The sequence below is a fragment of the Budorcas taxicolor genome, chromosome 5, assembly GCF_023091745.1.
Source record: "Budorcas taxicolor isolate Tak-1 chromosome 5, Takin1.1, whole genome shotgun sequence".
Taxonomy (NCBI): Eukaryota; Metazoa; Chordata; class Mammalia; order Artiodactyla; family Bovidae; genus Budorcas; species Budorcas taxicolor.
The window spans coordinates 110,889,282-111,033,460 of record NC_068914.1 but is presented as its reverse complement, the minus strand read 5'-3'; the positions used below and the strand labels follow the sequence as shown (position 1 = coordinate 111,033,460).

At 40.9% G+C, this 144,179-nt stretch overlaps 1 protein-coding gene and 1 non-coding gene across 2 annotated transcripts; both read left to right on the top strand.

The window, feature by feature from the left end:
• The first annotated feature begins 25,692 nt into the window (after window positions 1–25,692).
• C5H12orf42 (chromosome 5 C12orf42 homolog) lies at window positions 25,693–137,486 on the top strand. The gene is given in 3 exon segments (XM_052640593.1): window positions 25,693–25,792; window positions 129,665–129,805; window positions 137,182–137,486. Coding segments are annotated over 3 exon segments (546 nt in total).
• On the top strand, window positions 67,837–67,909 carry TRNAK-CUU (transfer RNA lysine (anticodon CUU)). The gene has a single exon. It is a non-coding gene; the product is annotated as a tRNA-Lys (tRNA).
• Window positions 137,487–144,179: the final 6,693 nt, after the last annotated feature.

Genomic DNA, 144,179 nt, shown 5'->3' with positions numbered 1-144,179 from the left:
AATGCAGAGTACATCTGGAAGGCAGTCTTTGCATATTTCTCTAATCAGGATTGTATTGTTCATCTTCTTAGCAGACCTAAAATTTCCTGATTTTAATTTGTAAGCATACGGTATTGTCTATCCTCTAAAATGGACAAGGCAGTGAGGGGGAGTTCTGGAGGGAGGGGACACATGTATGCCTATGGCTGGTTCATGTTGATGTATGGCAGAGGCCATCAGAATATTGTAAAGTAATTATCCTCCAATAAATATAAATAAATGGGTTAAAAAATAAAATGGACAATGCAATGCAGGATTATGTTGTTCAGAGATTATGAAAGCTGCTTGTCATCTTCAAAGTAAAAAGCTCTGATTCAGATTTTAAAAAAGATTCTATTGTTTGTTGTCTGAGCTAAGTGGCTAGACTGCCAGCAGTCTTTTGCCTTCCCTCCAAGCATATGTTCAAAATGGCATATTTGCGTATGTGTAAAGACATGAAATAAAATTTCACCATAATGCAATAAATGGGGTCCGAAAATTTTATTCTCATAAAACATGTTGCCTCATTGGAGGTTAGTGGAAGACAATATTTTTAGTCAGTCTGTATTGTTCCAAAGACCACTAAAGGTCAATGTCGTGGTGTTTTTAACAGATTGTATGTTGCACAAGAAAATCCCCAAATGACCATAGATAGTCACTTCCTAACATATCTGTGAGCCACTCATCTTATGGTAAGAATTTAATCTTTTTAGAGGATGGGAACCAATTGCCTGGTATCCAAATTCACATCTAATAGATACTTAGAAAAGTTATGACCAACCTAGATAGCATATTCAAAAGCAGAGACATTACTTTGCCAACTAAGGTCCGTCTAGTCAGGGCTATGGTTTTTCCAGTGGTCATATATGGATGTGAGAGTTGGACTGTGAAGAAGACTGAGCGCCGAAGAATTGATGCTTTTGAACTGTGGTGTTGGAGAACACTCTTAAGAGTCCCTTGGACTGCAAGGAGATCGAACCAGTCCATTCTGAAGGAGATCAGCCCTGGGATTTCTTTGGAAGGAATGATGCTAAAGCTGAAACTCCAGTGCTTTGGCCACCTCATGCGAAGAGTTGACTCATTGGAAAAGACTTTGATGCTGGGAGGGATTGGGGACAGGAGGAGAAGGGGATGACAGAGGATGAGATGGCTGGATGGCATCACTGACTCGACGGACGTGAATCTGAGTGAACTCCAGGAGTTGGTGATGGACAGGGAGGCCTGGCATGCTGCGATTCATGGGGTCGCAAAGAGTTGGACACGACTGAGTGACTGAAGTGAACTGAACTGATGCTGACACATATATTTAATTCCTAGTTTATGGGTAGACTTTCTTGTTTTGTTGATAAATAGGCTGTTTATAACCCCAAATCCACTTTCTTACAGGAATTTTCCACCTAACAACATTTACTAAGTGTCCAAGGCTGAGCCCCCAGGCAGCTCACAGTCTTGTTGTTAGGTTCTGAAGCCAACCTCTTGCATGTGCAGTTGCTTAGTCTTTTGCGACCCCAGGGACTGTAGCCCACCAGGCTCCTCTGTCCATGGAATTTTCCAGGCAAGAATACTGGAGTGGGTTGCCATTTCCTCCTCCAGGGGATCTTCCCAAAGAAAAGCCAACCTCAGAAATCTTTTAAAGCAAAACCTTTTAACTCAGTCCTGTTGCACAGATAGATAGTAGCTCAGTTAGCTGAGAGCCCAGTTCTCAGTTTCCAGTGTAGGACCTTAGCAGAAATGACTAGGGACTAACCAAATCTTCTTCTTGATCTGGAGGATATAGATGAATCACAATTCCCAGCCTCCCTTGCAGCTGGATGTAGGTATGGAATTTTTTCTTGTCAATAGATATTTATGGAAGTGATAGGTCCCATGTCCAGGCTTAACCCATAAAAATTTTCCCCCAGTGATTCCAACATTCTCTTAATTTCTATTTACTGTTTGGAAGAGAAGATCCCCAGCCCCTAGGAGTTGACCAAGCAGAGGTCCCTGACTCATTGTGTTGAAGGCTACCTGCTAATTACCTGCATGGATTGCTGGATATACAAAAAATAAATTTCAACTGTGTGAAGCCACTGAGCTTAAAGAATTTATCTATCATAGCAGTGAGGATTAACTTATACTGCTACGAGTCCAGTGTCCTTGAAGATAAATCACTTTGGTCTAAATTCTTTGATAAGATGGGATGGCAGCCAGGAAGAGGTTCAGGATACAAGGAGCTCTCAAGGTAGCTGAGGAGGAAGGCTTCTTACAGAAAAGATATGGAGAAAGGCAAGGGTATGAGGGGCCTCAATAGTAGGTGTTTGCTCAGCCATGAAAGAATGTCTTCTAGCTGTTGCAAGTGTTCCAGACAGTGCAAAGGCAATGTCATCAGCAGCTCTGCTTGTGCATAGCTTGCTTCATACAAAAACTTTCTTAATTGAGAGATTGGCTTTATAAATATATCTAAGTAATCCTTCTTGAACTATCCAAGTTTTAATTTAAGGCTGTTCTACAGCTGGAGAAAATATGAAACCCAATTAGGGAGCTGTAGAAGTCATTAGATTTCCCCTCTCAGATATGTCATGAGGACAAATATAGCCAGGATACTGAGATCCATCCTGGCAAATAAGAGACCTCCAATGGCTAATGGTTAAAATTAAAAGATGCTTACTCTTTGGAAGAAAAGCTATGACCAGCCTAGATGGCATATTAAAAAGCAGAGACATTACTTACCCAACAAAGGTCTGTTTAGTCAAGGCTACGGTTTTTCTAGGAGTCATGTATGGATATGAGAGTTGGACTATAAAAAAAGCTGAGCACTGAAGTTGATGCTTTTGAACTGTGGTGTTAGGAGAAGACTCTTGAGAGTCCCTTGGACAGCAAGGGGATCCAACCAGTCTGTCCTAAAGGAAATCAGTCCTAAATATTCATTGGAAGGACTGACGCCGAAGCTTAAACTCCAATACTTTGGCCTCCGAATGCGAAGAACTGAGTCATTTGAAAAGACCCTGATGCTGGTAAAGATTGAACGCAGGAGAAGGGGACCACAGAGGATGAAATGGTTGGATGGCGTCAGCGACTCAATGGGCATGAGTTTGAGTAAACGCCAGGAATTTGTGATTGACAGGGAGGCCTGGCATGCTGCAGTCCATGGGGATGCAAAGAGTGGGACACGACTGAGTGACTGAACTGAACTGACTGGCTGACTTTGGCTTGAGAACTCCTTGAAGTTCTAGATGTACTTTCCTTGATTGCATGGCAATCTAGGAAGCTTCCACCCAAACTTCTTTCCTTCCTTCCTTCCTTTCCTCCTTCCCTTGAGGTCAGGCTCGTCCCGCCCCATTTTCCCACAGAGATTTCCTTGAATAAACTTCTTCATGTTTAGTCTGTTCTGGTGTTCCCTACTCAGAGGACCTAAATTTAATCCAGAAATCATTCCCATCTTTTTGTTGGAAGTCTGATTCTCTTAAAATGTAAGGAATTTGTGGCTGTCTCATTTAGTTCCTTGACTGAGTGTGATTCCATTATAAACTATGAGTATTTCCCCTTGAGCTGTACATGGAATCTTGGGTAAAGTATGGTTACAAAGATCGCAAGAAATGAGAAAATCAAGTTACAAAAGTCACTAAGAAGATAGCTACTTGCTTTTAAACTCCAGGATTCCTAATAGAGATGGGAAAACAAAAAATGATGAACTAAAGGATTCACTAAAACCGTACTAGGCTGAATGTTTTCCATCTGGGATCTCACTGGATTATTAAACGAAAATCCATTTCAAGTAGATGCTTTTTATCCCAAAGATGGGACAAAAAGGTGAGGTTCTGATAAGAGGCAGAGCTGATATTTGAACCCAGATCTTCTCTATTCTGTAACCCTGCGTATTCTTTCTCCTTGACCACATGTTTCTTCAGAAAGCAGTTTTGCAGTGAAGTTTTAGAAAAGTACTGTCTGCTTTCTTCTTACAAGCTGGTGCTAGAAACTTACCAGTTTCAGAGTCCGTGGAGGAGGAAAGGCCTCCTTCCACATTTTGTTGGAGTTGCCCTCCCCAGCCCCCTACGTCTTCTTTTTGTGCAATGTCTCATAATTAAAAACTAAAGATTCTATACAGACACAGAGGCTTTTCAGTATGAACCCCATTTCCAAAAGTGGTTATTATGCATGGATGTGCTTAGAGAATTAGATTTCTGTAGTCTTGACTTTAATTGCCCTGTCTAGATATGCGATTAAGCTTTTGTTCTTTGTTTCAAAATGACCAGTCAATGGAGTTGTGTAGTTTTAATTTTATCTGAAGTGTAGTTAGAGAACAGGCAACAGAGCCTAAGGCTTTTTTCCCCTTATCCTTCTCAGTTACTATGGCTATTACTTCAGTATTTTCAGATCTTATTAAACTCCAGGAGTGGTATGAAATAACATTATGTGATGGCCAAGTTTACAAGGACAATGTGGAATATTTTTTTTTTATTAAAAAGATGTAATGCAAAGTGGGAATAAAGATTGAATCCTATTTGTGCCTTTACCACCCGACACCAGCTCCTTCCCCAAGACAAAGCACGTACATGTGAATCTTGTGGCAAGTTGAGGAAAACATAGTTTAATATAAAACTGTAGGTCCCTGTCTGGAACATCTGTTACCATGGCAACCGATTTAAAAGCCTGGAAGACCAAGCTATTTGGGCAACTTAACTATATGTTTTTGTAAGTATGGGAACTAAAAATATTTTAAAAACAGACACAAGTAGATCCCCATTCAGCTGACCTGGTTGACACTGAAGTAAGGCATTGCTGTGACAACTGGAGGGATTACACAAAAGAATGTGGTTAAGGAACAACAGCTTCTGCCAGGAGACAGTCTGGGTACCACGACTGTCATTTTCTTAACTGCCTTCAGGGAGATGGTCAGCTGGATGAGACTGCAGCCCCTCTGCTAAACAAGTACAACGGTACCATTAGCTTCATCTTTTCTGCACCTGTCAACCACAGATAGAGGTGCAAACTAACCATTTCCAGGGTGCAAACACAGAAAAGAGAGAAGTGAATTTTCTCAGAGAAAGACGGGATGCACGCTGCCAGTGGCTCCTATTCCTAAGTATATTCAAAGTGAGTCTTTGGTGGGAAAGTGATCCAGAGATTTGGTCTTATGTGGCTCAGATGGTAAAGCATCTGCCTGCAATGCGGGAGACCTGGGTTTGATCCCTGGGTTGGGAAGATCCCCTGGAGAAGGAAATGGCAACCCACTCCAGTACTCTTGCCTGGAAAATTCCATGGATGGAGGAGCCTGGTAGGTTACAGTCCATGGGGTCACGAAGAGTCGGACACGACTGAGTGACTTCACTTCACTTCACTTCACACATTCATTTGGAACTGCAAATTCCCCCAAATTATCCCCTTCTCATCAGAGGCAGTAGGTTTAAAGTAGGAAAGAAATAAAGGTTTCCAGTAACTTATAGCCAACAGGTTGAAATTCTATGAGCATTGTAGTTCTTCAGCACATATTGGTGATCAAGTTAGCTGAGGAAAGATCTCAAGAGGGAGATGAAGCATCAGGCTCAGGTGTCCTTCCTTCTGTGTCATGTGTGGACTATTTAATCTCAGAAATTGCATTTTCAGAACTGGCAGTTGGACCAGACAATCTCTTTCTTTGAGAAATCTTTTCATCATCCTGATGAACTTTTCAAAGAAGATTATATTACTTTAGAAATCAAAGAAGATGTAAATAATCTGAATGGATAAAGGATTTTCCTAGATTATTAATTTATTCGATGTGTGTGTATGAATGCTCAATAGAGTCTGACTTTTTGCAACCCTATGGACTGTAGCCCACTAGGCTCCTCTGTTCATGGGATTCTCCAGGCAAGAATGCTGGAATGGGTTGCTATGCCCTCCTCCAGAGGTCTTCCTGACCCACGGATTGCAGCTCCTGCATTGGCAGGCAGATTCTTTACCATTGAGCCACCAGGGAAGCCCCAATTTATTTGATAAAGAGATACATTAGAAACTGCCTTGAATCTGTGAGGAATTTTTAAATGAAGAAACGCTGATGGGTTCAGATTGAAGAGGGAAGTTGCAACCGAATTTCAAAGATCTAATGACAAACTTCCACCTTTAAGCAAGAATTTATTTTTTATGGGAATGCATGTAGTACTGTGTACCCAAGGAGATATCAGAGGAAATATTCAGTGTTCAATTTCCAAATGCTTATTTTATGTTTTGGTCTTGTTTTTTTTTCCTCATGTGCTGTGTTTCTGTTATTTGCATAACAAGAATTGTGGATATTGAGTTTAAAGTCTACTTTTTCCTGGTCCAGAGAACACGGCAGTTCTAAAACTGGAGATTTGAGTCCAAACATTAGTGAACTAAGGCAGGGCTGAAAAGTCTTTGACTGACTTTTGAAAAACCCTGTTTGTTTCCAGTAAATGTCTTACAAATGCCAAAAGCCTTCATACTCAAAGGAGGTCTGTTCTAGAAACATCACTGATACCAACATCAAGTAGACAAAGAAGAATCTGTAGATCTTGGATTCTTAGTAAGTGAAGTTATTAGTATTGGAAAGTTAAAAGGAATATTGTACAAGTAGATGCTTGAAATGTCTCCAGTTTAACTCCTATTTATTCAGAGTTTGACAGGATCTCCTCTCTAAGGAGAGAAAAGGACAGAAAAGTTTATTTTTAAGAGGAAAATCAGTGAAAGTAGAAGAAGACTCTCATAGCTTAAGAGGGGACAAGTGGGAGAGAGATTTGACTTCTCAGTGTTGCAAGGACCAGAGGAAAGGGCAACAGAGGAAAGGTGCCAAAGAGAGTTTATTTGAAGGAAAAGACTCCTTCAGAGACTTCTAGGAGAGCAGAAAAGGTAGGTCTTAATTTTTTTGTTTCATGTGTATAGCACAGTGATTCAGTTATACATATACATACATACGTATACATATATAATACACAGTTGGGAAGATCCCCTGGAGAAGGGAATGGCTACCTACTCCAGTATTCTTGCCTGGAGAACTCTATGGACAGAGGAGCCTGGTGGGCTACAGTCCATGGAGTCAGAGTCAGACACAGTTGAGTGACTTTCATTTTATTTCATGTTTATATATATTCTTTTTCAGATTCTTTCCTCATATAGGTCATTACAAAATATTGAGTGCTATATAGTATGTCCTTGTTGGTTACCTGGTTTACATATAGTCATGTGTATATGTTAATCCCAAACTTCTAGTTTATCCTCTCCAGCACTCCCATCCCCCTGCCCCATTTCCCCTTTGGTAACCATAAGTTTGCTTTATATGTCTGTGAGTTTATTTCTGTTTTGTAAATGAATTCATTTGAATCTTTTCTTTTTAGATTCCACATACAAGTGATACCATATGATATTTGCCTTCCTCTGTCTGACTTACTTCAGTTAGTATGATAATCTTAAATCCACCCATGTTGCTGGAAATGCCATTATTTCATTCTTTTTAATGGCTGAGTAATATTCCGTGTGTGTGTGTGTGTGTGTGTGTGTGTGTGTGTGTGTTATGCATGTGTGTGACCACATCTCCTTTATCCATTCACATGTCAACAGACATTTAGGCTGCTTCCATGTGTTGGCTATTGTAAATAGTGCTGCTATGAATATTCAGGTGCATGTATCTTTTTGAATTACAGTTTTCTTCAGATACATGCCCATTATACATATGCCCAAACAACCCAGTCAAAGATACTTTCCAGCTGTATGCCCAGGAGTGGGAACGCTGGCTCATATGGAAGTTCTAGTTTCAGTTTTTTGTTCTCCGTGGTAGCCGCATCAGTCCCCACCATCAGTGTATGAGGGTTCCCTTTTCTCTGCATTCTCAACTGCATTTGTTATTTGTGTTCTCTTTGATTACAGTCATTATAGCAGGTGTGAGGTGCTATCTCATGTTGGTTTTGATTTGCATTTCTCTGGTGATTAACCATGTTGGGCGTCTTTTTATGTGCCTGTTAGCCAGCGGCATATCCTTTTTGGAAAAATGTTTATTCAGGTCTGCCCAGGTTTTAATCGGTTGTTTTTTGATGTTGAGTTGTATAAGCTGTTTATGTGTTTTGGATATTGGATCTTATTGCTTATATAATTTGCAAATATTTTCTCCCATTCAGTATGTCGTCTTTTTATTTTGTCAATAGTTTCCTTTGCTGTGCATAAACTTTCAAGTTTAATTAAGTTCCATTTGTTTAATTTTGCTTTTATTTCCTTTGCTTTATGAGACAGATCCAAAAAAACATCGCTTTAATTTATGTCAAGGAGGGTTCTGCCTATGTTTTCCTCTAGGAGTCAACATGACTTCTTATGCTGCCTTAGTAGTCTTTAGGATACCTGTTTCTCCAGGTACCAGTTGGGTAATTTCAGATGTGCAAAATGTTGCAGAACAGAGGTTTCAAATGGATGTCAGGATTTGATACAGATGTATTTAGTTTTACCCACATAGTGTTTTAAAAGTTTTTGAATTATTGCCAATTTTAAAAATAGTTCAAGGGATTTCACTTAGAAATCCATATTTCTGGCATAGCTGAGGATTAGATGGGGTCCATGCTCTTCCATTTGCTGCAGTTCTTGTTTTAATCCTAACTCTGTTCCACCAGCAGGGCTGTTTTGGGAAAATTACTTAAACTCCAGAGCTGGTAGGTTTTCTGTTTTTTTTTTTTTTGGTAGAGTGGAGAGAATGTTAGGTTTATAAAATGATTGCTAAGGTTAGTGGATATCGACTAAGAATGAATGTGGAAACATCCAGCAGAATTGGAGGGTCCAGTAAAATATCAGTTTCCTCTTTTACCTTCTGTTCTTTTTTTCTATTATATAAAATAGACACCTGTTACTCAGTCATAGAAACAAGGTGAGCAATACAGTTATCTTGACAACATGTTCAGTAATAACCAACATTCTCTGCTTAGATGTTTGATGTCAGTTCACTCTAAAATACAGAAGTGCTAGCTAGCACCTTCTCAACAGCCTGTAAACAAACTCAAAACTTCAGTTTCTTTTTACAGGCTCCTTGTCTTCACTTGGCACCTCTCTCCATGGACTGTGAACTCTTTTTAGTCAGATTTAACACCTGCCCTGTTTACTCTTGTTCTTAGTACTTAGGGCAACACATGCACTAATAGGAATTAAGTACATATTTGCTGAATGAATGATTATATGAAAGGAGATAATTATATATAGAGACACAGATAATTATGCACATATAATTATAATATATCATTAAATATTATCTGGTAATTATATAAAATTAAATATAAAATTATACAAAATCAAATATCAAATATAGTCAATCTATCATATATTTATGTTATAGAGAATTTAAGTATATAATTAAACATAATTGTAGAAACATAAAATATATATCTGGGAGAGAAGTAGTGCACATATAACTAGGAGGGCAATTTCCATTTTGAATTATATGAAAAATTGTTTTTTATTCTTTAATGTATTCGTGATGCCTTAATTCATTTCTTTTTTATTTTTCTTTTTAAAAGAAAAGCATATAGGACAGTGTCTGACACATAGAAGATGTTTATTTGTTTATTCAAGAAATTGATCTATATTGTTCTAATCACAAAGCACTGTGATTCGAATGATTTGTTTAAAAAATGAAAATTCAATGTATACCAAGATGGAAATAAAAAATGTGCACCGACAAATATAGTTATAGGATGGAGGGCTGATAGAGTTTGGCAGGAAGAAGCCAGAATGGAACAGTCTAGGGCTCTATTCGCCAGATTGGAATGTCAGCAATAGGGTTTTCCTGAGAGAACCTCCTCTTCCTCTGTCTGCTGAAGTCCTTGGGTGTCTCAACCAGCAATCTGTTAACTTGCCCGTCTGTGCTGTCCAGTGCGTGCCAATGTCACAGCTCACAGAGTTGTCATCCCCGTGTGACTGTGAGACCTGAAAAGTAGGTATGAAATCATCAGTCAGTTCTCTCCTTGCTTTTGCAGAGAAATGGCAGTATGGGTGCACATTTGTTATGGATAGTGGCTGGCATTACCTTCTTGTAAAAATCTAGGGGAAAATATGTACACCAGATTTTATAGTATGGAACAGAGGTTAGAGAAGAGTTTTCAAAGTGAGGGAAGAGGAGCATGTGAAAATATGAGTGGAAGTTTTAAAGGTTACCATACAGATTCTTGATTTTTAAGAGGGAAGAATTTGTCTATAATGATTGGATTTCCTTTAAAGTGGAATAACATTTCTCCCTTTCTCAACAGAAGGTTCTGGTTTTCTTTAGAGAAGACATTTCCTGGTGTCACAGTTGCCCATCTAAAAATTGTACCAGCCCTGAAAGATGAAGGATGCTGCCATGTACGTCCTGAAAATGGGGTTTCTTGACATAGCACCTGGCCCTCAGCCCACTGCTATTGCTTCTTAGGACTCTTCTGTGATGAGTTTAATCATTCATTCCTGACTGAAGCTTTATTGGGGCTTCTCACAGTCTCAGAAACTGTTGCTCCTGGGGGGCAGGTTCACAAAGACGTCTGAATCTGAGATTATGAAAACTTGGGACATATAGGGGGGCTTCCCAGGTGGCAGAGTGGTATAGAATCACCCTGCCAATGCCGAAGACCCCAGAGACTCAGGTTCGATCCCTGGGTTGGGAAGATTCCCTGGAGGAGGAAATGGCAACCCACTCCAATATTCCTGCCTGGAAAATTGCATGGATAGAGGAGCCTGGTAGGCTACAGTCCATGGGATCACAAAGAGTCAGACATTACTGAGCACACACACACACACACACACACACACACACACTCACACACACACTCACACACAGGGACATATGGGGGCAGGAAGAGGTGATAAGTTTTTGGTTATGTGTAGAAACCATTTCTTAAAACAGTTCACTTTGAAATTGTTGCCCCAATTTCCTATTTCCTTTTCATGATCAAGTTTTAGTTCAAAGGTTTCACATCTGAAGAAAAAAAATTAGCTCATTTCTGTAAGCCAAAATCTTTCAATTTGTATTAGTAGTAACTGACATCAAGATGTGTAGACATCTTGAAAAATGGAAATTTCTTCTCCCTTTTCTATTTACCATTCGAGGAAGAAAATTTTCCAATGAGCTTGGGTTGGGGAAGAGATCCTAGACATACGAGCTCTTTGGAGACTAAATACTTGGAAGGAAATAATACTGTTTTCGATAGAGTAAAGATAGTTGCTTACCAACAAAAAATGATACTGGTCACATATAATCCACTGTTTTCTTGCTAAAGAAATGGATTTATTCCTTTTCCATTTAATGGTATGCATTCATATTCTCAAATTTAAAAAATTATAGCAATATAGTAACATTTCACCCACTGATAACATGGATCAGTGTAGCATTTCTCAAAGTGTATTTTGTGGGCATACATGAGGTTAATAGATGTTCAATGTAAAAAAGGGCTATGTTCAAAGTTTGGCTAAGGTTAAATGAGGTCATAATGGTGGATCCTAATACAATCTCATTGCTGTCCCTTATTAATGTTGATGTATGGAAAACCAATACAATATTGTAAAGTAATTAACCTCCAATTAAAATAAATAAATTTATATTAAAAAAAAGAATAGAGTGGAACACAGGGAAGTACAGAGGGAAGAGCATGTGAGGACAGAGCAACAGGAGCTGAAAGCTAGGAAGAGGGGTCTCAGAAAATAACAACCCTGCTGCACCTTGATTTTGCACTTCTAACCTTCAGAACTTTGAGAAAACAAATTTCTGTTGTTTAATCCAACACTGGCTAAGCCAGTGTACATTGCAACTCACCAAGAAGGAAGCTGCCACACTGATTTGGCTCCCTGACCAATGACCTGCAGTCTTCATTTGATTTGGAGGCAGACAAATCTGGCTTGGAATCCTTTGCTACCCTGGGCAACTCACATTACCTCTTTGAGCTCTGGTTCATCTGCAAAATATGTCTGACAGCACCTGTTAAATGGTTTTGTGGTGAATATCAATGAGATAATACACATAGAACACCCAGCAAGAATATTGCATTGAGGCTAAATGGTAATTTAAAATTTATACCTTTACAAACAAAGCTAGTGGAGGTAATGGCATTCCAGTTGAGCTATTTCAAATCCTGAAAGATGATGCTGTGAAAGTGCTGCACTTAATATGCCAGCAAATTTGGAAAACTCAGCAGTGGCCACAGGACTGGAAAAGGTCAGTTTTCATTCCAATCCCAAAGAAAGGCAATGCCAAAGAATGCTCAAACTACACAATTGCACTCATCTCACATGCTAGTAAAGTAATGCTCAAAATTCTCCAAGCCAGGCTTCAGCAATATGTGAACCGTGAACTTCCAGATGTTCAAGCTGGTTTTAGAAAAGGCAGAGGAACCAGAGATCAAATTGCCAACATCCGCTGGATCATGGAAAAAGCAAGAGAGTTCCAGAAAAACATCTCTTTCTGCTTTATTGACTATGCCAAAGCCTTTGACTGTGTGGATCACAATAAACTGTGGAAAATTCTGAAAGAGATGGGAATACCAGAACACCTGACCTGCCTCTTGACAAACCTGTATTCAGGTCAGGAAGCAACAGTTAGAACTGGACATGGAACAACAGACTGGTTCCAAATAGGAAAAGGAGTACGTCAAGGCTGCATATTGTCACCCTGCTTATTTAACTTCTATGCAGAGTACATCATGAGAAATGCTGGATTGGAAGAAACACAAGCTGGAATCAAGGTTGCTGGGAGAAATATCAATAACCTCAGATATGCAGATGACACCACCCTTCTGGCAGAAAGTGAAGAAGAACTCAAAAGCCTCTTGATGAAAGTGAAAGAGGAGAGCGAAAAAGTTGGCTTAAAGCTCAACATTCAGAAAATGAAGATCATGGCATCCGGTCCCATCACTTCATGGGAAATAGAAGGGGAAACAGTGGAAACAGTGGCTGACTTTATTTTGGGGGGCTCCAAAATCACTGCAGATGGTGATTGCAGCCATGAAATTAAAAGATGCTTACTCCTTGGAAGGAAAGTTATGACTAACCTAGATAGCATATTGAAAAGCAGAGACATTACTTTGCCGACTAAGGTCCGTCTAGTCAAGGCTATGGTTTTTCCAGTAGTCATGTATGGATGTGAGAGTTGGACTATGAAGAAGGCTGAGCACCGAAGAACTGATGCTTTTGAACTGTGGTGTTGGAGAAGACTCTTGAGAGTCCCTTGGACTGCAAGGAGATCCAACCAGTCCATTCTGAAGGAGATCAACCCTAGGATTTCCTTGGAAGGAATGATGCTAAAGCTGAAACTCCAGTACTTTGGCTACCTCATGCGAAGAGTTGACTCATTGGAAAAGATTTTGATGCTGGGAGGGATTGGGGGCAGGAGGAGAAGGGTCCGACAGAGAATGAGATGACTGGATGGCATCACTGACTCGATGGATGTGAGTCTGAGTGAACTCCGGGAGTTGGTGATGGACAGAGAGGCCTGGCCTGCTGCAATTCATGGGGTCGCAAAGAGTCAGACATGACTGAGCGACTGAACTGAACTGATCCTTAGTCTTTGTAGTTAGAGGTCTATTGTGAAACACCCATGTGCGCTGGAGTAGGACTTAGAAGAAGCAGGTAACCTGACTGAATAATCTTGGCAAACCTCTTAACCAAGAAAATTGTGTTTCCAATGTCTTCAGCTTCAACAACAATAACATCTTCCCTCTTCTGTAGAGCACTTGAGAATCAAGTTAATTTTAAAACTGTTATGGATATTCTCAAACTCATGCTATTGTATCCATAGATTTTTCAGCGTGCATCATTCATTGTTTAGGATGTCCATATCTATACCTAAATTATATCTCTCTACATTTATACATCAGACCATACTATGATTTGTGGTGGTGTTATTTAGTCGCTAGCTAAGTAGAGTCAAACTCTTTGCAACCGCATGAACTATAGCCCACCAGATTCCTCTATCCATGGAGTTCTCCCAGCAACAATACTGGAATGGGTTTCTATTTCCTCCTCCAGGGGATCTTCCCAAAGGGATCAAACCCACATCTCCTGCATTGCAGGCAGATTCTTTACTGCTGAGCCACCAGGGAAGCCCATACTATGATCATACATAACAAAATTAACAATAATTCATCAACACAATGAAATATTAGTTCCCATTTCTTTTTCTCAACTTGTCTTAAAAAGTGTCATTTTATGTTTAATAGGATTGAATCAAGATTCAAAGAAATTGTACACTCTGAATATGCTGTTATTTCTTTTATGTTCTCTTTAATTTTGTGACACCCTCCCTCTCCTCTTCCCTCCAGCCCACGCCATTGCTTTATTAGAGAAAATAGGTCATATATTTGTAAAATGTCCCACATCCTGGATTTCAGTGATTGCTTCATTGATATACCTTTTAACTTGTCCTCTCAACCTCTATATTTTTAGGAACAGCTGGTGAGATCTAGAGGTTCCATTAGATATTGGCACAATTTTTTAGGAAAGGTACTTCAAAGATGGTGCTATGTCCTTGTTATATCATATCATGAGGCATACTAGTCACCCCCTTTTTAGATATTTTAAGATTGATCAATGAACACAGATGGTGTTAACATGATCCTATCATTGTAAATTCCCCATCAGTCATTCACTAATAATTTTAACATCCATTTTTAGTCATTTTAGCTTTAATCGTAAAAGCAATCAGCATAGCCCCATTTTTACATTGAGTAACAAGCTGGCAATTGCATAATTTTATCATTCCTTTGGTACTTATTGGCTATAATATTCCTATAAATAAGAACTTTCTGACATCAACTATTTGGTTATCCAAGACCACAGGAAAGGAAGGATAAAACATTTCCTCTGGTTTTACTCATTTAATGAATATCTATTGTGACCCAGAAATAATGTTAAATGTTGAGGACACAACAGCAACCATATCTGCACTCTACTGTTAGGAAGCCTGAAGTGAAAGTTGCTCAATTGTGTCCGACTCTTTGCAACCCCATGGACTATACAGTCCATGGAATTCTCCAGGCCAGAATGTTGGAGTTGGTAGCCCTTCTCTTCCCCAAGGGATCTTCCCAACCCAAGGATCAAATTCAGGTCTCCTGCACTGCGGGTGGATTCTTTACCATCTGAGCCAGCAGGAAAGCTCTGGACCCAGTTAGGAAGCTTGTGAACCCAGTAATGCAGATGAGTGAATAAATGATTGCCATATTGTGTGGAATATTATATAGTACTTGGTTCTGTGGGAGTCCTTCTGGGATTGGGTCTTATATTATTGCTTTTAATCTATTTTTTATAGTGCATTAATTTGTTAGAGTTGCTATAACAAAATACTATAGACTGAATGGATTAAACAACATAAATTTGTTTTCTCAAAATACTGAAGATTAGAAGTCCAATATCTAGGTGCAGCAGGGTTGTTATTTTCTGACACCCCTCTTCTAAGCTTTCAGCTCTTTATTGCTGTGTTCTCACATGGTCTTCCCTTTGTAGCTCTTTGTGCCCTGATCTATTCTTAAAAGGACAGTAATGAGATTGGATTAGGATCCACCATTATGACCTCATTTAACCTTAATTATGGGCTTCCCAAGTGGTGCTGGTGGTAAAGAACACTCCTGCTAATGCAGGAGACATAAGAGACAAGGGTTCAATTCCTGGATGGGGAAGATCCCCTGGAGGAGGGCATGGCAGTCACTCCAGTGCTCTTGCATGGAGAATCTCATAGATAGAGGAGCCTGGTGGGCTATAGTCTGTAGGACCAGAAAGAGTTGGACATGACTAAAGCAACTTAGCTAGTGCACAACCTTAATTATATCTTTAAAGGGATTATCTCCAAACGCTGTCACATTCTGAGGTAATGGAGGCTAGGACTTCACCATATGAATTTTGTGGGGACACAGTTCGGCCCATAATATAAAGTTGTTGTTGTTCAGTCTCTGAATCGTGTCCAACTCTTTGCAAGCCCATAGACTGCAGCATGTCAGGCTTCCCTGTCCTTTACTATCTCCTGGTGTTTGCTCAAACTCATGTTCATTGAGTTGGTGATGTCATATAACTATCTCATCCTCTGCTGTCCCCTTCTCCTCCTGCCTTCAATCTTTCCCAGCATCAGGGTCTTTTCCAATGAATCAGCACTTCACATTAGGTAGCCAAAGTTCTGGAGCTTCAGCTCCAGCATCAGTCCTTCTGATAAATATTCAGGGTTGATTTCCTTTAGGATTGGCTGGTTTGATCTCTTTGCAGTCCAAGGGACTCTCAAGAATCTTCTCTAGCACCACAGTTTGAAAGCATCAATTCTTTGGCACTCAGTTTTCCTTATGGTCCAATTCTCACACCTGTACATGACTCCTGGAAAAACCATAGCTTTCACCATATGGATCTTTGTCGGTAAAGTGGTGTTTCTGCTTTTTAATATGCTATGTTTGTCATAACATTCCTTCCAAGGAGAATAAGGTAAGGCTGAGTATTTATGCATTGTCTCTTTCACTAGCTTCAAGCCTTTTTAGGGAGCAGGCACCTTCTATTATAACTCATAAATTCCTAATACAGTTCTAGTAAATTTCTAGTAAGAGGTTTCTAGAAAATTAAGTCACAATAGAAAACATTCATTGAAAGCTTGTGTGAAGGAGAAAACAGTATAACTCTTGTTTCCTGGGCACTTACTGTGGATTAGGCTAAGTAGTTTACATATGTTATTTCAGCTTCAAAAGAACCCTCAGTTAACTTTTAAGGGAGAGGAACTTGAGAGGTAAGAGATGCTGACTTATCTGGGCAGTCAGAAGGACTAAGTATAGGATGCAAGATGTGAACCCACAGCTCATGGTTTTATTACAATATTACACCACTCATGATATTTAGGAAAGTGTTTCATAAATGGTTGGCCTTCATAAAAGTTTAGATATAAATGCAGTTTGGCGCAAATAGCATGGACTCTAGGGTCAAAATGGCCTTTATTTAATTCTCAACTCCATCACTCCTCACTGTGTAGTCTTGGACCCTTAGTTTCTCTGAGTCAGAGTTTCCCAGCCTAGAAAATGGAAATAATGATAATATGACTTAATGGATTGTTGTGAGCATTTGAGAGGCTGTCTACAAAGATCTTAGCACAATGTCTGAAAGATCAGATTCTGGGTGATCACTACTCTTCCAGTCTCCTTACCATCCTTCCTATGTTTCTATGCTCAGTGATTTTTCTTATTTGGTGATAGGTAGTTACCACAAAGGAATGAAGATAAAGAGGGTTTAGTAACAGATTACATTATTACAGCTGACCTCAGAGCTGCAGATCAGGTTTGTAGATTCATTTATAAGTTCATACCCACAGTATGTATCTTGTGCTCTCTGTGTGTGAGAAAATGGAAAAGGCCCTGTCAATAGGGAGCCTGACCGCAAAGTGCTTCACTTCTAGGTGAAGACTGATGTAGATGTGTTTCTTGCAAGTTAAGTGCCAGTGCTTTCCATCCATCTATTTTCCCAAATGGCCCCAATGTCATACAACACAAAGATTATCACAGAAGCGTAAACCGGACAAACCACCAGTGCCATGTACTTCCTTTTAAATTCATCTTCAGTTAATAAAGTTGAGTGAATTTTTATGTTAAGCAGATAAAAAATTTTGCATATAAAAAATAGAAATATAAATTTGAAATCTCAGTAGAATTACCTAGGAATATAATTTTCCACTTGTTATCTTCAGAAGAGTTGCTGAGAGTTTTGACTTCATTCGGAGTGCTCATTTGCTCGTTCTTTTTTGGCAACTCATTAAATTTTAACTAGATGCACACTCTTTCTGCTCAACTTGGGGGGAAAAGCGTAGTTTAAATATCTGTCAAGTCCGTCATCCTTGCTCGTAGAAATGTGCCTAATTGTAAGCCTGGAAATGCTGATCTGCTGGGAGGAATGCCACAAATGTCACCCATCGAATGGGCACATGTAGGAATAGTGGAGCCCAAATCTCCCCAGAAGTTTCCTGGTGCATTAATACTGAAGGGCTTGATTTGGAAATTTCCCATTCAACCCTACTAAAGAGTCGGGGGTGGGGTGGGGAGAGAAAACCCACTTATCTTAAAGATTCATGATTGAAGCGCCTGATAGAAGCTGCAGTTTCCATAGCGCTGGGCCCTAGATTTCCCTTTAATGTAATTAAGCCTCAAGATTTATGAATACAACAGGCCAGAACTTGATCCGTGTTCATTTTCAATTACTGCAGTGAAAGGGCTCCATCCAGATGTCTCTATTTACCGCGTTCAGGCAGGCCGGACCGAGGGCTGCGGGGGGAGGGCCCACAAATTGTCACACTTGTTAATTCTTCACAGAGGATACTCAGCCGAGGTCCTGGCTTTGACCCTGTGACAAAAGGCCGGGGGCCCCCGGGGCAAGGGCGTCAATGCTTCCAGGGACAACACGGTGACCCACGGGGGTCACTCCCTCAGCTTTGTAGGTATTTGTGTAAGAATGGGGTCCAGTCCTTATTTTTATTTTTGTTACAGTTCTGGGAGCATCCAAAGGAAAAGCCTGGCTCTGATGTGAAAGACAAACATATATAATGAGAGCATCAAGTGTCCCCTGGCAACAGTAACCACGAGAAAAGGCTACAGGGGAAATACACAGTATGCAGTGACCCACATAATCGGGCCTATTTGGGAAGCATTGTTTTATTTTTCTTTTGAAGGGTGATGTGTGTGTGCGTGTGTTTTCTTTTTAATGTTCCCAGGTCTGCAATTTTGTTTTGCTGGGAATATGGGAACACAATGTCTTTTGCTACAGTTACAGTCCTACTTGCTCTATAACCACCGAATACCCACCTGCTAGCACAGCCTAAAATATTCCATTTTTTTCCGCTGTATTTTTTTCCTTGACAAAATTTCTGTGCTTTCCATGACCATTCTACAGGTTTCTGAGGCGTGTGCTAAGTGCTTTCTTACACTAGTGTAGACGTTTGCATTGAGGTATCATTTTAAAAGGAAAATCCCACACAAAAGCCTGAGAAATAAGAGCCCAGCGGGAGACTCCGAACCTCTAATGAAATATACTGCATCCGTAAAAAGCCTCAAATCCTACCCCACACTTTTCCTCTGCGGCGTGTGTCTAGCCCATCATTTTATTTTCTCAACTCACAGACCAGAGTCGTTACTTTGTGAACAAGAATGAATTGGGATATGGCTTTTGTTGAACAATAATTGGCTGTTATATTAACATGTGGCTCAGTAAAATGGAATTGTTGGCCAATTCTCTTCCATTTCAGAAGGTTGTTTCTTGAAAGTACTGCAAGTCTCCTCCTTGATTAGCCCCTTTAAATCAATTTTGGGTTTTTCTTTTTGGAATCATGGCCTTTACAGACCTTAAATTCATTTTGGTGAATTTAAAGAGATTTGAATAGAACAAGAGATTGTTCAAAAATAGAGCTTTCACTCAGACATATTCCATTCTTGTGCTTCAGAGCAACACTTCTTTTTTTTTTTTCTTTTTAAAGAAATGATTTAATAATTCAACACCAAATCTAATCAAGTGCATTATACATGAATTTTTCCCTCTGCCTCTAAGGCATGTATTTCAGGTACAAATAGTGTGTTTTCTGACCACCTTATTTTATTTAATTTTTTTGGAAAGTGAACAGACCAAGTATACAGGGCCAGAGAATAGGACTGAGGGTTTTGTGATTAGTCACTTCTTGAAGGCTCTTATACTGGCAATTTTAGCAATTAATTTGTACCTTTTGCAGAAACACTAATGTAGACTTCAGGAAGCCCTGCAACCTGCAGTTGCTAGAGGGAATTAGAGCCAAGGGTATGTATTGGAACAGTTGTTTTGTAGCAGTATTGAGCCAGTGCTACTGTACCAGAATATTAGTTCTGTCAAATTTTAGTTGGTTCTTTTGCTACTTCTGGCCAATAGATCATGTTGGTATCAGTATGTGTGTATTCTGTGTTAAGTTGCTTCAGTCGTGTCTGACTCTTTGCGACCCCATGGACTGTAGCCTGCCAGGCTCCTCTGTCTGTGGGATGCTCCAGGCAAGAATCCTGGAGTGGGCTGCCATGCCCTCCTCCAAGGATCTTCCCAACCCAGGGATTGACCCCGTGCCTCTTATGTCTCCTGCACTGGCAGGTGGCTTCTTTTACTATCGCTAGTGCCACCTGGGAATCTGGTATCAGTACACTTTATTTTCTAAAGTATTTTTGAGTTTACCTTTACTTGGTCTTAATCTTCTCATTGCCTCTTTACCTCCCTTCTACCTTCTTTTCCTCCCTTCTCTCTTTTTCTCATTTCTTATTAGTCTCAGGGGATTTTTTCCCCCTGTATCTCTATATTTATGTTTATGGTGATAAGGACCCAGTAAAATGTGTGTGTGTGCCCAGGACAATGTGAGTTTTCCCCTTTCTAATATTTCCTTTGGATTTAAAAAATGCAACATTATATGAAATGCGTATATAATTTTATATGGTTAATAATGATTATGGAAGTTTTTGTTGCAGAAGACTCTGTACGAGTTCAGTTTTATGGCAGAGAACCATCTGTGTAAAGCCCCTGTAGATGGTAGGTTTGGGTTCTAGGTGGCAGAGCATGGTATCCCCAGAGGGGACAGAAATTGAAAATTGAAAGAACCAAAGGGTGATTCTCACCTGAGCTTCTCTGGAAAACCTGGAGAAGCCAAGTTCAATTACAGGAATGGACACAAACAGGCCCAAAGGACTGGTGTGTGTACTGAGCAGAACTGGAGAATGTGGGAGTTCAGCCTGGAGAATTCATGGAGGGGCCATTCGAACCCCCCTGGGATCCTTACAGTCATCAATGGCATGGTCCCCTGTCATCACACTGCCCCTGGTCAATTTTAACCCACACAACCTCCAACCTGGGGCCAAGGTGACCCTTCTAAAATGTACTTTTACTTAAAAAAAAATCACACCTTGGCTTGAAACCTTCTTATACCTCCTGCTCCATTGCCTCCAGAATAAATTCCAAACTCCTTTACAAATGTGCAAGGTCCTTTGCCATCTAAACTCAGTTTCTTCTCCAGCTTTTATCTGCCACCAAAGTCCCTTTCTTCTCTCAGCTGCCATCTCTCTGGACTACTCATGGTTCTCTGAAGTTACCATCATCTTCCCAGCTGTGTGGTGTGTGCTGCCTTCCTGCTTATCCAACATTCAAGACCAAATTTGATGGTGCTTTCCTTAGGAAGCCTTCTGTGATATCCCCGGACTGGCTTGGATGGCCCTCCTCTAGTGTAGCTGTTTGAGACTCACCTGTTTAATTCTCTGTTTCACCAATAGACTCAGAGAACCAGAAGCACATGTGTAAAGAATGCCAGACTTTTGTCAACAGTAGAGACAATATAAGTAAGCTGTATGATATGGCTACCAACTCTACTTGCCCTACCCCACCCTCTCGTGCTTAATGACAGAAAGCAACAATAAATTTAATGGACTATTGCATATGAAAAATGAGCTTCCAAAAACAGTTTTTGGACACTCTGGTTAGCAACTGTCTACAAATTATTAGTTCTTACTTGAGTAAAAACACTGGTCTATGCCAGAGCTTTTTGCCATATCCAAGTAGCTTCTTGCAGTCTTGTTGGGGATCAAATTATCTCAGCAGCACTGTGTGTTATGTAAGAGTCTGTGGACTTTCTGTGAAGACTGCACACTTCTATCTAAGAGGGACACATGGCTGCTGGTGTCAGACTTTTCCTATCCTTGTTTTGAAAACTCAGAAAACCCATGTCTAGCTGTTGATGGATCCAGAAACCTGAATTTTTCAGAGATGAAGATGATTGTATTGAGAAAACAATATAAGTTCTCAGTCATTGAAAGGAGGATTTGGTTAGGTAGTACTTTAGAAATAGATCTGGGTTAAGATTAATTTAAATATCATTCCCATGCTAGCTTTAGAAATAAATAGTTATTCTAAATAGCTCTTGGATGTAAATCAGAGCCCCAAAGTTATCTTTTAAAAATGTCTTTGTGAACAAAGTTGGATTAGATTAGAAACAGAGTTCAACTGATGTTCTTTTGGAGAAGGCAATGGCACCCCACTCCAGTACTCTTGCCTGGAAAATCCCATGGACGGAGGAGCCTGGTAGGCTGCTGTCCATGGGGCACGAAGAGTTGGACATGATTGAGCGACTTCACTTTCACTTTTCACTTTCATGCATTGGAGAAGGATGGCAATCCACTCGTGTTCTTGCCTGGTGAATCCCAAGGATGAGGGAACCTGGTAGGCTGCCGTCTATGGGGTTGCACAGAGTCGAACACGACTGAAGTGACTTAGCAGCAGCAGCAGCAGCAGATGTTCTTTTCCAGAATTTTTGCAATTGATTTTATTTGTAACTGTTTTTCTATTTGAATCTCATAATAATAAGATATACCTCATTGGCTTCCCTGATGGCTCAGACAGTAAAGCATCTGCCTGCAATGCAGGAGACCCAGGTTCAATCCCTGGGTCAGGAAGATCCCCTGGAGAAGGAAATGGCAACCCACTCCAGTACTCTTGCCTGGAAAATCCCATGGATGGAGGAGCCTGGTAGGCTACATCCATAGGGTTGCAAAGAGTTGGACACGACTGAGTGACTTCACTTTTCACTTTCATTGGTTCATTTATTCAACTGTTGAATCATTCATCCATTTATCCACTTATCTGTTCATTCCTCATCCTTCCCTCCACCCATCAATCCAGTTGTTTCTTCTCCTACCTATGTCTGCATCCATCCATTTATCTACCCTGTAAAAGTTGTGTAAGCATCTACCCAGGATTAGGCTTTCTTAGTCACTGAGGGGATTCAGAAATAATCAGGGCAGTCTTTCTTCTCAAAGTGCTAATTTACCATTAGTAAAATGGTCTCTTGAAAGCAAAAGTAAAAGTGTTAGTCACTCAGTCATGTTCAACTCTTTGAGACCCCATGGAATCAGGCTCCTCAGTCCATGAAATTCTCCAGGCAAAAATACTGGAGTAGGTTGCCATCTCCTTCTCCAGGGGATCTTCCTGACCCAGGGATCGAACCTGACTCTCCTGCACTGCAGGTAGATTCTTTAACATCTGAGCCACCAGGGAAGCCCCAGACTCTAATGGTCTCTTAGAGCATTAAAATTAAGACCTAAATATGGAGGAAAGAGAGCCAAGGAGGAAGACAGAGTGTGATGCTGCTATGCAGCTGGAAAAGTATGAAGGATGGCGGGGACCCTGAGGTTTGTGGAAGAGGAGCTGAGTGTGTCCAGGGGAGAACACTGCCTGTGGTTGGAAAGGCAGTTCGGATAAAGGGGTTGCTGCTGCTAAGTCCTTTTAGTCGTGTCCGACTCTGTGCAACCCCATAGACGGCAGCCCACCAGGCTCTGCCGTCCCTGAGATTCTCCAGGCAAGAACACTCTGTGCAACCCCATAGACGGCAGCCCACCAGGCTCTGCCGTCCCTGGGATTCTCCAGGCAAGAACACTGAGTGGGTTGCCATTTCCTTCTCCAGTGCATGAAAGTAAAAAGTCAAAGTGAAGTTGCTCAGTCGTGTCCAACTATTAGTGACCTCATGGACTGCAGCCTACCAGGCTCCTCTGTCCATGGGATTTTCCGGCAAGAGTACTGGAGTGGGGTGCCATTACCTTCCCCAGGATAAAGGGGCAGAGGGTCTTAAATGTCAAACAAAGGAGTGTGGAGAACCTGGGGTGATTTCTGAGCAGGGAAAATAACATGAAGGTTAACTATTCTTTAGGAAGATCAATCCAGGTCAATTTGGGAGATGGATTGGAGGAGTGGGATAAGAGAGAGATAAGAGGCAGGGAGACTGGTTAGTGCTTCGAGATAATTAGGTTTGCTCTGATCCGGGTCACTTACAACACATGGACTGTGTCACAGTTAAGTTAGGGGACTTTCCCATTAAAACTCCTCAGGTACTGGTCATATTTCAGGAATAGAGGAGAGCAGTTATGTTTATGTGACTCTTTGGTTTACGTCCAATGTTGACTTTCTCCTAAGTGTTCAGGAGGGTAATTTGTACATTGAAAAGTACTGTTCTTGAGCTGAAACCTTCAGGTAGCTTTTGTTGGAGTGACAGATGAAGGCTTAGAGAAAAGATACAATTATCAAAGTCTAGGTTTGAGATTGGGGGAAAGAGGGGCCTCTTCTCTTAGTAAAATAACATCAGCATTAGAAACCTTTGTCCTACAGGTACTGGTTGTGATATCTTTTGTGTAACTACCGTGAAAACAAATATTTGACTCATTGGTGATATAGCTTGCTTTGAAACCAATGCTGGGGATATGGAAGACTAAGACAGATGAAGAATTCTAATTCTGTTCTCAAGGCCACCAATTTCAAAGGAAACAAAGTTAGAATCATGCAAAGTATGAACAGTCTATTCCTTTCTTACAGAGTGGATAGAGTGTTTGCAAAGTTGTTAGCTGTTGTTGCTATTTAGTTGCTAAATCATGCCTGACTCTTTTTGACCCCATAGCCTGTAGCCCTTCAGGCTCCTCTGTCCATGGAATCCTCTAGTCAAGAATACTGGAGTGGGTAGCCATTCCCTTCTCCAGGGGATCTTCCTGACCCAGATCTCGAACCTGGGTCTCCTGCATTCCAGGCGGATTCTTTACCATCTGAGCCACCAGTTGCTTAAGGGCAAGAATCTCTGTTCTCTCTGAAGTAAGCTCTGTTTTACCTGCCTGCATGCAGTTGTAATCAGAGCACAGATACAAATAAACTCCTTCATTTTGGGGGAGTGGGCTGCTTTAATGCTTTCTTCCATTTTAAGAGAATATCATGTCCCTACCCGTTGATCATTCCTGCTGAGCCTTGTTTAAAAACAACCAACCAACCTAAAACTTCATTGCAGAAATGTGCCTTGGTTACCACTAGGTTTCCAGCCTCCCAAGAAAATGTGCCTGTTTCCCTGGTCTGTGGAGCTCTGCCCAGGGCCCCACACTGTCAGCTCCCCTTTCCCCCAAAAGTAAACCTTTTGGTTCAGAGAGTACTGTCGGATTTTGAGAACTTCAGCTCTTCAGATCAACTGAAAAGTTCTGGGAGTCGATACCTTTTTCTACCTTTCTTGTGTATCACTTTCTGTATTATTTTATGTAAATGCACATGCCCCTGTTGAATAACATATATTTTAATTATAATACAAAAGGAACCAAAGCGACACCATACCACATGCGTGCACACACACTGAGTTGCAAAAAGGCAAGTGAGAAACACTTGGAAACAAAGGCAAGGGGGCCTCAGTCTTCACTGCTTGGTCATGTGGACCCATCTCAGATGAGGGGGAGACTGCATAAGAAGGCCAAGGGCTTTTCTCTTCCTGGAAATGGGGGGAAATGAATAAAATTTGGCCCTTTCTCAGTGTAGCAGCTGTGCCTGTCTTCACAAGAAAGCACCATCATGCAATCCGTGAATTCATGTTAAATAATTGCTCTTTGTGTAAGGTGACTATTGTATGCTGTCCCTCATTATGAATATCTTGCAGTCTAATTTTCAGCACATTTAATTCTGCTCAAAGTGAAATGAAACTCTGAAAGCATATGTTACTATAAAGCTCGAGTCACAGACTGTTGTCATATTTTGCAGATTATTCAGCAGCTGTCTTAAAAATTAAAGAGCAAAGAGGTACCTCGACTAAATGCTAATCACGTGGCAGAGGCTGTATTAATGGATTTGTGGACTGATTCAGGGAGGGTGGTGGGCGAGGCATAAGCTTTGCATTCAAGGGCTTGAGGACTGGAACTCACAGTATCACCTCTTACCTGAAGAGCTGACCTGACGGGGGACAGCATCACTGTTCAGAAAATGCAGGCAAGAGCCAGTGTGGCCGAGCTGCCTCTGGGCAGGCCCTACACCCCTGGGTGGTGCAAGGTGAAGGGAAAGCCCTACGAACAGGCTGCCTTAGGTATGATGTCACTCTGTGGCTTTCTCCCAGTAGCAGGTTGAGTAATTTGAGGGACAGGTGAGACTATGTGAATGTATAGGTTGCGGTAGTTTAGTCACTAAGCCGTGTCCGACTCTTGCGACCCCATGGACCGTAGTCTGCCAGGCTCCTCTGCCCACGGGATTTCCCAGGCGAGAAGACTGAGCGGACTGCCATTTCCTTCTCCAGGATATCTTCCCCACCCAGGGACTGAACTTGCGTCTCTTGTGTCTCCTGCATTTCAGGCAATTCTTTACCACTGAGCAGCCAGGGAAGCCTGACTGTCTAGATGGATAGTGTATTAATTTCATTGACTTGCCCAGAATCCACAAGAAAAGGAAGGAGTCTCTGGTACCCAGAAGTTTTCAGACGCTCATGTTTGAATTGACAATTTAAACAAGTCACCCTCCTCTAAATATTTACTTTTCTTTTTTGCTTCTTTTGATTCCCACAAGGCACTGTGTGCCACATCCAGGGGAGTCTCACAGGGCTTCCTCACTCTCTGACCACAGTGGGCTTATCTATCACCACCTATATAACCATGTCATTACAGCATGCTAGCCCATCATGGGCCATGCCGTCCTGACTCAGCTATAACCAAGCACACACGGCCCTACCACGCCTCTGTGGTCGAGATCTTGCAACAATCATCACCTTAATTCATAATGTGTTATAGACCCATTCGGCAGTAAGCTGACATTCATAGGTTTCCACTGTCCTTTTATGTTTGGTTCTCATGTTTGGTGAAGGCTGGCTCTTCCTCAGATAGTTAAACTAGTTTATTTCTAAACTACAACTTTTCTTGACTATATATATGAACACCATATATATGAAAGTGAAAGTTGCTCAGTAGTGAGTGTCTGACTCTTTGCAACCAATGGACTATACAGGCCATGGAATTCTCCAGGCCAGAATACTGGAGTTGGTAGCCTTTGCCTTCTTTAGGGGCTCTTCCCAACCCAGGGATCAAACCCAGGTCTCCCACATTGCAGGCGGATTCTTTACCAGCTGAGCCACCAGGGAAGCCCAAGAATACCGAAGTGGGTAGCCTATCCCTTCTCCAGGGAATCTTCCCAGCCCAGGAATTGAACCGGGGTCTCCTGCATTGCAGGCAGATTCTTTAGCAACTGAGCTATCAGAGAAACCATATATATATAAAACAATTAAGTGAAAGGTGACAGTACTAGTCACTCAGTTGGTTCAACTCTTTCGACCTCATGGACTGTAGCCCACCAGGTTTCTCTGTGGGTAGCCATTCCCTTCTCCAGGGGAAATTTCCGACCCAAGGATTGAACCTAGATGTCCTGTACTGCAGGCAGATTCCTCACCATCTGAACAACTAGGGAAGCCCATATAATTTGATTATATTTATGTATATGTATAGGTATCTTTATATCACATCATAAGTTTTACTCACCATTTGAGTCCTCTATTATCAATTGATACTTCATTAGGCTGGTATTAGAAGAGCTAACACAGGTAAGATGCCTGGTGCAGGTAGGTGTTTGATAAATGATTGCTTTCATGATTATCTCCCCAGGTCCTGGAGCTAGCAGAGGAGGGATAGGCACAGCAACCCAGGCTGCAGAGCCCACATGTCACCCGCCTCATTCATGGCACATCCTTCCAAGCCAAATTCGCTCTTTGGTATGGGAGATGAGTCTCTCTCTCTACCGTTTAATTCCAGTTCATTTGATAAACACCATACATATGTTTGTGTTACAATTCTATCTGGTTATTACCATTTAGTGGAGGTCTAATAATCTTCATGTTCACCTGAAAGCCTGTTCATTAATAAAGGACCCAGTGTTCAATGTATTTCTCATTTTGATTCCAAAATCTGACATTCCACTTGTGCTGTTTCAAATGTTAAAACTTTGGACCCGGTGAAAATGTTAGTTAGCAGGATAAGCTCCGGAACATATGCCTAATGCTGGGGTATCAGATGGTGTTGCACTGCCTTGGTAACCAGTCCAGATGTGGCACCTATGTGTTTGCAGCGTCTATTTAATTGCATCTACAAACTCAGAGCACTGGAGTTAGCTGCCAGTACTCACTGGCACTCATCTGTCATTCAGCCTGTTCCCAGGGCTCTTTATGACTTATTTTTAGAGTGGGGTTGAGGTGGGGAATTCAAGTCATCCGTTTTAAGTTTCTTGCTCTCTCTTTCTCTGTCTTTCTCTAATTGTCCCTATTTCAGATTTTCTTTCAGTGGTTTCACTTTTGAATAACTGTATTTTATAATACCCAATGCTGCTGCTGCTACTGCTAAGTTGCTTCAGTCATGTCCAACTCTGTGCAACCGCATAAACGGCAGCCCACCATGCTCCCCCATCCCTGAGATTCTCTAGGCAAGAATACTGGAGTGGGTTGCCATTTCCTTCTCCAATGCATGAAAGTGAAAAGTGAAAGTGAGGTTGCTCAGTCGTGTCCAACTCCTAGCAACCCCATGGACTGCAGCCTACCAGGCTCCTCCATCCATGGGATTTTCCAGGCAAGAGTACTGGAATGGGTTGCCACTGCCTTCTCTGAATACCCAATGATACTATATAAAATAGAAATAGAGAGCTGCAAAAAGCTTAGGTTGCTACAGTTTTTCATAATAAAATTAACACGAACTCCTCCTTGATCATTACTTAGGTTAAAACTTTTGCATATTAAGAAACGTTAATGGGGTTAAATATATAACCCCACTCAGTTCAGTTCAGTTCAGTTCAGTTCAGTCGCTCAGTCATGTCCGACTCTTTGCAACCCTATGAGTCACAGCATGCCAGGCCTCCCTGTCCATCACCAACTCCCGGAGTTCACTCAAACTCACAACCATTGAGTCGGTGATGTCATCCATCCATCTTATCCTCTGTCGTCCCCCTCTCTTCCTGCCCCCAATCCCTCCCAGCATCAGGGTCTTTTCCAGTGAGTCAAATCTTTGCATGAGGTGGCCAAAGTATTGGAGTTTCAGCTTCAGCATCATTCCTTCCAATGAACACCCAGGACTGATCTCCTTTAGGATGGACTGGTTGGATCTCCTTGCAGTCCAAGGGACTCTCAAGAGTCTTCTCCAACACCACAGTTCAAAACCATCAGTTCTTCTGTACTCAGCTTTCTTCATAGTCCAACTTTCACATCCATACATGACCACTAGAAAAACCATAGCCTTGACTAGATGGACTTTTGTTGGCAAAGTAATGTCTCTGCTTTTTAATATATTATCTAGGTTAGTCATAACTTTCCTTCCAAGGAGTAAACATCTTTTAATTTCATGGCTGCAATTACCATCTGCAGTGATTTTGGAATCCAAAGAAATAAAGTCTGCCACTGTTTCCCCATCTATTTCCCATGAAGTGATGGGACCGGATGCCATGATCTTAGTTTTCTAAATGTTTCGCTTTAAGCCAACTTTTTCCACTCTCCTCTTTCACTTTCATCAAGAGGCTTTTGAATTCCTCTTCACTTTCTGCCATAAGGGTGGTGTCATCTGCATATCTGAGGTTATTGATATTTCTCCTGGCAATCTTGATTCCAGCTTGTGCTTCCTCCAGCCCAGCGTTTCTCATGATGTACTCTGCATAGAAGTTAAATAAGCAGGGCGACAGTATACAGCCTTGATGTACTCCTTTTCCTATTTGGAACCAGTCTGTTGTTCCATGTCCAGTTCTACCTGTTGCTTCCTGACCTGCATACAGGTTTGTCAAGCGGCAGGTCAGGTGGTCTGGTATTCCCATCTCTTGAAGAATTTTCCACAGTTTATTGTGATCCACATAGTCAAAGGCTTTAGCATAGTCAATAAAGCAGAAAAAGATGTTTTTCTGGAACTCTCTTGCTTTTTTGATGATCCAGCGAATGTTGGCAATTTGATCTCTGGTTCCTCTGCCTTTTCTAAAACCAGCTTGAACATCTGGAAGTTCACAGTTCACATATTGCTGAAGCATGGCTTGGAGAATTTTGAGCATTACTTTACTAGCATGTGAGATGACCCCATTAGAATGATGTTATTACAATAGAAGGTTAATGATTTTTTTTAGAATATATATATATATATATATATATATATATATATATATATATATATACATATAGCAAATTAGTTGCCTATTAGCTTGATGTAATGCAGAAAGCTGACAAGCAAATTTGCAGGTGTGCATTGTGTCAGAAGTGTCGGGGAGGATGGAAATCACTGGAGGATAGTCTTTTTTTCTGTACTCCTTATTTGAAGGGAGTTAGAATAATGGTAAAAGTTATTGGCGTGCATTTGGCAGCATTCTGGGGACAGATTTAATTCAAATCTCCCTTGTTTAGTAGCGCCAAGTATCCTTGGGACTATCATTTAATCTTCCAGGCAGCTTTCTCGCCTGAATAGAGACGAACTCCTCTTCAGAGCTGTTGAGATATGCTCAGTAACTTCTTTCTCCCGACCCTGTGCTTGATTTTTCAAGACAGTGGATGGACCTGAACTTACAGTCTATTTTCTTTAACCTGATTTGCTGAGCTGAAAGGACAGAGGTCAGTCTCCTCTGATCCCCAAGACTGGAATCATTTTGGAACTAGTTCCTACGTTCTCACCTGCCCCAATCTCCCAGCTGTTCTTGCTGAAGCAAAGTTTTGGTCTCAAGTGTCCTTCTTCTAGCCCTTTCCTAGGCATTACTCAGAGCAAAGGTGGCCAATATGGGCACGTTCCTCCCTCACCCTGAGACAGGATGCTCTTTCCCATGAAACCTGGATGGTCTCAACATCCTTCTCAATGCAGCGTCCAGATAGCTGCCACCAATGGATCTGAGTTGGTATCCAAGTTGAAGCCAATTCTCTATCCTGACCTAATAGCTCTAGAGGAAGAAAATTTATAGCACACAGATTTGAATGCAAAGAACTTGACCCAAAGATGATCCCACAAATATTTTTACCTTCCTTTTTACACGAGCACAGAGAGATTAAATGTTACTCAAGATCCTATTTTGGGTTCAGAGCCAGGATTAAAATTTGGGGTTCTTGACCTCAAAATTAAGCCTCCTTTTAGTCTAGGTGTTCGATTTTCACTTCTGAAAGAAAGGGTTGTTTCCCTGGAAATGGGTGGCTGCAGGAAACAGTGAGTTTGAAGTCTTCGTGGAATTATCCAGCCACAGACTGGGTGACAGTGGGGTGGGAATGGGATGCAGCCATTCACACATCCACTGGGATGTCAGATTAAATCATCTTTAAGATGTCTTCTGGGGCCCTGATTCTAAGATTCTCCTTATGATGTCACTCAAGAATGCAATTTCCTGAACTTCAGATATTTCAGGAAGTAAGTTCCATGTCTGGCGCTCATTTGTTACTAGACATTCAAGACCCTAAATGACATTTCGGTTAATTAAGTTTTGTCTGGTTTCATACAACACACTTAGCGCTTTTGATCATGTCGGTACATTTGCTGATTATAAGGTTATCAGTAGACTTGTAAAAATTGCGAAATTTGGAAAATAAGGATCGTTACATAAATACCTAATATTTTAAAGTCAAGGCACTCCTAAATGCATGGCTAGATATCACGTCTATTTTTTTCAGTAGGAAAGAAATCTTATTCATCTGAGCATCCTTTTAAAAAAGAATCTGTAAGAGAGTTGATAATTTAAGATAATTCTAGAATACGAAATTTCAAAAAGTGCACATCTGTCCACTTCTGACAGCAATGAATGTTAAGTAGATTTCAAGTTTTTTTTCTTTTTAATGGGTATCAAAGTGATGTTCTTATTGAACGTTAAAAGCCATAGTAAGCCTCTCTTGTCTCCTGCCTTCCCCTTGCAGAGCTGTAAATCTAACTTCTGCCTGTCCCATTGTTCAGAAAAAAGCAGACATATTGTGCTGATTGCTATTAAATTAAAGCAGAAAGGGAGAGACACAAATGTGGAAGGCCATCCTACCAGCGGGGCTACCTCTATCTTTTATTTTGCATTTTGGGAGGGTCAGAAAGTCATGACAGGCATCTGACCTCTGATAACCTCTTTGGTGCTTCTGTGTGCAGTTTTTGGGGGAAGAACTTAATTAAATACAATTGAATTTCCCTGCTAACACTGCCACTGAAAGGACTCCTTTTAGATGGCTTGGTGTTTGCTGGTGAGGAACAAACAAAGACGCTTCTTTTGTTCCTCAAAGAAAAGTTAGCATACGTTAGTTAAGGATTTGTGATTTCTTTTGACTGGACTGGCAGGTTCCTAAAAATTCAATGAGACTTCTGAAATGGTACCCACAATAAAAGAGGGAATATAACTGACTAAAAGCCTAACTTTTCTTATTCCTGATAATTATTGTTAAGGCTAATATTTTTTAAAGAGTTTACTATATTTATTTGTCCTCAAGTAGAAATTAGGATTATAGATTTATAAGGAGGTTCCTAATATTTGACCACACAAAATAAAACTTGTCCATCTCCAGGAATCTCTGGTCACCAGAGGAAGAGAACTGGCAGCAGATGTAGTTTTAGTGCTCTTTTTTGGAAACTATAACAAGAAGTGTTGACAAAGAATATACAGTTTTTGGTTATGAACCATTTATTATTATGCATATTGTTAAATATGAAGCCTAAGTTACAATTTGATTAAAAAAAAACAATAATTACACAAATATGCGGATTAGAAATCCATTTTCCCATTATTATTCTTGGGCTTCTGAAATCAGTAGCTGACTCTTAGAAACTGAGGAATCAATTTTATTATGGTGACATATGGAGAGAATAGGTTATTTTATTCAAGTTTAAGTCTTAACGCCTATTTTAGGAGGAATTAAGTTTACATCTTCTTCAATTCAAAGAACCTTTTAATCCTGAGATGATTTTGTTTTCCTTGAAGAGAGGATTAGAAAAAGGAATCGATGCTTTTGAATTTAAAGTTGACTATTGTGTGTGTGAAGCCTGCTTCCTCACCTCCACACCCTTTCCCTCTATTTCTAAGCTTTCCCAGGTCTCTAATTATTTAGGGGGGAAAGTCAACACTTGACCCTGTTGCCCTGTCTGGTTTTGGTCTCATCTCCTGTCTTCTATTCATGGCTAAACTCCTAAGGGCTGAGTGTTCTGCACTTAACGGCTCTTGTGTCTGCTTCGCTATCTTTTGGAAATCTAGTTTTTATGTTCACCCCTGTGTCGTGTGCTGTGTACTCCAGATGAAGTCACCAGCATCAAGGCCACCATGTAAGAAGGCAGGAAGGGTGTACCCTACTCAAGGGCTCCAGTCCAAGGGGATAAAAATCAGGCTAAAATTCAGCCCCATTTGCTGGTGAAACCAAGTCCTGTCTTGGGACTGTATCTGCCCAGATGGGGCAGGGTTTTTTTTTTTCTTTCAGTTTCCCCAAAGTCTCCATTGGGTTAGCTGTAGCTTCTCTGATGGTATTCTTGGTCCAGTCTCAGCCTTTGCTCCCTGATCTTATTCTTCAAAATCTAGACCTTTTAAAAGATAATAAATAAGCATGCAGTCAAGAGGGAAATCATTAGTTTTTAAAGAGTCCACAATTCTTTGCCAATTGGTGTCTGCCCAAGACAGTTAAAATCTTAAATCACTATGGGGTTGGGATGAATAGCAAAATGCTAGTTGAAGGAAGGAAAATTCAAAGCTGGAATCCTTATGAGAAATTAATGTAAGCATCTTACCAGATCAGTCTCTGCCTCACACTCCTTAGCCCGGTCGCACTGAAATATTCACGAAAATCTCCAGAACACAGAGAACTAACACAGGCGTAGCTACTAGGCAGGTTTGTATTGGACTCTAGCTCCACCGCCTCCTGAATATTCATTGGAAGGACTGATTCTGAAGCTGAAACTCCAATACTTTGGCCACCTGATGCGAAGAACTGACTCATTGGAAAAGAGACATGGGAACGCTGGGAAAGATTGAAGGCAGGAGGAGAAGGGGATGACAGAGGATGAGATGGTTGGATGGCATCACTGACTTGAAGGACATGAGTTTGTGTAAGCCCCAGGAGTTGGTGATGAACAGGAAAGCCTGGTGCGCCGCAGTCCATGGGATCGCAAAGAGTCGGACACGACTGAGCGACTGAACTGAACTGAACTCAGTGCCACCGCTTCCTTTGGGATTTTTCCATGTTGTTTCAGTCACTAAGTCACGTCTCACTCCTTTTTGATCCCATGAACTGTAGCCCACCAGGCTCCTCTGTCCATGGGATTTCCCAGACAGAAACACTGAAGTGGGTTGCCATTTCCTCCTCCAGGAGATCTTTCAGACTCAGGGATTGAACCCACATCTCCTGAATTGGCAGATGGATTCTTTACCACTGAGCCACTGAAGAAGCCCGAGTCCTGATAGTACAACCTTTTAAAACCAGTCACCAGCTACAAAGATTAGTAGATTACTACCTTGCTGTGTGGAAACCAGTGTCACCTGGGAGCTTGTTATATTAAAAACAGAATCTCAGGTCCCACTTGGGACCTTCTGAATCAGGATCTGCATTTTAACTAGTTTCCAAGGTGATGTGAATGCCTTATAAAATGTGAGAAGCACTGGATTAGTAGCAGGTGCCTTAAAGATTAGTCTATTCCCTGACTCTCCTGATATATAAAGAAACATGTTTGTTTATGAAGACTCAGCAAATGATATTGGGACTGTTGCAAAGAGAATGAAATATTGATGAGGTCTTGGTCAAAACCAGAAAGTAATTTTCAGATGAAGAAAATCTCGAATGAAACACTCCACATTAGATTAGAACTAGGTAGATGATCTAAATATTCAAAACGGTTTTAAACAAGGGAGAAAAATGTTTTTCAGTATAACACCTTGATCCTCTGCTTGGAAATAAAACATTTATCTTTTATTTCTTTTTAATTTAAATTTATTTTAATTGGAGGCTAATTACTTTACAATATTGTATTGGTTTTCCCATACATCAACATGAATCCACCACAGGTGTATACGTGTTCCCAATCCTGAACCCCCCTCCCACCTCCCTCCCTATAGCATCCCTCTGGGTCATCCCAGTGTACCAGCCCCAAGCATCCTGTATCCTGCATTGAACCTGGACTGGTGATTCATTTCATATATGCTGTTTTACATGTTTCAGTGCCATTTTCCCAAATCATCCCACCCTCGCCCTCTCCCGCAGAGTCCAAAAGACTGTTCTATACATCTGTGTCTCTTTTGCTGTCTCGCATACAGGGTTATCGTTACCATCTTTCTAAATTCCATATATATGTGTTAGTATACTGTATTGGTGTTTTTCTTTCTGGCTTACTTCACTCTGTATAATAGGCTCCAGTTTCATCCATTTCATTAGAACGGATTCAAATGTATTCTTTTTAATGGCTGAGTAATACTCCATTGTGTATATGTACCACAGCTTTCTTATCCATTCATCTGCTGATGGACATCTAGGTTGCTTCCACATCCTGGCTATGATAAACAGTGCTGTTATGAACATTGGGGTACATGTGTCTCTTTCAATTCTGGTTTCCTCGCTGTGTATGCCCAGCAGTGGGATTGCTGGGACATAAGGCAGTTCTATTTCCAGTTTTTTAAGGAATCACCACACTGTTCTCCATAGAGGCTGTACTAGTTTGCATTCCCACCAACAGTGTAAGTGGGTTCCCTTTTCTCCACACCCTCTCCAGCATTTATTGCTTGTAGACTTTTGGATTGCAGCCATTCTGACTGGCATAAAATGGTACCTCATTGTGGTTTTGATTGCATTTCTCTGATAATGAGTGACGTTGAGCATCTTTTCATGTGTTTGTAGGCCATCTGTATGTCTTCTTTGGAGAAATGTCTATTTAGTTCTTTGGCCTATTTTTTGATTGGGTCATTTATTTTTCTGGAATTGAGCTGCAGGAGTTTCTTGTGTATTTTTGAGATTAGTTGTTTGTTAGTTGCTTCATTTACTATTATTTTCTCCCATTCTGAAGGCTGTCTTTTCACCTTGCTTATAGTTTCCTTTGTTGTGCAGAAGCTTTTAAGTTTAATTGGGTCCCATTTGTTTATTTTTGCTTTTAGTTTCAATATTCTGGGAGGTGGGTCATAGAGGATCCTACTGTGATTTATGTCGGAGAGTGTTTTGCCTATATTCTCCTCTAGGAGTTTTATAGTTTTGAGTTTATTTTTATGTACTGCGTTGTGGTCAGAAAAGATGGTTGGAATAATTTCAATTTTTTTGAATTTCCAAGGCTAGATTTATGGCCCAGGATGTGATCTATCCTGGAGAAGGTTCTGTGTGTGCTTGAGAAAAAGGTGAAATTCATTATTTTGGGGTGAAATGTCCTACAGATATCAATTAGGCCTAACTGGTTTATTGTATCATTTAAAGTTTGTGTTTCCTTGTTAATTTTCTGTTTAGTTGATCTATCCATAGGTGTGAGTGGGGTATTAAAGTCTCCCACTATTATTGTGTTATTGTTAATTTCCCCTTTCATATTTGTTAGCATTTGTCTTACATATTGTGGTGCTCCTATGTTGGGTGCATATATATTTATAATTGTTATGTCTTCTTCTTGGATTGATCCTTGATCATTATGTAGTGTCCTTCTTTGTCTCTTTTCACAGCCTTTGTTTTAAAGTCTATTTTATCTGATATGAGCATTGCTACTCTTGCTTTCTTTTGGTCTCTATTTGCATGGAATATCTTTTTCCAGCCCTTCACTTTCAGTCTGTATGTGTCCCCTGTTTTGAGGTGGGTCTCTTGTAGACAACATTTATAGGGGTCTTGTTTTTGTATCCATTCAGCCAGTCTTTGTCTTTTGGTTGGGGCATTCAACCCATTTACATTTAAGGTAATTGTTGATAAGTATGATCCCACTACCATTTACTTTATTGTTTTGGGTTTGAGTTTATATACCCTTTTTGTGTTTCCTGTCTAGAGAATATCCTTTAGCATTTGTTGGAGAGCTGGTTTGGTGGTGCTGAATTCTTTCAGCTTTTGCTTGTCTGTGAACCTTTTGATTTCTCCTTCGTATTTGAATGAGATCCTTGCTGGGTACAGTAATCTGGGCTGTAGATCATTCTCTTTCATCACTTCAAGTATGTCTTGCCATTCCCTCCTGGCCTGAAGAGTTTCTATTGAAAGATCAGCTGTTATCCTAATGGGAATCCTCTTGTGTGTTATTTGTTGTTTTTCCCTTGTTGCTTTTAATATTTGTTCTTTGTGTTTGATCTTTGTTAATTTGATTAGTATGTGTCTTGGGGTGTTTCGCCTTGGGTTTATCCTGTTTGGGACTCTCTGGGTTTCTTGGACATGGGTGATTATTTCCTTCCCTATTTTAGGGAAGTTTTCAACTATTATCTCCCCAAGTATTTTCTCATGGTCTTTCTTTTTGTCTTCTTATTCTGGGACTCCTATGATTCGAATGTTGGGGTGTTTAATATTGTCCTGGAGGTCTCTGAGATTGTCCTCATTTCTTTCAATTCATTTTTCTTTTTTCCTCTCTGATTCATTTATTTCTACCATTCTATCTTCTACTTCACTAATCCTATCTTCTGCCTCCGTTATTCTATTTGTTGCCTCCAGAGTGTTTTTGATCTCATTTATTGCATTATTCATTATATATTGACTCTTTTTTATTTCTTCTACATCCTTGTTAAGCCTTTCTTGTATCTTCTCAATCCTTGTCTCCAGGCTATTTATCTATGATTCCATTTTTATTTCAAGATTTTGGATAATTTTCACTATCATTATTCAGAATTCTTTATCAGGTAGATTCCCTATCTCTTCCTCCTTGTTTGGTTTGGTGGGCATTTATCCTGTTCCTTTACCTGCTGGATATTCCTCTGTCTCTTCATCCTGTTTATATTGCTGCATTTGGGGTGGCCTTTCTGTATTCTGGTAGTTTGTGGAGTTCTCTTTATTGTGGCACTTCCTTGTTGTGGGTGGGGTTGGACGGTGGCTTGTCAAGGTTTCCAGGTTAGGGAAGCTTGTGTCGGTGTTCTGGTGGGTGGAGCTGGATTTCTTCTCTCTGGAGTGCAATGAAGTGTCCAGTAATGAGTTATGAGATGTCACTGGGTTTGGAGTAACTTTGGGCAGCCTGTATATTGAAGCTCAGGGATGTGTTCCTGTGTTGCTGGAGAATTTGCGTGGTATGTCTTGCTCTGGAACTTGTTGGCCCTTGGGTGGTGCTTGGTTTCAGTGTAGGTATGGAGGCATTTGATGAGCTCCTGTCAATTAATGTTCCCTGGAGTCAGGAGTTCTCTGGTGTTCTCAGGATTTGGACTTAAGCCTCCTGCTTCTGGTTTCCAGTCTTATTTTTACAGTAGTCTCAAGACTTCTCTATCTATACAGCACCATTGATAAAACATCTAAGTTAAAGATGAAAAGTTTCTCCACAGTGAGGGACACCCAACAGGTTCACAGAGTTACATGGAGAAGAGAAGAGGGAGGAGGTAGTTAGAGGTGACCCGAATGAGATGAGGTGGAATCAAAAGAGGAGAGAGCAAGCTAGCCAGTAATCACTTCCTTATGTGGGCTCCACAGTCTGGACCACTCAGAGATGTTCATGGAGTTATACAGAGAAGAGAAGAAGGAGGAAGGAGACAGGTGACCTGGAGTATAAAGGGAGGAATCAAAAGGAGAGAGACAGATCCAGCCAGTAATCAGTTCCTTAAGTGTTCTCCACTGTCTGGAACACACAGAGATTCACAGAGTTGGTTAGAGAAGAGAAGGGGGAGGGAGGAGATAGAGGCAACCTGGTGGAGAAAAAGGAGAGCTCAAAGAGGGACAGAGCAGTCAAGCCAGTAATCTCGCTCCCAAGTAAAAATGGGTACGGAAGATTGGGTTCTTAGAGTTACAAAATTGATAACAAATACCAAAAAGCAAAGATTAAAAATCTAGAGTAGAGGTTGAATTTTCAAAAATACAATATTAAAGAAAAGAAAAAAAAGTCACAAAAATTATTTTAAAAAATATATATGAAGTTTGCTTTAAAAAATAGGGTCTTTTTTTGCAAAATAATAATAGGTTATAAAAAAGAAAATTAAAGGAGTAATAGAGGACTTAAAAATTAAAAAAAAGAATGATCGTAAAAATAGTAAAAATATATCTAGGACTTTCTCTGGTGTTGTTGTGGGCAGTGTGGGGTCAGTTCATTTTTGGATAGTTCCTTGGTCTGGCTTACATATTTCTCAAGATCTATAGGCCCCTTCCTATGTAGTGAAGTGAAAGTGAAGTCTCTTAGTCGTGTCCGACTCTTTGCGACCCTAGGGACTGTAGTCTACCAGGCTCCTCTGTCCATTGGATTTTCCAGGCAAGAGTACTGGAGTGGATTGCCATTTCCTTCTCCAAGGGATCTTCCCAACCCAGGGATTGAACCCAGGTCTCCCGCGTTGTAGACAGACGCTTTACCATCTGAGCCATGTAGTCGGTACTAACTACAGGGTTTTAATCTATTGTACCTGTCACTTCTAAGGCGGTTCCCTCTGTTTTAGCTTCTGTTTGCTGGTCTTCAGTGTCTGATTTCCGCCCTGACACAAGTGGGGTGGTGGTGGACACTTTTTTAGGTTCACTTGTTCAGTCATGCTGTGGGGAGGGAGGGATGCTGCAAGCAAATAACACTGGCGTGTGCTCGCAGTGTCTCAGCCACACTGGGCCTGCCCCTGCTCATGGCACGTGTGCCCTCCATGCCCATACTGCTCAGGCTCTAGGTTGCTCCACCAGGAACCGTCCAAGGCTGGCCCTGAGCTGCATGCACCTCCCAGGTCTAAGCCACTCAGGTTCAGGCACTTGGGTAGTCCTCAGAGGTGCAGACTCAGTTGGGCCCGTGTTTTGTGCCCTTCCCAGGTCCAAGCAGCTCAGGTGATGAGGTGTTTGGCGAGCGCAGTCACTGCGACTTATCACCTCCCCCGTCCCTGCCGCTCGGTTTTCTGGGTGTACAACTGGCACGCCTTCTCAGGCGGATGTTGACCGTCCAAAACCCCAAGAAGTCTTAGTTAGCAAAGAAGCCTGTTTCCGGTTTGGTAGATAATGTCTCTCTGGGGCTGTGATTGCCCCCTTCCGGCTCTGCCTGCCTGTCCCTGGAGGGGGTTGGTGTGCAGCCGACTAGCTCTGTACAGTTCTTTGTTCTGTGAGCGGGCCTGGCGGTGTCTTAAGTTACGGCTTTTCGCATGGCCCACAGTCTGGTTTGCTAGCCCAAGTTAGTTCTCTCAGATTGCCCTCGGGGCATTCAGGCCCGATCCTTACTCTAAGCAATGCAGCCCGCACCTCCCTGCCCAGTCCCCGCTTGCTAGTGGCGGGTGCAGGCATCTGAGCTGCTTCTCTGCTGGGGGAGTTACCATTGGGCACGTGGTCTATGGGTTTTAATTATTTATTTATTTTTCCTCCCAGTTATGTTGCCCTCTCTGGTTCCAAGGCTTGCCACAGATTCGGCAGTGAGTATGTTTCCTGGTGTTTGGAAACTTCTCTCTTTTTAAGACTCCCTTCCCAGGACAGAGCTCCATCCCTACCTCTTTTGTCTCTTTTTTTGTCTTTTATATTTTTTCCTACCTCCTTTTGAAGACAATGGGCTGCTTTTCTGGGTGTCTGATGTCCTCTGCCGGCCTTCAGAAGTCGTTTTGTGGAATTTACTCAGCGTTTAAATGTTCTTTTGATGAATTTGTTGGGGAGAAGGTGGCCTCCCCATCCTATTCCTCTGCCATCTTAGGACCCAACCAAACATTTATCTTTTAAAAGTGAGACCACATGTCTTGAAAGATATGTACACACCATGTCAGGGCAAACACATTTTTAAATTTGGTGTCAGTTAGATGACTATGTAAGGATTTCAAAAGCTACTCCTGGTTTCCGTTTTCTGTTCCAATCCCAGGGCAAAGCAAGTGTTTGCTTTTACCATAGTGGACATCCAAGTTCTTGGGAAATGTTTCCACAAAGCCAGCTGCCCCTTAAGGATCCCCCTGGGAACCATTGTTTCGGTTACTAACCGTCAAGTGCCTACAACCCCCATTTGCAAAGGTATTTGTCAGATGGGGAGGGCTTATGTGTCTTCAGCTCTTTTTGAGGAGGACACTCAAGACTCCTGTTTGGAAGACTTTGTCCCCTCTTAGACCTTTGGGCTCATCTGAAGACTCCAGCCCAGCCATCCTCTTGCAGCCTGAGGAAAGCAAAATAAATAAACACATCCAGCCAGCGCCTCTGTAATATTTCATGAATGACAATTGCTGGGTTGAAAATTCTGAAGTGCTTTTCACTTTGAAGGCTTCGTTGGATTATGAGTGTATTTTTGGAGCAATGTTTCTGTTGATGAATGCTGGGACCACTTGGAATTTTGTCTTTTCCCCTTGCTCTCTAACCAGTTCCAGGATAGAGTTTTCCCGGGGCAGGTCACCTTTGTTTTCCCTACCACTACCCTTTTTCCCTCCTTTTTGAAAGGAGCCTTGCACGCATTTAATGGCTGACCTTTCATGCCATGGGCTTCCACAGTGGCTCAGTGGTAAAGAATCCACCTGCAGTGTAGGAGATATGGGTTTGATTCCTGGGTCAAGAAGATCCCCTGGAGGAGGGCATGGCAACCCACTCCAGTATTCTTGCCTGGAAAATCCCGTGGGCAGAGGAGCCTAGTGGGCTGTAGTACGTGGGGGCACAAAAAGTCGGACACAACTGAAACAACTGAGCACACACACTGCTTCATGCCGTGTGCTAACTTGAGTAAAAAGCTGTAGTCCAGCACTGATTTGGAAACTCGAGTTAACAGAACTGCCAGTGACAGAGACCTGGTAACTACAAGCTGAGATGCAGGGGTTGGCTAAGGACTTCACTGAGGGTTCAGCTTTTATGCTTCACACATCTAATAGGTATCTCAAGAATGTAGAATCTGTGTGTGTGTGCAAGTGTGTGCACGCCTGTGTTCATAAGCAGAACAAAAACTTGAACTCTCTGTCACAGACCACCTGTTTTCACATCATTGTGGTCACAAAGGGGTTTTTTTTTCTCATTCTTTCTCTTTTTTAATTAGCTGAGCTGTCCTATTTTTCAGTAACTTGCCTCTTCTCTAACATATGGGCTATAACCGTATTTCTTTTCATTAGACCTGGGCCTTATTTGTCATTTACACCATACTTTTGCCTTTCTCTTTCATTCTGAAAGAAAGGGAGCTTCTTCTATTATTTTAGAGCAAAGCACCTCTGGTTTATGTGGCGACTCTTGTGGCTTTCTAAATGCACTTGATTTAGCTTTCAATGTGTAATTACTGCCAAACAAGTTAATTGCTTTATAAGTGTCCAAAATCCCCTGGTTTAATTTTGCTTTCATTTACCAACCTTCATTATACATCCACTGTTCAACATAAACACAAATGATTGTTAATGAATGCCTAATGCCATATTCATTAGAAAATCAGGTTAATGACTGGCAATGAATATCCCAGCTACTTTATTCTTTCAAGCCTTTTTTTTTTTTTTTTTTGCTTGTTGATTACAATAGCTTTTTTGTTTATCAGAAAAGTCTACCTGCATTCTAGGCTTGCTTAAAAGTTCAGGATGGAGCTTTTCTAAGGAATTAGATAAGCCCATCTCTAAGTCTTCTCTCTTCTTACAGCTGCCTTTACCCTTTAGAGAGAGTCTCCTATTAAAATGAAACAGAATGCACAGGATTTCCTTGGACTGTTGGCTACCATGATGGCTTATTGTTTGGAGAGCAGAAGTCTCAGGATGGCTGTGTATAGATGTTCAGGTGGTGCACTGAACAACCAAAGGGATGCATTGTTTGTATCGCACACTCTGTGAATGATAGTACTCAGTTCTTCCATCTACAACAGGCAGAGCTCTGAGTAGTGGTGTTGAGAAATCTTCATTGATTTAAGAGCAGTGTAGTTTGGGACAGCATCCAGTTCTTAGTGCTGACTGCCCTCGGCAAGAGTTACCTACTCAGAAGACAAGCAGATGTGTGAAGCAATGTGGTTGGAGTGAGTAGCAGGAAGTTCACTGAAGAGGATTGAGATGGAAGTTATGGAACTGAGCCTAACTCTCCATCTGGTGATTCTTGCTTTGTAACTGAGATTCCCGCTCCTTCCTGAAGACAAGGTGTTGCTTTCTCAATCAACCCTAATAGCTGGACTTTGAAGACCAGATGTGCTCATAACTGAATATAGGACTATGGGATAGACCTGGGAATCCAGACTTTGAAATTTGACTGCTGGCTTGTCATTGCATGTGTGCGTGGTTTTGAGCATTTTTCTCATCTATTCAATGAGAATGTTGGTGATTTAGGATATCTTACAGTTCTTACACTCTAGATTCTTTAATACACGGGAGAGGATCATGACAGAGTTCACCTGTATTCTTTTAGGATCATGGGAGGATCCACCTGTGTTCTTTAAATACATTGATAGGATGCTTACCTGGTGCCCAGCACAAAGTTGATGCCAAGGAACAGATAACTCCAATCTCTGGTTCTTTTTTTACTTTGTAAAAGTAGATTCTTCCTTTACTGTGTAAAAAACACATTTTCTGACCTCATGAAGAGACAAATAAGTGGTTTAAATGCCTCCAGCTGCACCTGCTAGGCTGTATCCAGTGGGGTATGTTTATGGTACCACTGAATCTCAGTGCTCTGACAGCTTTTTAGGCACCTCCCACTCCCTCAATGGTTTCCTCCTGTCATTTTACTGTTCTTCTTCCACCTGGAAACTCCTTCTTCTCTTGTCATACTCTTTCAGTCTTGGTTACTTTGATTTCATAGATGCCACTGTAAGATGTTCCTTCTTCCAGTTTTGTCTAAGTCAACATAATCTGTTCTCCTTGGCTCCCCACATGCCTGGATCCCATGTATCTCTCATTTATAACATTTAGTATCATTGAAAATTTGCCTTTATTTATGTGATTCTTTTGCCTACCATCTTCTGCTTTGGACTCTAATCACCTTGAGGAGAGGAAGTGGTGGAGTCACAGTTGCCTTCTTTGGTATTTTGTCATATGCTTATGTCCTGGTCATAGCTCGGTTGGGGTCTCTCCTTCTTAACGCCAGGTTATTTGGGCCAATAAAAGGCTGAGGCACAATATTAACAAACATTGAACAACAAAAAGCCAAAGACTTTGAGGACTGGCTAACCAAACAAAAAAGCAGCAAGTTGAAAAACAGAAATATGAAAATAAATCCTGAGATGGTCTTTTTAAGGTTTGGTATTTTAAGTAAAACTACAAGGCTCCTTACCATTGTCACATACTCATGGGTGCCTTTCCTGACCTCCATGAATGAACTTGCTGTATCTATTGTATATCTGTTTCAGTTATATTTCTGCAATAATGGTTCTGCATAATAAGCACCTAAATCAGTAGCTTACCATCATCAGCAGCCATTTTTAATTCATGTTTGCAGGTCTGTGGGTTGGCTTTGTCTCTTCTAGCCACATCTGGGATTAGCTTTAGGCTGCGGGTTAGGTTTGAATCTGTTACACTTGTCTCCTCCTATCTGGGACCTGTAGCTGCCTAGGGCATTTTTTTTTTTTCTCTTGTCAACATACAACTGCAAGAGGCGGAGCCCAACCCTGCACATATATTTAAAACCTCTTCTCATGTCATGCTTACAAACATGTCATTGGCTGAAACAAGTCATGGGGACTTTGTCAGCACCAGTGGGACAATGAAACATACTTCATTTACTCAAGTGGGAGATACTTCAAAGTCACATGGCAAAGGGTATACATGTATAATTCTATTTCATCCTAATACATCACTGTGCTCCCAAAACTCTTAGTCTCTCTCATTCATAATATCTGTCATTGTTGAAAATTTACATTTATTTATATAATTCTTAATTACTACCCGTGTCTTCCTCTGGACTCTTGATGGTAGGAATTGTGTCTGTTTGGCCTCACCATTGCTTCCTTAGCACCCTGGGCAATGTCCTGGCCAGTGTCAGACACTGAGTGAGTAAATAGCCATTGTCTGAATTTTTAAATTGAAGAATAATTGATTTACAATATTATATTAATTTCAGGTCTACAACATAGGGATTCAGTATCTTTACACTTTATAATCCACTAAAAGTTATTGAGATGATGTCTATAATTCCCTGTGCCATATTCCTGTTGCTTATCATTTTACACATAGTAGTTTGTATGTCTTAATCCTGTATGACTAATTTGCCCCTCCCCATTCCTTCTCCCTGTTGGTAACTGCTAGTTTGTTTTCTATATTTATGAATCTGTTTCTGTTTTGCATATGCATTCATTTATATTATTTTTATAGATTCTACATGTAAGTGATATATAGTATTTGTCTTTATCTGACTTACTAAGCACAGTATTCTCTAGGTCCATCCACATCACTGAAGATGGCAGAATTTCATTCTTCTTCATCACTGGGTGAAGTGAAGTGAACTCGCTCAGTCGTGTCTGACTCTTTGTGACCCCATGGACTGTAGCCTGCCAGGCTCCTCTGTTCATGGGATTCTCTAGGCAAGAATACTGGAGTGGGTTGCCATTTCCTTCATCACTGGGTAATATTCCATTAAAAAAAAAGAGAAATGGCTTCTGATCTTCCCCCAATTTAACTCAGGAATGGAAATATAGTTTTATAAGAATTATTAAAGTGTTTCAAATTTTTTCAGAAATCCTCCAGCTATATTCCCACTGTGAGAAGTGCAACTCTGAGAGAACAGGGTGTCCCATGCACAGGTGAGTAAGCAGGATGTCCTTGGCAGGACTGTATCCATTGTGTCATCGTTTGGAGTTCAGTCGCTTGATACTGTTGACTTAAAAAATAGTCACAACCTAAAAGTTAAGAGTTATGTTTTATTTGGTGGGAATTTTTAAGACCTCAAGCCTGGGAAACAGCATCTCAAGTAATCTTGAGAGAACTGTTCTGAGAAGGTGAGGAGGGGGAGCAGCCAGGTTATATAGAAGTTTTGCAACAAAGGGCAGATAGTCTGAACATCAAAAGATTATTGTAAATTATAGAAAACCAGACATACCAAGTTAAAGAATTTTGTGCTTTTCTGTGTATGGGAAGATGCAAGAGTCTGGGCTCAGTAAAATCATTCCTTTCATATGCATCTCAGCTATCCTGAGCTGCTATCCTGTGCTTTTTCACATCCTGAGCTCCTTGGGGGCTCACCATACGGAGTGGCTGCAGCCTGATACCTGTTGGATCACAGGTATTCTTCTCCTTCCTGAACCCTGAAGGCTCACCAGCTCACATTGGAGGGCTGCAATCTCTGATGACTGTGGCATCCTTGTTTACTAATATGGCAGGAAATAGTCCATTTCTCAGTACATAAAAGGATTTGTTCCTTCACTTAAAAAATGTATAACTGGAGAAAGATTTATTTTTTAGATTTAAAAATAAGGAGAATGCTAAAAGACATTTCCCATAGTACTTTGGATCCCTGTTTGAAAATCATTCTACCCCTTTTTCCTTTACACACAGATATGTGCAGTGAGGGGGGAAAAAACAACATGTATCATTAATCAATCTGATGAGCAAGAATAGAAAGGCAGTACTTGTATTGGTATAACATGCAGAAAAGAGGATAATGATGTTATCTTAGTATAATCAATAAAAAGAAACAACTGAGTTCATCAAGCAAAAGGCTGACGTATTAGTAGTGTTCTCCCCAGCCTATCTTGTACTCACACGTTGCTAGTGATCCCCTCTTGGGGAGAGCATAAGTGACTGTTTGTCCTGCAGCGTGCATATGCATGCCTGTAAGTGGCTGTGATGTGCACATGGAGATGGTCGCCATAGCTGGCCCAGCCAGTTGGCGTGGAGCTTTGGTAGCTCCTAGGTTTAGTCCTACTAGAGCTTTCTTTTTTTTTTTTTTTTAAATAAAAGCAGGACCAGGGGGAAAAAAGAACCTTTCAACCAACACTGAAATTTACATCCTAAGGGCTCTAATTGCCTTCATTTCCTTCCTGTTTACCATGAAGAGAAAGGTAATGTTCTTTAGAGATGACCACAGAGCTCAGGGGGCTTTAGAGATGACCTCAAGGGCTTCCCTGGTGGTTTAGCTGGTAAAGAATCTGCCTGCAATGCGGGAGACCTGTGTTCGATCTCTGAGTTGGGAAGATCCCCTGGAGAAGGGAAAGGCTACGCACTCCAGTATTCTGACCTGGAGAATTCCATGGACTTCATGGTCCATGGGGTCGCAAAGAGTTGGACATGACTGAGTGACTTTCACTTACTTACTTAGAGATCTCAGAGACACTGATGAAATCATAAAGTCCCAAACCTTAGGGGAGGAGGCAGTTCTAGTTTTATCATCAATTGTTTCCACTTTCCAAAAATTGTGGGCCAAATTGCTCCAAGTTACTGCTTGCTGAAAAGTAGCATATGGTGACTGGAAATAGAAATCAAGAGTAGAAATCAAGTGATGTGGAAAATCACATGTTTAAAGATGAAAGTAAAAGGCCAGCTGAGGGAAGATGCAAAACATGACCTGGTTAAAAAGCATGACCTGGTTTTCTAATTGCTAAAACCCAGGAATATATCTAAATAAGGCATCTACGATATGCTGTTTCATTAGTTATTTTTCCGTTTGGACTTTGAGTAACTGAAGGGGTTCCATGACTCCCAGCATGGACTGTGTTGTGGAGGAAACAGACTCCAGCAAATTCCCCTGATTTTTGCCATTCCACTCTTCATGCACAGGCCCCAAGAGGTCAAGGCTTTATAAGAAGGGACCACAGGCCCGTCCACTTGGCAGAAAGTGGTGCAGGTGACAGTGAGAACCATACATTGTAATTAGCTTTTGCTACAGCCATATACAACCTCTCAGGATTACAGACAGGTGCCACATGGATACCCATCACCCCTTTCCTCATGGCAAGGATTGGGAAACAAGTAGAGTCCTATGAAAGCATCAGCATCAGCTGGATCCTCTTTCAAATTGTTGAAATCTCCTCCCTTTTCTCCTCCATTCTCCCCCTTTCTGCTCCTCTTCTTTCTCATTCTCTATGTGTGTGACTTTGGAGGAATTATAGAAGTAGGAATACAAAATTTTAAGATGTACATCTTTCAAAGGCTTTCATATTACTTGTCATTGTTTGTAGTAGATTGACTGCTATACATTTTATTACATAGTATATATTATACATTGTGTATTATGTGTGGTACATTGTATATTATTGTATATAGAACATATTTTATGTAATATATTAGACGTCATATATAATACTACCATGTATTATGGGCTTCCCTAGTGGCTCAGATGATAAAGAATCTGCCTGCAATTCAGGAGACATGGGTGTGACCCTTGGGAAGGGAACGGTTATCCACTCCCATATTCTTGTCTGGAGAATTCCATGGACAGCGGAGCCTGGCAGGCCACAGTCCACAGGGTTGCCAAACAGTTGGACACAACTTAATGACTAAACAACAACAACAATTATACCTCAAATAATTATATGATGTGTGTTCCAATATTATACATTATATGTTGTATTCTATTTACCGACACCAGTGGGGATCAGCTGGCTGTTCTAAAAGCAACAGTAAAAGAAACATCTTTTCCTTCTAGAAACCCATCATAAAGTGAGAAACAGAAATAGTGGAAAATAAGCAGCACAAATACATAAGGCAATTGAAACATAAAGTAATGAAAACTGCAATGGTGTAAAGAAGGTAAGTTGGGGTACTGACATTGAGGGTGACTCATGGTGGCAGGCGGTTGCTGCTTTAGCTAGGGTGAGGTGGCCAGAGAGGCCCTTTCTGAAGAGGCAGTCTATAAGAGGAAGGCACTCAGGTAAAGCTCTGGTTGGCAGAAAGTCCTTGGAGGCAGACTGCACCTAGCAGAAAGAACATCCTGGAGTTCTTCCAGTGCAGCTGGAAGCAGGTGGAGTAGTGGGCAGGGGCCAGATTATACAGGAACTTGTGTGATGAATTGTGGCCAATGAAGGGAGCTTGTACTTTTTTATGCTTGTAAGGCAGAAGCCATATGAGAATTTATTTTATGGCTGGGGATGCAATGATCTGATTTGCTTTTTAAGTTTCTCTGGCTATTTGTATATGATGAAGTGTTGGGGAAATAAGAGACCTTGAGTCCCAGCAGAAAGTTACTAGAATACTCCAGTGGTGGTTGGGACTAGGTTCATAGCAGTTGAGTGAGTGAGAGGTACAAGCATTGGAGAAAAAGGACAATATTGATTATATACTTTGAAAATTATCTCCAAATTATTAAAACCAAAGCTACCAATTAGCTTGGAAAAAATGTAACAAAATATTTTTGAGACACATGTGGAGAGAAGTACAAAATGTTATTAAATACTTGATGATCAAAGAAGGACCTGGATTAAGGAAGAGACACACTAGGCTAAGGAATGAGAGATAATCACAGTGTTTTTGGTGAAACTAAATAGCTGATCCTACAAGTTGTTTGGAAGGTCAAAGACTAAGTATAAATAAAAAAGTTATGAAGAAGAACATATGGGAACTTGTATCAGCTATAAACACTTTTCATAAAGATACAAGACAATGAGCTATTGGATCAAGTATAGACCAATGGAACAGAATAGAATATGTAAATCTTATATATGAGAAGGGACATTAGATACTGGTGGGGAAAGGAAGAATTCCCTAATGCCTCTCTCGTCAGTTCGGTTCAGGTCATTCACTCAGTCATGTCCAACTCTTTGCGACCCCATGGATTGCAGCACATCAGGCTTCCCTGTCCATCACTAACTCCTGGATCTTGCTCAAACTCATGTCCATTGAGCTGGTGATGCTATCCAACCATCTCATCCTCTGTTGTCCCCTTCTCTTTCTGCCTTCAATCTTTCCCAGCATCAGGGTCTTTTCCAGTGATCATCTCCCATAGCATATAAAAAAGTAAATCTTGGGTGATTTTATGACCCACATATGAAAGGAATAACTTTTAGAAAAAAATAAAAATATTTTTGCGATATTAAATGTTTAAAAAAGCTTTCTTCAGCAAGGAATGTAAATCACAAACTTTGAAATTATGTTGATACATGCTGATGTATGGCAGAAGTCAGTACAATATTGTAAAACAATTATCCTTCAATTAAAAAATAAATAAATTAAAAAATAAAACAGTATGATGATAAATTTTTCTACATTAAAATTAGAACTTTTTTTTACAAGATTTTTTTCACTCATTCTGGAAAGATGAGTTAACAGTAAATATTCGGACAGTAAATACTAACAAAGGATTGGTATCTTGAATATCTAGAGAATTCATAGCAGTTGGTAAGAAAAAGATAAGTAATGGGGTAGAAAAATGAGTGCAGAATAGAAACTGACAATTCACAAACAGGAAAGCTGAATATCCAATAAATGTGCTAATTGATGTTTAGGTTTACTTGTATCCATCAGTTGACATAAATGATAAGATTTTAAGTTAACAACTCTTGGCAAATGTATAGAGAAATAAGAAGTCTTGTACTCACTGCTGTAGAATCACTTTGGAGAGCATGTTCATGAGCTAACACAATAATAGAATGCAAACATTTGTCCTAACAATTCCCATAATCTGTGAATTTAGAGACTATGTGTACTCAGGGATACACACTGAAGAATGTTTTTGTTGCCTTAATTTTTGGTAATGACAAACTGAAAAGACATATCTGTCTATTAACAGGAGAATGGATAAATACATTGCAGCATATATATATGATGGACTGTTGCACTGCTAGTGGGAATGTAAAATGAAATAGCCACTGTAGGTTATAGAACTGAAAACAGAGACTCAAACAGATACAGTTAAGCTAGTGTCCATAGCAACATTATTCACAATAGTAAAAATGTAGAAGTAACCCAGTGTCATTAATTGCTGACTGGATAGTCATAATGTGGTATATCTATACAATGGAATATTACTCAGCTATAAAAAGGAATGAAATTTTGATGTTTGTTACAACATGAATGGACCTTGGAAACAGCTGCTGCTGCTGCTGCTGCTGCTAAGTCACTTCAGTTGTGTCTGACTCTGTGCAACCCCATAGACAGCAGCCCACCAGGCTTGCCCATCCATGGGATTCTCTAGGCAAGAACACTGGAGTGGGTTGCCATTTCCTTCTCCAATGCATGAAAGTGAAAAGTGAAAGTGAAGTTGCTCAGTTGTGTCCAACTCCTAGTGACCCCATGGACTGCAGCCTACCAGGCTCCTCTGTCCATGGGATTTTCCAGGCAAGAGTGCTAGAGTGGGTGCCATTGCCTTCTCCTTTGGAAACAGTATTCTAGGTAAAAAAAAGATTGCATGATTCCACCTATATGCAGTATTTAGAATGGGCAAATTCAGAGAGACACAAAGTAGAATTTGTCAGGGAATCTGAGGGAAGGAGTTAAAGGGAGGGCTATCCCTTATTGAATATAGAGTCTCTGTTTGAGATGATGAAAAGTTTCTGGGATTAGTCATGATGACTACTGCACAAAATTGTGAACCTACTTAATGCTACTGAATTATATACTCAAAAGTACTTAAAATGGTAAATTTTTAGTTTTGTACATTTCTGTAATTATAAAAATAATTATATTACATATAATTATAATTTTTATAATTACAAAAAATTAGAAAGATAATATTATTTGTAATTATAAAAAATAAAGATGAAATGATGCAAAGCACTTAAAACTATGCCTGGAACTTGGTAAGTGCTCTATAAGTGGCACAAATGTTAATTTTGTATGAGATACTGGGGATGCAATTGTAAGAGAGTGAAAAGACATGTACAGAGGAATGAAAATCAGACCAGCAGTAGAATGTCCAGCAGCAATGCTGGAGACCAAAGACATTGAAATAACATCTTTAATGTGCTGAGAATAAACTAACCTTGAGTCACTAGCGAAATGATCTTTCAAGGATGGGGATTAAATAAAGAGAGTTAAAGTGAAAACAGAGAGATTTTACCACAAACAGACAATAATGAAAGGAATTTCTAAAACTGCTGTTTCAAGAAAGAGCAGTATGGCCCCAGAAAGACCTGAGATGCAACAAGATGTGAAAACAGGGCAGCTGGGAGTGCAGGTGAGTTCAGCATGTGCTGCCTGAGTTTAGACTGAACTTCACAGCCTCTCTGGGCCTCCTGTCTTCAGGGACAGTGGACTCCTCAGCAAAATCCCTGGATCTGAGGTCAACCTCTTCTGTGACCCCAGGGTTAGAAACCGGTTGGATGGCTTAACGAATGAATCCATGAAGATAAGATAGAAATAATGGGGGCACTCAAGGGAAGGTCTATGACTTTCATTCCATGAAAGACACCCCTATTTGCCTAGGACAGTCCAGGTTTACACCTGTCATTTGTTCCAGAGTAATTCTTAGTAGGCTCCCCTTTCATGCTCAAAAATGTCTCAAATTGTTCAAAGCAGTCATGGTTGGGGGTGCGGGGTGGGGGTGGGAGGTGTTGGTCCTAGATCCCGTTCAGTCTACCAGGAAGTCGTTGAGGATTGTACTCTGAATGAGATGAGGAGCCACTGGAGGGCTGTGAGTGGCTGGATGTGACTTAGGTTTAACAGGACCATTCTGGCTGACTTCTTGGAGCTGAAGAAAGAGCTAGCAGGTGTGGATTTCCCCCAGGAGATCGGGGTTCTGGGTAGGAGAGGTACCTGGGCAGCCCAGTCTGATCCTCAGGACTCCCTCCAAGATCTAACATCTGGAGGCTCAGTCAACACTCCAACATGTGTGGAAGTTCAACCCATTTCAGAGCTGGTTCACTTCATGACAGCTGCAGCAAAAACAGCTGAAAATAGTGTGCGCGACTTCAGCTTATTCTGTGTCTTCTAAGCGGTCCCACACTGCAAGAGCGGTTGCCATATTTTGGATCATGCTAACCCTTTTTTGTGATAAACTTTATGCCTAAGGACCAAAGTCATATTCATGACAAGTTCAGGAAGATGATAAGTGGCAGGAACTTTGAACACTTAGCCAGTATTTGAGTAACCTCCCTTACTACAGTGTGTGTGACATTGATCAGATGAGTTTCAGGGCTTAGAGTATTGAGAAAGGAGGAGTAAGTCCATATCAGTAAGCCAGAGATAACCTGGGGTCAGGACAGGATGGAATTTCAAGAGGTCAGTTCAGTTCTAGAGAAGAGTTTGGAACTACCACCGAGTTTTGGATTACTGTGTTCTGGATTACTGTGTTCCAGGTTACTTAGAAATGTGATGCTGAGGATACTGGTACCTGTTCTCAGGCTGTGGCTTGAGTGAGTGGAAAACTGAATAAATGGTAAAGGATAATGCTTATACAGACAGATTCTGAAGGCAGACATCCTGAGTTCAAATCAGCTTTGCTGCTTTTTGGCCTGTGACTTGGGAGATAGGTCTCATCTTTCTATGCCTCAGCACCCTCGTCTGCAAGATGGGGAAATAATAGCACCAACCTCATAAGGTTATTGTAGGAGTTAAGTGAGCTCAGTGTCAAATGCCTAGCACTGTGCCTGGCATGCATGGAAAGCCAGCTACATACATTAGCTTTTACTAGCATTTCTTCTGACTACTGCGCTTTATATTTGAATCTCTCTTTTTCACAAGGCTGGTCCTTTTTGATCACAGTGATTGGCACGTTGTCATCTTTCTGGATTGAGAAGTAGGTGAAATATTTCCTCTGAGATTCTCTTTAAATCCATCAGCAAATGTTTTTAGTTTTAAACAAAGTCAGGCTTAACATGTATCTCAAGTTTTCATTTTCACTTCAAATATGAAAAAAAAATCAAGCTAAACTTCATTGGATTTCAAAGTAAAACTGCTTTTTTGGGGTGGCGGGGGATGTTTAAATCTGATTAGACAAATGAAATTTAGTACTCTGGTAAATAGAAATGATGAAATACATTGTCCTCAGAAAAATAAGTCCAGAATTCTCTAATGAAGAAGATGACATCATTGCAGCTTGTTTTAATCATTTAAAAACTTTATTGAGCATTATAGGAATTTATTTATGAATCCGGTTTTACCTGTGTCGCTTTCATATTCTACCAACGGGTTACTTTTATAACACAAGAGTGCGTACATCTCAAGGAAGAATATATTTGGGTTCATTCTCATCATAAGTGTAATTATTGTTTAACAATATTATGAAGGGCTGATGATGACATGCAGGTGTTTAAACACGCAGTGCCAATAGATTTGACACGGTATTCAGTTCTAGGCGTATACATTTTTAAAGGCTTCTATTCACTGGGGGGACAATAAAGCCCCACACAATGGCAAGTGTGTTTGCTAAAAACATGAAGTAACTGGTTAATTTTTAGTCTTTAAGTTTTAAAATGAAGTTTTTTGGGGGGCAGCGATATGTGTTTCTTGACTTGCTGGTCTGTACATTATACTTTCCAACCAGTTTTTGGATGTAGAATTTGGGCTTGCTTTCTTGTGGCACCCACACTGAAGTGGGCCGTGAAATGACATAGCTTTATCTGGGTTGCACTGCGATCTCATTTGTGTAAAAAAAAAAAAAAAAGAAAAGTGTGTGTATAATGGCACTATATACACATCAAAATTTACTGAAAGCAACTCCAGAACATTTTTGTAGTGTTGCTTGGTTCTTGAGAGTGATAAAATCAGCATGCCCTTCTGTCCTGTTTAAGACTTTTTGAGTGAGCATTCATTATTTTTATAGTTTAGAAAACAGATATATTTAGTGATACAGGTTGTCTTTCTTATAAATTGAATAGCAGTATTTCTCTTAAGTGGAGGACTTCCCTGGTGGCTCAGGTGGTAAAGTGTCTGTCTACAATGCTGGAGAACTGGGTTTGATCCCTGGGTCGGAAAGATTCCCTGGAAAAGGAAATGGCAACCCACTCCAGTACTCTTGCCTAGAAAATCCCATGGACAGAGGAGCTTGGTGCAGGCTACTGTCCATGGGGTCGCAAAGAGTCGGGCACGACTGAGTGACTTCACTTTCTTTCTTTCTTTCTTAAGTGGAAGAACTGTCCCAAGCAGCAGTAATGTTTCTTGCCTCAAAAGGCTTTAAAATTTAAGATTGTGGAGAAAACTGCTTCTAATGTAATGCCTAACAAGTTTAGATAATTACACTAAGGCTCTTGGAAACAGAATAGTGCACAGATGAAAGGGCAGATCAGAGTTAAGTCACTGCATGGTTTCATTCCTCACAAGCCATCTAGGTGACATATCAGGGAGGGCTTTTCCATCTTCAAACTGCTGCTGCTGCTAAGTCGCTTCAGTACTGGAGTGGGTTGCCATTGCCTTCTCTGCTTCAAACTGCAGAATGGACATTAGGTCTTCATAGCGTCTGTATGAGTCTAGAGAGCTGGGTTTGGAAAATAGCAACTAAGTTATCTCTATAGGTTAGGAGAGAAAAACCTTTGCCTGGTACCATGTGGCTCAGTGATAAAAGAATCTGCTTGCAATGCAGGGGATGCTCAGGAGACCCGGGTTCAATCCCTGGATTGGGAAGATCCCCTGGGGAAGAAAATGGCAACGTGCTCCAGTATTCTTGCCTGGAGAGTCCCATGGAGAGTGAAGCCTGGTGGGCTACAGTCCATGGGGTCACAAAGAGTTGGATACAACTGAGCGACTAAACAACAAGCAAGGATTGGGCAGAAACTGGAGGGTCTGTCTGCCCCTTCGGTTTCTACTGGGTGCTGCTTCTCAGTGGAGAATTTCTTCCCCACGATGTGAAGAATTGGTTTGATGCTGAATAGACCAGAAAACAAAAGTGAAAATAACACCAGGTAAAATAAAACAAACACAAAACTCCAATCCAAACAAAACCAGACAAATGTTCCTACTGGGGGATCTGAGGAATCAAATTTTTTTTAATGTTTCCTTTTTAAAAAAAAAATTAAATTGAAATTTATTTATTTTAATTGGAGGCTAATTACTTTACAATATTGTATTGGTTCTGCCATACATTAACACGAATTTGCGAATCAATGTATAAGTTGTTTGTTTGTTTGTTTGAACTCTTTGCATGAATTTTGAAGCAGGGAGAGAGACAGAAATATTTGCTAAAAGAGGTCGAAACACCAGATAGGGTAGGAATGTGATTTAAGTGTGTGCCAAAAATAGGCTTTGTCTTCTGATTTCCAGAATGGCCGGCTTGCCTGAGGCTCTGTGGTAGCACTTTAATATGACAGAATTCCCCTGTGGTGGGGGACAGCAGATGCTTTCTGAAAACTAACCTCATGTCTAAAGGTGCAGGGGAGCCACATGCATTCCATAGACCCCCAAAGATGAAGGAGGAGTGTTCACTGAGCCAAAGGTATTCAATTGTTTCCTCCACATTCTCCAATCGGGCAAGGCATTCCACCCTCAGGGGATGAAGAGAGGCCAGGAGTGATTTGCAGGCAGGGTTTTCTCTTCAGGACGAAACAAAACTGGAGGGTATTTTTTATAAAGAGGGTGAGAGTTCGTAGAAGGAGGACCAGACTCTTAGTATGGGAATTGGTGTCTTAGAATGAAGCCCTCCCGTTCTGACATTTGGAAGAGCTGCAGCCAGCTCACCCATACCGATAAAGAAGCCATTCAGTTCACATGCTTTGACAGTGTCTACCAAGATCATGGTCCTTGAGGGGTAGCCCTGAATCTTCTAATAAGAGAAAAAACATTGGCAAAAAGAGAGAGGAAGCCCATTCACTAGGCTTTGAGCCATCATATCAAGGACTGCCAGATTTTAAGAAAAACCAGTTGCACAAAGTGTTAGTTGTTCAGTCGTGTCTAACTCCTTGCGACCTCATGCACTGTAGCCTGCCAGGCTCCTCTGTCCATGGGATTCTCCAGGCAAGAATACTGAAGTGGGTAGCCATTCCCTTCTTCAGGGGAAGATCCTGATGAGGGATCGAACCCTGGGTTGCAGGCAGGTTCATTACCAACTGAGCCACCAGGGAAGCCTGAATGTTCATTGGAAGCACTGAGGCTGAAGGTGAAGTTCCAACACTTTGGCTGCCTAATGCGAAGAGCAAGCTCATTGGGAAAAAACCCTGATTCTGGAAAAGATTGATGGCAGGAGGAGAAGTGGGCAACAGAGGATAAGATAGTTGGATGGCATCACTGAGCTCAATGGACATGAGTTTGAACAAACTCAGGGAGACAGTGAAAGACAGGGAAGTTTGGCATGCTGCAGTCCATGAGGCTGTGAAGAGGCAGGCCTGACTTAGTGACTGAACAACAACAACAGCAACTGCACAAAAGGACCAAGAAGATTCAGTAGAAAAATGGGCATCAGAAGACACAAGCATATTTCAGAAACCAGAAAAAAATTTCACTCTAAAAAGATACCTAATTAATATCCTCTGGGAGATTCTGAGAAAATCCATAAAATAGGAACAACTGCGTCTTGGAAAAAATAAGCAGTCAGCAAAGAGAAAGAGTTCAAGGATCAAACATATCTGTATTGAAAGTCAATAATTTAACAGAAAATTGCAAAAAAGTTGTGGAAAGTCTCCTAGAGTGTAAAGCAAAATGATAAGAACAAAAAAATGCAAGAGGAAAGCTAAAGTATGGGGAAATCGACTAAACAGTAGTCCAAGCAAACATGAAAGGTAAGAGAACTACTGGTCAGTTTGCTCTGAACTACCGGTGCCTCCTTAATGGTGCGTCACTGAAGCTTCTAGCCAGACACTGAAGGGACCTCCATGCCTGGGCACTGATATTGGTCATCTGCTTCTTCAGTCACTGAATCTGAGTCACCCTCTCAACTACTTTCTATCCCATGCAACTGTGCATAGCCACATGACCTATTTTGAACCAGTTTCCCTAGCTTCTTTTTCTTCCTTCCTTTGTTCATTTTCTTTTCTTTCCTTCCTTCCTTCTTTCTTTCTCTCTCTCCTTCCTTCCTTCGTCATATCACACTCATTGGAATGGCTGCCATGAAGGTTTAGGTGCATTTCTGCTATATTTATTCTTCTTCCTTATTTTATCTCTCTAGTGTCAGAGGATGAGCAGAGGCCATGGGTTTGGGGGCAGGAGGCCCACTGCTCATCTGTGCCTTCTTCCCTCCTTCTGCATGGCCCCTAGTGACTTGACTATTTTCTCCTCTGCTGCTTCTGCCTTAGTATCTTCATGAACACCATAAAGCAGTCCTCAAGAAATCCTAAAGTCTCAATAGTCTAATATGATTCTACAGTGCTCAAAAGAACATTATGTTATTAAAATGTGAAAACAGAAGTAGATGAAATCAGCCACATAAATCATGAAGCACAAGTTCCTGTTTTAGTTCTCTGGCCAAGGTGGAAAAAAAATCACTCACTTTTCCTCAGGATAAAAAGCAGAAACAAAGAAAAGTCATGACTCTGTCTTTTAACTTCCCAGTACAATAACCAATCAGTTGATGGCACCTGTCACTGAACAATTAGTTGTATTACTACCCATAACTCTCCAATGTGTATAGGTATTAATACATGTTGATGACCCTCCATCTGGCTATTATAAATTCTCTATGAATATTGTCATTGAATTGTCATAAATATCTTATCAGATGAGAGTTGCTGTTATCCTTATTTTACAGGTGAGAAAATGAAGGCAAAGAAAAGGAAAGCACCTTGCCCAGGTGGTAGATCCAGGATCTGCTCTGGGCAGTTTGGCCCCAGGGTGTGTGCTGTAACCCACTGCACACATTGCTTCTTTGTGCTGATGAGCACTTCTCTTTCTTATTGTTACACCTGTTGTCATTGTCACCTTTGTTGTTACTGCGATTGTGCTTTTGCCTTCCTCCCACCCACCTCAAATAAACCTAGATTGCAAGTGAGAGCTCAGGAGCAGAGTGGGGGAGTGCGGGGAATGTTCTAGATTCAGATTGTAAGAGCTTTGTCTTTGACCTTACCTTCACCTGTCATTATCCTGTCAATGACACTACTCCCATTGGAGTTTGTTTCAGTAGAGAGTTGGGTGATTTGCTCAAGGATGGAGAGTTGGTGCTTGGAGCCTGAGCTAGCAGTGGAGCTACTCTGATGGGTCTTGACACGCCATTTCCTTCCGGTTGGAATTAGAGTGAGCATTGCTGTAAAGTGCTGTAAAGTGAGCAGCCTGAGTGTATATCGAGTTGGTCAAAAATTTTGTTTGGGTTTTCCCATACCAACTTATGGAAAAACCCAAACGACCTTTCTGGCCAACCCAGTGTCACATGGAATAGATTTTGGGACCCTGAAGGGGAAAATTTGTTTGAACTAGAGTTAGGAGTTTGATATATAAAGCCAGATCTAATTACCAGGATGGATTTCATCAACAAAAAGTGTTATGTAACTTTGAGAGTAGTGGAAGGCAGCTGGGGAATTTATTTAACCTCTTGGTGACTCATTTTCCTCCTCTGTAAAATGGGGAGGATAAAATAATGATGTCATTGGTTACTGGGAAGATTTGAGGCATTTAGGATGTTGAAAGTGTTTAGAACAGGGTAGTAGATACGCAATAAAGTGTTAGTTACTGGTGGCATATAATGAGTAGTAAACAAATTATAAAACATATTCCTAAAAAATAAACTACAGTTATGGAGAATCACACTATCTTTTTCTGCCAAAAGCAATTGTATCTTTATCCTTTGGTGGATCTCGGCATTCTTATTTTGGCAATTTTACAACTTGATATTTTTTTCATCCTCATAATTAGATCTGCTTTTATCAAACTTTTAATCCCTAGTTCCAGTAATTTTTTCCCCCCTCTGGGTTTCCCAAATTTATTCTGTGTGATGTGTGCTCAAGTTGCTTGTAACACAGCACTACTCTCTGAGACACCATCCTCTTTGCCAAGAACTGTTTTACATCTTACACATCTTTTGGTGTTGTTTGGTAGGAAGCATTGCATTTAGTATCAACAGCACAGGTTTAAGAAATTACACTTTATGAAAAAAGAAATCTCACTGCAGAAGCTTAACATCTGTTTGTGCAGTGACCTCAGTAGGTAACTCTGAATCCCCTTTTGTAAATTTCCTTTTAAAATTCTGGCTCTTCGACTTCTAATTCGGTATAAAAAACTTTCATCAGAGGAAACTGGGCAGAAAACCTTGCCAGCATAGCTAACTTCTTGTCCTTTAAGAAATTATACTTTGATTTTAGAGGTTTGACTGCTAGATAACAAAATTATCATGGTGGAACAAGCCATAGAAATAATAAATACAGTAATTCTTCTTTGCCTATTGTGTGCTTTTGCTATTCATAAATTTTAGGGTCCTAGATATTAGATACACTTACGTAAGGCCTCACGAACGGTAATTATCTTTGGCCAAAGAGAAAACCCAAACGAATGCTAAGCTGCATTATCGCTTGGCTTCTGACATGAGCTGATAATCAGATTTTCTTGCTTAAATCCATGGTGCTACAACAATGCTACCCACTGTCTGTGCTTCCCGATATTACCCTTAATTAGAAAGAACAGAAACACAAATCTGAATTATTTCAAAATCTGGTTTCCATGGTCAGTGGTTTGAAGGGCTTAACTTTATTATAAATAAACCTGGCTTTATTGGCTAATGAAATCTGAAATGCGAAGCCTGGGATAGAGGGAGTGTATTACTCTGATGTTTACACATCAGAATAGCCAGTGTGGGCAAAGTGTTTTGTAATAAATCATTGGATAATTGAATTATGATTCCTTTGTCCAAGTACAATCTAAACCTCAAACACTAACAGGAACCTGGAAGGAACTTTATATTTTCTTGAGAAGCAATGTTTGTAGGTTTAATAACATATGTACTCATAGCTATCCAAAAGCCACTGACCTTTTACTTAGTGTCTCCTACTTTAGTAATTTTTTTGCTTTCACATACTGGAATATATAGTTACAAGTGTGTGATGGTCTGGCCCTTTACACATATACATCCCTCAACAATTTAATATTAAATATTCACATTGGACTTTTTTTCCACAGAGAATAATGTGTGGGCTGGCATCTGAGTGAGGCAGATGATAAGATGAGAGATGGGTTGTACTTTTCTTTATAGTCTTGTAAAAAGAGAGCTAACAATAAGGGAGAATGCCTGACCTCATTTGAAGGGCTAATTAATAACCAAGTGGAGATAGTAAATTTGTTCCTCTCCTGAAAACAAGCTAACTCTTAGAACCTCTGTCACATAAAAGGAACTCAGATACTACTGACAAATATATATTTGTATGTAAGTGTGTGCAGTGGCTCAGTTGTATTCGACTCTTTGTGACCCCATGGACTGTAGCCTGGCAGGCTCCGCTGTCCATGGAATTTTTCAGGCAAGAATACTGGAGTAGGTTGCCATTTCCTTCTCCATTATATATGTATATATTCTTTTTAATATATTATATATATATTTATACACATATCCTGTTTTATATATTATATATCTCTATGCATCTGTTCTGTATTTTCATGGATGGTGGGGGCCTAAGGATCTATGTATTTGTAAACTGTGGCTCTGATCCCTTTTATTCTCTGTTTAATGTTTTTTCCCTAAGACTATCCTTTTCCTTGGTGAATGTTGTCTTTTTCATTTTAACCCTTATCAGTATTTCCTCCACTCATTGTTTCACCAACTCTGTGCTAGGCAATTTGCAGTTACATTCTCCCTTAAACATTCATAGCAACAGGAGTTACTCTTAAATCCTGTTTTCCAGATGACGGCATTGACATCAAGAGAGATAGAACAATTTCCCTAGGATCAGAGATGCAGTAAAAAGTGGAAGGCAGGATCCCAGCTCAGGCACTATGGTCTTCAGTGCTGTGTTATACTGTCCTGCCAAGTTGTGTGTTAGTTTCTTTTTAGATTATTCCCTTTGACTTCACTGCAATTTTGTTTCATTGGCTGGGGTAGATGCTCCTTTTTCTCCAGTCACCAGGGACCAGGATGAATGTGTCTGGGGTTCAAGCCTCTGTGACTTCAGTGACTCATTATGGAGGTATTTGTCTTAGATGGGGAGGATGAGGGTAAGAAGAGTTGCCTTTACTACTTTCCAACAAATGTTATATGTTTTTCTGTCCCTTGTGACTTTGAAACAATTGGGAAGCACTGCTTTAAAACAAAAACATTCACCCACAAGGATAAAAAACAAAGACAAAGAGAGGAGACAATATCAAGTAAGCATTTTCAACAATTTTTTGAAAGCTGTGAAGCTGGTTAAAAAGTGGTCACAGGAGGCGTGATTTCCCAGTGCAAGTCTACACAGGGGTCCTACAAGGAGAAGTGAGTCAATTCATTTACCTCTGAGAAAACTGGAACTCGAAGGTTTCACACACTTTCTGCAGCAGGGCTAGAATAAGGGGCTGGTGACAGTCTGGATGCAGGGCTCCACTCTTCCTTAGCTCAGCCTCCAGAGATTTTGTTGTTCAGTCGCTAAGTCATGTCTGGCTCTTTGAGACCCCATGGACTCTAACATGCCAGGATCCTCTGTCCCCAGCCATCTCCTGTAGCTTGCTCAAATTCATGTCCATTGAATCAATGATGCTATCTTATCTCATTCTCTGCTGCCCCCTTCTCCTTTTGTCTTCAATCTTTTCCAGCATCAGGGTCTTTTCTAGTGAGTCGACTCTTCACATCAGGTGACCAAAGTGTTATTGGAGCTTCAGCAATGGTCCTTCCAATGAATATTCAGGGTTGATTTCCTTTAGGATTGACTGGTTTGATCTCCTTGCAGTCCAAGGAATTCTCAAGAGTTTTCTCCAACACCACAGTACAAAAGCATCAATCCTTCTGCACTCAGCCTTCCTTGTGGTCCAGTTCTCATCAATGCATGACTACTGGAAAAACCATAGCTTTGACTAGACAGACCTTTGTTGGCAAAGTGATCTCTCTTCTTTTTAAAATGCCATCTAGGTTTGTCATAGCTTTGCTTCCAAGGAGAAGAGATTTATTATCCAGTAAAATTAAGTTAGAGAGGGACACTGTCCTCAGAGATAAAGTGGGATCTCCAAACAGGAGTTTCCTGAAATTTAGAAAGTGACCCTTTCTCCTGTTCTGTTCCCTGAGTGCCATCCACCAAGCAACAATTTCCTAGGCTGGGATTTGGAGGAATCTTCTCTGGAGAAACCAGAGAAAAACCCTCACATTCTGACATTGAGGAGTCTTTCAAGGAAAGGGCAGGATAAATGACTCATGCCACAGTGAAGCCCAGTAATCAACAAGGCTTCCAGTAAGTCCAGAGTTTGCAGTCAACCTCTTAGTGCCTTACTATTAAATATGATTGGATAGCCAAGATTGCCAATAACTTTTGATAAATTTCGATTTTCAGGAGAGTTTTTCTGCTGATGCAACTAACAACTGTGTATTTTATGGAGGGTGAAATACGAAGATACATTTATGATAGATTGTTTTGAAACATAAATTTTAGTACATCTAGAGTTGATGATTTTTATAGAATAATTTTCCTAAAAATATTTGACTGTGCAAATCCATTCTATGTAAATCAGAATTTCATTTTAAATTTAAATAGTGGCTTTGTCATGTTTCCTCTGATATTTCTTGTAATTTGTGGAGGCTTTATAAGAAAATGATGGAGAAGGCAATGGCAACCCACTCCAGTACTCTAGCCTGGAGAATCCCATGGATGGAGGAGCCTGGTAGGCTGCGGTCCATGGGGTCGCTAAGAGTCAGACACGACTGAGTGACTTCACTTTCACTTTCACTTATAAGAACATGAAGGTGGCTTAATGATTTTCATATAATTCAAAACACTTGTTATGTAATTCTTTGGTGATCTTCCTAATCCAGCCCCCAAAGGGAGGCTGGTTTCAGCTCCTCTGTATGTTGACAAGACCAAAATACCTTTTTATTTTAGTTGTAAGGGTTTGTAGTTTATCTTTCACTTTTGGAATGAGTAAATTACCTAGGACTTTTTGGCTCAACTGGTTAGGGTGAAGTGCACATCATTCTTTATTAGTACAACCCTTATCAGAACTGATCACTTTTCCCCAAGGTGAAACAGACTGTTCTATGATCACAGACTGCATTTTGACCCTCATATCACAAATACAAGTCTCTAAGAACCAGACAGAATTGGCAAAGTAGTAGAGCTCACCCAACTCAAGCTGTCTCACCAAAAAGTAATTTAAAGTCAGCAGACACTTGTCTTGTGTTTATGAGATGGCTGCAGCCACTCCAGACCCTGCAGTCTCTTACTGTCAAACCTTGACCCTGGTTGCCGCAATGAAATCTCATTACATCACTTTGGTTCTGAACTTCAAACCCTGCGGCTCTAATAGCATTGTAATGTGCTGGTGTGTCAGATCTGAGCATTTGTTTTATCCCTGAAGTTTAGGGGAATTACTCTCTTAACTGTATGGATCAAGATTTTGAGTTGTGTCAGTTTAGTTCAGTGATTCAGTTGTGTCCAACTCTGCGACCCCATGGACTGCAGCATGCCAGGCTTCCCTGTTCATCACCAATTCCCGGAGCTTGCTCAAACTCATGTCCATTGAGTTGGTAATGCCATCCAACCATCTCATCCTCTGTCATCCCCTTCTCCTCCTGCCTTCAATCTTGCCCAGCATCAGGGTCTTTTCCAATGAGTCAGTTCTTCGCATCAGGTGGCCAAAGTATTGGAGTTTCAGCTTCAGCATCAGTCCTTCCAATGAATAATCAGGGTTGGTTTCCTTTAGGGTTGACTGGTTTGAACTTCTTGCAGTCCAGGGGACTTTCAAGAGCCTTCTCCAACACTACAGTTCAAAAGCATCAATTCTTCAGTGCTCAGCTTTCTTTATAATCCAACTCTCACATCCGTACATGACTACTGAAAAAACCATAGCTTTGACTAGACGGATCTTTCTTGACAAAGTAATGTCTCTTTTTTAATATGCTGTCTAGTTTGGTCATAGTTTTTCGTCCAAGGAGCAAGTGTCTTTTAATTTCATGGCTGCAGTCACCATCTGCAGTGACTTTGGAGCCCAAGAAAATGAAGCCTGTCACTGTTTCCATTGTTTTCCCATCTATTTGCAATGAAGCGATGGAACCAGATGCCATCATCTTAGTTCTTTGAATGTTGAGCTGTGTAGATTCCCAATAATTGTTTCTGGAAGTAGAATAAAGATATATAGGGAATGAAAAGTAACAAACATCCTTCCCACTGGTAGTATTAACAGAGGCTGCAACACTTTGAGAAGTCAGCTTTGGGTAAGAGAAAAGCTAAAGCTTTACACCGACCATTTGTCCCTACATCCAGTTTGTCATCAATGCTAACTTGATCACAAGGTTTGGTTGAAGTTTACTTAACTCTAATGCTACCTTGAACCATAGCTCAGTGGAGAGAGATTAAGAGCAGCAATCAAGATCACATGGGGCATCATCCTACTCCATTGAATGGTGAGTGATGCTTAATGTCAAATAGTAGCTTTATTCAGTATTTGTATTTAGACACTTGGGGTAATATTCTAAGTGACCACCCTTAGTCACAATTTGAATTTCTGCTTGCTGAAATTCCATACTTATTTCTGATTGCAAGTCTTCACGCTCAGTTAAAGAATGGTTCTGGAAACTTCCAAAGTAATTCAATGGTTAAGAATTCTCTCTTCAATGCAAGGGATGCGGGTTTGATTCCTGGTCAGAGACTATGACCCCACATACCTCAGAGCAACTAAACCTGCGTACCGCAACTCCTGAGCCTCTGCACTCCAGAGCCCACGAGCCACAACTGGAGAGTTGGTGCACCATGATGGAAGATACCCATGACACAGTGAAAGATCCCAAGTGCTGCAACTAAGACCTGATGAAACCAAAATAAATTCATTAATTAAAAAAAAAAGAATGGTTTTGGATTTCAGAAAAACCAGGTTCAAAAATTTCTCTGCCAAATACTAAGGCTATTGAGGAAATCCAGTCCTTTCCTTTTGATCTGCAACAGTGCTCCATTTCTTATCCTCCTAGGAGACAAGTGCTCAGACAGAGGAGTTTTAATTTTTGTATCCCTCTTCCCTTGCACTCTAATAACAGTTGCTGCTAGGTGTCTTGAAGCCCATGCTTCCCCTACAGATTGCCAGGAGAGAAAGAAAACACACCTTCATTGGCTACTGTACTTATAATGGTTCCTAAAACCAAGCAAGGAAACCACAGCTATCTTGGCAAGCAAACAATTGAAAGTCCAGGTGCTGGCAGTATGCAGAGCCCCAGAATCAACATGACTTGGGAGAAGAGGGGGTTGAAGAACAAAGAAAGGTGCTTTCATTCAGAGAAATTTATTTCTTTTAAATATTTGCGGTCTGCAGTCGCTCAACACAGGAGGCCACTTGGCACGATTTCCCCACAAAGGGGAGGGCTGGGTGGTAACGAGCAGATGCTTGAGTGGCCTGTGGTGTGAGGTGTACCATCCGTCAAGAATATCAATATTTGTTGTTCTTGTATCTTTGTGGTGAAAGTTTGTTCTTCTTAAACAAAAGAAAGGTGGGGGTTGTGCTTTAATATATAGAGCATGGGTTTGACTTCAGGCAGTAAATTAACTGAGAGCAGCAAGGATTTCACAGGCAAGACCACGTCCCCACCTCCCCTGCCCCATGATGCCCACTTCCATGTTTGAAGCAATAAGATGCATCTAGCTCATGACACTGACTGTCTTTTCTCCTTGCATTGTTTCTTGTTCCGGTTAGACCATACCTGGATGAAAGATGCAATATGAACGTAGTACTGTATTATTTCAGAAATCCATGTTTTAAAGGGTTCATCGATCCAGTTCAGTTTGGCTCAGCATATGTCTTGTGAGGTAGGGACTGATGCTAGGCTCTAGGGTGGCCAGGATGGAGAAGATGGGGAATTGCCTCTTTAGATTTTTGATGCCTCAGTTTCCTTAATTTGTCAAACAGATCACAGAGAGAGCCCTGTGAGATCAGGGGTTGGGAAAGGGATAAATAAATGATGGGTCATGATCAGCCTCCTATACCATGGGAAAGATATTTTATTCTTTAGATAAAAGTGTGTTTTATGTCTTTATTGTATATACAAATCATCTGGGAATTTTTTAAATTAATTTTTGTTGGAGTAGAGTTGCTTTACAATGTTGCGTTAGTTTCTACTATACAGTAAAGTGAATCAGTTATATGTATACATATGTCCTCTGTGTTTTGGATTTACTTCCTATTTAGGTCACTGCAGAGCACTGAGTAAAGTCTCCTGGGCTATACAGTATGCTCTCATTAGTTGTCTAGTTTACGTGTGTGCTAAGTTGCCTCAGTTGTGTCCAACTTCTATGCGATCCCATGGATGGTAGCCAAAATCAAAATCAGCCTTTGATTTTCCATTTCTGACCACGATCATGAGATCAGATGCCAGGCCCAGGATGATGGTAGTGATGAAGAAGGAGTTTTTGGAGTCTCGACTGGCTTCCTGAGCAACTGGGACCTTGCCTCAGCTGACAGGTGGAGTGTTCCTCTTGCAGCGTGCGTTAACCCTTTGGTTAAAAGTAACAAATATACCTTTAGTTAAAATAACAAGGAAGGATTAGTTGGCTATTTTTGCCTTAAATAAACCAAACCCAAGTGGCATGAGGAGAAAAGACACTGGAATATCATAAAGCTAAACCAAATTTCTTATCAGCTGAGCAGGAGTAAACTCCAGGAGTTGGGGATGGACAGGGAGGCCTGGTGTGCTGCAGTCCATGGGGTTGCAAAGAGTCTGACATGACTGAGCGTCTGAACTGAACGGAGCGGAAGTTAGGAAAGGAGACCATTCTGTGCAATGGACCTTAGCAGACACAGATATTGAAGTAGACCTGTATATAGAGCTTTTATTTGTTTGTGACCTAGAATAGAGGTCTGAGCTTGAGGAAAAGGGTATGGAGTCATACAGGGGTTGTAAGAAAGTCTTGAGAGTGGATGAGATGATAAAAAGAGGGGAAAAGAAATGAGAGCTGAGACTGGAACTCAGAGGGATAATATTTCAGGGACACAAAAGGAGGGGGAAACTGAGAAGGCATGTGACCAAGAAAGGTGAGAAAGAGGCAGGAGCTGACAATTGTGGAGGAGCAAGAGGAGGAGGAGACCAGATGATCTATTCTCTGTTTTTGAATATTTTCAGTCAACCGATGAGAACCCAGAGGGTCAGTCAGCAGAATCTTATAGAAATATGTATTAAAAAAATTTGCAGATAGTAGGGTTGGTAACTAGCCAAAACTTGTGGTCTCCCACTTCTCATTTTACTTGGTACTTCCCAACTGTGGTGGGAAGTACCCAATCCACAGGCTGACTTTTGAGTTTAAATTTCAAGTTAACCATGGATGAATTGTGTGATCTTGGCCAAGTTCCTCATCCTCATTTCTCCTAGTATTCCTAAGTTAAAATAGGGACAATCATGGGACTTTCCTGGTGGTCCAGTGGTTAAGACTCTGCTCTCTTAATGCAAGGGGGCCAGGTTCAATCCCTGGTCAGGGAAGTAGATCTCATGTTCTGCAACTAAGACACAGCACAGCCAAATAAATTTTAAAAAATGAGGACAATCATATATCTGACTGCTAGAGTTCATTGTGGGGGATAAGAGTCACAAAATAGAGTTCTTGGAATGTGCTTGTTCCCCATCACATGGCCGATGACCATTAGCATGACTGTTAGCAGCGTTTAAAGGAGGTCATGGGTTTCAACTGGAGGGAGAGTCTAGTTGGCATAAAATAGTAAAGAAAGAGAAAAGAAAAGTACTAGGGATGCTCATTTAATTTGACAACTAGGACCATTTGGTAACTTTAACAAAAGTAGGTTTTCAAGAGTCATAGAGCTCAAACTAGGCTGCTGAGACTCCAGGAGGTGAGAGGATGTGAGGCCCTGGCTCCATCATCTGCTGTGTGACCTTGGGCAAGCTGTTTAACCTTTCTGGATCAGTCTCCTGAGCTATAAAGCAAGAGGAGAAGGAGACCAGATGATCTATTATCTGTTTTTGAATATTTTCAGTCAACTGACAAGAACCCAGAGGGTCAGTCAGCAGAATGTTATAGAAATATATATTTAAAAAAAATTGCAGATAGTAGGGTTTATAACTAGCCAAAACCTATGGCCTCCCACTTCTCACTTTCCTTGGTGCTGCTCCTTTCAGAGCAAGATATGTACATGATCTGATGGACTATAGCCCACCAGATTCCTCTGTCCTTGGAATTCTCCAGGCAGGAATACTGGAGTGGGTAGCCATTCCCTTCTCCAGGAGATCTTCCCGAACCAGGGATTGAACCCAGGTCTCCTGCAATCCAGGCAGATTCTTTACCATCTGAGCCACCAGGGAAACCCTACATGTACACCAATACAGATGTAAATGCAGACAAGAGTATGTGTCTGTCCATGCACACAAACACAAACACACACATGTGCAAACACAAGTCATGCTGTCCAGCGATCCCTATGACAAGACTGCATGTAAGGAGATTATGCCACAGACCACAGAGTCAACCACCACTTACTAAAAACTTACCATGTTCTGGATGTTCTGCTAGGTGTTGGCAGGGGAAGGGGGACACATGGATAAATCTGTCAATGTGATTGTCCTTGAAGATCTTATAATTTAGTAGCAAGATTAAGAATTTATCAAAGGGAAAGAGAGCTGGCTGGTATGAGTTCTATGACACAGTTCAAACATTTATTAAATGCTGACTCTGCACCAAGCGCCATGCTAGGAACAGGGGAACAACAGTGAGAAAAGTCAGGGGAGTGTAAAATTATTTCTAATGGTGAGGCCTCATAAACTTTCAGCTTTTTTATGAACCCTGGTGGCTCAGATGGTGAGAAGTCTTCCCCACAATGCAGGAGACCTGGGTTCAATCCTTGGGTCAGGAAGATCCCCTAGATAAGGAAATGGCAGCCCACTCCAATATTCTTGCCTGAAGAATCCCATGGACAGAGGAGGCTGGTGGGCTATGTCCATGGGGTTGCAAAGAGTAGGACACAACTGAGTTACTAACACATTCACTTTCACACACTGACTGATAGTAGCTGGGCGACCTTGGCATTCAGCTGGGAGCTCTCCTTCTGCTGGCCTTAGTCTTGGCAGTAGCTTAGGGATCATGGCCTGGAGAACTATAAGAAGGGTCAGGAAGGGGAGAGGGAGAGCTGGGGTCTTGTTCTCCTCACTCGTGTCACTTCACTGGCAAACCATGGTTCTCTCTTTTTCTAGAACTGAGAGTGAAGTGCTTCTCTGTCCCTAAACATGCCCTGGGAAGCTTCCTGTGACTGCTACCTCTCACCACCATTCTGCTGGCACTGAGGGTGGCTTCAGCACGATCCACTGGCTGGAAAAGTCTTCCCAAGGTTGGAGACCCCTGTAACATAGACCCCAGAAGCTTCCAGGAAAAGACTTATATTTGCTCCTCCCAAGTATAATTTGGCTTCCCTGATAGCTCAGTTGGTAAAGAATCCGCCTGCAATGCAGGAGGCCTGGGTTTGATCTCTGTGTTGGGAAGATGCCTTGGAGAAGGGAAAGGCTACCCACTCCAGTATTCTGGCTTGGAGAATTCCGTGGACTGTGTAGTCCATGGGGTTGCAAAGAGTCAGACACAACTGAGCCATTTTCACTTTTACTTTCCCAAGTATAATTAGGAGAGATGAAATGGCTTCAAAATGTCATTGTTTGCTCAGATGTAGCTCAGAATTACCTCATAGCCCACCAGAGGTGGATGAACCCTGACTAGGCCTTGCCCAGATAAGTTTGCATTTGCTGGAGGCTTTCTTGCTCTTTCCCTGCCATTTCCAAAGGCTCCCGTTCTTCCCGGTTTCTGACAGGATGCTTTCAGGCTACTCCCCCTCCTGAAGAAGCTGTGATTCCCACTGGAACCGTGAAAGCTTCAGCGCCATTCTTGCTGCTGTCTTGCAAAGAGCTTGGGGTGGGATCTGCCATCCACCAGGCCTGGGTGAAAACCACTTTTCATGGGTTGACAGAAATCTGCACTGGGTGGAGGAGGGGTGAAATTTTCCGTCGTTTGGCTTTTGGAGGGAAATAATGCAAACACAATCCCTGGGCCAAGTTCTTGGGAAATTCAGGAAGGGTCTCCCAGAAGGGGAGGGGAAGAAGGACATTTGTCAATGTGCCCTTGCTCCCCATGCTCACAGAAATGCTTCCTCCTTTGTTCCTACTGGACTCCGAAGAATACAGCTCTAGCGCAAAGCCAAGGAGGCACTGGCAAGTAAAAGCAACACTGTTTTCTAATCTCCCCGGATCAAAACCACGTAAGTTTCGATTCTGTAAAGATTCTTCCTTAGCATGCTGGATTAATCACACGGATTAATATAGCAAGTCGCCTTTACTCACGGTGCCTTTGTGCTGACCACCCTCCCTCTCTGGCCCCTCACTCCCGCCCCCACCTCCCACCATTTAAATTCTGTGGACGTTTGAGAGAACAGAAGGACTGGAATCTTCTATGAGTGCCCCGGCCATTGGGTCCATTGGCCCAGCCCCTCTGGAAGGTGGGCTTCTGTAATCTCTCAGTGTGCAAAGTGCTTGTTTGTACCTCTGTGCCCCAGGGGAAACTCACAGTGTCTTGTGGGCCCTACATTCTGCATGATTTCCTGTGAGTGAAAAGTTGCATGTTGCTGTCCTTCACATGTAAACCAGAGGAAGGACTGAATGAAAGCCAGTTAGGACATGTTGAGGGGTATCCGATAAGGCCCTTGGCTAGATAGATATGCAAATGTTGGTCCCAACCCCTTTTGGTCTGTTTGTCTTTCATAAATCCACACTTCCTTGTTTTCTGGGATAAGATCAGTCAGCCTATGTGTGATTCAACAACAGCCAAGACAACAGCTAAAGTTCGTTGAACTTGACTATCTGCCAGGTATTGATTTAACACTTCACCTGAAGTATTTATTTCACCCTCAGAGAACCCCTCTGGGGCAGCATATTATCCTTTGCATTTCCCGACAGAGTAGCTGGCATCAGGGATGCTCAGCATCTGGCTAGGGGCTTAGGCCACTGCTTAGTGGTGGGACTGAAATAGCTCAGTCACTCTCCAGAGCCTAGGACCCGAACCTCTGCTGCTACTTTTTCATAGCTTGAAGCCAGTTTGTTTAAGCATCTTTCGGCTGCAGTGGGTCTTCATTGCTACTTGCGGGCTTTCTCTAGTTGCAGTGAATGGGGACTTCTCTCTAGTTGCAGTGCCCAGGTTTCTCATTGTGGTGACTTCTCTTGTTGCAGAGCACAGACTCTAGGGTGAGCAGCTGTTGCACGTGGGCTCAGGGGTTGTGCTCCCAGGCTCTATAGCACAGGCTCAATAGTTGCGGTGCACAGGCTTAGCTGCTCCGTGGCATGTGGGATGTGAACCCATGTCCCCAGCTAAGGCAGATTCTTAACCACTGGGCCACTGAGGGAAGCCCTCATTTAAGCTTTTTTAAACCATTACCTTCAACAGTGAGATAAATACTTCTAGGCTGTGTTTCAAGTTTCTTACTGAATTGTGCCTTCTTCAGAGTGAGGAAGTAAAATGGCAGTTTCTGTTCTGAGCCCACAGTGCATAGTTCTTATCATTCATAGGCTGGAAAACCCTGATTGAAACCTTGTAGGACAAAACAACAGAGAGGGAGAAACACCTGGAGGACAGGGGAGTGGCTGAGGGGGGAGAGAAAGCTGTGAAATGAACCAACAGGTACAGTTACAATGGCATCTTGTCCTTGTCTGTGCGAATGTCACTGTGAGGTGGGGAAGGGACTTGTTTTTGCTTTTTGTCACCTCTCTTTTACACGGCATCCTCCCCCCTCCCCTTCCTTCCAGAGTGAGCATCCTTTCTTGTGCCTCCGCCCACTTGGTCTCCTCTTCAAACTGACCAGCAAGGAAGATTCTGCCCTCTCCAGGGAGCTTCTTGGCCTTGTATATCAGATCAGGGTGAGAGGAGAGCAAAGAACCAGAAGAAAAAAAAAAAAGAATCCAAAATGTATGCAGAGCAAGAGAAGAAAAATGACAATGTCAAGGAGGGCAGAGAAGAAAGGGCAAAGGAGCCTATGGTGCCAGCTGGTGTGGAGGAGGGCTTTGGGGGCTTGTTGTGGGGAGAAATGGAGGACTGTGTTGCGATATAGGAGAGAGCAGGAAGGGGAGAGAGTAGGAGAAGTGGGGAAGGAAGGGGAGAAGATGGGGCAGGAAGTTAGGGGAAAAGGCTTTTAAGGAATTTGTTGTGTGAGATGATTAGTTAGCATCACTCAATGGACAGGAGTTTGAGCAAACTCTAAGAGATAGTGAAGGGAAGCCTGGTGTGCTACAGTCCATGGGGTTGCAAAGAGTCGCAAAGAGTCGGACACAACAACAGAAATGAATCTAAACCTTCTTCCATCTTTCCTCAACAGACTGGAATTAAAGATTTGTATTAATCTTTTAGTCTGAACAATTTTTGGATACCAGTTAAATCTGATTTTACTAAGATTTGTAGGCATATCTGGGTAAGAAGGGGCCACAAGTGGGCTCCCCTTGTTGGAGGTTACACACCCCAGGAAGTTAAAATTCCCAGGTTGTGAGCATAGGTGTTATCTTTTTCTTGGTCCAGCTTCAGCCCCATCACTAAAATATGTGGACCTGCCAGTTGTTTCTTCTTGGATATATAAGGGGTAGTAGATTTATTCACTTTTTGTTCATAATGATATTTGCAGACAGCCAGCTCAGTGCAAACCAGTAGTGAACAAGGTTTGATCCCTGCCCTTGAAAGCTGGCTCCCCAGGGAAGGAAGCAGAAAAGAAACCACTAAAAACCTATAGACAACATCAGTACACATTGTGAAAAGATCAATAAAGGAAATAAAATTGGAGCTACTTCCTGCAAAAGTAACAGTTAAATCATGACAGGAAAATAAGAATCTAGTTGTATATATGGGGTCTCACAGAGTTGGATACAACTGAAGCAACTTAGAAGCAGCAGCAGCAGCAGCAGCAGTTGTATATAGAGCTTTGGAAGAAAAGTATGTTATGAATTTTCAGGGAAATGCCTTAGACATACATTTCTAATAAGATTTTTTCACATCTCTCTCTTTTTTAAAATCCAAGTATTCAGACAGATCAACAGAATTTCCCCAATCTGAACAAGGGAGAGAAAATGGACTGATAAAAACAACAACAAACCCCTGGGGGACACACATGATGATAACCAAGAGTGGTTGGAGTCCCTGAAGGAGAGGAGACAGAGTAACACAGAGAACTATTTGAAGAGATAATGACTGGAAATTCCCCAAATTTGGTGAAAGACATAAACCCGCACGTTCAGGAAGCTGAGAGAATCCCAAGTAGATAAACCCAAAGAAATCCAGGCTACAACACTTCCTAAAGAAATGTCTGAAAACACAAGATAAAATCAAGATATTCCATTAGTTGCCCTTAAAGTGCTGGTGTAAATTTTAAAAAGTGAAGATTTTGTGTTTTCAGGGCAGGGGAAAATATGATTGGAGAATCATATAGTGATAACTGGCCCTATAACTAGGATCCAGAAAGAAATATTTGGCACATTTAAAAGAGTCTCACAGGGACTTCCCTTGTGGTCCCGTGGTTAAGACTCTGACCTCCCAATGCAGGGGGCTTGGGTTCAGTCCCTGGTTGGGGAACTAGGATCTCTCAGTCAATAAATAAACAAATAAAACATCAGGATATTTTAAGAAGTGGGCATCTCAGAGAAAAGAATTTAGTAAAGGAGCAATATGCCGAGAAGTGGGAGGATTTAGGCTCTATAACTTGAGGCACGAGGGAGTTAAGATAAGGAGGCTGGAAGGCAGTGACTATTTCTAGGTGTTGTTACCAGCGCCTGGTGGAAGTTGGAGCTGTCTGCTGAAAGAAATTACAATATAGAAGGACGTGCTGGTACTGTGGTGAAACACAGCGGGAGAATTAGACACCTTTGTCTTTCATCCCCTCAGTCTCTCAGTGCCTCCTGCAAACCAAACCCAACTGGGAGGCAAAAGAAGAGGAAGACTGGTGATACACTCAGTGGAGACAAGCCACCTGTGGCACAGATCTTGCCAGAAGAGAGGAAAGTAATTGTAGGTGGGATGGAGGTAAATAGATAATAACCAGCACCCTGTATGTTGAAGTTGAATGGTTCTATGAAGACATACAAGACCTTCTAGAACTAACATTCAAAAAAGATGTCCTTTTCATTATAGGGGACTGGAATGTAAAAGTAGGAGGTCAAGAAACACCTGGAGTAACAGGCAAATTTGGCCTTGGAGTACAGAATGAAGCAGGGCAAAGGCTAATAGAGTTTGGCCAAGAGAACGCCCTGGTCATAGCAAACACCGTCTTCCAACAACACAAGAAAAGACTCTATACATGGACATCACCAGATGGCCAACACCAAAATCAGATTGATTATATTCGTTGCAGCCAAAGATGGAGAAGCTCTATACAGTCAACAAAAACAAGACTGGGGGCTGACTGTGGCTCAGACCATGAACTCCTTATTGCCAAATTCAGGCTTAAGTGGGGAAAACCACTAGACCATTCGGTTGTGACCGAAATCAAATCCCTTATGATTATACAGTGGAAGTGAGAAATAGATTTAAGGGACTAGATCTGATAGACAGAGTGGCTGATAAACTATGGACAGAGGTTCATGACATTGTACAGGAGACAGGGATCAAGACCATCCTCAAGCAAAAGAAATACAAAAAGGCAAAATGGTTGTCTGAGGACACGTTAAAATAGCTATGAAAAGAATAGAAGCAAAAAGCAGAGGAGAAAGGGAAAGATATAAGCATCTGAATGCAGAGTTCCAAAGAATAGCAAGGAGAGATAAAAAAAGCCTTCCTCAGTGATCAGTGCAAAGAAATAGAGGAAAAAAATAGAATGGGAAAGATTAGAGAGCTCTTCAAGAAAATTAGAGATATCAAGGGAAAATTTCATGCAAAGATGGGCTCAATAAAGGACAGAAATGGTATGGACTTAACAGAAGCAGAAGATATTAAGACGAGGTGGCAAGAATACGCAGAAGAACTATTCATGACCCAGATAACCACAATGGTGTGATCACTCACCTGGAGCCAGACATCCTGGAATGTGAAGTCAAGTGGGCCTTAGAAAGCATCACTACGAACAAAGCTAGTGGAGGTGATGGAATTCCAGTTGAGCTGTTTCAAATCCTGAAAGATGATGCTGTGAAAGTGCTGCACTCAATATGCCAGCAAATTTGGAAAACTCAGCAGTGGCCACAGGATTGGAAATGGTTAGTTTTCATTCCAATCCCAAAGAAAGGCAGTGCCAATGAATGCTCAAACTACCACACAATTGCACTCCTCTTACACGCTAGTAAAGTAATGCTCAAAATTCTCCAAGCCAGGCTTCAGCAATATGTGAACTGTGAACTTCCAGATGTTCAAGCTGGTTTTAGAAAAGGCAGAGGAACCAGAGATCAAATTGCCAACATCTGCTGGATCATGGAAAAAGCAAGAGAGATCCAGAAAAACATCGATTTCTGCTTTATTGACTATGCCAAAGCCTTTGACTGTGTGGATCACAATAAACTGGAAAATTCTGAAAGAGATGGAAATACCAGACTACCTGACCTACCTCTTGAGAAACCTATATGCAGGTCAGGAAGCAACAGTTAGAACTGGACATGGAACAACAGACTGGTTCCAAATAGGAAAAGGAGTACATCAAGGCTGTATATTGTCACCTTGCTTATTTAACTTATATGGAGAGTACATCCAGCCCAGAAACACTGGGCTGGATGAAGCACAAGCTGGAATCAAGATTGCCGGGAGAAATATCAATAACCTCAGATAGGCAGATGACACCACCCTTCTGGCAGAAAGCGAAAAAGAACTAAAGAGCCTCTTGATGATAGTGAACAAGAAGAGTGAAAAAGTTGGCTTAAAGCTCAACATTCAGAAAACGAAGATCATGGCATCCAGTCCCATCACTTCATGGCAAATAGATGGGGGAACAGTGGCAGACTTTTTTTTTTTTGGCTCCAATATCAGTGCAGATGGTGATTGCAGCAATGAAATTAAAAGACGCTTACTCCTTGGAAGGAAATTTATGACCAACCTAGATAGCATATTAAAAACCAGACACATTACTTTGTCAACAAAGGCCCGCCTAGTCAAGGCTATGGTTTTTCCAGTAGTCATGTATGGATGTGAGAGTTGGACTATGGGGAAAGCTGAGTGCCCAAGAATTGATGCTTTTGAACTGTGGTGTTGGAGAAGACTCTTGAGAGTCCCTTGGACTGCAAGGATATCCAACCAGTCCATCCTAAAGGAGATTGGTCCTGGTGTTCATTGGAAGGACTGATGTTGAAGCTGAAACTCCAGTATTCTGGCCACCTGATGTGAAGAGCTGACTCATGTGAAAAGACCCTGAGTTGGGAAAGACTGAGGGAAGGAGGAGAAGGGGACGACAGAGGGTGAAATGGTTGGATGGCATCACCGACTCAATGGACTTGAGTGTGGGTGAACTCCGGGAAATGGTGATAGACAGGGAGGCCTGGCGTGCTGCGGTTCATGAGGTCGCAAAGAGTCAGACATGACTGAGCAACTGAACTGAACTGAACTGTATGTTGACTCAGGAGTGAGGACTTTTGTTTTCACTATTAATCAGCTGAGTGAATTTGGAAAAGTCACCTGTATTCTTTGAGCTAAAATGTACTTCTCTGTTACATAAAGGCTTGAGATTAGAAAATCTTGAATATTATCTTTCAACTCTTTGTCTTCTGTAAAAGTTCCATGTCACAGCTGCTGGCACATGCCATCTGGGTTTCAGTTATTCCAAAACTGAAGTATTTAAAGATTATATACTCCCAGATGACAGTAAATATTCTCTTACAACCCCCAACTTGACTGACTTTCTACTTCCTCCAGATTCACCAACTTCCCCCATCTCCTTAGCAGGACATTATGATACCCACAGCATATTGCTGTCTGCTGTGGGTGTCTATTTTATCCATCTATTTTTCTCACCAGTGAGTATTATGTTTGTCAAGAATCTGTTGTCTTTTCTCTAACGTGTGTCTGCCAGTTGTGTATGTATTATGATCATGTAACAATTAAATATTACATGAAGGCAAACGAGTTGTTTCTTTGAAAGTACTAAGTTGAATGCTTCAGAAATAGTTTTAAATTAGGCTTACAATTATTGATAGTAGTAAGAATATAAGAGGAAATTACTAAATCTAGAATGAATCTGCATTTAGCTCACTCTGGAAGCATTCCACTCTACTTTAGGAAATGGAAACTAGAAACTGCAGGTGGGTAATTGTAGATGTATATTATGAATGCAGCTTATGCAAGAAAGGAAACTTGAAACTCCATCAGCTCTTAGACCCATGCTCAAAGAAAAGGCCTTGACCCTACATCAAAAGTTTGGTTAACAGTATGCAGACATATGCAGATGTATGTTTTAAACAAATAAAAAATATATATATAGGAAGAATATTTGGATTTCTTGCTTTTTTTTGATTAACCGATCGTTTATTAGATATAATCAAATTGGGTTAGAATGCTTATACTATCCTTGATGTTTAGCATGTTTTTCTTCTGTAAGAAATAACTGTCACTAAACTTACTTCATAAGCTACTAAAAACAGCAGCCTGTGGATTAAGACTTCATAGACTGTTAGGTAGTTAATTAATACTTCTGAGTCTAGGCTAGTACCTTGTGAAATTAAACCATTTTCTTTGAAACTAATGCATGTGTCTTGAGATTGTGAAACTGTGTTTATCCAAGAAATGTTGGGTGGCCTAGGGGTATGAGCTATGAAATGGAAAGATATTTGCTATTGAATGACTTGCTGTTATCACTTGAGTGTTGAAATTCTATGGTGTCCTCTACAGACTAATGCTTTTAAAAGGAACTTTTTTCTTTTTTCTTTTAGCAATGGTGTGTGTACTCAGTTGTGTCTGACTCTTTGTGATACCATGGACAGCGCAGGATTTTCCTGGCAAGAACACTGGAGTGATTTGCTGTTTCGTCCTCCAGGGGGTCTTCCCAACCCAGGGACAGAGCTGCCATCTCTGATATCTCCTGCATTGGCAGGTGCATTCTTTACCTCTGAGCACCTGGAAAGCCTTTTTGAGAAGAAATAGTCCTTAATTTATTTCCAGTGTGTATGAGAACTAAAGTCCTTTGCTTGGTATCTGGCTGCTCGTTTGGAGACATAGCGTTGCTTCGTCATAACAAACAGTCACTTCAAGTGTCAAATACACTCCTCTGTCTCTCCTGGAAGTGACAGATGTTAGAAGATCTCTAAGACCTGTCTCTCTACATGGTAGACAGTATGAGATGGTTGATGTAAGACTGGATTTGATAGGAGACTGGAAGGAGAAGGAGAACATGGGAGACAGAAAGAGCTATGGCTAGTTGACAGTTATTACGAGTTATGTTTTTTTTCAAAAAAAAAAACCTATGTTCTGCAAAATCACATACAAAAATGGAAAAAATAAAGTTGGACTGATCACTCATAGCATATGCAGTTTTGGAAAGTTACAGAAATAGTAACAAGACAAAAATACTGATGCTGTTAAAAAGATATGTTGAATTTCTGCTAAAGAACCAGAGCACTAAATACAACATTTTAAAAACCTTTTAATTTTTGTTTATTGCATTCCCAAAGTATGGGAAATTCCCTAAATGGCTGAAGAGTATAAAGAACCATATGACCCATCAATCTCACTACAGGCATATACCCTGAGAAAACCGTAATTCAAACAGACACATGTACCTCAGTGTTCATCACAGCACTATTTACAATAGCCAGGACATGGAAGCAACCTAGATGTCCATCAACAGATGAATGGATAAAGATGTGGTCCATATATACAATGGAATGCTACTCAGCTATAAAAAATGAATGAAATTGGGTCATTTGTAGAGACATGGATGAACCTAGAGTCAGTTATACAGCATGAAGTAAGTCAGAAAGAGAAAAACAAATATTGTATATTAACACATACATATGTATTTATCTGTATCAATATCTACATCATATGGAATCTAGAAAAAATGATACAGATGAAGCTATTTGCAGGGCAGGAATAGAGATGCTGATGTAGAGAACGAACTTGGTGGACACAGTGGGGGAAGGGGAAGGTGCGACAAACAGAGAGTAGCTCTGAACTATATATACTACCATGTGTAAATAACTAGCCAGTGAGAAGCTGCTATCTAGCACAGATTGCTCAGCTCAACTGGGAGGGGATATATGTGTGCTTATAGTGGATTTATGTTGTTGTACAGCAGAAAGTAATACAACATTGTAAAGGAATTATACTCCAATTAAAAAAAAAAAAAGAGCAAGTTTCCAGACCCAGCAAGGTAGCCCCTTTTAACAGCTTTTTCTGTCTTTTTTACAGCTTTTTTAAAAATGTAAAAGCAGGGCATAATTTTTAACTTTTTTCTCCTTTTCGGATGCAAAAGAGAGCACATTGTGCAAGGTGTCTGCATCTTTCATTTTTCAGTTAATAATCTATCTTGAAGTTCTTTCCACATCAGTACATTTCCTTTTCATTGCTAAATATGACTCTTAAAGAATCTTAAGGTAGTTTAATGTCAGAAAATACAAGGAAGTGTTGAGGTTGCTAAATTTTGTAGGCAAGGGCAAATGCATAGTGATTTGGGAGATTTTCATGATTAACTTTGCAGGACTGAGCTGCTGGTCAGACAGAGTAAGAAGGCTGTGATGGTGGATCCTGCATAACTTGCTGTGTTCAGCTATATTGCTGTGCTGTGCTAACTGCTCAGTCATGTCTGACTCCGGCCCCATGGACTGCAGCCCACCAGGTTCCTCTGTTCATGGGGATGCTCCAGGCAAGAATACTGGAGTGGGTTGCCATGCCCTTCTCCAGGGGATATTATCAGCCCAGGGATTGAACCCAGGTCTCCTTCATGGCAGGCAGATTCTTTACCATCTGCTGCTGCTGCTGCTAAGTCACTTCAATTGTGTCTGACTCTGTGTGACCCCATAGATGGCAGCCCACCAGGCTCCTCTGTCCCTGGGGTTCTCCAGGCAAGAATACTGGAGTGGGTTGCCATTTCCTTCTCCACTTTACTGTCTGAGCCACCAGGAAGCTATATTAGGGCAAGTTAAATTCAGCTGCTTTTACTAGTGGTTCAAACATTAACACATTGGGAAAGCTAGATATGAAAAAAAATGTGATTTTCAAATGACTGCATTATATTGACCTCATCCGTTATTTACCAATGACAAATGAGCTAATTTTCTTTATAGAAATGCACATTGTAACAGGCCATATATGAAGAATTCGAGTAATATTTAATTGTTTACCATGATCCATCTGCTTCACAGATTATGCTTTTCGGGGAGAAATAAACTTCTTATTCCATAAGATATTAATAGCAAAATAACAGAATAGTGTTATTACATTTTTTGGCCAACATATTTGAGAATTCTTCACATAAAAGTGGGGGCTATAAGCTACATCTGGTGGGTAGCAATTTATTCTGATATTGGAAAGATTAGATAGAAGCAATAATAATTGTAGGTAATATTTATCGACTGTTTAGTGGTATCATTAACTCTGCTTAGCACTTTGATATGTTATTTTATTTTAAGAACACACAGCTTGTCCACTGCAGAGCTAAATTTTCAAACCAGAGTTTGATTTCAGAACCTCCTCTCACCTGAACACTAACTACTGCCTTCCGTAATTGTTGCGTATGATGTGTGAGACCATTTTGTGCAGTTCCTAAAGAGACCGGGCTTTTCACAGGGATGTGATCAAGAAGACTTTATTAAAAAACCACAATTTTCATGCCAAGAAAATCTTGCCCATCTTGAGATAAATGATACATTTATCTGTCTTTTCTTCTAAGGGTAGATACTAACTCTCTAACTTTTCCTTCCACTGAAACATGTGGATAATAATACTGTCATTTCTTAGGGGTTACCTCTAATAGCTCCTTTTTTTTTTCCTAATAGTTTCAAATAAATTCTTCAATATATATTTGTAGTTGAGAAAATTTATGAAAAAATGTATTTGAAACAAGGAGTTTAGCAAGCTATGCCTACCTCCAGTATCTCTTAACTTTTCAGTCTTTGTTTATGTAATTTAAGATTTGGGATATTCAGTTCAGTTCAGTTCAGTTCAGTCACTCAGTCTTGTCCGACTCTTTGTGATCCCATGGACTGCAGCATGCAGGCGTCCCTGTCCATCATCAACTCCCGGAGTTTACTCAAACTCATGCCCATTGAATCTGTGATGCCATCCAACCATCTCATCCTCTGTCATACCCTTCTTCTCCTGCCTTCAATCTTTCTTAGCACCAGTGTCTTTTCAAATGAGTCAGCTCTTCACATTAGCTTGCCAAAGTATTGGAGTTTTAGCTTCAGCATCAGTCGTTCCAGTGAATATTCAGGACTTATTTCCTTTAGGATTAACTGCTTGGATCTCCTTGCAGTCGAAAGGGACACTAAAGAGTCTTCTCCAACACCACAGTCCAAAAGCATCAATTCATCGGTGCTCAGCTTTCTTTACAGTCCAACTCTCATATCCATACATGACTACTGGAAAAACCGTAGCTTTGACTAGATGGACTTTTGTTGGTAAAGTAATGTCTCTGCTGTTTAATATGCTGTCTAGGTTGATTATAACATTCCTTCCAAGGAGTAATTTCATGGCTGCAATCACCCTCTGCAGCGAAAAAAAGTCTCCCCCAAAAAAGTCTGCCACTGTTTCCACTGTTTCTCCATCTATCTGCCATGAAGTGATGGGACTGGATGCCATGATCTTAGTTTTCTGAATGTTGAGCTTTAAGCCAACTTTTTCACTCTCCTCCTTCACTTTCATCAAGAGGCTTTTTAGTTCCTCTTCACTTTCTGCTAGAAGGGTGGTGTCACCTGCATATCTGAGGTTATTGATGTTTCTCCTGGCAATCTTGATTCCAGCTTGTGTTTCTTCAGCCCAGTGTTTCTGGGCTGGATGTACTCTGCATATAAGTTAAATAAGCAGGGTGACAGTATACAGCCTTGATGTACTCCTTTTCCTATTTGGAACCAGTCTGTTGTTCCATGTCCAGTTCTAACTGTTGCTTCCTGACCTGCATACAGGTTTCTCAAGAGGCAGGTCAGGTGGTCTGGTATTTCCATCTCTTTCAGAATTTTCCAGTTTATTGTGATCCACACAGTCAAAGGCTTTGGCATAGTCAATAAAGCAGAAAGAGATGTTTTTCTGGAACTCTCTTGCTTTTTCCATGATCCAGCAGATGTTGGCAATTGTTCTCTGGTTCCTCTGCCTTTTCTAAAACCAGCTTGAACATCTGGAAGTTCACAGTTCACATATTGCTGAAGCCTGGCTTGGAGAATTTTGAGCATTACTTTACTAGTGTGTCTGGCACCCTGGTGGCTCAGAGGTTAAAGAGTCTGCCTCCAATGCGGGAGACCTGGGTTCGATCCCTGGGTCGGGAAGATCCCCTGGAGAAGGATATAGCAATCCACTCCAGTATTCTTGCCTGGAGAACCCCATGGATGGAGAAGCCTAGTAGGTTACAGTCCACGGGGTCGCAAAGAGTAGGACACGACTGAGCGACTTCACCTCATCTCACCTCTTACTAGCATGTGATATGAATGCAATTGTGCGGTAGTTTGAGCATTCATTGGCATTGCCTTTCTTTGGGATTGGAATGAAACTAACCATTTCCAGTCCTGTGGCCACTGCTGAGTTTTCCAAATTTGCTGGCATATTGAGTGCAGCACTTTGACAGCATCATCTTTTAGGATTTGAAATAGTTCAACCAGAATTCTATCACCTCCACTAGCTTTGTTCGTAGTGATGCTTCCTAAGGCCCACTTGACTTCACATTCCAGGATGTCTGGCTCTAGGTGAGTGATCACACCATCGTGGTTATCTGGGTCATGAAGATCTTTTTTGTATAGTTCTTCTGCGTATTGTTGCCACCTCTTCTTAATATCTTCTGCTTCTGTGAAGTTCATACTGTTTTTGTCCTTTATTGTGCCCATCTTTGCATGAAATTTTCCCTTGGTATCTCTAATTTTCTTGAAGAGCTCTCTAGTCTTTCCCATTTTGTTTGTTTCCTCTATTTCTTTGCATTGATTACTGAGGAAGGCTTTCTTATCTCTCCTTGCTATTCTTTGAAACTCTGCATTCAAATGGGTATATCTGTCCTTTTCTCCTTTGCCTTTCACTTTTCTTCTTTTCACATCTATTTGTGAGGCCTCCTCAGACAACCATTTTGCCTTTTTGCATTTCTTTTTCTTGGGGATGATCTTGATCCCTGCTTCCTGTAGAATGTCATGAACCTCCATCCATAGTTCCTTAGGCACTTCTGTCTATTAGATCTAATCCCTTGAATCTATTTCTCACTTCCACTGTATAATCATAAGGGATTTGATTTAGCTCATACCTGAATGGTCTAGTGGTTTTCCCTACTTTCTTCAATTTCAGTCTGAATTTGGCCTTAAGGAGTTCATGATCTGAGCCACAGTCAGCTCCCTATCTTGTTTTTGCTGACTATATAGAGCTTCTCCATCTTTGGCTGCAAAGAATATAATCAATCTGATTTCGGTATTGACTATCTGGTGATGTCCATGTGTAGAGTTCTTGTGTGTTGTTGGAAGAGGGTGTTTGCTATGACCAGTGCGTTCTCTTGGCCAGACTCTATTAGCCTTTGCCCTGCTTCATTCTGTACTCCAAGGCCAAATTTGCCTGTTACTCCAGGTGTTTCTTGACTTCCTACTTTTGCATTCCAGTCCCCTATAATGAAAAGGACATCTTTTTTGGGTGTTAGTTCTAGAAGGTCTTATAGGTCTTCATAGAACCATTCAACTTCAGCTTCTTCAGCATTACTGGTTGGAGCATAGACTTGGATTACTGTGATATTGAATGGTTTGCCTTGGAAATAAATAGAGATCATTCTGTTGCTTTTGAGACTGCATCCAAGTACTGCATTTCAAACTCTTGTTGACTATGATGGCTATTCCATTTGTTCTAAGGGATTCTTGCCCACAGTAGTAGATACAATGGTCATCTGAGTTAAATTCACCCATTCCAGTCCATTTTAGTTTGCTGATTCCTAAAATGTTGATGTTCACTCTTGCCACCTCCTGTTTGACCACTGCCAATTTACCTTGATTCATGGGCCTAACATTCCAGGTTCCTATGCAATATTGCTGTTTAGCTTCGGACTTTGCTTCCATCACCAGTCACATCCACAACTGGGTGTTGTTTTTGCTTTGGTTCCATCTTTTCATTCTTTCTTTCTGGAGTTATTTTTCCACTGCTCTCCAGTAGCATACTGGTCACCTACTGACTTGGGGAGTTGATCTTTCAGTGTCTTATCATTTTGCCTTTTCATACTGTTCTTGTGGTTCTGAAGGTAAGACTACTGGAGTGGTTTGCCATTCCCTTCTCCAGTGGACCTCATTGTCTTAGAACTCTCCACCATGACCCGTCCGTCTTGGGTGGCCTTACATGGCATGGCTCATAGTTTCACTGAGTTAGACAAGGCTGTGGTCCATGTGATTAGATTGGTTAGTTTTCTGTGATTCTGGTTTTCACTCTCTTTGCCCTCTGATGGAGAAGGATAACAGGCTTATGGAAGCTTCCTGATGGAAGAGACTGACTGAGGGGAAACTGGGTCTTGTTCTGATGCACAGGGCCATGCTCAGTAAATTTTTAATCCAATTTTCTATTGATGGATGGAGCTGTGTTCCCTCCCTGCTATTTACCTGGGACCAAACTACGGTGGAGGTAATGAAGATAATGGCGACCTCCCTCAAAAGATCCCATGCATGTACTGCTACACTCAGTGCCCCCAGCCCTGCAGCAGGCCACCACTGACCCACGCCTCCACTGGAGACTCCCGGACACCCACAGGCAAGTCTGGGACAGTCTCCTGTGGGGTCACTGCTCCTTTCTCCTGGGACCTGGTGCACAAGTTTCTGTTGTGCCCTCCAAGAGACTATTTCCCAGTTCCGTGTAAGTTCTGGCAGCTCTATGGTGGGGTTAATGGTGACCTCCTCCAAGACGGCTTATTCCATACCCAAGTCTGCTGCACCCAGAGGTCCTGCCCCTGCGGCAGGCCACTGCTGACCTGTACCTCCGCAGGAGACACTCAAACACAGTTCTGTCTCAGTCTCTGTGGGGTCCCTGGTTCCTGGTGTGCACAAGGTTTGTTTGAGCCCTCTAAGCTATTGGGATTATTTTTAGTAAAGCTTTAATTTAATTAATCATAAATCCATTCACTAATTATATAGCTCCTTTCATGTATTTGAATCATATTATTTATAATAACCATTTCAGGCAGGCCAATCTATGTTTAAATTTTTTCTGTGTTTACCATGACCTTTTATCTTGATTAACCTTTCAGTTTATTAAGGACATTTTTAAGTAAATTTTAAAGATGCACATTTACTTGGTATATCTTCTGATCCCTTGCATATCTTAACAAAGCATTTTTTTTCTGTTGTCTTTTCATATGAATGAAAACTAAAAGTAAAATTATTTGGTGTTTGTAGATGATAATTCATTGTCTTTAGTATTTAAAATTGCATAAGAAGCAGAATACTAGCTTAATTCTGGTACTAAGGTGTATGGATGTCTGTTCTTTTTCTATGAAAATGCTTGCATAGTTTTTCTTTATCCTTGAAATGAAAATCAAAATTTGCTATTATAAGCCTATATGACACCCTTAAAATTAATTTTATTTAAAACACAGTGAGTGCTTTGGTCTGAATTATCAGGATATTTTCATCCCAGGATCATTTTTACTTTAATTAATTAATTAATTTTGGCTGTGCTGGGTCTTAATTGCTGTGTGGGCTTATCTCTAGTTGTGGTGAGTGGGGGGCTGCCCTCTAGTTGCAGCTCACGGGCTTCTTATTATGGTCGCTTCTCTTGTTGTGGAGGAGCACGAACTCTGGGGTGTATAGGCTTCAGTAGTTGGGACTCCTGGACTCTGAAACACAGGTTCAACAGTTGTGGTGCCTGGGCTTTGTTGCTCCGTGCTGTGTGGAATCTTCCCAGACCAGGGATTGAACCTGTGTCTCCTGCACTGGCAGGCTGATTCTTTACCACTGAGGCACCAGGGAAGCTCTCATTTTTCTTAAATTATATCTTTGCTCATTGCATGAATTTCAATTGTTCTCTAGTTTTATTTGGGAACTCCTTTAATTCTTAAGTTTAATTTGTGTCATTTGTCTTTATCCTCCTTACTTACTATTCAATGATGGTTTTCATTTCTTTGTCCTTTTTTTCCCCCTCAGAATGGGTGCACTTTTCAAGTTTGTCCTGCATATCAGGATTCTTTTAAAGACAACTAACAGAAGCCATGCCTAGGGTGGGGGCCCTGCCCTTGAGTTAGTAATGTAGTCTCGCATTCCAGAAGAAAATCACTGTATCTGTGTTTCATCACCATCCCCAGTGAACTCTTCTCTGAAGCCCCCAGCAGACTTCCCTCAGGTCTCTTTGACTTTACCCAAGTCTCCCACTCTCCCCTGAACCAATCATGGTAAAAGGAATGTGGTTCTCCTTCACAGGGACTTCCCCCTGAACTGAAGAATTGGACTCTTTCTGAGCTGTGGGTACTTGAATCAAAGGTGGGTTCTGTTTGCAGAGATTATGGTTTCTGTTTGTACCAGCGGCGTCTGCTGCACCTTCCTTGCTAGTGATTTGATTTTCTTGCAGTGTTGCTCATTCCATTTACTCATCCATTTACTTGATGTTGCTATTGGACATTTAATTTCCGTGGAATTGTTCCTTATCTCACTCTGCTCTGCTTTGTCTCTGCTTATGGGTCTTTGCTGGTCATCCTGATGTTTTTAAACCATTTAATGCTCTTGTCCTTTCATCTTATTCTGTTCTTTTGCAGGTTCCTGTTTCATAAAGCTCTGTCTTGTATCCTGTTAAGGATGCCAAACTGTTTTCTAGATTTCCAAAATGTTTGGTTGCAGGAGGCTTTTCTGAGCTTTTGGGATGATGTGTTCTCTTCCTCAGATGGCTCTATTGTGTGTAACTACTTATCCATTTATACATAGCATTGTATAAGTTCATATCTTTTCATCTTTTTAAAAATTTGGCTGTACCTGGTCTTAGCTGTGGTGTGTAGGATCTAGTTCCCTGAACAGGGATCAAATCCCGGCCCTCTGCACTGGGAATGTAGTCAACCACCAGACCACCAGAGAAGTCCCTCTTATTTTTTCATCTTTGAGTGGGCAGCAGTATATTTTCCTTGAGGCTTTCTAGAAGGCACAGCATGTGCTTTGCTTCTGTTCATTATCTACTTGGAAGTTATTTGTTCTTTTTTAGGCTTGATGCTGGGAAGTAGGTTCATAAGAGCCAAGTCTGTTCTCAGGGAATAGCCTAAATCCTTACCCTAACCCTCAGTTCAGTTCAGTTCAGTCACTCAGTCATGTCCGGCTCTTTGCAACCCCATGAATCATGGTATGCGAGGCCTCCCTGTCCATCACCAACTCCCGGAGTTCACTCAAACTCATGTCCATTGAGTAGGTGATGCTATCCAGCCATCTCATCCTCTGTTGTCCCCTTCCTCCTACCCCCAATCCCTCCCAGCATCAGGGTCTTTTCCAATGAGTCAACTCCTCGCATGAGGTGGACAAAGTATTGGAGTTTCAGCTTTAGCATCATTCCCTCCAAAGAAATCCCAGGGCTGATCTCCTTTAGAATGGACTGGTTGGATCGCCTTGCAGTCCAAGGGACTCTCAAGAGTCTTCTCCAACACCACAGTTCAAAAGCATCAATTCTTCGGCGCTCAGCTTTCTTCACAGTCCAACTCTCACATCCATGCATGACCACTTAAAGAACCATAGCCTTAACTAGACAGACCTTTGTTGGCAAAGTAATATCTCTGCTTTTGAATATGCTGTCTAGGTTGGTCGTAACTTTCCTTCCAAGGAGTAAGAGTCTTTTAATTTCATGGCTGCAATCACCATCTGCAGTGATTTTGGAGCCCCCCAAAATAAAGTCTGACACTGTTTCCACTGTTTCCCCTCTATTTCCCTTGAAGTGATGAGACCAGATGCTATGATCTTAGTTTTCTGAATGTTGAGCTTTAGGCTAACTTTTTCACTCTCCTCTTTCACTTTCATCAAGAGGCTTTTGAGTTCCTCTTCACTTTCTGCCATAAGGGTGGTGTCATCTGCATATCTGAGGTTATTGATATTTCTCCCAGCAATCTTGATTCCAGCTTGTGCTTCCTCCAGCTCAGTGTTTCTCATGATGTACTCTGCATATAAGGTAAATAAGCAGGGTGACAATATGCAGCCTTGACGTACTCCTTTTCCTATTTGGAACCTAACCCTCACCCAGCCCTAAGCCAGGGCTACCTCCACCTCTATCTTGTGCTGCTCTTCCTGATATAGTGAGACCTCCCTCTCACTGCCTGATTATCTGGTACTCATGGAATATAAGAGGGTTACAACTCCAGTAAGCATTGTCACCAGGAAACTTTTCTTTGACCTGACACTTGATGTGCAGGGTCTGTATTTTCTGGGATAGACTGCACAATTGCCACTCTCCCCTGTACATCCAGGCAGGGCTCTAGGGCAGGGAGTGGAGTACATGCCTTGCCTCAAGAATCAGTGTCTACAATATGTACAGGAGGCTCTGCCTTTAAAATTTTTTAATTTCTATTTTTTGACCATAAACCCTTGTTCACTGGGCCAGGAGGTAGACAGGGGCAGAGGAAAAAGTCTCTTTCCTATTTTCCAATCAGCTTGGACTCCTTTGCTAATTATTTAAAGATTATATATGGCACTGATGACTGTTCTCATTCCATCTCATCTGGATATAAATGCCTCTTAAAATCTAGCCTAGGGTGTCTCTGAGGCTTAGATTTTAACAAAAAGTAAAGAGACGCTGAGCCTGGAATGATGGCTAGACATTCACATTATTCTGCTAACAGTGTTACTCTCTCTCTCTCTCTGGGTACCTGATCCTTCACTCTTCTCTTTCTGTAAACCAGCTTTCTCTTACTGCTTGCACTTATCCAATCATGGACCTCCCTAAATGTGCCTGTATTCCCTAGATCCACCAGAATTTTCCAGCCATTTGATTTATTCCCTGGGTCTGGATTTCAGATTTCTGAGACTGGAGTGTCTGAGTGGTCCAGTTTGGCCCAGGATTTATCTAAACACCTGTGGTGTGTGTGCGTATGTGGGTGTGTTGACATGGTACCAGGCCGTGGGTAGTTCCCTTTCTCTAAGCAGGGGTTGACATATTTATTATTGATTGAAATGAAACAGGCAAAAACCTGAGCTCTCCCAGTAGAGGAAAGGGACAGTGTGCTCCTTGCTGCCTTGGAGAAGGCAATGGCACCCCACTCCAGTACTCTTACCTGGGAAATCCCATGAACGGAGGAGCCTTGTAGGCTACAGTCCATGGTGTCGCTAAGAGTCAGACACGACTGAGTGACTTGACTTTCACTTTTCACTTTCATGCTTTGGAGAAGAAAATGGCAACCCACTCAGTGTTCTTGCCTGGAGAATCTCAGGGACAGAGGAGCCTGGTGGGCTGCCATCTATGGGGTCACAGAGAGTCAGACACAACTGATGTGACTTAGCAGCAGCAGCAGCAGCAGCTCCTTACTGCCTACTTCAGCTCATACACAGAATCCTTCAGAATTCTCAAGTGGAATTCTGCATGGAGGGATTCAGTGTCCATTGGCCAACCCTCTGGCATCATCGTGGTCATTTCAGCAGCTGCTCCCTTTGTGCCATGAAAACACAGCCTCGAGAAGTTTGAATTAGACTAACTCTCATCTTTGTGGATGAGTGAGGAGGACTTCTTTATTTTGATCCAAGATGCAGCTGCCCCCACCCCTCCTTATTGTGTAACAAAGATGAAAATGACTGAAAACAACTTAATTTTACACAGATATAGGAGAGCCTTCAGATTAATGGCCTTTCCCTGTTTTGATCGCATCAGCTGACATCTGGTAACGTGCATGAGCTTGGCCACTGTCTCTGGTCTGGGTTAAAGATGACAAAGATAAAAATCTTTTTTTTTTTTTTGGATATATACATGCAGGGCATGTGGCTAGACTAATTGGTAGTGCTTATTATGGTAACAAGTCAATAAATTTGTACTATTAAAGCTAGCAGCCCTGGAGAAAAATGTTGGACTTTATCCCCATGTTTCAATTCAAGCATTACTAAAAATTCTGCCTTCTGAAATACCATTAAAAGGCATGTCAGGAGGTATTCCTCGGCTGACCGTGTTGCTTCTTTTAAGATTATTCAACTACAAAATTCCTTTCGTAAATATTCTTTAGGAAGTGGAGAACTGTGTCCACAATTTTTCAAAAAATCATTGATTTTAGCATACTTCTCTTTTTAAAGCAATCCTTTAATTTCACTTTCCTGAATTATTTTTTTTCTCAGGGTAAAAAGACCTCAAACTGAATCGATTTTGTGATTCAAATACCTATATAGAAAAAAGCTAAAAGAGGATATTAAATATCTCAATTTCTGTGGGAAGACTTGGTGTGTACTTGGTATAGAACAGTTTTGCTTTCCTTTGTGAACATTAGAATTTTTAAATTTTGTTAACTACATTGGCAGCAACATTTTTACTTTGAAAACAGATCATTCCAGTTGGATTTGTACTAAAACTCTAACATATACATCTTTTATTTTTATTTATTTATTTATTTTTATTGTATTGGTTTTGCCATACATCAACATGAATCCACCACGGGTGTACACGTGTTCCCCATCCTGAACCCCCCTCCCACCTCCCTCCCCGTACCATCCCTCTGGTTCATCCCAGTGCACCAGCCCCAAGCATCCTGTATCCTGCATCGAACCTGGACTGGCGATTCATTTCTTATATGATATTATACATGTTTCAATGCCATTCTCCCAAATCATCCCACCCTCTCCCTTTCCCAATACAGTATACTAACGCATATATATGGAATTTAGAAAGACAGTAATGATAACCCTGTATGCGAGAGAACAAAAGAGACACAGATGTATAGAACAGTCTTCTTTTTCTTTTCTTCAATGTTACAACAGCTTCGACAGGTCCTTACAACGCTCTGCATCCTGGATGTGGAGTGCAGGTTGTAAACAGGGTAAACAGGCAAAGGGTTCTTGAACAGTACCCTTGAATTTACCCCCTATACTTGTCTGGTTATTTTCGTTCTGACATCTGGAAGGGCAACAGAGACCTGGTGACAGGACAATGAGGTTTTCCTATCAACGCTGACCCTCAGAAACTGACGTCATCTCTGTAATTTAATTCAGTCCCATCGTCTCTGCATGTTGTAGCTTCTGTCATGGGGTTTTGTTTAAGGGTAGATTTGTTTTTCTAGAAAGAGAAGGGGGAAATGCATATGTAATCTTCGAGTCTTTTTTAACTTAAAAAAGAGCTTGGATTTTTTGGTCATTTACAAGCTCTCTGATTAACTTGCTTAAATTTCTTAGAGAGTTTATATGGTGAAGTTATGAAGCTGTACTTGGGCAGATTGGAGGACTAGAGGTTGTGCCTATAGGGCACCTACTACAGTGCTGATTCACTTATATGCAGAGCACATTATGTGAAATGCCAGGCTGGATGAAGCACAAGCTGGAATCAAGATTGCTGGGAGAAATATCAAGAAAGTGAAAGAGGAGAGTGAAAAAGTTGGTTTAAAGCTCAACATTCAGAAAACTAGGATCATGGCATCCAGTCCCATCACTTCATGGCAAATAGATGGGGAAACAGTGGAAACAGTGGCTGACTATTTTCTTGGGGTCCAAAATCACTGCAGATGGTGATTGCAGCCATGAAATTAAAAAATGCTTGCTCCTTGGAAGAAAAGCTATGACCAACCTAGACAGCATATTAAAATGCAGAGACATTTTTACCAACAAAAGTCTGTCTAATCAAAGCTATGGTTTTTCCAGTAGTCATGTATGGATGTGAGAATTGAACTATAAAGAAATCTGAGTGCTGAAGAACTGATGCTTTTGAACTGTGATGTTAGAGAAGACTTGAGAGTCCCTTGGACAGCAAGGAGATCCAACCAGTCCATCTTAAAGGAAATCAGCCTTAATATTCATTGGAAGAACTGATGCTGAAGCTGAAACTCCAATACTTTGGCCACCTGATGTGAAGAACTGACTCATTTGAAAAGAACCTGATGCTGGGAAAGATTGAGGGAAGGAGGAGAAGGGGACGACAGAGGATGAGCTGGTTGGATGGTATCACCGACTCAGTGGACATGAGTCTGAGTAAGCTCTGGGAGTTGGTGATGGACAGGGAGGCCTGGCGTGCTGCAGTCCATGGGATCACAAAGCGTCAGACAGGGCTGAGCGACTGAACTGACTGACTGACTGACTACAGTGCCTGATACACAATAGGAACTCAATGCGTATCCATTCTTCTCTGCCACCTCTCTTAATGTGAACACCGTTTGTAATGAGATCCAAAAAGGCATCACTCCTTGCCTACATCTCTTTTAGAGTAACAGGTCATGTGTGAGTGCTTAGTTGCTCAGTCATGTCTGACTCTTTGCAACCCCATGAACGGCATGCAGGTCTCCTCTGTCTATGTGATTTTCCGGGTAAGAATACTGGAGAGGGTAGCCATTCACTTCTCATCAACCCAGGGATTGGACATGGGTCTCCTGCATTGCAGGCAGATTCTTTACCATCTGAGCCACCAAGAAAGCCCATAGAATGCCATATCCCAGACTTAATGGGAAGAGAGAGAAAGTCTATTACTGTCACTTGATATCCTTACAACACTTTTAGTCTTCGAAAGTTGTTTCTTCAGTTAAAAGGAGAAGGTTGAGGAGGACCATCAATTAACTTGAGTATCTGCTGAGTCTTTGAGGCCCATCACATGCCAGAGGTGTCCAACCCAGCACCCCTCTACCTTGAAAGTCTGTAGAAATGCAATAACCATCCTTGTCTGTCTATCTTTCTCCTTCTCCATCAACATCATCACATATTATTTATTTGAAATATTGATTATACAACATACCCAGTGGATGCATTGTAGGTAAAGAATGTTATAGATAAGGAAGAAACTGAGATATGATAGGCATATAACATCAAAGTGTACTTTCCCTCTAGTCTAAGGGATCTTTCTTTCTTTTTAAAATGTAAAATAGACTTAAGCTAGGCAACTCTTTAATCAAGACATAATGGATATAAAATACACTGCTCATATTTAAGGGACACAAATACAAGATGTGACATATATACACCTATGAAATCTTCACCACACTCACAATAGTGAACATAACAATTACCCCCCAAAGTTTCCTCGTTTGCTTTTGTAATCCTTCCATCCTATCTCTCCATGCCTCTCATCCCTAGGCAACCACTCATTGGTTACTTTTTTGTCACTGTAGATTGGTTTGCATTTTCTAGAATTTTATGAACGTGAAATCATGCAGTATATACTCTTTTTTGGAGGGGGGTCAGGCTGCTTTCAGAATGATTATTGTGAGATTTGTCTATGCTTTTGCATATACCAACAGTTTGCTCCTTATTAGAACTCAGTAGTATTCCACTGCATGAATACACCATAGTGTGTTTATTCATTCACTTGTTGAGGGGCATTTGGATTGTTCTCAGCCTAGGGCTTTTATAAATAAAGTTGGTATAAACATTTGTGTACAAGTGTTCATATGGGCATATGTTTTCATTTCCCTTGGATTAATACCTAGGATGGAAATGGTTAGATCATCCCATAGTTTAACTTTCTTCTTAACAACTCTAACTTTTTTAGAAACTGCTAAATTGTTTCCATTGTGATCGATCTGCTTAAGTTCCCACCAGCAGTGTCTGAGAGTTCCAGTTGCTCCATCATCTCAGCAACAGTTTAGTTGTTTTAATTAGCCATTATAATAGGTGTGTAATGGTTTTAACTTGCTTGTTAATGACTAATGTTGAATATCTTTTTACACTCCAATTCGCTATTGACATATCTTTTCTGGAGAAGTGTTCAAATATTTTGCCAGGGTTCCCCTTCCCCGTGTCATGGCCAGGAATCTCTTAGAAGGTGGTGAGCTAGACAGTCTTAGCAACCATCTCATTTTTCTCTTATCTCTCTAAGTTCACTGTCCTTTTTGATTTCCATGTTAATTTTTTTCTAGCAAATTTTAAAAAGTTTTTCCCACTTTCTAAGAAACACTGTTAAATGCATTTCATAATAGATGATTTTATTTAAATTCTGAGTGAATTATTTGAGTACAGATGATCTTTTGAATATCACTGGAAATTCTGAAATACCATGACCTTACTAGAGTACAAGTAACATGTAAATGAAATATAAATTCAAATCTATATTTGAATTTACCCAATAATATATATATCTTAGTATGTCATCCTGTCTTCGACACCCAACATGCAAATACAGCTGACCAACCCTTCTGCACCGTCTAAAATCCGTGAATGACTAATAGCCCTCTGTATCCATAGTTCCCTCAGATTCATGTATTCAACCAACCAAGAACTGTGCAGTACTGTAGTATTTACTCTTGGAAAAAAGAAGTATCTGTATAAGCAGACTCATGCAGTTCAACTCTGTTGTTCAAGGACCCACTAGAATATTTATGTCTTGAATTATTTTTGTTGTGAAAGTTAAGAAAAAAGTCATCTAAATGTAATCTGTTTATAGTTTAAAAATCAGTCAGATGATGAAACATCAGCATGTTTATGTTGAATGTGAATGAATATTCCAAGTTGTTTTTATAAAAATGTGCTTCTATGTATCTTCATGACAAAGGAGAGATAGGTTCGTCCCTTGCGGCTCCACGGTTGTGTCTCTACAGAGTTGGATTCAGCTAATACGCTGGAAAAAACTGCTGAGATCAGTCTCAGGCTCTTGCCTTCTTCCTCCTCTCCTGCCCTCCCCCTGCTGCACTGCTCCCCATTCCAGCCCCTTTCTGCCAGTTCATGCCTCGCCAGCCCCTGTGAACCAGGAATCAGCAAGAAACCCCAGAGAGCATCTCTTTGATTTGACAAGTGTCAAGGATCTGGCAACAACAGGATGAAGCTGCAGTCTGAAATCTGAAAAGGATAAAAGTGTTGGGGGAAAATAAAAACCCTTCTGGAAGCTCGTACCTTATAGAGAAATCTGGGCTTGGAGGAGAGGATTATAAAGATTGAACACAACAGAACCATTTCAAGTGACCAGGAAACCTTTCTTCAGACCTCCTTAGAAGAGTTTGCTGTCCAGAAGCCAGATGCTACTGTGAGCTGTCCCTGGATGGCTTCCATTTCAAGTGTATCAGTATAGCAGTAAAACACAGAATCTGAAATGCTGAGTTCTAGATAATGGTGAAAGAATTCGTATAGATTTTTTAAAGGAACCTGGAAACATGGTCTGTTTCTTTGCCCTGTGAGGATGCTTTGGTTTTTCTCTGTGTAGGTAAGATAGGGCAGGTGCTGGGAGAGGGTTCCTTGAGAGAGGACGCACACAAGAAGTGACAGAACTTTATGTCTGCACTGCTTAGCATGCTAGCTGCCAGCCCCATGCAGCAGTTCAAATGTAAATTACTTAAAATATTAACTTTAGTTTTTCAGTTGCACTAGCCACATTTCAAATATTTCCTAGCTACATCTGACTGGTGGCCACTACCAAAGCACACATCTAGAACATTTCCATCTGTGTAGAAAGCTCTTAGTCAGTGCTGTTTAAAGGGATACTTACATTTTAGGGGGTTCCCTGGTGGCTCAGTTGGTAAACAGTCTGCTTGCAGTGCAGGAGACCTGGGTTCAGTCCCTGGATTGGGAAGATCCTCTGGAGAATGGAATGGCAATCCACTCCAGTATTCTTGCCTGGGGAATCCTATGGACAGAGGAGCCTGTTGGGCTATAGACCATGGGGTCGCAAAGAGCTTTCACCAGTTTACACTTTACGTTTTAGAGAGGTGGATGGTTAAGCAGAGATGGTTAAGCAGTAGACAGAAAAGAAGAAAATCAGAAATATGGATGGAGAGCCAGAGAGGGCAACATCTAAAGAGACAACATGAGCTACAAAAGTAGGGAACATACCAAATAGAGAAATGCTGCCCAGCAGACAAGGAGGAAGAGGATACAGAAGTAATTATTGGCTTAGGTGATTAAGGCTTGGTGCTGACTATGTGGAGAGCAGTTTCAGCAGTGGAGACAGAATTCAAATAGGAGTTTGGAACGAGAAAGTAGAGGTGATCAGGGTAAACCATACTTACTTTCCCCAAAAGTTTGGCTGTGTAAAGGGAAAAGAAAAATAAGATAGCAATTAGTAGAGCAATAGCAGAGGTCTGACTCACTTTGGGGTATAGAAGAAGAGATGGAAATTCCCAACAGAAACAGAAACATGGACAATTACTACAATGTCGTATGGGGAGAAGTGACAAGGGCTGAAACGAAGAGGCCAGGTCAAGGCTGGATTGAGTTTTTTGTGTTTTTTTTTTGTGTTTTTTTTTTTTTTTCCTTTTTTCTTTTTTATGTGGATCATTTTAAAAGTCTTTATTGAATTTGTTAGAATATTGCTTCTGTTTCATATTTTGGTGTTTTGGCCCCAAGGCATGTGGGATCTTAGGTCCCCAACCAGGAATCCAACCCATACCCCAGGTAATGGAAGGCAAAGTCTTAACTACTGGACCACTGGGGAAGTCTCTGGATTGAATCTTAACAAAGAAAAGAGGACAGGAAAAGTTGGGTGAGTGGGAAGAGAGAGGAAGAACATGAAAGAGTTCATGGTAGATGGCTGCATCAGAAGTGATCATGCTGGGAATGGCTCCTGAGGTTGTGGAGATTGGAGAAGGTTCGTGTGGTTACCCTGGCAGGTCCACAGAGGTGAGGAAATGAGTGCTAAGGGAATTAATGTGGTATTCCCTTCTAAGTACCATGTAGGATTTTACATGGAGGACTTCTGGAGACAACACCTTAACTCCAAATCACGACTACATGAAAGGGTAAGAATTTCTGGGTAACCTAGTAATGACATAAGTTGGGAAAGGAAGGGAGACTCTATAGCACACCTCAGCTCACTCCATGGATGAGTCTATGCCACTCTCCACAGAATTAATACTGATTGCCACTTCCTGTTTGTCCAACCAGCTTGAGAGTCACTTCAAGCTGTTTATTTTTCCCAGTAATGTATTTTTAGTGTTTTATGAATTGATATCTATGAGAAAATATAATATTTTGCTCAAAATAAGAGGGTAGATCCATAATCAGCTCCTCTCATGTTCCAGGTTAGTGTTTATTAATGATTCCTTCAAATTGGATGCCCCAGGATTAAGTAGATTGGATGCTTTGAGGATTTAGTCATTGATTGTAACTAAGAATAACCACATTTCATAGATGATAGACTTTGTTAAGAAACATATTAGGCAGTTTGCACAGCTTACCTTTTAATCCATAAAATGCTGCAAAGGAGATATTATCCTTTCTCTTTCTCTTTACCTTTTATAAACACATGAGGGAACTGAGGCTTAAAGGAACTGGGTGGTGACTGGGTGGTGACATCTGGCACGAAGCTCAGGATGTAGGACTTCCAAATTATTCTGTTGCCCCTACCTTTTCTGGACAAAAGTACATGGAAAACACCATGGCAGGTGCTCTTTGACCAAAAATGGAAATGTAGGAAAAAATGAAATGTTTTTTCCTACAGTTACAATTTTAGAGTAGAGAGAAAAATATGACAATTACAGGCCAGTGGCAGTCAAAAGGATAATTCTAATTAGATGGAATGGAAGATGCCCCTAGTTACTATATTCAATATCAACTTCCAGTGCCCGTGGGCAGGAACTCTCAAACTATGGTCTACCAAAGGTCTCGTGGTTCCTAGACTGCTCTTGTGTAATATTCAAGACAATTTAAAGTAGTTCCTTGACCTCTGCATGCTTAAAATTTATATTCTGTGGTTCCAACCATCTCACTGGTGCTAAGCTCTAGGTACTGAAGACACAGTAAATAGCAAATAGAACCCACCATGTCCTCAGTGAGTTGATAGTCTAGCCAGTGATGTCGGTATTTCCCTAATTAATTAAAAATATAAAATGAAAATAACAGTTGTTATTTTATGGCACTGACTCTTTTTTCTTGTGAGACCTCTCTTGACTGGCTCATTAAATCAGCTCCTCCTCAGCTGATTTATTCCTATGAGGCAGTTCTTTTTCAGCCATGAATAGGAGGGAGGATCTTGGAGGACTTGGCTATGGTAAAATGGTCTGCAAACTAAAGATATTTGGGAACCACTGACCTATAGCAAGGCCCTGAGAATTGCATTAGAGAACATTTCAATTCCCCATCTCTCTTCTCAGAGTTCATACATTTGCATGCAGAGAACGTGAAGGCCAAGGTCAGAAAGCAGTTTGATGTAAAACCTCTAAGGAGCAAATCAGCATTGCCTACCCTAGAAAATGCAAAAATAGATACAAACAATAGTTACAAATAGGTATTTGTATCTTGCACTGTATATGGAATAAATGATTATTTTCGGACTGCACAGAGATCTTTCCCTCTTTTGACAGAAATTATCTGCTGATTAAACCTTCTACTTTGGGGACAGTGAGCTTGAAATCTTGACTGGGTTCTTAAATCTTTATTCTAAGAGCACCAATCATATTTTCTGATGGAATGAGGAGGTGTTTATTTAAAGAGATCAAAAAGTTCATCCTGCTTGGGACAGCACTAACGGTACTCACTACAAATTTATGTTCACCTCTTCTGCATCAAGGGCAGAGAGCATCCTGGTACTTGGCTTTGACGAGCCATATTGACATGGATTAAGTCACTCATTTTGAGAAAAAGAAGATGGAAGCCAGTTTATTTAAAGAAATGCATTTGGTTGTGAAAACTGGGCATCTCACATTGGGTTGCAGCCTCTCAGAAGAAGAAAAAAAATAATTACAGTTTGCTTTAAAATACTACGGACTCCCTATCATCACCTATCTGAAAGGAGGCAGAGAAAAAGGGACAGAGCTTGAAGCTGGCAAAGAAAAAAAAAATCCTAACTTTTGTGAATGTATAGGCATTCAGCTCACACTGTTCATTAACACACATATTGCTAATGTTTGGCAATGAAGCGGACATTTTTCTTGAGTAGGGTCGAAAAACTAATTATTCACCATATGGTGGTTGGCGCAGCAACAATTGCTAAAGTCGTGGAAGCAAAGGGAAGTTGGCTGAGTGATTTCTTTGGGCAGTTTGCACAGCTCTGACTCTCTTGACATATGCCATTCATGTGGCCTCTGGAGAACAGATGGGCCAGGGCTGGGAACGGAGGGGACGTCGTGGCTGGGATCTGGTGGCAGCCCTTGTCTCTTTATCCTTCAGAATGACTTGGAGTCACATGGCATGCGAAAATAACAAGTAGGGGATTGTACTCAGAGGATTTCCCTGCCTTCTTTTATAAAGCCACAGCGTAATTTTGACTGCCTTTTCGTATTTTGTTTATTAAAGGGATCAGGGTTTTAGATGAAAGAGATTCCTTGGTTGTGGGTAGAGTCTAGCCTGTGCCAGTGACCCTTGCTCATTGTCAGCAGGAAAAATGCTGGCAGTTTGATAAGGGATAAGAAAATAGAGGGTTTTTTAAAATTAAAATTTAAATTACTCCTTGTTTGTTCTCCTCCCATTTGTAAATCTCACATCAGCAGGTTAAGATAAGAGCTGGTTCAGATAGGATACTCAAACCTTCTGAAGCGAGTTAGTATGGGTTATTATTATTATTATTTTCTCTTCAGAGGATCCCAGGCAGCAATGTTGAGAGTCATATGGGCATTGAAGAGATACAGCTTGGGTGCTTTCTGGGTATTACATTATCCAAAAGGAACAAGATAGAAGAAGGAGGAAAAAGTCACCAATTACAGAGTAGCTGGGTATTAATATGCATAAAACAGATTAAACTGAAATTGTTCACTTAGTAACTTCAATTTTAATTAAGAAGCACTAGCAGTTAGGGAGGGCCTGCAAGCTACAGCCTTGGGAAGGTACTTAGGCTGCCATTCTTGCTTTGCAATGATAGCCCTGGAACTCATACTAAGTATAGGCCTTTGTTCTTGGTCATAATTCTGGACTTCGACTTCCAAAGCTGACTCCTCACAGAGAGAGACATCTTGAATGACAACTACTGTGTTTTACATTTCAGAGCTTTTAAAAGCAAATTTTCTTGGTGGTTTGAAATGAAAGAATTACAGGCATTTTTTCTTGTCTTCCTACATTTTGAAATTTTGTCATTGAAAATTTGATCCTAGTACAAGAAGACGATCTTGAAACCAGGTGGTTAAAACACAGAAAAGTATTTTCTCATAGTTCTGGGAGCTGGAAGTCTGAAATCAAGCTGTGGGCAGGGTATGTTCCCTACAGGAGGGTTCTCCCTTGCCCCTTTTGTGTTTCTGGTCTTTGCCAGCAATCCTTTGTGTTCCTTAGTTTTCAGCTGCATCATTTGATTGTCATCAAACGAACTTACTGGGTGTCTCTGAGGCTCTTCTCCCTTTCTAAGTACACTGGTCATTCTAGACTAAGGGCCCACTGCTATTCCAACTGGCTTCATCTTAGCTTACACCTACGTTTCATCCATGAAGACTCTTTTCAAATCGGTCACTTTCACAGGTACATAGTTAGGACGTGAATAGCTCTTTCTGGGGACAAAATTCAACTCATAGCAGGTGCCTAGCATGGGACAGGCATGGCTGAGAAGACAGTAGCAACCAGACCTAATCCTGCCCCTGGGGAGCCTCCATGAAATAGATGGAAAGACAAGCACATACAGTATTTTCAGGTAGTTGTTGTTCAGTTGCTTGGTCACGTCCGACTCTTTCGATCCCAGACTGCCACACGACAGGCTTCCCTGTCCTTCCCCATCTCCTAGAGTTTGCTCAAACTCATGTCCAATGAGTTGATGATGCCATCCAACCATCTCATTCTCTGTCATTCCTTTCTCCTCATGCCTTCAATCTTTCCCAGCATCAGGGTCTTTTCCAATGAGTCAGCTTTTTGTATTAGGTGGCCAGAATATTGGAGCTTTAGCTTCAGCATCAGTCCTTCCAATGAATATTCAGGGTTGATTTCCTTTAGGATTTTCAGGTAGGGATAAGTACTATTTAGAAAATCAGACAGGGTAAAAATATTAAAATACAGGTGGCTATTTCAACTGGAGCAGTCAGTAAAGGACTCCTTTCCGCCCCCTCAGATTTATTGAGGTGTGACTAACAAATAAAAATTGTATATACTTAAAGTGCAAAAGATGATATTTTGATATATGTATACATTGTGAAATGATTCCCAAATTCAAACTAATTAACATATTCATCACTTCACATAGTTACCATATGTTTATTAACTTTTTCTGTGGTGAAGACACTTATGACCAACTCTTGTAGCAAATTTTAAGTATACAATGCAGTATCCCAGGGGCAGGGGAGCCTAGTGGGCTGCCGTCTATGGGGTCACACAGAGTCGGACATGACTGATGTGACTTAGCAGCAGCAGCAGCAGCATTATCAACTATAGTCACCCTTTAGTTTCCAGAATTTATCTATCTGATAACCAAAGTTTGTACCCTTGAACCAGCATCTCACCATATTTCCCCCCCACCTAGCCCTTGGTAACCAGTTTTCCACTCTGTTTCTGTGTGTCCAACCTCATAGATTCCACATGTAAGTGAGATCACACAGTATTTGTCTTCCTGTGTCTGGCTTATTTCACTCAGCATAACGTTCCCCAGGTTTCCATGTTCATCTATGTTGTTGCAAATGGCAGATTTCCTTCTTTTTTAAGGCTTAATATTATTTATATTACATAATATTAATATTTCTATTCATATATATATACATTTTCACTATCATTCATCTGCTGGTGAACACTTATTTCCATATTTTAGCTATTGTGAACAATGCTGTACTAAACATGGGAGTGCAGGTATCTCTTTGAGATGGTAATTTCAACTCTTTGGGTATATATCCAGAAGTGGGATTGCTGGATGATACAGTAGTTCTATTTTTTATTTTTTGAGGTTTATCCATTTTGTTTTCCATAATGACTATATAAATTTGCATTATCACCAACCATGTTTAAGAGTTGCCTTTTCTCTACGTCCTTGCCAACACTTATCGTTTGGCTTTTTGATAATAGCCATACTACCAGGTGTAGAGTGAGATCTCATTGTGGTTTTGATTTGCATTCTCTGATGATTAGTGATATTGAACACCTTTTCATATACCTCTTGGCCATTTATATGTTTTCTTTAGAAAAATATCTATTCAGGTCATGTACCTATTTTTTTAATAAGATGGTTTCTTTGTTTGTTATTGAGTTATATGGGTTTTAGATATTAGCCACTTTTCAGATATATGGTTTGTAAATATATTTTATCATTCTATAGGTTACATTTTCATTTCACTGATTGTTTCCTTTGCTATGCAGAGGTTTTTTGTTTGTTTGATATAGTCCAACTTGTTTATTTTTGTGTTTTTTTTTTTTTTTTTTTTTTTGTCTATGCCTCTGATATCATATCCAAAAAATAATTGCCAAGACCAATGTCATGGTGTTTTCCTCTGTTTTCTTCTAGGTGTTGGACACTTAAGTCTTTACTCAATGTTGAGTTGGATTTTCTATATGATGTAAAATACAGATTCAATTTCATTGTTTTTCATTTGGGAATCTAGTTTTCCCAACACTATTTGTTGAAGAGACTTTCTTTTCTCCTTTGCCTTTGTCCTGGTGCCTTTGTCAAAAATAAGTTGGCTGGATGGGCATGGGTTTACTTCTTTCTCTGCTCTCTGTTCTGTTTAATTGGCCTATATATCTGTTTTATGCCAATACCTGCTGTCTTGGTCACTGTACCATTGTAATATAATTTGAAATCAGGAAATATGATACCTCTAGCTCTGTTTTTCTTTAGGTAGGCAGGGTATTTGGTAGCTCCATACAAACGTTAGGATTTTTTTTTTCTATTTCTGTAAAAAAATGTCATTGAAGTTTTGATAGGGATTGCATTGAATGTGGGTTCATTGCAATAGAGATTGCACTGAATCTGAAGATCACTGAGGGCAGTGCTCTGAAGATGACTTTGTTGAAAGTTTGTTAGAACTGAAGATCAGTTTGTTAGATAATAAGGACATTTTGACAATATTAATCCTAACTCATGAATACAGGATATCTTTTCATTTATTTGTGTCCTTATTTTCTTTCATCGATGTTTTATAGTGTTCAGTGTATAGATATTTAACCTCTTTAGTTCAATTTATTCTTAAGTATTTTATTTTTTGAATTTTTTATAAATGGGATTGTTTTCTTAATTTTTTGGAAAGTTCATTATTAGTATATAGGAACATGTGGAATGTGTATGTTGACTTTTGTATTCTATAACTTTACTGAATTTATCTATTAGTTCCAACAGCTCTTTGGTGGAGCCTTTGGGCTTCCCTGGTGGCTCAGAGGTTAAAGCGTCTGCCTCCAGTGCGGGAGACTGGGGTTCGATCCCTGTGTTGGGAAGATATCCTGGAGAAGGAAATGGTAACCCACTCCAGTATTCTTGCCTGGAGAATCCCATGGACGGAGAAGCATGGTAGGCTACAGCCCACAGGGCTGCAGAGTGGGACAGGACTGAGCAACTTCACTTTCACTTTAGGATTTTCTATCATGTAATTTACATGTAAGATAAGATTGTGTAATCTACAAACAGAGAATTTTCCTTTTTCTTTTCTGATTTGGATTCCTTTAATTTCTTTTTCTTGCCTAATTGTTGTGACTAAGACTTCTAATACTGTGATTAATAACCTTGTCTTATTTCTAATCTTAGAGAAAAAGCTGAAAACCATTGTGTGTGATGTTAGCTATGTCTTGTATGGCCTTTGTTATGTTGAGGTGCATTCCTTCTATACCTAATTTATTGAAAGTTTTTATCATGAAAGAATGTAGAAGTTTGTCAGATTTAATTTTTCTGCAGCTACTGAGATGATAATATAACTTTTATCCCTCATTATGTTAATGTGGAGTACCACATTTACTGATTTGTCTATGTTGAACTATCTTTGCAACCCAGGGATGGGTCCCATTTGATTGCAGTATATGATTCATTTATTGTGCTGCTGAATTCAGTTTGCTAGTTTATTTATTTATTTATTTATTTTTTTGAGAATTTCTGCCATCTATGTTCATCAGTATTTTGGGCTGTGATTTTCTTTCCTTGTAGTGTCCTTACTTGATTTTGGTATCAGAGTACTGCTGGCTTTGTAAAATGAACTTAGAAGTGTTTCTTCCTTTTCAATTTTTTTGGGAGAGTTTGAGGAGGATTGGTATTAATTCTTCCTTAAATGTTTGGTAGAATTCACCAATAGAGCCACCTGGTTCTGTACTTTTCTTTTGCGGGGGAGATTTTGGATAGTTCAGGACTTTTAATGGCTAAGTCAGCAACTTCCCTGTGCTGTTCTTAGTCTTCCATTTCAAATTCACCTGCACTTCATTGCCTAAAGGATTTTCCCCAAACACTGCTTTCACGACTCTGACTTAGTGCCTCTGGAACAGAAGAAAGTTACTTTAGAAGAAATCTTCAGTGCTGCTACTACTGGAATGAGATGATTGTGAGAGTTAAATGAGCTAGTTTTGTGGAAGGTACTAAGCTCAGTACCCAGCATACACACAGGTCCTTGAGAAGCAAATGCTCCAGTGTGTGAGGTTTTTCATTTTCTTCTTTTACTCCTTCTTTCTTTATACTTCTTTTGAACAAACTTTTTTCATTGTCATTCTCTTTTCTTCCTCTGTGTATTTCTTAGAACTTCCCCTTCCCAATTTCTGTTCATTGAAATCCTCACCATTTTCCAGAGCCCATTTCAAAGGCTGTGCATCTCCCCACTGCACAGGGTGGGAAGGTTAGAACCCATCCACTTAAGACTTCTCTGTAGCACTTTACACCTCCAAGCCTACACTTCTACGCTGTGTCCTAACTCATCTCCCCCGGTTGCCAAGGACTATTTCCATGTCCAGCTCTTTTGTTTAATTCCTTATATTTAGGATGCTGATACATTTGGCTGTTGTTCATAGATTTTTAAGATAAATATTTATTTGTCAATAGACTTGAATTTTATTAACCTAATCTCAGATTTGCTGAGGGTCAGAACTGTACTTGGAGCAGTGGATTGGACATATGGGTCTTATGCTCTTTTCCTAAGAAAGGTACAGTTTAAGACAGCGGTTCTACAGGCCAGTCTGGCCTTCAGATGTGCACAGTTTTCCTTGGAAAGCAGATTAAAAAGAAAGAAAGACAAAAACTCACCAGAAAAAAGTATAAGTAGGTGGATATTAGGGTTTTTTGTTTTTCTTTTCAGAACAAATAACTTACATATTTATATTTGTGTCATCTACTTGACTCTATAGATATTTGAAGTTGTTAAAACCTGTTGAAGCTGAAACTCCAAAACTTTGGCCGTCATATGTGAAGAGCTGACTCTATGGAAAAGACCCTGATGCTGGGAAGGGTTGAGGGCAGGAGGAGAAGGGGACGACAGAGGATGAGATGGTTGGATGACATCACCGACTCAATGGACATGAGTTTGGGTGGACTCCGGGAGTTAGTGATGGACAGGGAGGCCTGGCGTGCTGCAGTTTGTGGGGTCGCAAAGAGTCAGACACGACTGAGTGACTGAGCTGACTGACTGAACATCTGGTCTACAGGTAGGACTGTGATATTTGAACATGAATCAATACGTGAGAGCAATGTGTTCCATGATTTATCAGGAACTTTCTTGCACATTGTACTTGAATCTTGTGTTAAGTTCCTGAGATAGAGGGAAATAGTTATCCTTGTTTTATGGGTGATATTACTAAGGTTCAGAGAGTTTGATTTCTGTTCACCTGCCAAGAAAGAGCTAACGCTGCTGCTGTGTGTGTGCTCAGTCAGTCTTTGACCCCATGGACCATAGCCCACCTTTCTCCTCTGTTTATGGAATTTTCCAGCCAAGGATACTAGAATGGGTTGCCATTTCCTGTTCCAGGGGATCTGATCTTCCCATCCCAGGGGTCAAATCTGGGAATCTTTAACTTCTGCATTGGGAGATGGGTTCTTTACCACTAGCACCACCTGAGAAGCCCAAATGAGCTAATATTCATCCCCAGATCTTCTGTCTCTACATTTAGTTTCACGTCTATAGTTGTGAAAATAGTGCATTATTGTTCAAAACATTTATTGCCTTGAGTTATGGGAGGATTTTGCTTCTCTGCCTCATTGACATCAGGGTTGGCCATGCGACTTGTTTTGGCCAGTGAGGTATGAAGAGAAGTGTGTCACTTCTGTGCAGAGATTGTAAGAGCTGTGCCCTCTTTTCCCTTTGCTCTGATACCAGCAGTGTTCCACGTAGAGCCTGCTCCTCTGCAGGAGACCCAGTATGAAGTTAATGTGGAGCAGAGCTAATGCCAACAGGTAGATGAACAGGGATAGAGCATGAGAATAATTCTTTATCTCTATTAACCACAAAATTAGCAGATTGTTTGTTACTGCAGCATAAGTGAGTCTTAAACTGACTCATTAATATAGCTTGAAACCAAGTGCTAGATGATTTCTTATGAGCAGCAGATCTAGAAGAGTGGTTCAGATAATCCTACTTACATGGCTGGAGCAATCAGTCGTAAACATAACACAATAATGGATGACTACTTTAATCATCCTAGCTTCCCTCCCCTTCTAGAAAAAGTCAGGTCCTGTGTTTCTGCAGAGGTATCATCCTGTAGACATGTAATAGACCAGAACCTTTTCTGATTCTAACTGTCTTGTGCCATATGCCAGAGAAACAGGTTCAATCTCTAGGTCAGGAAGATCCCCTGGAGGTAGGCATGGCAACCCATTCCAGTATTTATGCCTGGAGGATTCCATGGACAGAGGAGCCTGGTGGGTTACAGTCCATAGAGTCGCAAAGAGTCAGACACGAATGAAGAGACTTAGCACAGCACAGCACAACCTTCAGGAACCTGATGTTTCTGAGCTTCAGTTATCTCATCTGTAAAATGGGAATATTAATGTTTACTAACCCTACATGCCAGAACTTCTGTGAGATGCTCCTATCCCATTGGTGCAGGTTTCCATGACAGCTTTTGTTACACTATGTGGCAACAGTATGTTTACTTATTTTGCTCCTTCTGGACTGGAGTCTCTAGAAGGTAGAGATGGGGTTTCATTTAGTTATTGCTATAAGACCACTCTTTGGGGCTTCCCTGGTGGCTCAGAGGTTGAAGCGTCTGCCTGGAATGCAGGAGACCCGGGTTCAGTCCCTGGGTTGGGAAGATCCCCTGGAGAAGGAAATGGCAACCCACTCCAGTACTTTTGCCTGGAGAGTCCCATGGAGGGAGGAGCTTGGTAGGCTACAATGCCTTGCACAGAGTAGATGGTAACATGAATTGTTAGGTGAAAGTTGTAAGCCTTCTTTGAGAGTGAATGATGCATGGAGCAAAGGCCTTTCCAAGAGGTGGTAGATGTCTTGTTGACTTTCATGAAAGCATACCCAGTCATGTCTGCCTCTGTGCACTCTGGAGAAATGGGAGTGCTAAAAGTTTGTAGAATAGTAGTCATTAATCCCTCCCCATCCAAGTGACAGTAGACATAAGAAGACAGAATAGAATCAAAGCCTAAATTTTACCAGCTAATGGTAAAGCTGGATGGGAGAAAGTGGCAGTTTTGCCTGGTGTGCTTACAGCATGAGCATTGAAAGGACCAGGTGAGTCCATCCTGAAGAAGAGCAGCAGGCATATAAGAGAACAGGAGCATGACAAAAGGAAAACATTCCATTTTCCTGCTTTGGGGAACAGTGATTCCTGTAGCTGGCAATCTGGCCAGTCTTACCCTGGGAAGAGGAGGAAGCTTGGTGATGGGAGAGAGGACCAATGAGACCTGGATATTGAGTTCCTCCTACACTTAAATATAAACACCTGGAAACAAAATAGATGAGGAAGGCAGGTCATCTTTGCAAACAAAGGAGTCCAGTAAGGAACACAGATAACTATAATTCATGATGATACAAGTGGCAAGAAATAAAGCCCAAGAAGGGTTAGAACAGAGAAAAATGATGAAAAAGGACACAACTAGAAAGCAAAAGATGAGGATTTAGGAATAGAAATGATAGACAAGCACAAAGTTGTGCTTGTCTTGGCCAACTATTGAAATAAATTCAGACCATATTGTGCCTCTATTCTGTGGGCTTGAGCAGCCAACCACTTCAGTTTAAAGTTAATGGTTACAGATTATACAGACTTTGACACCAAGGGACTTATTGACGCTAATGGGTCTAATCCTATTAGGACTCCCTCTGCACTCCTGGGAGCGATTCCTTTACCTCCAGTGGAACTACTTCCTCATTCTTGAATTTACAAAATGAGATAAGACAGTCTGAAAATCATTAGTAACATTAACACAGATATAGGTCTGCAAAATTAAGAACCACATCTTCTGTGTATAGCTCGATCTTCAATAGGATTGACCCATTAAATTTTTAAATGGAGTATTAAAAGTATAATACTCATCCCAACCCAACAGTGTAAATAGAGAATGCTTTGATATTGCTCTGAGTGTAAGGGAGAGTATTATAAAATCACATGAGGGTTGTTTGTTACTTATATTTTGTCATTGCTTCTATCATCTGAAAGGTGAATGAGCAAAGGAAGTACAACAACATTTTATCTCCTTTAAAAGTTTATGGCACTTTAATTTTCTTAAATTTCGGAATTATAAATCACAGTCTGTTTTGCAGTCTGACATCTTTGCCTGCCCAAATGAGTCATTTCACTTGACAATTTCTTTTTATCGCCTTTGTCAAAAAAACTGTCCAAAATGAACAGTGATATTATCATACAGCAATATTAGAGTCATAAAAAAGTCTTCAAAGAATATTTATTGACATGGAAAATTTCTAACAGCAGAGAGTTAGGTTAAAGACACAAACATAAAATCATCTGTATTATTGTAGGTGTTATATATGTATGTGTATGTGTGTATATATATATCTCCATGGCTACATATATACATTATACATTTTACATATATTATGTTAATATAGATTACAATTATCTATTTGTAAAGAAAGAACAGAGAAAAACCACAATAAAAATAGCATGAAAATGCTAATAGTGATTATACATTTTTCCTTTTTAATACTTTATTTGCCAAACTTTGTGCCATGAGCATGTATGCTTTTATATTGGCAAATTGAAAGCCTTTCTGTTTTGAAGAGACCTATAACATCATTTGGTTTAGTCTCTTTCGGACTATCTTAGTAGCCACTGAAAGAGCAAGGTGACAAACTAAAAGATGTTAAAAATTCTTACACACAAACCTGTGGCCCCTTGTGAAAAGGTAGTGGCAGGAGCCCTCTGTGTGTCCCTGTTGGGTTAAGTGCCACCTCCTGGGCTGCCTCGGCCCCGAATGCATATCTATCTCACTATCTTCATCGCATCATTTCACAGTCTCCTCCGCATTTTTTCCCCACCTCCCTAGGTCAGGATATTCTGAAGCACACAAACCATGCTTTAGCTATCTTTGTATTCCTAGCTTTCGGCATGGTAGCTAGAACATACTAGGTGCTCCATAATTGTTTTCAACTCAGAAATGGTCAAGAAATACAGAGGAGGACCAGCTCCCTTTCCTTCCAAGGCACTGATTTCACAGTGTTGGAAGAATCTTTGGAATTGGAGTCCTCACCCAGGACGGACTGCCCCCCTCCGCATTCATTCCATTCTGTCAGCACGATGGCTTGCCTACTCCTGGAGCTAGGAAACCAGTGCTGGGAGAGGAAATGCATTCTGTCACAGCCTGCCTGTACTTATTGGAAAGGTGGTCCATCTAAGTGGTAGTGACTCAGTCATGTCCGACTCTTTGTGACACCATGGACTGTAGCTCACAAGTTCCTCTGTCCATGGGATTCTCTAGGCAAGAATACTGGAGTGGGTTGCCATGCCCCCTTCCGGGGTATCTTTCCTGACCCAGGGATCAAACCAGGATCTCCCACTTTACAGACTGTTTATTTCTGAGCCACCAGGGAAGCCTTCTAAAGAACTGAAATATTTTCAGTTCAATAATTGTTTTCACTAAATGGAACTGGACGGTGGGTAAAGGATTGGGTTTGCGGGAGGGGGAGAGATGCATTCTGGTATTGCTGTAGAAATAATGAAAGCATAGCTGGAAGAGGATGATTTTAATAAAAGTGTGTTAGGGTGTATGATACTTTTTATATAGCTGGCAGAGATTGAATTTGGAATATAAGACTCTCTGATGTTTTTATCTGCTCTGACTTCCCTTTTCCTCTGGTAAAATCACCGTCCTCCCCTGCTAGCAGTTTCCTACAACTTGGGTGGGGCGACCCTACTCCAAATTTCCAGGAATGAATGAGTCCATAATCGAAATGAGTTAAATACTCATCAGAGCATTTAATTCTGCTGGGCACTGTGAAATGGGTTTGGGGATTGGCATCTGATACAAGGAGAGACCATGACATCATGTCCTGGTGATTTTACTGAAACTGATGAAAGAGGAATGCTTTCTCCTGGATGAGCTTGCTAACCTGTGAGGATATCAGCCTGGAGCATGGGTGACCTAACTTATCCTTATCCTTATCCTTATCTCCACCAGAGGAGACTGCCTGAGAATGGAGCTGATGCAGGGAAAGTAGTGCCAGAGATGGATCTGAATTCTGAGGGCATCATTTCTACACACTTCAATTCAGTTATTCCTGAGTCAAGATCTTTTTTTTTTTCAGTGCAAAGTAATAAGCTCTTTTTTTTTTTTGCTTAAGCCTGTTTGAGTAGATTCTAGTCCTTTGCAATGAATGGAAACCCATCTAATACAGAGGTCTGTTTTCATTCTTCTGTAGGATTGAATTTCTAGCACTGGAAGAATCTTTGGAACTGATCCACCCTCACCCAGAACAGACCACCTTTCTCAACATTCACTCAATTCTTTCAACAATATGGGAATGGAAAACCAGTGCTGGGAGAGATAAGCCATTGCACTCTTGCCTGCCTGTATTTACTGGAAAGATGTCTTCAACATCTGGTCTTCATCTGTCCTCTAGAGTAACAGAGGTCGTTTCCCTTCAGCTATGAAGGTCATTTCCCTTCAGCTATGTGAGTATCACTGAAAACCAGGTTCCTTTCTCAATCAAACTTATCTTCTCCAGACTAAATATCATCTCTCCCTTTCAGTTTAGTTCAGTTCAGTCGCTCAGTCATGTCCGACTCTTTGTGACCCCATGGACTGCAGCACGCCAGGCCTCTCTGTCCATCACCAACTCCTGGAGTTTACTCAAACTCATGTCCATTGAATCTATGATGCCATCCAACCATCTCATCCTCTGTTGTCCCCTTCTCCTCCTGCCTTCAATCTTTCCCAGCATCAGGGTCTTTTCAAACGAGTCAGCTCTTCACATCAGATAGCCAAAGTATTAGAGTTTCAGCTTCAACAGCTGTCCTTCCAATGAATATTCAGGACTTATTTCCTTTAGGATGGACTGATTGGATCTCCTTGCAGTCCAAGGGACTCTCAAGAGTCTTCTCCAACACCACAGTTCAAAAGCATCAATTCTTTGGCACTCAACTTCCTTTATGGTCCAACTCTCACATCCATAGATGACTACTGGAAAAACCACTGCCTTGGCTAGACGGACCTTTGTTGGCAAAGTAATGTCTCTGCTTTTGAATATGCTGTCTAGGTTGGTCATAACTTTCCTTCCAAGGAGTAAGTGTCTTTTAATTTCATGGCTGCAGTCACTATCTGCAGTGATTCTGAAGCCTGGAAAAATAAAGTCTGTCACTGTTTCCACTATTTCTCCATCTATTTGGCATGAAGTGATGGGACTGGATGCCATGATCTTAGTTTTCTGAATGTTGAGCTTTAGGCCAGCTTTTTCACTCTCCTCTTTCACCTTCATCAAGAGGCTCTTTAGTTCTTTTTCACTTTCTTCCATAAGGTTGGTATCATCTGCATATCTGAAGTTATTGATATTTCTCCCAGCAATCTTGATTCCAGCTTGTGCTTCTTCCAGCCCAGCGTTTCTCATGATGTACTCTGCTTTTAAGTTAAATAAGCAGGGTGAGAATATACAGCCTTGATGGACTCCTTTTCCTATTAATACAAGGTTTCTCTCTAAGTGTGGTCTGCAGTGTTTTCAGATAGGATATAGGACGCTCAGTTTATCCTTCAGATCATTTTTAGTGGTATGAGCATGTCCCATGCAATACATTTTTGTTTATCTGAAATTCAGGCCTACCTAGGCACCCTGGAGTTTTGTCTGTTAAATCTGACAACCCTAACCACAGAAAATCTGGGTCAGAATCACCTGGTTGTTCCCCAACCTGGAGGTCCCGATTCAAAAGGTGTACACTTGTTCACTGAAGCTTAAGAATGACCACTTTATTTCTCATACTCCTACTTGTCTTTCTCAGGCATGCTCTTCTTGAATAATGTTCCACATTTTTGAAATGCTCAAAAGTAAAGCAATCTTAAGCAGCATCAAGGCTCTGGAGTTTTGTGAAACATATTGAGTGCTTTTTATATACCAGACACAGGTCTAGGTAATGAACAAGAGTACATAGGATCCTGCCTTATGGAATGGACACTCCAGTAGGAGAGCAAGGCAGTAAGCAAGTGAACAAATAGATTATTATATCACTTCAGGCAGTGATAAGTCCTATGTCATTTTCTTCATGCCATATTTCTCCAAGTCAAGATAAGGAAAAAGTACTGAGATTTGAGAGGTGATATCTTAGATAATGTGATCAAAGAAGGCTTCTCAAAGGAGGTGAGATTTCTGCAGAGTCTGAAGGAGGCAAGAGGTTGAGCCAATGTCAATGTCCAGGGGAAATAACATTTTAAGCAGAGGCAAGGGCAAAGGCATGGGATCGAGGAGGGAATAATCTCAGGCAGGTCAAGAGGCTAGAGTGGACCTAAAAAGGTGGGGTGTGGTAAGGTGGCAGGTTGGTATGGAGGTAAGAAGGAAGTAGACCACGTCAGATCTTGTGACCATGATTTGTTATTGTTTAGTTGCTCAGTCATGCTCGATTCTTTTGCAGCCTCGTTGACTGTAGCCTGCCAGGCTCCTTTGTCCATGAAATTTTCTAGGCAAGAATACTGGAGTGGGTTGCCATTTCCTTCTCCAGGGGATCTAAGAGGTTTTAATCTTTCCATAAGTGCAGGGGGAAGTCATTGGAAGAGTTTGGACAAAGAAGATTTAATTTAATCTGATTTAATCTTTAAAAAGACGCCTCTGATGGCTCCATGGAGAATAGACTGAGGAGCACAAGGATGGACATTGACCCTGATGTTGAGCTTATTGCAGGGTCTTGGTTCCTGCCTTTGGCAACCCGTTCTTGTCTTACTGACTTTCTCCCAGTCCTCTCTAGAGCTCCATAGCAAATCAGTGGAAGAATATGAGCTCCGACACCCAATGGCCTTGGCCAGCTGTGCCAATTAGTATCTGTGGGATACTAGCCAAGACTCTTAACTACCCGGGGCCTTGTTTTCTTAATTAAAAAAAAAAAATGAGGATAATAATTATACCTACTTCATCAGGTTGTTGTGGGAAATTATATTAGTAAGTACACGCAAAATGCTTGGAACAGTTCCTGGCATATCACAGTAAATAATAAATGCCCAAATAAATATTAGATACTATGATGACTCCGCACAGCACTCTGTTTCTTTCCTTAGGACAATATTGCCCACTTCCCCCTAGTCATCTGGCTAATTTCTGCTCATCCTTTACACTTCCTATTGTCATAAGAAGTCTTCCCTATCACCTTTGTCCCACTTAATTGGACCTAACAAGTCACAAGTCCAGGGGTAGGGAGACACACTCTTATTTTGCGATGGCGCAGAGTTGTATTCCAAAGGAAGGGTGGAGAATTAGGGCCATTTTTGGAATCTTCCACCACAGAAGCCAAGAGAAGCATTGCCAAAAGGTGCTGAAACACACACTTTTGGTCATTTAAGTACCCTAAGGGCCTTGATCGAAGATAACTTAAGCATCATGCTGTGACCTTCGAGGGTGATAAGAACCAGTTTCCCTGCCGTCCAGAGTGCTGGCTCTTCTCTTGGCTGGATTTGCTTCTTTCTAAAGGGAAACGTTTCAAAAGGCAGTCTTGGGGGATGAGAGCCTGACAGGGCTGTGAAGGAGGAGGACCTGTGTGCCACTGGACACACACACTTCGAGCCATATAATGATCTTTCAGTGAAGACAGCTCCAGTTGGAATGGTAAAGCTTGGGGCCACGGGGCTCGGGGTCTATAAACATCAGATTCTGTTAACGCTGTTGTTCTGGCTTTGCCGCAGAGTTGGTGCTCAGAAAGGGAGTCCCCACACTCTGCCCGTGAATGAGGCCCGCCTGCCAACACCAGTTCCAGCTGTGAACATGTAATCAGCTCTTCTATGGCCCCGAAAGGAGTCCCTGAGCCCTAAATTTAATTTTCATGCATATTTGTCATCTCGCTCTACTTTATGCAAACACAGTTCTGTCGCCAACACAGGCGCCAACTGTTTTGTTTGGATAATTGCTCCAAGTCAACCCCAAACTACAGGGAGCTCCCTTTTTCAGAAAAAACGTTTTGGTTAATTTTCCGTTCACCAAATGATACCTTCCTTCGGCACCTCCTTCAGGGGTTCAGCGATGATTTCTGTAGGCATTTTCTTCCTTTTGAAGCAGTTCAACGCCGTCAGGTTTATTATCCTCCGCGCTGGGTTGGTTGGAAGGAGCAAAGAAAACAGGGGCACCACGGCACCGCGGATCATTTGCGGCTGCTGTTTTTCTTCCAAATAATTCTCTATTCATCTTGTCACAATTGGCCGGTCCTAGAGTGGCTGAACTAACCCGAGTAGAGGTTTGTGGCCATAATAGAGATGAGGAGAGAGAGGAAAATGAACTCTTGGAAAACAAAGGTCTTATTTTCATGGAAATGAATAGAAACTCTGAAATAAGGATGAGACATATGGAAAAGCATAAAATATGAACAGAACATTTTAAAATAGAAGGTCCTCAGAAATGCTCCATATGGCCCAGCGGTATTTAAGGTAACAGAAAACAGTCCATGGTGCAGCTGCAAATGTTCATTCCTGGGGTGCAGGACTCAGTTCACAAAACTGTACTTTCCGCTTTGTCTTGAAGAAGGCCTCCTTTGTCTAACTCCTGGGACTAATTCTTTTAGGGTTAGGGGGAGAGTTAAACTAATAAGTTATTAATTAAGATCTGCAATTTTAATTAATCATATTTCACTCTTAATGAAGTGATACATTACTCATAAGTCATCATCATTTCTCGTCCTTTCCTACTTAGAAGTCAATAGTTATGAAATAGTTATGAGTCAATAGTTATGAAAACTTCATGCAATTTTAGACTTTATTGAAAGCTTATGGACTCTAAATATTACAGCATAGTAATATTGCAGGGTTTATAATTGAAACATCAATCTAAAAATGATACAGGACATTACAATGACATCCCCTAAAAGCACAGTTGACATACACCGTTAATGCTAGTGAATGATTACTATTCAAAGAGTCAACAGAGGATTTTCTGATTTTTGCTGTAGTATTAAAAATGATTTGGGTAAATTGATGTGAACATCAAACAAGTTTTGTTATTTAAAATTCTCCATAGACAGTATGCATTTCAATATTCTTTTTGCCCTGTAGAAAATGAAGATAATATTTGATCTACCAAATATGAAGCTAGGCCACATAGAATGATCACATCAGAGTCTGTCATATGACAGACTTAGCAAAAGGGAGTGCTTCTTTTTAATATCCTTAGTTGGGGTGGAACTCAGATCTCTGGATACCAGCTTTGTTTTTTTCTTGATTTGCATCTTAAGCTTGAATTTTGAAAATGAAATGTAATCAAGAGGAAAAAGAGAGAAATATGTAACCCCATACAAAATTAATAAATCTGTTTTTGTATATTCAATAGCACCTCTATATTTCTGACAGTGAGCATCAAAAATCTTCCTCTTACTTATTATCCCTTTAAAGCCTGTAATCTCCACCAGCGCTTTAACCATGCTATTGTACTGACCTTTGTTTCTTCATTTTATGTTGTCTGCACAGTCCTGATCAACTAATTTAATTTTTCCTGTTGCTAAACTGTATTTTTTTCTTTTTTTTGGCTGAGTTGACTGGATGTTTGGCTTTGTGTAGACACAGCCTCACTGTAAGTTGGCCCCCTAATTCAATAATTCACCATGAAGACTGGTTTTTATCCTCAGTGTGTTGAACAGGCATCTAATCAACCATTAATTTCCTTTTTGTTGGATGAACATAATAACTATTTCTGTCTTTCTTTCTAATGGGAGACAGAGGCAAAGAGGCTTAGTGGCTGCCCTAAGTCAGAAATGACGGTTGTGGAATTCAGCTTTACAAATCCCTATAGTATTTGGGATTGATGCGGTGAGAATAGACCAGACTTTGGGGGGAAAAGAGATGGAAGAGAACTCAGGGATATGTATACCTATTGGGTGCTAACCATTGTGCTGAGTACTTGAAGTCAAGCCTAGAGGATTGCTTCTGCCGATGAAGAGTTTGGAAGAGTCTGGGACAAGCCTCTTAACTTCACTAGGTCTATTTCTTCATCATCTGTAGAGGGCAACAGATAGAGTGGAACTGAGCAATATTTCATTTTTTCATGATACATGAATGCAATATTTCCAGTAGAAAATGAGCAATTATTATTGTTATCAGCAGCCTTTTCATTATTGTTCTTGTCTTTTGAATTTATTAAGAGGTGGTAATAAATGTTACTATATTTATGAGGATCAAAATTCTTCATAACTCACCTGAGTAACTTTTTAAAATAAATATCCCATTTATTTAAGAGAAACAACAGATGAACCTAGTAGCATTCTTATGAATTTAGACATTTGTGATGGAGAGATCAGTTTAAACTTATAAAGAAGCACAGTTTCAGTTAACGTGATACAATAATAGTGACTAGTTTTATTAAAACTATTTGAATACTCATGGAGATCAATCAAAATTGCGTTGGTCAGAAAGAGAGGTATCTTATACATCTAAATTAAATGGAATTTGGGGTGAGTCAGGCCTCAAGGAAAGTCTAAACCAGAGAATATGAGCTTCCTTAAGACCCTCCATCTTGTGCCTCTCATTCTCTCTGCATGTTGCCTTTATTTTCTCAGAGCAGCTTCTTCAATGAAAGCTGAAAACATGGCCTCCAATAATTTTCATTTCACATGTCACAGCATCCCCTCTGGAAAGGAACTGAAATATAGTCTCTTAGGTCCTAAGAACAAAAACCCATTGAAACAGTCTCATTGTCCAAGAGTGCATCAATTGCATGAACCTGGGCCCATCAACTCTGGAAAGGAAGTAGGGTACCATCTTGAGTGATTTTGTCATTGTAGTGAAATCTAATAATCACAAGACTCTCATTCAAACCACTTAGAGCCATAGAATCATTGTCCCAAGTGTATGTCTGAGTGATCAGACTAAAATATGATTATATGTAAACAAAACATTGCCAACAGAGATTTCTTTAGAATTTCCTTACATACTTAAATGCTTGTCCTTATAAGTTACTGCATTTATTTTGAAAATATTCACTCACAGAGTGCAACATGGTAGGCAGTGTGTTGAATTCAGAAAAGTATAACTATACAGATTCTTTCCTCAAATAATTTATATATATATATATATATATATATATTTGTTAAAAAATGCACACTTATCTAAGACTTTCAATTACAGTGTGGTTCATGTCCATTGGGGATACAGGAAGAACTAGAGCCATTCAGGATTCAGGGAGAGGGCTGTGAGCATTCAGGGAGAGGGCTGTGAGGGGGAAGCTTCATCACAACAGTAGTACATATCCTGGGCCTTGAAGCCTAATACACTGTCGACAGGTGGACCGCATTCTACACGGAGGACCTTCTAAGTGGAATTGACACACAAAGGAAGAAAGAAGACCTTAATGCCAAAACATGTAGCTAAGTGTTGTCACTGATATATTATGTATGTAAGTACTTTGCCTAGCAAACACCCTTTACAAAGATGGTTTAAGCTCTTTCTCCTATCCCTTATCTGGTTATGCTTTGTTCTGAAATAATGGATTATGAATTGGTGAGGCTTCGTTGTAGTTGCTCAGTGTCTTCTCTATAGTACAATAAAGGTGAATTGCTCCAATGCTGAATCCTTCCTTCACGTGCACAAAAATTTCTTTTATTTAACAGAAACGTGTTATAAGTCAAGAGATGATAAATTCAGACTTTGTTACAGTTTTGTTATTGGAAGTTACTACTTATGTACAAAAGTTTGTGGAGTACCTATGAGAGTGAAATTGACATATCCTGTCTCTCTTCTTATGAAGTTTGGAGTAATTTTGAAGATAAGTTGATTCAATAAGCATTTTAAAGTGTTGAGTGTTATGATAAAGCAAATCAGAAGAATGATGACAACATACAGCAGAAGGATCTGAGCATATTGGGAGTTGTGAAAAACCATGGAGGGAGTAGAAACTAGTCAGAGGAACAGGGGCTGTGGAAAAACACCAGATAGAAAGAAACTGTCTAAATGTCAGGAGAGAGTATGAGAGTATGATGTATCCAAGGAACTAAACAGAATTCTCTCTTTTCTTTCTTTCCCTCTTTTATTCCCTCCCTGACCCCGTGCATGACTGTGATAGTAAGGTCAGAGTGAGGGAGCTGAGATATACACTTATTCACTAATCGTTCTCTTGATTATATTCTTTCAGCTTTCTTAAATAATTTTCAACTTTTACTTTAAAATGACGTTTAATAAGCAGAACACCGTATTTCTAGTATTGAACATAGAACAGTTTCTGATCAAGACCATCAAGTAAGAAAGCTTGCTCCTTGCTCTTTGCTGTTGTTTAGTCACTCAGTTGTGTCAGACTCTTTTCGACCCCATGGAGCGCAGCACACCAGGCTTCCCTGTCCTTCACTGTCTCCCAGAGTTTGCTCAAACTCACGTCCATCGAGTCAATGATGCCATGAAAGCATCTCATCCTCTGTTGTCCCCTTCTCCTCCTGCCTTCAATCTTTCCCAGCATCAGGGTCTTTTCCAATGAGTCAGCTATTTGCATCAGATGGCCAAAGTATTGGAGCTTCATTATTTCATAATGGTTACTAAACCTGCTCTTAGATTTCATATTAAATGCATGTGCTACCATCTAGTTTTATTCAATTCTGCTGTCATACTTTATGTAGGTTTTAACCAAGATGCAGTGTTGTCCTCAGTCCCAGACCTTTGAGTTCTTTGGTGCCAATTGTATTAAACCTTATTGACAGAATTTTCATGAACTTGTTGGTCTTTACTATTAAGAAGACCATTCAAGACTCTAAGCTGTTAAACTATGTGATTTCTCTTCTCAGTGTGTAAAGTTATGCCTTTAAGAAGGAGATGCCATTTGGTCTAATGATTACATGTTATTAAATTAATATTTTAATTGGGTTGCCTGATTATTCTAACCCCCTGCGGCCTCGAGGTATATTTCTTAAACACAATCTCTCGCCATAATGTCTGCTGCTTCAAAGAAGTGAAAGGAGATTTGTTAAGAGAGGAGATCATCACTCAAGATCATTGCCTTGTTGCTGTCACCTGTCAGACTAATACATTTATTTGGACAACAGTAGTTTCTGACAGTTTATAAAGTTCTCTTTCTCGGTTGTGAAATATGATGGATGTGCCATACCAGTGACCTTTACACAAGGCCACATGTTAATATTCAGGACCTTCCTTTTGTTGGCCTCAAACAATGGCTGTCATTAAGAAAGCTTGGTTTGCCAATATGCCCTCTGTTAGGATGCTGGACTACTCCTGATTGGTCACTAGGAAGTATCATGTGCCTTTGATGGAAATGACATGGAAGATGTATGGTCGAAGTGCTGTGCTCAGCACCACTGCTGTGCAGGGGAGAAAACCACTATGACCCAAATAGCCCTGCCTTCAAACAATGTCGCACCAACCAAAGACAACATATTGGGAAGAAAAATGCTTGTAAACTGCATGTGTTAGAAGATGTATTGGCCAGACGGCCATAGGGCAATCTTTGAACTATTGAAATCTTTAGAAATATTGTTTGGTTCTGAAACAATACTTACAAACCTAATTAATCAAGCATAGATGGTTTATTTTCAGGCTTTCCACAGTGTGTTGCTTTAATGCAAGAATAGGGTCTGTTGGGTTCTTTTTGCTGTTTCACAGAGGCATGCAAAAACTCAGCATGGGCATTCATGTTCATACAAGTTGAAGCTCTAAATTTCAAAATAATATCTACATAGATCTCCGGTGATCCCTTCAACAAAGGCCGGGGTTGGGGGTAGCCTGGATTCCTTTTTCAATTGTTTCTGATTCTATGTGTGACTTTTTCTTCCCACCCTTCTTAATGTTATTCATCAGCATCATTTAAGAAAGATCATCATTCCCATTGCATTCTCTGGCTTGAGGGGAAAACACTTTTGCCTTTTTTCTTACAGAATAAATACAATAAAAGTTTTCTTTCCTGAATATGTGCCGTTGAATGGTGTGATTTAAAATGTTTTCCAGTCTTAGTATCTCATTTTAAAAAGGGTCACTGAGAAACTTCACATTCTCAAGGGGGAAAGGGTGAGCAACTTAAAAACCATTTCATGTAAGAAGGCTGGGGTGCCATCTGGAGTGTTACAGATAGACAGACAGGTAGCAGAAGCCCTTTGTGTCTCAAGCAAGCTGTGGCTGAAATAGCTCATCATTCAGATGAAAGAATTGTCCAAGTACTTGGTTGCATGCAAAACAATGCTTGGCCAGAGTTTTAGCAAGACATGAAATATTACACTGGGTCATGGGAGTTGAATTGCGTTGAGTACAATCCCCAAGAGTCAACTCCTGGTTATTTATTTTGAGGCAAATTATCGACTTTGTGGATTATCCATGTGCTCCCCACTGTGTCCTCCAGGGCTATGCCACTGTGTATCAGCTGGTTAGAATATCAGAGGCAGGAGAAAGGAAAGGGGTGGAAACTCAACCCACAATCACATTGCTTGTAAGCAATTCTGATTAAAGATGTGGTGGGAGGAGAGATGCTATTGGGAAAATGAAAAATTTAAAATCACTATGCAGTCCTGTTTTATACCCACCAGAATAGCACACACTGAAAAACACAATAAAGTAATAGCAAGTGTTGACAAGTATGTGGAGTAATAGGAAGACTTATACAGTGCTGGTAGGAGTGTCAGTTGGTAAAACCGCTTTGGAAAACTGTAATATCAAAGACATGGATACCCTAGGACTTGGCCATTCTACTCCTAGAGAAACTAGAGTACATGCAACAGAAGACATGCATAAAAATGTCTATAGCAACCTTTTTTTTGTAATATTAAGACCAAAACAAAAGCAAATTTCATGCATATACTCATCAGTAAGGGAATGGATGAATAATTTATAGATATTTGTATAATGAAATTGAGTTCGTCTGTGGCTGTTTGTTTCCTTTAAACAATATGTATATGTCATCTATTGGTTTCCTAGGTGGCTCACTGGTAAAGAATCCATTTGCCAAGCAGGAGACATGGATTTGATCCCTGAATTGGAAAGATCCCCTGGAGAAGGTAATGGCAACCCACTCCAGTACTCTTGCCTGGGAAATCCTATGGACAGAGGAGCCTGGTGGGCTATAGTCCTTGGGGTCACAAAGAGTCGGACACAATTTAACAACTAAACCGCAGCATATGTCACCTATACTCTTATAACCATGATATTAAGTTATAAAATGTGAAATTCCCTACATATAACAACTTTTATCCTATAAAACAGCACTTTTGTATGGTAACATAATGTTTCCAAAAATAAAGTAGTTAAATAAAAGATGTTTCATGCAATGAAAAATAACCTCAGAGACTCACAGAATTATTAGGGCTAGAGGGTACTTTAAAGGTCATTTTAATTCTTCCATCACTGAAGAAATCGAGGCCTTCAGAGAGTTATTCAATGGATTCACCAGAAACCGAATGTAGTGGCTCTTAAATTATACCTCATGTTTAAAAAATTCAAAAACAAAATATTTGGACATGCATCCGTGTCCCTGGTCTGAAGACTCTATGATTCAAATGCAACTGCATAAGGTGGATGGTGTCATGGGCGAAGGGGAAGTGTATCTGCATGCACCTGGGTGACCTTCCAGTGTCCTTTTACCCAAGGACTCTGATCCCTTGCGTCCTTTTACTAGAGGAAGAGAGGTGGTTGAGTGACCCAGGAGAAGGCACATCCCTCCCCCAGAGGGCAGGGACGGCACCCTCTTACTTAGCAGAGTCCCTCAGCTAGGACAACTGCCTGCCCCTCTTGTGGTCATTTCATTCTCCCACATCCCTGACAGATATCAGTAATTTCCCTTAGAGTGAGACACAGTCCTGGAACTCTTGAAAAATTGAAGCACAAAGGGGTACTGGTGCCCAAAATGGAAGCTCCTTAGTATCGGATATGACACTAGAGCCAGAATGAATGATTGTGGTGAACTGAGCAACATGGACTAATCCTCGAGGAAAGACTTGCCTTGCTGCACCCAGGCAAGTCTGCAGAAAGGGAGGATGGAGGGGGATAAGGTGGACAGAATGAATAAAGTGAGGTAAACTGGTTGAATGAAAAGGTATTATTTTCCACTTGAGTCCTTATTGCTGAAAGAGTCCATTTAGGAGCTACAGAAGGAGAGAAAGGAAGAATATTTTCCAACAACAGCAACAACAATAACAGCATCTAAGTCTTACTGAGTACCCCCTATCTGTCACACAGGGCTCTAAACTCTTGTTTATTAACTACTTTAAAATCTGCACCTCAACCCTAAGTGGTAGATATGATCTTATTGCCATTTTGTGAATGGGAAAACTGAGGCATGGGGCACTTAAGTAGCTTGACTTAAGCAGCACAGCCTGGAAGAGGTGAGCCAGATTTGATCCAAGAAGTCTGGGCTCAGAGCTTGTGCACTTGGCCTCTAGGCTCTACAATGTTCAGGTCAGGGCTTGATGCCTTCAGCCTCTTCCCATGGACTTAAAAAACTGTCACTCTGCCCCTAGGGGAAGTGGTGACATTGAGGTGGCAGACTTCATTCAAATCCACTGTGTGGTCTAAGAATACTTAAAAAGCATGTGTCATTAGAGTTTTTAATATTAAATGAAGACCTAGTTAAGGTTTAGGTTTGATGTTAGTTATGTAGGAGATGGGTTTTCCTGGTGGCTCAACTGGTAAAGAATCTGCTTGCAGGAACCAGGAGACCTGGGTTCCATCCCTTGGTTGGGAAGATTCCCTGGAGAAGGGAATGGCAATCCACTCCAGTATTTTTGCCTGGAGAATTCCATGGACGGAGGAGCCTGGAGGGCAACAGCCCATGGGGTCACTAAGAGTCAGACATAACTGAGCAACTAACACACTTTCATGTAGGAGATGAAATTAATTATTTAGCCTCTATTTTGAGCCTCCCAGGTGGCTCAGATTGTAAAGAATCTGCCTGCAATGTGCAAGACCTGGGTTTGATCCCTGGGTTGGGAACATCCCCTGGAGAAGAAAATGGCAACCCACTCCAGTCTTTTTGCCTGGAGAATCCCGAGGAGAGGAGCCTGGTGGGCTACAGTCCGTGGGGTTGCAAAGAGTTGGACCCAACTGAGTGACTAACACACACAGCCCCTATTTATGCATACAGTTCAGGGCAAGATGAACTTAGGGAATGAATTTCCTCTGGATTTTTATTTCTCCTTCTAGGACAAGTGCCTCTAGTCTCTTCATAACATGCTGGAGTTAGAAGCCCAAGAGAGAAAAAGACATAGGTCTGGGACTCAAAGACTTAGAAGTTCTGTGTTGAGGGGAAAATGCCAGGAGTAGGTGTGAGGAGTATGCCACCCTGCTCTGTGGCAGCCCAGAGGGACGCCGCGTGCAGGGGGCTACCACAATTGTCTTTTCCTAATGAATAGAAAATGAATAAATCTGCATCTGTCATGATGTATCGTGAGCTATTTTGCAGCTCAAGAGAAAGATGAATTGTTTTTGTGAAAAAATAACACTCAGCTCTGAGGTTTATCTTATTTGCCTTGAAATCTCCTGTCTGCCACAATATTATTTCAAGAGAAATAGCAACAGATGGAACACCTGTGCTACAGCTTAAGAGGCACAGTTGCCTACACATTGAAATAACCTGCTAAACTTGAATGTCAGGAAGAATTTCTTAAGATGAGAAACACCCAAAAACAAGTAGTTGAGAAAAGTAGTCTTTACATCAGTGAGTGAGCCTGGGGAGAGGTTTGGGTTAGACTGTGGGCTTTCGTGGGACCTGATTTCAGTCACCGGTCTTCAGGCAGAGTACTTAGCCTAAAGTGCCCTGCCTTCTTCTGCACAGAAGTCACATGCTGGTTGCATCAGCTGCTGGCAAAGGCATGTCCAGAAAGGTGGTCAGTGCTCACCATTTGCAAGCTGTTGTCATGGACATATGTATCCCTCCCTTCATTAAGCCGCTTCCCTGGTGGCTCTGTGCTAAAGAATCCACCTGCCAATACAGGAGACACAGGTTTGATCCCTGGGTCAGGAAGATCTTTTGGAAAAAGACATGGCAACCCACTCCAGTATTCTTGCCTATGAAATCCCATGGACGGAGGAGCCTGGCGGGCTACAGTCCATGGGGTCACAAAGTGTTGGACACAATTGAGTGACTTAGCACCTCATCAAGCCCAGTTCACGGTAGTCACATGTTTCTTCTTGCACCACTGGCATTAATGGGGCAGTAGAAAAAAAACAAACTCCTTCAAAATCTAAGACCTGTGTCCCAACCCCAGCTTCTCTGGTGCTTGATTCATGATATAGACAGATGCTTACTTTCAACCTCAGGTTCCTCCTGAGTGAATAAACTGAAGAGGTGTGGTCTGAATCAAGTGGTGATTACTGGTATGAAAGCAAATAGCATAAGGAATATCTAAGCTGTAAAGTAGCAGATACTTCTGGTATCTGTCATGAGGACTGTTCGCAGAGAGATAATGCTTGGAGGAGAGAGACATCCCTGAGGTCATGGCTCTAGCTTGTTCGTGAATGTTTGGGATGTGTACAGTTTGTAACAGTACCTGACACTTCTGATAACTGAGACTGGTGGCTCTACACATCATAATCCCCAAGGGCCTTACTAACTACAAGACTGGGACCCTGGGACCATGTGCTTGTATTTTTCAGAGCCTGCCAGATATTGGTGCATGAACAGCTAAGACTGAGAAATACTGAAGCAGACTCAAGAGCCAAATAATGTAACAAAGAGCACTGGAATTTCAATCCTGAGCAATGGATTGGGGCTCAAGTTCTGCCACTGTCTTGGTAGGGAGATTTGAAAAATTGAAAAAAATAAAGACACAGCCATTGGAAATTGAGAAAGGCCATTGCATTTCTATCAACACTCTCTGCATTTCTATCAACACTCTCTGGTTGTTTAATGCCCAGACTACTAGTGAAATCAAGATTTCCAGGAGAAATCCTGGAAAGCTGGAATCAAGATGGCCTGGAGAAATATCAGTAACCTCAGATACACAGATGACACCACCTTTATGGCAGAAAGTGAAGAAGAACTAAAGAGCCTCTTGATGAAAGTGAAAGAGGAGAGTGAAAAAGTTGGTTTAAAACTCAACATTCAGAAAACTGAGATCATGGCATCCAGTCTCATCACTTCATGGCAAATAGATGGGGAAATAATGGAAACAGTGTGAGACTTTATCTTTTTGGGCTCCAAAACTACTGCAGATGGTGACTGTAGCCATGAAATAAAAGATGCTTGCTCCTTGGGAGACAAGCTATGACCAACCTAGATAGCACATTAAAAAGCAGAGACATTACTTTGCCAACAAAGGTCTGTCTAGTCAAGGCTATGGTTTTTCCAATAGTCATGTATGGATGTGAGAGTTGGACCATAAAGAAAGATGAGCGCCAATGAATTGATGCTTTTGAACTGTGGTGTTGGAGAAGACTCTTGAGAGTCCCTTGGACTGCAAGGAGATCAAACCAGTTCATCTTAAAGGATATCAGCCCTAAATATTCATTGGAAGGACTAATGCTGAAGCTGAAGATCCAATACTTTGGCCACCTGATGTGAAGAACTGACTCATTGGAAAAGACCCTGGTGCTGGGAAAGATTGAAGGCGGGAGGAGAAGGGGACGACAGAGGATGAGATGGCTGGATGGCATCACCGACTCAATGGACATGTGTTTGAGCAAGCTCTGGGGGTTGGTGAAGGACAGGGAAACCTAGCGTGCTGCAGTTCATGGGGTCACAAAGAGTCAGACATGACTGTGTGACTGAACAGAACTGAACTGGTGAAAGTGAAAGCGGTTCAGTCGTGTCTTACTCTTTGTGATCTCTGTCCATGGAATTCTTCAGGCCAGAACACTGGTGTGGGTAGCCTTTCCCTTCTCCAGAGGATTTTCCCAACCCAGGGATTGAACCCAGGTCTCCTGAACTGTGGACAGATTCTTTACCAGCTGAGCCACAAGGGAAGCCCAGACTACTGGTGTTTCTATTCAATTCAGGCAACCTGGCAGTTGTATCATAGAGGAAACCTGAAATTCACGCAGGTGAAACTGGGAGGGTCTGAGTTCCTGTGCTGAAGTCCATTTTGCAAAAAATCAGCTGATCAATTTAACCTCAAAATGATGGACTCTGTTGATGTGGGTAACATTTTGCCTTTGTTGTGGTACCTTAGTATATCATAGGAGTTCAAGGAATATTGGTTGAATAACTAAACAAACATAGTCACCAGCTGTCTCAACATCATATAAGTTGACTTTGATAATTTTTCCCTATATAAAACTTGCCTATTTTCCTTTCTATCTATCTATCTAAATGTGCCTTTTTATGTAGCAAATACAAAGTTACTTACTTGCTTTTATGATAAGCAGTGAAATCTCTGATGCAGAGGTAGTGAGACTGAGGGCCCTGGTGGTATATAAACAGAAGTGGGTGATGATCGATGGTGAAGGTCAGCCTCAGATGGCCTTTAAGTTCTCTTTCAACCCATAACTTCTGGAGTGTGAGGCTACTTAAAGTGCTTTCAGGCCTTCCAATCTGTTCTTGATATTTGAACAAAAGAGAGGGCAGATCAAATGCTGTGGGTTCCAAGGCTGTAGATTTTCCTTTGGGATCAAGAGTTCCACAGCTACTCTTTTCAAAGATTCTAGAAGTTTCTCTGCATTTGGGAAAGACTCAGATTTGTTTACCATTTCAAATTCTGGGCTTTATGATGAAAAGGACGAGACAGTTAAGATTAAAATGAAAAGCTAGGTCTCCCTAAAGCGTTGGAGGAAGTTGAGACTTCTAGAACTCTATAGTCTGCTTAGGCACAGAGCTTGCAAACAAATCCCCATGGCTCCAAGCCAAGTATTTAACAAATCATGTTCTAAGATGAAGATGGTATGAGAGGAGGTGAATGATGGTGTGACTTTTATAGGGCTGGCTGCAGCTCAAAGATGCACACTGGTGGCCCGTGATGATTCAAAGAGCAGGTGTTATGTGGAATCCAAACCATATATTTTTCCAAATTGAGTCACCAATATTTAAAAATCAGAAGCTTTTACATATATAAAAACCATATGTCTGCTTCTCCTGAAATCCAGAAAAATCTGTCTTCACTGGGCCCACATTCCCTCAGGACAATAAAAGAAGGTCTGAGAAGTGACTGCCCCTTCTGATGGAATATACTCCCAGGGTGCTCCCACTTGACCTCTTCTCTCATTTCTAATATTATATGTGGGGCCTCTGGAGGCATTTCTTTTGATTCCCTACTGAAGACAAAGCTGTGGTTTAGGAATGGTGTGTCCTGGTACCTAACATGGTGAGCGTCTTTGCCACTTGACTGAACACTGAGCACAGGGAATGCAAGTCTTTTTAACAGTTGGTACACCCTGGGAGAATTCTCTGGTGGTCCAGTGGTTAAGACCCCGCCTTCCAATGCAGGGGGCACAGATTTGATCCCTGGTCACAGAAATAAGATCTCACATGTCTCAAGCCCCCCCACCCCCCCCAAAAAAGTAAAATATAAAGCAGAATCAATACTGTAACAGATTCAATAAAGACTAAAAATGGTCCACATTATAAAATCTAAAAAAAAAAAAATTTTTTTTTCCCCAAAAGGGAGTTGTATCCTGGCACAGTTTCTGCCACACAGTAGAACCGAAGAAATCCACTTCATTCCTGTCTCCACTCCACACTTCCTTACCTCTTAGGTTTTATTCTTTCCTATTCCCCAAATCTAAACAATTTTTTTTTTTCAGTGAAAAGGGCTGCTGTTAATAATTATTCTTAGATAACACGTGTGAGTTGGACTCTTTGTGGGTATATTAGCTTCCTAGGACTGTCATAACAAAAACCCCAAACTGGATGACTTAAAACAGAATTATTATCTCACAGTTCTGGAGGCAGAAGTTGGAAATTCAGGCGTCATCAGGCTTGACCCCTCTGGAGGTTCCAGGGGAGAATCCATTTCATGTCTTCCTCTTAGCTTCTGGACGATGCTGCAGTCCTCGGTTACCTTGGCTTGCGGCTACGCCACTCCACTCTCTGCCTCTGCCATCACATGGCATTCTTCCTGTGTGTCTGTTTTCTCTTCTTATAAGGACACAAGTCACATTGGACTAAGGCCTTAACACTAACAACCTCAGGATTTCCCTGATGCTTTAGCAGGTAATCCGTCTGCAGTGCAGACACAGGAGATGCTGGTTTAATCATTGGGTAGTTGGGAAGACCCCTGGAGGGGAGTATGGCAACCCACTCCAGTATTCTTGCCTGGAGAATTCCATGGACAGAAGAGCCTGGCAGGCTACAGTCCATAGATTCGCAACGAGTAAGACACGATGGAAGAGACTTAGCACAAAACACAGCAATCTCATCCTGATTTGACTGCATCTACAAGACCCTATTAACAAATAATGTATGTTCACTGATATAGAAGGTTAAAACCTCAACATATCTTCTTGGGGGACTCAACTAAACCCATAAGCTTCAAACTAGCTTTTCTGACCTGAAAAAAATAGAGCCAATAATTCTGTTTGTTAGATGATGTTCTGATGAGGCTAAATGACCAGCGCGCCCAGGCTCTCATTCAGCACCTGCAGCATAGCTTGACCTCAGTGAAAGCACGGTCCATGTCTTTTCTTCCAGTCCACGTGTTTTCTCTCCTCTTCTTCTCTTGCTTGGGCACCTGGATCCTCGGCTTCTTTGTCATTTTGTTTGCTCAGGAGAGAAACATGAAACAAACAAAATCCATCCATGACTTGATTTCACCCTTCCTGCCATTAATTTAGTAGGTGCTATCGAAGTGTATTCCTTCAAAATAGTTTACCTTTTATAGTATTTAGAGAAAGGACTCAGTCTCCAATGGCATAGAGAAGACAGCGCTACACTCACCAGTACAGCACCCCCTGGGCCTCCAGTACAGCTTCTTGCAAAGAAGAAAGCCATGGAGAAGTGAGTCCCTCCCCAACACCACCCAGTGAGTGGGAAGAGACCCCACTCATCTTCACTGTCGGGCAAAATGTGAACATGGGAGCCAGAGGCACACCCAAACGGACCTGGGGTAGTTTATTTCTAGAACAGTCAATGACAAAAACGTGTGTTCAGGCCCACTTAGTAAATCCGATGCACCTAGAGGCCATAGGGACACACATCCAGGGGCCAATGAGACTTCAGAACCTGCCCTCTTGCAGTTCCAAGGGACATTCTGTCCCATCGGTTGAGTATCAGTTTGTGCTTTCTGTTTTTTACCTCTTTTCATTTGGCCATATTTTGCTTTTAACTTCGATAGAAACAAGCAAAATTATTTGACTCAAGGGCAGATACTGTTCTGCTGCTGCTGCTGCTAAGTCGCTTCAGTTGTGTCCGACTCTGTGCCACCCCATAGACGGCAGCACACCAGGCTCCCCCATCCCTGGGATTCTCCAGGCAAGAACACTGGAGTGGGTTGCCATTTCCTTCTCCAATGCATGAAAGTGAAAAGTGAAAGTGAAGTCGCTCAGTCGTGTCCGACTCTTAGCGATCCCATGGACTGCAGCCTACCAGGCTCCTCCGTCCATGGGATTTTCCAGGCAAGAGTACTGAAGTGGGGTGCCATTGCCTTCTCCGACATACTGTTCTAAAACATTCTATAAAAACTGTAGTTGCCAAGTTTTCATGGAAATCCACTTGTTGCCACATATTATATTGGAGGAGAGAACAGGTGTGAGCTAATGACACATGTTTGATGATTCAGTTATTGTACCTGATAATGGTGATGAGGGCAATTGTCATCATCAGCAACCTAGCCTCTCACCAAATGCCAGATACTGTGCTGAGCATTTCACATTATTTTATGAAATCCTCATATAACTCTCTTGGGCAGTTAATGTTATTATCCCCAGTTTACAGATAAGGAGGTGGTACTAGTGATAAAGAATCTGCTTGCCAATGCAGGAGTCATAAGAGATGCAGGTTTGATCCCTGGTTTGGGAAGATCCCCTGGAGGAGGTCATGGCAACCCACTCCAGTATTCTTGCCTGGAGAATCCCATGGACAGAGGAGCCTGGCGGGCTACAGTCCATGGGGTCACAAAAAGTCAGACATGACTGAAGTGACTTAGCATGCACGTACACACAGATAAGGAAGGTGTAAATTCATAGCACAAGTTAATGTATATAAAAATTAACTATAAAACTGCATAATAGGATGAATGTAGATGGACCAGAAAGAATAAGCTTTGAAATCATGGAAACCTGAGTTCAGAACCAGAAAGACTTGACCTCAAATTTCTGCTGTCTCCAGTTTCAGTTCTTTAGCCATTATCAAGTCCCATAAATGTTCTTTGAGCCTGGTATTTTCTGTAAACTGACAATCACTGCCTTGATGAGATGTTGTTGATATACAATCCCCTGAACACAGCAGGGCTGACTAAATGGTGGTTGTGAGGAGAGTGGTGGTGTTCTGACTGCAGGAGAGGAAATGTAAGGAAACAACGTGTACCTCCAAATATTCTAAAAAGTGTCATGTAGAATAAGGATTAGTCTCATTTTATGTAGCTCCTTAATGGTTTTATAGTGTGCTAGTTTCTGCTCTACAACAAAGTGAATCAGCTATATATATACACATATCCCCTCCCTCTTGGGCTTCCCCAGCATCGCATCCCTCTAGGTCATCACAGGGCACCAAGCTGAGCTCACTGTTATGCAGCAGGTTCCCGCTAGCTATCTGTTCTACACACGGTAGTGTATATATGTCAGTCCTAATCTCTTGATTCATCCCACCCTGCTCTCCCCCGACTGTGTCACAAGTTTGTTCTTTACATCTGTATCTCTATTCCTGCCCTGCAAACAGGTTCATCCATACAGTTTTTGTAGATTCCACATTTATGCACTAACGTTAGGCATGTGGTTTTCTCTTTCTGACTTACTTCACGCTGTATGACAGACTCTAGGTCAATCTACATCTCTACAAATGGCCCAGTTTCATTCCTTTTTATGGTTGAGTAATATTCCATTGTATGCATGCTCCCCATCTATATCCATTCATCCATCGACGGACATTTATATTGCTTCCATGTCCTGGATATTGCAAATAGTGCTGCAATGAATCATTTTGAATCATGGTTTTCTCAGGGTATATGCCCAGGAGTGGGACTCTTGGGTCGTATGGTAGTTCTATATCTAGTTTTTTTTTGAGAAGCTTTCATACTATGCTCCATAATGGCTAAATATCAATTTATCTTTCCTCCAACAGTGCAAGAGTGTTCCCTTTTCTCCACACTCTCTCTAGCATTTATTGTCTGTAGATTTTTTGTTTGATGACGGCCATACTGTTTTTTAGGTAACTTTATGGGTTGATTTGGAGAAGGAAATGGCAACCCACTCCAGTGTTCTTGCCTGGAGAAGCCCAGGGACGGGGAAGCCTGGTGGGCTGCCATCTATGGGGTCGCACAGAGTCGGACACAACTGAAGTGACTTAGCAGCAGCAGCAGCATGGGTTAATTTTGATGCAAATATTTGTACAGTTTGTTGGAATTGACCAATAGAAGAAAGAGATTTTGAGAGCCTTCTTCGAACTAGAGGATAATGTCCTTCCTGGGCTGTAAATTGTAAGGTTGGTGCTGGGAGACTTCCACCAAAGATGTTGAGTCAGAGATTCTTCTTTTCAGGGAGGATGGGCTTGATGATGGGATGTTGAGGATGCTGGCTAGTTAATACACTTTGAGCCTTATGTATAAGGCAATATAATAAAATCTGAATATGCATCTGCAATTATGGCCCATATGGGTACCTTCTGAGAAAAGAACTATTATCTCCCCATGGCTTAGATGAGGAACTAGAGGCTTATAGAGATTCTGTTACTTTACGGAGGGAGGAGCCAGGATTCAAGCCTCCATTCTGACTCCATGTCAGAGCACTCTTATTTTAAGATTCTAAACATGACACTAATAGCACTTGGGTACTGAGCACCACAAAGAAGTTGAGCGCTGAAGAACTGATGCTTTCGAAATGTGATTCTTTGGAGTGCTTTGGACTGCAAGGAGATCAAACCAGTCAATCCTAAAGGAAATCAACCCTGAATATTCATTGGAAGGATTGATGTTAAAGCTGAAGCTCCAATACTTTGGCCACCTGATGCAAAGAACCGACTCATGGGAAAAGACCCTGATGCTGGGAAAGCTTGAGGGCAGGAGAAGAAGGGGACAGCAGAGGATAGGATGGTTAGATAACATCACCAACTCAATGGACATGAATATGATCAAACTCTGGGAGAGAGTGGAGGACAGAGGAGCCTGGCATGTTACAGTTCATGGGGTCCAAAGAGTTGGACACAACTTAGCAACTGAACGACAACAGCAACAATTGTGCACTTACTATATACTAGATGGTTTACATTTTATTATGTTCTTCCCTTAGATACTTGCTTAGTTTGAAGAAATGCAAAGGCTTCACAGGTGGCTCAGTGGTAAAGAATCTGAGTGCCAATGCAGAAGACTTGGGTTTGATCCCTGGGTAGGTAAGATCCCCCGGAGAAGTAAATGGCAACTCACTCAGGTATTCTTGTCTGGAGAATCCCATGGACAGAGGAGCTTGTTGGGCTACAGCCCATGGGGTCGCAGAGAGTTGGACATGACTAAAGTGACTGAGCACATATGCACACAGTTCAACACCCACTGTTGGGAATGCAATATGCATTTGAAGTCTGCATATTTTTTGAATTTGCCAGTGATGCTTTTCAGTTCAATTCAGTTCAATCATTCAGTCGAGTCCGACTCTTTGTGACCCCATGAACTGCAGCACACCAGGCCTCCCTGTCCATCACCAACTCCCAAAGTTCACCAAAACTCATGTCCATTGAGTCGGTGATGCCATTCTACCATCTCCTCCTCTGTCATCCCCTTCTCCTTCTGCCCTCAAACTTTCCCAGCATCAGGGTCTTTTCCAGTAAATCAGCTCTTCCCATCAGATGGCCAGAGTATTGGAGTTTCAGCTTCAACATCAGTCCCTCCAATGAACACTCAAGACTGATCTCCTTCAGGATGAATTGGTTGGATCTCCTTGCAGTCCAAGGGACTCTCAAGTCTTCTCCAACACCACAGTTTAAAAGCATCAATTCTTCAACACTCAGCTTGCTTTATAGTTCAGCACTCACATCCATGCATAACTATTGGAAAAACCATAGTCTTGACTAGATGGGCTTTTGTTGACAAAGTAATGTCTCTGCTTTTTAATATGCTGTCTAGGTTGGTCATAAGTTTCCTTCCAAGGAGTAAACGTCTTTTAATTTCATGGCTGCAATCACCATTTTCAGTGATTTTGGAGCCCCCCAAAATAAAGTCTGACACTGTTTCCACTGTTTCCCCATCTATTTGCCATGAAGTGATGGGACCAGATGCCATGATCTTCGTTTTCTGAATGTTGAGCTTTAAGCCAACTCTCTCACTCTCCTCTTTCACTTTCATTAAGAGGCTCTTTAGTTCTTCTTCACTTTCTGCCATAAGGGTGGTGTCATCTGCATATCTGAGGTTATTGATATTTCTCCCAGCAGTCTTGACTCCAGCTGTGCTTCTTCCAGCCCAGCATTTCTCATGATGTACTCTGCATATAAGTTAAATAAGCAGAGTGACAATATACAGCCTTGACGTACTCCTTTTCCTATTTGGAACCATGTCCTGTTGTTCCATGTCCAGTTCTAACTGTTGCTTCCTGACCTGCATATAGGTTTCTCAAGAGGCAGGTCAGGTGGTCTGGTATTCTCATCTCTTTCAGAATTTTCCACAGTTGATTGTGATCCACACAGTCAAAGGCTTTGGCATAGTCAATAAAGCAGAAATAGATGCTTTCTGGAACTCTCTTGCTTTTCTGATGATCCAGCAGATGTTGGCAATTTGATCTTTAGTTCCTCTGCCTTTTCTAAAACCAGCTTGAACATCTGGAAGTTCACAGTTCACATATTGCTGAAGCCTGGCTTAGAGAATTTTGAGCATTACTTTACTAGCATGTGAGATGAGTACAATTGTGCAGTAGTTTGAGCATTCTTTGGCATTGTCTTTTTTGGGGATTGGAATGAAAACTGACCTTTTCCAGTCCTGTGGCCACTGCTGAGTTTTCCAAATTTTCCAGTTTTCCATATTGAGTGCAGCACTTTCACAGCATCATCTTTTAGATTTGAAATAGTTCCACTGGAATTCCATCACCTCCACTGGCTTTGCTCGCAGTGATTCTTCCTAAGGCCCACTTGACTTCACATTCCAGGATGTCTGGCTCTAGATGAATGATCACACCATTGTGGTTATCTGGGTCATGAAGATTTTTTTTATACAGTTCTTCTGTGTATTCTTGCTACCTCTTCTTAATATTTTCTGCTTCTGTTAGGTCCATATCATTTCTGTCCTTTATTGAGCCTATCTTTGCATGAAATGTCCCCTTGGTATCTCTAATTTTCTTGAAGAGCTCTCTAGTCTTTGCCATTCCATTGTTTTCCTCTATTTCTTTGCATTGATTGCTGAGGAAGGCTTTCTTATCTCTCATTGCTATTCTTTGGAACTCTGCATTCAGATGCTTATATCTTTCTTTTTCTCCTTTGCTTTTCACTTCTCTTCTTTTCACAGCTAATTGTAAGGCCTCTTCAGATAGCTATTTTGCCTTTGTGCATTTCTTTTTCTTGGGGATGGTCTTGATCCCTGTCTCCTGTACAATGTCATGAACATTTGTCCATAGTTTATCAGGCAGTGTCTATCAGATCTAGTCCCTTAAATCTATTTCTCACTTCCACTGTATAATCATAAGGGATTTGATTTAGGTCATACCTGAATGGTCTAGTGGTTTCCCCCACTTTCTTCAATTTAAGTCTGAATTTGGCAATAAGGAGTTCATGATCTGAGCCACTGTCAGCCTCCGGTCTTGTTTTTGCTGACTGTATAGAGCTTCTCCATCTTTGGCTGCAAAGACTATAATCAGTCTGATTTCGGTGTTGGCCATCTGGTGATATCTTGGGTTGTTCCAAATAATTGAGCCATCTGCATGCTATTCAAAGTCCTTTAAAAGCTCATAAAAAGCAATTTAAAGCATGTAAGTTATCTTAATACACTACTGAAGAATTAGATTTTAATTTGCAAAGGTCAATGGACAGGATTTCTTACATAAAAATGATTTTTTTGCCCTTGTTACATGGGATGTTAATTCCCCGACCAGGGATTGAACCTGTGCCCCCTGCAGTTGAAATGGGGAATCTTAACAACTGTACTGCCAGGAAAGTCCCCTGAAAATGATTTTATATGTATGACATATATTAAGATTTGATATATATATATATGTCTACATACAAATGCATATGATATATATTGTCTAAATAAAGAAAAAATCAAATCTATTATTAGTGTATATGTATTTATTGTGTAGAGCCAACATCAGATTAAAACACAGTTTTAATTTTCATATGGTTTGACATTTCTAATAAAACCCATGGAATGATTGCCTCTTGGATTTTAAATTGTCAGTCATAGTCTAAATGGCTGTAAAATTGTTTGTTTTTCCATGATCTCTAACTCCAGAATAATTTCTATTCAAAACCTTTCCCCAAATTTCAAATATGAGGCTTTTTTTTAGTCACTCATTCTTCCCTCTCTTTAGAAGTTTTGAATTGTTTTCCTTGACATTAAAAGTTTTAGGAGGATTCTGTAAAAATTGTTTTGGGAGGAGGAGGTTCTTTCAAACAATAGGAAAGGAATGCTGCTGCTAAGTCGCTTCAGTCATGTCCGACTCTGTGTGACCCCAGAGACGGCAGCCCACCAGGCTCCCCCGTCCCTGGGATTCTCCAGGCAAGAACACTGGAGTGGGTTGCCATTTCCTTCTCCAATGCATGAAAGTGAAAAGTCAAAGTGAAGTCGCTCAGTCGTGTCCGACCCTCAGCGACCCCATGGACTGCAGCCTACCAGGCTCCTCTGTCCATGGAATTTTCCAGGCAGGAGTACTGGAGTCCTGCCTTCTCCAGGAAAGGAATAGATAGCACTTTATTTTCTTAAAGAAACATGGGAAGCACACGAGCATAATGTCAGGGGATTTAAAATTTTTTCTCTCAGCTTGATACAAACGTCGTGGATTTCTGAAACATCCGGTTATCAGGAGAGTTTTCTTTTTTTTTTTTAAGTTTTAGCGGGGGTGGACGGTCGGTCGGTGTAAATTCCTCACACTTGAGCACCACCTTGGCTCTTTCTTGCCTTCCAGGTCTTATTCTGAAGCCTTACATTGCCATTGGTCTCTTCCGGAGAAGCCAGACCCGCTTTGCATCGCCCAGAGTCTATTGGAGTTCCTCAGAACTGGAGCTGGTGGAGAAGACTGCAGCCCCAGTAGGTGCACCGACCCGCAAGCCTAGATTCCCAAAGCCGGCTCCCAGGCGCGCCCGGAAATCCAGTCCGAATAGGCACAGTTGCCATGGCACCAAAGATGCTCCCCAAGCATCCTCATTCCCCCGAGGAAAATGGGCCCGGGGCAGACGCCTCCCTCCACAGTAGTCTGGCAGGAGCTCCCCTTCCTGGATTTGCCAGTACTCCTACTCGTCTCCTCTCCAAGAGGTTAATCAAGGTTTGCTCCTCTCCCCACTCCCGCCCACCCCCGCGTTTCCATACGGTTTGTTCACAGGCCCCTCCTAGGCCGGGGGTGAATGCTCACTTACACTGACCGCTGCGAGGGAATTGTTCGGTGAGTGCTGCCTATCTTCAAATCAATGCCTGCCCAGAACAACAGAAAGGGCCTCAGATGTACTGGTTTCCACAGAACCATTGTCAGGCTTCACAGAGGCCGTTCTGAACCTAATAAATAATGTCAAAAGTCTCTATCGCAGCCAAAAAATGTTCCTTTTGAAGCATTTCTAATAGTATTTTTGTTCTGCGGTGTCTCCCTGTGTCGCAAAGAATTTGCACCTCACAATGGGGATGGGGTACATCGCGTGCCACTTCACCATGTGCCCAGGGATGGGCCCGACCCCACTTTGTTCTGCTCTCGCAGGTAAACGGTTTCACTTGCCAACTTGGGCTTCAGTTTAAGGATGTTTTCTAAGGGCCTTTTGAATCTCTAAACAGAGGTTTGGAAAACATAATTGAATGTCTGTAATTTAATAGTTAACATGAAATTTGATTACTCTCCATGTGCCTAGGGGAATTCTTCAGGCTATATTAAGGTTTTTATGTCAGAAACCTGAAGCTAGAACCTCTTTGGAGGCCCCTGAAACACATGGAACTAAGGTTAATGCAGAAGAGACACTTAGGGAACATTTATATCAACTTGTGGTTTTAGGCAGTGTTTTCGATTTTGGTTTAAGGTCAGTTAAACTTAGCAGCTTTTCACTGTGAGGCAATGCAGAAACTAATTTAGCAAATGATTTTATGAGTTTAGTTTTTTCTCTTTTTAATGTACTGTTTTTTTCACAGAGTGAAACACAAATCAATATTACCACGACATTCACGCAGTTTGAATTGCAAGTTTCTTGCAGTTTTTCCACAAACTTGGATTTATAGAATTTGATACATGGAGGCTGTAAAATCCTACTGCATTTTCCCCTTCAGTTCAATATATATAAAATATATATAAAGCATATATACTACCGTATATATACTATATGTAGTATGTCTACATTTTTGTGATCAGGGAACTCTGATGTGGTGTATATTTTTTTTAAATATAATGCCTATAAATACCTTGGACACTAGTATCCTGTGGAATGCATTTGAGATAACATGACTCAAAACTCTATTCTAAATATACTAGAATCCATGTAAACCAGTAGAGGTCAAAGTAAGGGCTTCTTTAAAAAAAAAAAGAGGATCAAAGCTAAAGAGAGTAGTCCTTCATAAATACCTCCAGAAACCCATTCTTCCTTGGAGGAAATGTAATGAGCTGTCTTAATTTACCTCATTTTTGGATGCATATGGTTGGGAGTTTAGCTGTCCTAACTATGACCATAGTTTAGATAGTGATGGTAAAGAACATTTGCAATTTTGACTGTCATAGTTATGGGGTACGGGTGTTCAGGTCTTTCTGAGAGGCACTAGAACTTAGACAAAAATGCCCCAAGGTAAGCATAGTTAAATCTTTCTTACTGTCATTTTTTCTGAAAATCATGTTGATTTGAACAATTGTAATTGAGTATGAATCAATTTTAAGAAATAAATAATATGCGTATTTGCATTGGAGTCTTACTGAGGACTAGAACAAGGTCCTATAGTATAAAATCAATGTTGCTAAGGTTTTGGGTCACAGCTTGCTTTTATTTTTTCAGGGGTATGTGATTTGATTTAAGGGTTTTTTTTTTTTTTTTTTTACTTTATTTTACTTGACAATACTGTATTGGTTTTGCCATAAGGGATATTTATTATCACACACTATAATAGTCTTTCTAAGAAGATAATGTGTCCCTTTAGGGAAAAAAATGTTTTCTGAAAGTTTTGCTGAAAAATAGTGATAAAACTAGTACATGGAAGAAACAAAATATTTAAGAGCATCTCTAGTGAACAATGTTTACAAGTGAGGAATCCTTTTTAATATATAAGATAAGTAATAGTTATGACAGATAATGCTTCCTGAGTGTGTATTTTATATGAGACTGTTCTAAGCATTTAGAATATATTAATTCATTTAAGTCCTCACAGTGGCTTCATGAAGTAGTTACTATTGTCATTAGTGCCACTTCACATATGAGGAAGCTTTATTCTTAACGATTATATATATGTTTGTATATTTTGAAGCTTATAATTATACCTGCTAATTGACTCATTTGTGTCCGACTCTTTGCCACCCCATGGACTGTTGCCCACCAGGCTCCTCTATCCATGGGATTCTCTAGGCAAGAAAACTGGTGGCTTGCCATGCCCTCCTCCAGGGGATCATCCCAACCCAGGGATCAAACCCAGGTCTCCTGCATTGCAGGTGGATTCTTTACTGTCTGAGCCATCAAGGAAGCTTTATACGTGATATTATTATATACTAAACAATATTTTTTTGTATATAAGCCATATTATTGTGTACTGTGTCATTAGAACTATTATATAAGTACAATGAATATATGTGTATATTCTATCTATATAGATATCATATATAAATTAGTTTTTATTTCATGCTATTGGTACCTAAGTGAGGTAAGTCTAGAAACTCTACTTATATCCCTCTTCCTTGTAACAAAGTGGAGAGTGGGAGGTGAGCGTTGTGAGTTGAGGACATATATATCTGAACACTTTGAAGAGCAGAGATGATCGTCACATAGTTCTTTTTGTGTGAAGCAACATCATCTCTGTGAATGAAGTCTCAGAAACTTAAGAAAGGGAAGGTGGTTTTGAGGTTTGTTAAAGATGGTAGCGCTTTCCAAGATTACTAGAGCTGACCTGCATCAAAGTGGTGGAAGGGACGGGACATCGTAGAGGGAGAGGGAAGGAAGAGCTCAGGAGCTGGGCTGACTTGGGTCTGAAGAGCCGGGAGCACATTCCTGTAAATGTGATCTGAACTTAGCACCTCGTCTCTCTATATTTTGGCTGCAGTATCTTCTCAGTAAAATTGGGGTAACATTTTGTTTACTGCAAGGGATACTTTGGGGATCAAGTTTCTACCAAATCAAAGCATTTTGAAAAGCACAACTGCAGTGCAAATGCGAATAATTATTTTGTGACTAGTATAGACAGTGGTGGTGGTGGTTTAGTCACCCAGTCATGTCTGACTGTTTGCAATCCCATGGACTGTAGCCCATCAGGCTCCTCTGTCCATGGGATTCTCCAGACAAGAGTACTGGAGCAGATTGCCATTTCCTCCTACAAGTATCAACAATAATTAGCGCAAATATCACCATCAGTTTGCAGGGCTAATGGAAGGCTTCCAGATACAGCTGCCTTACACTGACAGTGAGTATTATTTCTGGTGACCAGGTGATCATGTCTCTATATTCTTTACCATCATCAGAGCATTGTGGGGTTAAGTAGTACTGTAGTATCTCTTTTATTGATGAGGAAACAGACAAAGCAATTTGTTCAGACAGTGACTTCCTCCAACACTCATGCTCAACATTCTGTATTTTTAAAATGAAGTAAATAGTTGATGAATTAACAAAATATTTCATTAAGAACCTTCAGTTTAGAAGAATTCAGAGTACAAAATGATAGTCGGCAGTATATACCATCACAAGTAACTTTTTTTTTAAAGGTGGTTTTAAACTTAAAAAAAAAAAATTTCTTGGCTGTGACACATAGCTTGTGGGATCTTAGTTCCCTGACTGTGATTTGAACCCATGTTACCTGCATTGGAAGGTGGGTTCTTAATCATGGAACCACCAGGAAAGTCCCTCCAAGTTTTTTTTCTTTTTTTAAAGAATGGTTCCAGTTGTAAGTGTATTTCATAATGAAAGAACTTTATCACATTTCTCATGTTTTGACTCTGTAGTTAGTCAGTTTCCAAACCTTAAAGAAGATTTGACAATCACAGATAATTTAATATACTTACATAGCAAACTCATTAAAGAGGAGAAAGGGCTGCATTTCATTTTGAAATTTACCTTTTAAGTAGACTACTTAGGAATGGATTATCTTTAGATTTTAGGGGATAAGGTTGAATTTTGAAATATATTTAAAGATTAATCTTTTAAGATTAAAGTTGAAATTTCAGTCTTACTTTTAGTCATACTACATAACAGTACTCTTTTTTCCAAAGCTATTCACAATGATTTATACTTACTCATAAAAATAATTACTGATGCTCAGTGTTTATTGAGCCCTTACTCTGTGTCAAGCACAGTTCTGATTCTTTTATTATAGTATTTTTCCACCCTCCTTTAAAAAGAGTATTTTTTTTTTTTTTTGCCACAAAGGTTTGTCCATCATTCTTGCTTGGTCTCTTTTGTTTATTTTTAGCAACCTTATTGAGATAATTTGTACACTATACAAGTCATCCATTTAAAGTGTACAATACACTGGTTTTTAGTATATTGACAAATATGTGCGGCCATCATCACAGTAAATTTTACATTTCACCTACTCAAACAGAAATTTTATCCCCTTTAGCTATCATCTTTCTATTCTCTCCTTCTCCACTCTCCAGCTCTGAACAATCACTAATTTGCTTTCTGTCTCTAAAGATTTCCCTATTCTGGGAATTTAAAATGAACAGAATTATATAATATGTGGTCATTTGTGACTGGCTTTCTCCACTTAACATAGTTTTTCAATATTCTTCCATGTTATAGAATGTCAGTATATTATTCCTTTTTATGACTGAATAATATTCCACTGTGTGGCTAGACCACATTTTGTTTTTCCATTGGCATTATTTCCACTATTTGACTATTATGAATGGTGTGGTGTGTACATTTTTATTATGAAAAACTTGTGTGTATAAGTTTTTGTGTAAATATATGTTTTCATTTCTGCAGGATGCAGTCTCTCCTTTAATCTTCCCAATATTTCTGATGGCCTGTTGTTACCTCTTTTTACACAAGTGGAAACTGACAAGAGGGAGGTTAAGTTCCTCGTCCAGAGTCACATGGCCTAAACAAGGCAGAATCAGGCTGTGAATATAGGCATAGAGTTGGGCTGATTCAGATTTTCCTTGTTACTTCTCTTTAGATCATCTTTGCTCTGATGGATTCTGAGACTTTCCTTTTAAAGATATCTAAGAAATTGCACAAAAGAAATAACTACTATTTAAATATATCCACCCACTCAACCTTTACCCATCATCTGACTACATGTCAAACACATTTCCCAAAGTGAATCTAGGAAATAAAACTCTTAACAAATGTAATAGCCAGCATGGAATTAACACCACTAGCATAAATTATTTTTAGAAAAGTCACTCACTTTGCCCTAAATTACACTTACCTTCTTAATACACAGTGTGGATGGATATTTGGAATGGCAAAGACCATCCCCAAACTGTCTATTAATTAATCCTCTTGGGGTAAATCCCTTCCTTTCCGAATTCCTCTTTGGGATAAAACCAGTATTGCATGTTAGTTTCTTCCTTCCCACACCTCCTCTAGGTTAAAGTTGAATTCTTTGAGATAGAGATTTTTTTTTGTGTGTGTGTGACTTTAACAATGTCCTCTTCGCATGTCCTTGCATAGGGCCAACAATTGCTTGTTGACCCATTTTAACCTCTTTTGAGCGTCATCTTCAAAGTGTAACTGTCCTTGACAATGAAAGAGACCTTCCTATTGTCTGGTCCTTCCAGGCAAGCTATAGCATGGAGCTAAATGGCTTTCAGATGGAGGAGTTGACCAGAGGAAGGAGACAAAGTAAGCTGTTGTTCCTGAGTGACTTTGCGAAAGTTTCCCTTTTCTCTCTTAGAATGGTGCCTTTCTATAGAAGATGACAGACGTTTTGACAGGTGCAATATGCTTTGAACTGCTGTGTCCGAAAATTCTTTTGTCTTGGATTTTCCCAGCAGAGTGGTACATCTTGGGATGCTGATATGCATATTGTTTGCTTTTCATTTACTGTGGCGAAGTCTTCCTTCTCGCTTCCCCTCCACCTCTCTTTTTAGGCCCTTTGCATGCATGTCACTAACCCAGATGGGAAGACAAGTATTGGTGCAGAAACCTCTCCCTAACCTCCCCCCAGCCCCCTTTTTTTTCTCGAAATGGAAATCACTTCTTGCATAGTTTTCTCATTATTGTCAGAAAAAAAGAAAAAGAAATTACTTACGAGACAAAGAACAGTGACACATCAGAGGCAATGACTGATAAATTAAAAGCCTAATATGAATAGTACCTAATATATATGGACCATGTGTCAGATACTATGCTGAGACCTTAACATGAATTGTCTACTGTGGAAAAAAGTGAAAATTGTCTATGGCCTAATAAACCCAGTCACAATCACTGTTTACATTTTGGAGCATATCTTTTTAATATTTTTTCTTAACATATTGCATCTTTGTACTCTTCTTGCAAAAATGAGCTCATACTGCATACATTGCTTTATAAGCTGATTTTCCTCCTCATCACACTAAATTGTGGCTATCTTTGCAATATCAGTAAATAGTGACCTTTATTGCTGTTTCAAAGACCTACAGAGAATTTCATTGCATAGTCATAATGCAATTCGCCAATCCGTTATTTGGGGACATTTTAGTGACTTGCAGATTTCACTATTAGCAAATATTTTTTGTAATTAATATGATGAATATACCTTACATGTTCTTATTTGTATTTTTTTTGATTATTTTTATACTATAAATTCCTAAATGTGGAAGGCTGGTTGAAATGCATGCAAGATTAAACTTTTGCTTCTCTTTTGCCCTTGTCAGAAAAATTCTAAAGTATTTCACTGGACATGCTCTCTGACTTCTAGAACTTAAAGAACTGGTATTAGAAAAGATTTAGCCTAAACTAAAAAT